Source organism: Staurois parvus, unplaced genomic scaffold (assembly GCF_062004578.1).
Source record: "Staurois parvus isolate SC_StPar_1 unplaced genomic scaffold, SC_StPar_1.0 ptg000052l, whole genome shotgun sequence".
Classification (NCBI taxonomy): domain Eukaryota; kingdom Metazoa; phylum Chordata; class Amphibia; order Anura; family Ranidae; genus Staurois; species Staurois parvus.
The window spans coordinates 5536817-5680995 of NW_028317848.1; the positions used below are offsets into that span (position 1 = coordinate 5536817).

General features: G+C 40.8%; 1 protein-coding gene across 1 annotated transcript; it reads left to right on the forward strand.

The window, feature by feature from the left end:
• The first annotated feature begins 39790 nt into the window (after positions 1-39790).
• On the forward strand, positions 39791-104912 carry GDF6 (growth differentiation factor 6). Its single transcript, XM_089666662.1, has 2 exons — positions 39791-40136; positions 102536-104912. Exons 1-2 carry the CDS (start codon positions 39830-39832, stop codon positions 103405-103407), a joined length of 1179 nt encoding a protein of 392 aa, XP_089522788.1. The 5' UTR covers positions 39791-39829; the 3' UTR covers positions 103408-104912.
• The last annotated feature ends 39267 nt before the right edge of the window (positions 104913-144179 follow it).

Consider the following 144179-nt stretch of genomic DNA (forward strand, 5'->3'; position numbering starts at 1 on the left):
CAAACTAATCACAAGCAGCTCAACTGATTACAATGGAGCTAAGAACTAAATTATCTAACCTAGCACCTATCTAAGAGGGTGCAATAAGTTGTTTCTGCCAGAAATCCAGTGAGTGGATGACTTTCTGTGCACTGTGCCTTGGCACTCTGTGTGTTATTTAATCCTGACCAATGCATTCTGTGCATTAGCTACTCCTGACCTCTGCATTCTGTGCATTACTTATTCATGACCCCTGCATTCTCGCCATTACTTACTCCTTAGCTCTGCTCTACATGCGTTACTTACACCTGACCTCTCCATGTGTTACTTACGTCTGACTGCTGTAATTGGTGAGTTACTTCCTCTTGACCTCTGCACTCTCTGTGTTATTTACTCCTGACCCCTGTATTTTCTGTGTTACTTGCTCCTGAACTCTGTTTGTTATTTGCTCCTGACATTTGCTCTCCTTGCCTACTTTTGTCTTAATGCTGCAATCTGTGTGTTTGTTACTCCTGGCCTCTGCATCTTGTGCATTACTTACACCTGACCTCTGCACTCTGTATATTACACACTTTTGACCCATAGCAGTATATCTTAGGTTTTTTTTTACCATACCCATTTAAGCCCCTCCCACTGTTACCACAGTTTGGCCACAACCACAATTCACCATGATATGCCAACTGCATCATTCTTTTACTCATGATACCCAAGCCATTTTGTCTTTGTACTTTGAATGAGTGCCTTTTGTTACAAAAGGCTATGACCAATTGTTTCATGATGTGTTAAAAATGGAGGTGTGATTTTATGTGGTTAAAAGGTGGGTGTGGTCTGCAAGTTGTCCTCCTCCTACCCTGGTACCCTTAGCCTCTGCTGCACTACTGCCCAGTACTTGTTGTGAGCCACAGAACACCTCCCCTCCCTTTGTTATGAAGAAAATGAGACAGGGGTGTTCTGTAGTCTTAACACACCTCCTGCCCTAGGATGACAACATGGTTTCTCCATAGATACAGTACACTAAGTAAAAATTATCAGTCTAGTGCAAGGAAGTATGTTACTGGCAGGATCACAGGGAAAAATAAAATAAAAAATAAGTTCAAAAAAGGAAACCAATGCAGCCATTACATCTAAGAACTAGTAAACTTCAATATATTAAATTGTTGTTTTTGGGGTGTATAAAATTTTGTTAGATACTGAACAAACTAGAAAGAGATTGAACAAAGGAGAATAGAAATGAATGTTTTTTTTAGTAGAGTTTCCCATACCTTAGTCTTAGGGGTCCAACCATCCCATTCATCTCAGCTGGTACTTTGAAGAACAAACTGCTTCTTGATGACTGGACATCCTGCCCACCTTGTAAATGTCACTTGCCAATGAAACTGAACTTGTAGCTGGAGTGCTTTTTATTTGCTTAGTTTCATGGATACTGGCAATTCCTCTGCACCACCAGTGTTGGGAAGTGTTAGGAAGGCTGCTCTTCACCTTTTCTCTGGACAAAAATGTTGGAAATTGGCTGTGTAGTAGACCCAAGATTTCATCCTTTGCCCCGCTGCTGGCAACTGATGATTAAACAGATGAATATAAGATTTAGAGGAAGACGTAGTCAAGTACAAGCTAGAGGTTTCATTAGATGGAAAACAGGCCTAGCTGAGGAACTAGGTGACAGTAATCAGGATCTAAGAAGACCTATAACAAGGTGTAACAGTAGATGAGAAACCCATACAAGTAGACAAAATGTTTTGTAACCAGAATAGCAGATAGGAGCCCATACCAGGATAAAAAAACAAGTAATAACCAGAATAACAGATACAAATATGCACAGGGTAATCTCTCCAAGTGTTTATGCAGAGTGTCAAACACCTCTGATCAGGCACTCTAATAGTAAACATAATTGTGTGCCTAGATGACATCAGAGGTTTTGTGCAGAATGCACACTGCAATACAAGATTTTTGCCAACAGATGATGCAAGAGTGTCATGAGGAACAGTGCACCCACCTGCACGGAGGGCAAGGCAGGTAAAGGGGTAAGAGAGCAGGTAGCCTTGTTACAATTGGTCTGTGGCATACACCCTTTCTTCCTAAAACTGAACTGTAGTTATCATCCTAAATGCATTGGTACATTGGTCCAGCTTGGCACAGTGTAAGTATGCATATTTCATACCTGAAAGACCGCTAAAAAGGTTACACTCTATAGTAATCAACACTACTACAGCGATCACTGCGATCTTCATGGTCCTGTGCAGAGTGGCTGCCCCACAGTAAAGTGACCACAAGGGTCGCTTGTTCGGCACCACCGCCATTCACACAATATTTGTTCAATGAATGCACAGCTTTCTCTGATTGGACGACCTGGAGATCATGACATCATCATCCCTCCTCTCTACCACATCCAATCAGAGAATGCATTGTATTCATTGAAAAAATACAAGGTGTTCTATGAAAGCTGGCAGTGCCAAACAAGGGACCCCTGTGGTCAGTATACATTGGTGCAGCTGCTCCGCCCAGAACCTGGAAGTATATATAATAGTGATCTTTACTGTAGTAGAGCTAACTACTACAATGTGTGTTTGCTTCCATAGCGGTCCCTCTTGTATGAAATATACTTACATTGGTTCAAACTGGACTAATGTAACTATGCAATTAAGATCATCATTCCTAGAGTTCAACTTTAGTAAAGACTAGGGATGGACCTCGGGTCCGGGTAGATCATGAGTTCCACCTGTGCCTAGACTGTTCACAGTTCTCTGAATGAGTGAACTAAATGGACAGATTTGGCCAAATCACCTGCCCAGCTGAATCTCTGGCTTGTTTAGCTAGAAGTCATTCATTTAGTGACACTATTATTACCAAACATGGACATGATGTCATCCAGCATCCACAGTCGGTTTGCTGACATTCAGTGTCCAGTCAGGGCATTGGGTCGCCAGGAGTGCACTCATCATGATTGACAATGGATCACTGGATGACTTGATTGACATTGGATTTACATTGTGGTGCATTTTTTTTAAATAAAATACTTTTTCTACAGTGTGGGTGTTGTTATTTCCTCCTAACATTTTTTATTGAATGGGTACTATGTGCCATGCACTTATTCTTCTGGTAGGCAGGATCAGAAATCTAAGGGTAGCCTTATTTTAAAGGGGCTTTCCAGATTTCCATAAGTCCCCCCACAGATCCTCACATCCACCAGAGCCAGGGATTTGGGGATGAGTCCCTTGTGTCTTATATCCTGACGCTGCCCTTTCTGCTGCATAGCAAAGCCTGCAACATTCTCCTCCCTCCTTGCCCTCTATTGGCCCTGTGTTTGCTGCCACCTGATTTAAACTTTACTGGCTCTGTGTGTGGCACTTGTGACAGGTTTCTTCACATGCCTCACTAGCTGCCTGTATTTTATCTGAATTCTGACCTGCATGTTATCTGACCATTGCCTACGCACTGACCACTTCTCTTGCCTTCCACCTGGATCGACTCTTACCAGATTACTGATCTTGTTTCTTGTCTGCCACATGGAATGACCCTTGCCACATCCCTCTAATTACTCTTCAGCTGAAGCAGCTGTCCATCCGTTCTCTAAAGACAGCTGTATCTTTGTGAACCATAGGTAATCTTGCTCTACCCTTGCTCACCCTCTTGTTCTACCTGGCCAGAGAATACAGAATTGTGTAATAGGTCCTAGGAGCAACCGTGTATTGGTAGGCTTGCTTGCCTTAATGGAACCAGGGCTGCTATAGGTGAAGCTCCACTAACCACATATACAGTATTCTCTGACCAGGAGCAAGCATTACAATACCAGGATCTGAAAAGCTTCAAAAGACTTCTAACTAAGCCCCACTGAAAAACTGCCTTGCCATAAAACCTCTATCAGTACTCACAACAGGCTCTAATGTATTATGGTCATAAATGGGTATTGTACATAGCCCTAAGGGGAAGCCTGCTATTAACATATTATAAGATAGTCATTAATCCACTTCACAAATAGTTTTAAGCAAATACACATCCTAGTTTGGTGTATTTTAGCTTCCAGAACCAAAACATGTTAATATTCCATAAATCTTAATATAATAAATGACATTCATTACAAGTGTCTGTCCAAATGTACATATCTATGCTATAATGTCCAGAAAATGGATGGGACACATTACATCTCCTAAGGAGAATATGCATAATTATAATTAATATCATTTTTGATGTCTATCAAATCATAATTTTATTCTCTTCAATAATATGTTGGTTGCCAAATTGTAAACCTTTGTCCTCTGGAAATATTGATATAGTTCAGATTATTATTATTATAATACAGGATATATATAGCGCCAACAGTTTGCTCAGAACTTTACAATATAAAGGCAATACAGACAACAATACAGTTCAATACAAGAGGGTTAGGAGGGCCCTGTTCCTTGGAGCTTACAATCTAAGAGATAAATTACATTAAGGTAGTGTCATCTGAAGTATCATCAAACACTTCAACATTCCTCAGCACACCCCTAGAACCTTTTGACTGGTTATTTCATTGCACTGAACACTCTCTGGGGAAATCAAGAAAATGCTGCTGCAATTTCTTTTTCTTAAAACATTTTTTATAATCATTAAAGGAGTACTAAAGTCACTAAAGTATTCATAAAGAGCATTAATCACTGGCTCAAAAAACTTTTTTAGTATATTGAAATGTTTTTCCCCACTTTTACAATGTGTGCTTACTGCAGTAGTGAAAGAACACATCTCCAGGCACATGCTTGTTCCAGGGAGGGAGCTTGCCATTGGATTTAACTATGCAGTTTGCCTATTTGTTGCTTGATTACATTCTCACACCTGCTTCTGGAACAGAAGTCAAGCAATTGAACAGCACAGCTAAAGCCTGCACCATCCAGTGTCCAGCTGGAAGGCACATGCTCATCTAAGGGGATGCCTGGGATGTGTTCTTCAACTCTAGCTCATTGCTCATTGTCATGTACACTCTCTGCTCTGAGTGCATCTGAATGGGTGGCTACAAAGGCAGATATTGAGAGAGCACAATAAATGTTAGACAAAGGCATAAATGAAATTAATGCAGATGGGGATCTCTGGAATGATTTTAAGGTATTTAAGGTACTTGAAGCATATACGTAATGTTTTGTTTCTTTAATTACACTTTAATCCAAATCAGTAAATGCTCTAATCATAAATAAATGAACTGTATTGGCTTCCTGTCTGTTGTGGCAGTGAGTGTCACAGACATTTCTCACTACAACAAATGCTGTGAACATTGTGCATTTCCATTAAAACATATGATGGCAAGTACTGTTTGTGTGTGTAATTTGTTGACTGTGGAGTTAACCTTCCCCAGTGACAATCACTTTCAGACTGCTGGCACTATAATTATTGTCCTCTCAGCTGGAAAATCTCTGTTCATGCTAAGGTTTAGACCAGCCTTTCTCAACCAGGGTGCCCAGACACCCTGGGGTGCCTTAAGGTTTCTTCAGGGGTGCCTTAGGAACATGTCTAAAATTTTCCCAAAAACAAGCCTGCCTTTTAGTTATACAAAGCCACAGGTTTTCATTGTGCACCATTACGACCTTCTAGCCACTGGTGTCCTGACAACCAATTACATTATCCGTTGATAAGGAGGATGTCAGCTGCCTGTACAGCATTTTAGTTTGACCCTCCCCCACCCCTTTCCATCAGGGTTGGGGTAACATTAGCTCAGTGATGGATAGAAACTGAGGGAGAAGAGAAACATTGGAATACTAGTCAGTACCAGTGCGCAAAAGTGTATTTGCTTTGGAAGAATAAATCACCTCTAATGTGTCCTACATGTGTGGATGTTGCTGTATTATATAAAACTATTAGAATAGTTTTCACATGTTATAATGGGGTGCTCTTTTAAAATTATGGACAGTCTAGAGGCACCCCATTTTAGAATTTAAAGGGTGCCTTGACTGAAAAAAGGTTGAGAAACACTGGCTTATGTAAGCAATAGATGGGTTGAAAATCGGCAGATTTTTCGGCTGAAAAAAAAATCGGCTGATTTTCGCACCATTAATGGGTTAATTGGTCAGCCATTTTTCTGGATTTTGGCACATATTTTTGATCGGTAAAGTTGGAATAAAATCGGCCGATTTTGCCGATCGGCCAATTTTCACGGCAATGATGGGCAAATCGGCCGATCTTTTTACCGATAAAAAATCTGCGCATGAGCCATAACATGCAAGAAAAAGCAGAAGAAGAAAAAGAAGAAGCAGAAAAAGAATAAGAAAAAGAAGAAGAAGAAGAATTCCGGTCCGCTATTATATTTGACATGAAAAAGTATTGCAGTTGCAACAATGTATCTATTTGTATCCAAATAAAACCATCTGTATCTGAAATGGATACAAATAGATACAATGTTGCAACCACTATACTTTTTAATGTCAAATATAATAGCGGAGCTCTCTGCAGGGACAGAAGTAATTAAATGCTGGCCGTAGACAGGATGAAAATCAGCCAATTTTTTTTACCATTGGTGGTAACGTCTGCCTATTGAACAACCGATTTTTCGTTTTTTTGTTAAAAAAATGGTCGGCTTTCGACCCATCTATGGCCTGCATTAGACCACTATGGTCAAGTTCTGGTAACAGTGGTGGGATTGGAGACTGATCCCCTGTTGATTGGAGCAGAGCAGGCAAAAGACAGGTCTGTGGCTGCTCAGTTTATGCAGAGAGGACATGGACAGACCGCTGTCTGTTTACTCCCGACTGTCTCTGATCTCCTTTTTTTTAGCAGGCCTAGTCAGACCTGGAGGTAGGTGGGTGTAAATAGACACAAGTCTGTTTACATCTGTCAGTCTATAGGAATGCATGGACCTTTCCATCAGGTCCACCTGAAAAACTGACAAGTGGACCCGATCAGATCACCCCCGTGAAAGGGCCTTTATTCACAAAAAGAATTAAAAAAGTAAATAAACAAACAGACATCATTTTAAAAGTCTCTTATTAAAAATAAATAAACATTTTCCCCCAATGTAAATCTAGAATTAGTCAAGTTGTCCAGAGATATAGATCCATGGTTAATCACGATGAGCAACACCCCATCAACCTATAGATGCGACAACCCACATTGTCATTATCCTCTCCCACTGATTCTTCCACTTTAAATGACAGCTGCTGAATGTATACAAACTGTCCGGGTATCCTGGCTAATGTCATTGACCATATGTGGCCAACAATGTCATCTGGGATCTCCTGGCTGTTTTATTTACAAACGGGAAAAACTGTCATTTAGTGGTAAAAAAAATTTTTAAGTGTCACTTTTGCGAGAATACATTCTACAGATGTACCACTTTGTTTTCAGGTTTAAAGGAGTTTTATAGTCACAGAGTGTTATTTTATAACATGAACATTGTAATAGCTATACAAACAAAAGGTATTTTTGACAATCCAATATAAACTGCCTTAAAAAATCTCCTTTCATGTGCTTCTTGTCTGCTGGTCATCTCTATTCACAATTTCCTAGATTCCCTGCAGGCTTTGCAGCTTCTCCTCTGTTGTTTAGTTTTGATGTCTAAGGACTACATATCCCATGGTACCTTGCTTTCTGCAAGCTATGATTCCTGTACTGACTCCACCTCCTGAGGCTCCTCCTCTCAGTACCTCTGTAGTTCAGAAGGCAGGCTCTGTGAAATGTGTGACAAAGCAGTGCTACTCACAGGGTATAGTGAATAAGTGTCAAAGAAATACATGTTTATATAAGCTGTTTGGAATGAGAGTGGTAGGCTAGAGATAATTGAAATACAATGTGGAAATGAATATGTGATTTAAAATTATGACCATAGATACGCTTTAAGGCAGGGCTTAAAATTTCAAGTCCTGAGCTACTAGCCAAGCCTTAGAGTTACTCGCCACCAACAAACACACACAGAGACACCTGTACAAACACACAGACACATACACGCACAGAAACATGTACACACATGCACAGAGACACATGTACACACACACATACAGACACATGTATACACACACAGGCACGTTCAGACACGCATACACAAAGATACATATACATACACAGAAATACACACGCACAGACACATGTACATACACACAGACACATGTACACACAGACACATGTACGTAGATACACACAAACAAACACACAGACACATGTACATGCACACACACACACACAGACACATGTACACACACATATACATGTACATACACGCAGACACATGCACAGATACACACATGTACATACACACAGACATATGTACAATTGTACATACATACACAGACACACACACACCCATAAAAAGTTGCAGTACTTCGTTGTTCACTCACAGATCCGGGTACTGCACTCTAGGGGAAGGCAGAGAGCACAGCACACACTCCTTGCTTTGCTTTCACTGCGCTCAGCTATTGAGCAGTCTGACGGCTCCCAGTGCCGAGCCTGCTCAGCAAGACGGCCCTGGGGGACACACTCGCCCTCACCATAATTTCCACTCGCCATTGGCGATCAGGCAAGTGGAAATTTCAAGCCCTGCTTTAAGGCATCCCCCAGACGTGATAGAAAGGATTTTCGTAGTTTTATTGTTATCCTTTAACCTCCTTAGCGGTTTTCCCGAGTGTAGCTCGGGGTAAAATTTGAGTACCAAGAGCGGTAACCCCGAGCTACACTCGGGCTTACCATGCGGCGTTGCTCAAGGAGTCCCTGCAGCACTTACCTTGTCCTTCGCTCCCGCGATGTGTCCCCTGCAGCGTCCCCGGCCATCTCCTCCGGCCGATGCCGGCATCCGGCTTCCGTGTTCCGGTCCCTGTGATGTCGGGAAGTACGGGCGCTGGAACCGGCGGCAAATTTGAAATTTTTAAAAAATTTCATTTTTGCTGTCATTGCTGTTTCAATGCATTTCACATATATTTTGTCCCTACTGCTTTGTCCTGTGCCCTGCCTGCATTTTGACTGTTCTTTCTGCCTGGAAACTTAGAAAAGTCCATGGCATCCAAAAAGCGCCCCTTTACGTCAAAAGCAGTTTTAGACCAGCTAGAGAACAGCGATAGTAAATTAGAACTACTTGCAGAATTGAGTGATAATGATTCGTGGGGGAAATTCGTCATCAGACACTGAAAACGAGTTTGCGACTTTGCTCAGCGATGTGCGAATTTGCCTCTGTATTTCAAATTTCAGTGTTTTTGGTTTGATTATATTATTGAATTAAATTTATTATTATTATATTATTATTTTTTATGATTATTTATTAAATTATAATTTATGATTTTGTGTTTCAAGTTTTATCATACCCGGGATGTTTACTAGACTCTTGTTCGTACAGATTTCAGTGAGTTATTCCTAAAAATTACAGCCTACAATAAAAAACTACATATTTCCATGCAAAAAAATGGTACCTCTTTCAGCACAAAAAATCGGAAAGAATCATACCGCCGAGGAGGTTAAGCAGCATTGATGGGCCTACTCCCTACTAAACAGCTTGGGTGCTGTTTGGGGTTTGCAAAGCTTTTATAGTTTGTAATGATTATCCAAAGAATTGAACTTTGCCTGGTCCCCTAATCACTAATACTGTATAGACATGTTGTTAATCCTTGAGGATCATTTTAAAAAAAGATGATTTTTTTATAATAGCGGCCTACCCACCCACCAAACCCATTCAAACCTACATACTATATATGTTATGATTTGTGCTATATTATTTTTTGCATTGACATACAGTATGTGTGACTCTACTTACCCTCTTTCTTATCTCTTACATCTTTTTCTTTTGTATTTTATTCACAGCTGTACAGCTGCACTGGAGAAGTAGTCAATGGAAAACCACACTGGACCTCCTTGACTAATCGAGGGACAGCAGTGCTGACACTGCTCTTGACAGAATGAACCAGGTGTTAAGGGACCCATTTGCCAGACTATTCATCAAAAATATTCCCATCAGATTATATGTGCAAAGGCATATTGAATATAAGTTAAAAAATTATTTTTGGAAAGGAAAAGGATTGCCAGTGAGCATTTCAGTGCTTACCTCCATTTTTTTTAAGTTGGTAACAGGGTCTCCTTAAATATCACTGGAGGTCTCCATGAGTGAGTAAAGGGCCATTTGCAAACTACCCTCCTACAGTTTTTGCCTCTTATCTTGTAATGAAGCACACACCAATCCACTTTTGTAATTAATGCCCTGTTCAAAATAACAACAGCCTAATGGCATACATTAGGCATCACTGTTTTCTTATGTTGTCAAAGTCATCTGCCCAAAGGACTTGTAAATCTTTTAGCTCAGTCCATATAGCTCTTTATTAAAGTGCAATAGGGCAGCAGTATAAAAATATCACACGTGTATCTCCACCTCCACACCGGTATACACACCAGGAATGTCAACCACAACAGATCAGGTTCCTGTACACTTCATAAGTGTAAATTTGAAGAGATACAGTTGTGCTCAAAAGTTTGCATAGTCTATTCTACATTTTCACAGCTTTTACTGTGAAGAAACCTTTCCATGTTTAAAGATTAAATTTATTTTCCTCCAGACGTAAAGCGTGCCCCCTTGTCCTCTGTGATGACTTCAAAGTGAATAACTCTATGAACCTTTGATGTATTTATACATGTTGATCATATCCCCCTTAATCTCTTCTCAAGAGAGAATAAATTTAGTTCCTCTAATCTTTCCTCATAGCTGAGCTCCTCCATGCCTCTTATCAGTTTGGTTGCCCTTCTCTGTACTTTCTCCAGTTCCCCAATGTTCTTTTTGTGAATTGGTGCCCAAAACTGAACTGTATATTCCAGATGAGGTCTTACTAATTATTTGTACCGGGGTAACATGATATCTCTCTCTCTGGAGTCTATACCTCTTTTAATACAAGAGAGGATTTTGCTCGCTTTAGAAGCCACAGCTTGGCATTGCATGCCATTATTAAGCTTGTGATCTACCAGAACTCCCAGATCATTCTTCACCATTGATTCCCCCAGTTGTACACCCCCTAGTATGTATGATGCATGCATATTTTTAGAAACCAAGTGCAGAACCTTACATTTATCAACATTAAACCTCATTTGCCACATAGTTGCCCAATTAAACAGTGCATTGAGGTCGGCTTGTAAGTTGGAGACATCCTGAAAGGACGTTATTCCACTGCACAGCTTGGTGTCATCTGAAAAGGCTGAAAGTTGTTAACCCCTTAATAAAAAAAGACTAAAAAACAAGCTCAATGACTGTTTTACTGACTCTAAAAGTACACGTGTGGAAAATGCATGTTGCCTGGCCGTGCAGAGCATAGGGGGACTCAAATCACACTCTGGTCCTACATGGGTATTGCTACACACGTAAACACAATGGCATGCATGTGGATGCAGAGGTATATCCAGCACAGATACTGGTACCTAGTGGGCTATTTAAACCAGGTTCCTGCGTGAGATCTTTGCTGAATGGTCTTTTAGTTTCAGTTCCTGTTATCCCTGATCCTGGATCAGATTGATCTTGTTATTGACCTTGCTTTCATCTGACCTTCTGGATCACCCTTGCCTATCTATAATTTATGATGACTATATTGCTACCGATCTCGGCCTGGACTCTTGACCAATAAATTGCCTATCAATTCAGTACCTTATTGCCTGTATGTTGCCAACCTTTGGTGCCTTCCTGCTTAACTGTTACCGAACTTGGCTTGCAACCCGACTCTGATATGGACTGGACGTTTACTGGACTTATTTTATTCTGGGTGCCCTCTGTGATTCTGTTTACTTGACACCAGTGCTCCCAAGTTTAAATCTTCAGTTTCAGCTTGCTGGCACCTGTGTCCTTCCATTGTCCTTGTAGCCCATCCCAACTTTCAGAGGTGCTCATATGGGAATTGAATTATGCAAGCCCTAATCAACCCGAGCTTCTCATACAGGTATGTGACAACATGGAGCAGATAGTTGAGTGGCTGATAAAGCTTACCTCTTATTCTTCCTCCAAGTTGTGGAGTAGCCAGTTGCCTGCAATTGCTGCTAATGTTCCTTCTTCCTCCTCCTCCTCTTCTGCTAATCTTTCTATAGCCCCACAGACCGGCATGGAGGAGTCAGGGGAATTATTTAATCACATAAAGAGTCACTTGATGATCTTAATCATGCATAGCAATTCCTCATTTTAGATAATGAGCACGAGAAAGAGAGCACCAGGGGATGCCAGGAAGGGAGCAGCAAGAGACAGTGTGGTCCCTGCAGCTTACTGCCGAGTGGAATAAGTAGGAGTTGAATGACAAGGTGGCAAACCTAGGTACCACCTATTGAAGAGGAGGAAACTAAGGGAGAGGCAAGACAGCAGAGAAATTATAATTTTTTCCAGGGGCAGGTGCAGCTTGCAGAAGACTGGAGGATGCAACCTTCCTATTGCAATTGGTGGCAATGCCCTAAAGATACAGGTCACGGCTATCCCCAGGGCCAATCCACAGAGCTCTTTATGTGTTACTTTTTTTAACACATCTGCTGCTGACAGCATCTTTATGGATTGCAGCTTCTGCCTGCAATGTATCACCCATGATAAAAGCACCAGTCATGTGGGTACCACATGCACGAGAAGACACATAGTTCTGCACCACAAAGGGAGCTCTTCTACAATATTTTTGTCTCTTGTCTCTGAAATAATATGTGACAATTTTTATTTCACAATAAATCCTGCCTTGTAACATTCACTTATACTGTGTCCTAACCAAGCTGCTTACATACTGTACAGCCACTGTACAATATTTGTAACTATTGTTTCTAAAATAAGAAACTCTAATGTTTATTTTAATATAAAACCTGCCTCTTCGCTTTTACATTGTGGGCTTACATTCTATCTTGCAGCTGTTCAATATTTGCGGCTAAACTCTCTCAAATAACACAGTTTAATGTATTTTTCAGGATAAAACCTATCTTGTCTCTCCCACATACAGTGCAACGTAACCAAGTTTATACTGTCTTGGCACACTGTAAAATATTTGTGGATATTGTCTCTAAAATAATACACTCTATTGTTTGTTTCAATATAAAACCTGCCTCGTCTCTCCCTCTTAATCTTATTAAGCTGCTTGCATCTAGCCACTGTACAATATTTGTGGCTAGGCAGTCAGTGCCTTGTCTCTCCACCTTACATTGTGGCCTTGTTAAGCATCTTCTATACTGTCCAGCCGTTTTACAATATTTGTGCTTTGTTTCTCATAATACACTCTAATTTTATTGGCAGATAAAACCTGTCAAGTCTGTTTCTATTTTATGCTTATTTAAGTGTTTACGTACTGTCCTGACACTAGCTAATTTCTTTTTGTGTGAACAAATCAGAAAATTGTGTTATGTTGTAATATTTTATGAAGAGGATATCCAATTTCAAAAACCAGCAAGTTTTTAACGCATAGGGTGGGATTTACTGAAACTGGAGGACACAGAATCTGGTTCAACTGTGCATAGTAACCAATCAGATTTCCAGGTTTTATTGTTAAAGCTTAATTGAACAAGCTGAAGTTAGAAAGTGATCCCATAGATTCAATAACGTGGGATAGCTTTTGGCTTTCACCTTTATAAATATGGTACAAAATGACTATGGTAAATAGCAAAATAACTATATATGGCAATTGCAGCTTGCCATTAACCTTCTTTATCATTGTACTCTGATGACCTTTAACTTTTAGCACCAATACAGTTTTAATAATTTTCACTGGGTGTGGCACATTTAAAAAAAAAAAAAAGTATTTTATAGCCTTGAGAGGCTGGGGTGTAACCAGGACAAGTCTAAGTTTCTCAGTTTGCTGACTTAGAAGGTTTACTTAACCAACCAGGTTTACTTAACCTCCCTAACGGTCTAATTATGTCCATATTTCTGTGCTGAAAGCGGTACATTTGTTTGCATGGAAATATGTATTTTTTTATTGTAGGCCTGTAATTTTTAGGAATACCTCACTGAAATCTGTCCAAACAAGAGTCTAGTAAACATCCCGGGTACGTTAAAATTTGAAACACGAAATCATAAATTATAATTTAATAAATAATCATAAAAAATAATAATATAATAATAAATTTAATTCAATAATATAATCAAACCAAAAACACAGAAGTTCGCACATCACTGAGCAAAGTCGCAAAATCGTTTTCAGTGTCTGATGACGAATTTCCCCACGAATCATTATCACTCAATTCTGCAAGTGATTCTAATTTACTATCGCTGTTCTCTAGCTGGTCTAAAACCGCTTTTGACCTAAAGGGACGCTTTTTGGACGCCATGGACATTTCTCAGTTACCAGGCAGAAAGAACAGTAAAAATGCAGGCAGGGCACAGGACAAAGCACTAGGGACAAAATGTATGTGAAATGGTTTGATACAGTAGTATTACTATGTGATTTTAGTGAATTTAGTGAATGTCACTTTTACAACTGTCAAATTTCCTGCCAGTTCTATCCCCGTACATCCCAAAGTCGCAGGGAACAGAACCCAGAAGACAGATGCCGGCATCCGCCGGATGACATTGCAGGGGACACTGCAGGAGGGACATCGCGGGAGCGCAGGACAAGGTATATGAAGAAGAGATCCCGGAGCAGCGCTGCAGGGTATTCCCATGTATAGCTCGGGGTTACTTGTGGTGCTGAAACGTTACCCTGAGCTACACTCGGGAATACTGCCAGGGAGGTTAAAATGTTATTACCCAAGTAGTCTCAAACTCCCCTCTCTGCACCACTTTGATTTAGTTTTACTTATATGGGACATGGCTTCCCTAGTATTTGGTGTAAGCCCTACTCAACTGTCATCTTGATTACCAAGAAAAGAAGTAACAGTATACACCTTGCAGTAAATATTTCAAAAATGGACCGCGCTAAGGTCAAAAATTGACTAAATAAATTGTGCAATCTATGAAGTGATACCAATGAGCAAAATTCAAATACAATATTAATATTCAGTCCCAACATGTGAATAATTGTCGACGGTGCTATATCTTTAACAGTGATACTACATGCTGAAATGACAAGTGCTTCACTGTGTTCACACTGGTGCCCCACATAGATGTAAACTCACCGTCATTTCATGACCACGTATCTCTAGGTAAGTCACACTTGCTTTTTGGGACTATCCCAGTATGCAATCCGGTCCTGATGGCTGATATTCCTTCACCTTTATAACCGTGGTTGCTGGTAGTAACCAATACCTTTCCACTAGGACTGTAACAATGTCAGGAAGCTCCTCTCCTCCACAGGCAGTATTTCATATTTTCAGCATAAATTAAAACAAAACCAGACATCCCATAGTGTAAAACTGTATAGAACTTTAATATGGGGTCAAACAACAGAAATGCCACTCACAAAAAAGTGCCTTTCCTAGCACTAGGTGTATTCAGCTTTGTGTATTATGAATGGGAATTAAGATTATTCACATGTTGGGACTGAATATTAATATTGTATTTGAATTTTGCTCATTGGTATCACTTCAAAGATTGAAAACTTTATTTAGTTAATTTGTGACCTTATCGTGATCCATTTTTGAAATATTTAAGATTTTGTGTTTAGTAATTCACAATTAGGACTGCCGCTATATAGGTATCTTATATATAGCCAATTATTTTATATATATGTTATTTTTTTCCTAAGTGCAACAGCACCCCTTTTCTTTTCACATATACAGGTATATACCTTGCAGTACCTCCTATTTAAGAGACTGCTTCTCTCACTGCAATACATTTGGCCAAAATGGCAACATTTTCCTGAAATCTAGCAATTATTGCTAAACATTCAGGGAAGTGAAAACACATAATTTTACTCATCCCATAAAAGAAAGACCTGGTAATTGTTCATAACTGTAACCTCTTTATGGACTGCTACATGTAGGTACCTTTTAGATGTTTGCAGCAGTTTTGTTTTTGTTAGTAGGTTTTATTTAATGGCTACCTTCTCACTTGCTGATATATATGGGATTGAAAGTTGGGAACATGACTATTCCAACCATATGGCAAAGTCAAAATTGTATTTCATGAGGCACCTCAGAGAGCAGCCATTCTCAACCAGGGTTGCATGAAATCCTAGGGTTCCTCTAGAGTTTGCTGGGGGTTCCATGAGCTGTGGCTGGTTGGTCTCTCATTCGATGGTGCCCACATAGTTCCAGGGCCAAGGCATGAAATACGTGCTGTTTTTGCTGTTTTTGCTGCTTCTGTATACAGTTTCTGCACCAGAGGCGGACTGACCATTTGGGAACTTGAGCACTGCCCGAGGGCCCGGGGTCAGTAGGGGGCCCCATGAGATGCCCCTTGTACCTTTAATAGGCTTTTTTAGTGTGGTTTGAGTGTAGGCAAGGACACAGGGGTCCCATGATCCCCTATTGCTTGGGGGCCCCATGAGTTGTCAGTCCATCCCTGTTCTGCACTGTATACCGGAACATGGCTATACCTATGTGGGGGCAGAGTTTATGTCCTTGTCACATGAGCAGTCCTGTCACTGATGGTTGACGGAACACTTACATGTTTATCATTAGCTAGACCAGTAAGATGTCGTTTCCTTAATAGCAAGGGAAATTCAACAGCATTCTCATCCAGTGAATCAGCAATTCCTCTAAGGCACGTGGGCACCTTTCACAGTTGATTCTGCTGCTGGCAACATATAACATCAACCTCAGGAGGTGGTTTAGTGCTGCCCAGGATGGCAATAAGCAATTAAACATCAGCTACTCTGGGAAGAGTTAATAATTTGTGTGGGACTTTTCTTTAGATATATAAGGGCTGAATAAATGGTAACCCTACATTCCCACATCTCCTTCTACTCCATATAAGAATTAATACAAGCAATACATTGCAGTGCTATATAATAAAACCTATTTTATGATGAGCAGCCTCATGCTTTTCTTACATAAGAGTGTGATTTGCCTTGGGAAGCAATAAAATCTATGTTCCAAAGGCTTACAGTTTTTGGTTAGAAGCTTGGATGAATATCTGGGGAAGAAGAAAGACCACCTTCTGTAGAATGAGCCTTATTCTGCCTTAGTATGCTGTTATGTCTCCAATTGCTAACAGATGAGGCCATATCTTCTCGCTGGCCACCCATAACATATGATGGAGAACAAGTGCTCCGCTAAGGCCCTGGAGAATGTCTGTTTGATGAAACTGAAACATGAGTCTGCAGTTTGAATAACTGAAATAAGTGACACACCTCTCAGGACACCAGAAGAGAACACATGGCCTGTCTGATCATGGATTCCCAAGGTAGCCAAAGCTCCAGCTCTCGCCAAGTTCCAGACTAACGGAGCTTTTCAATGTTTCACCTACATTTTAATAAAAATACTAACTGAGTAATATTATCAAACAGGGAGTAGCCAGTTTTCATAAATTTGTTCTCCCACGAGGGGGATGGAGATAAAAACAAGCTGGAATTCATGATTGTTTTAAAATGAATGGCAAGGTTCCATGTCAATATTGAATCTGTTGCCAAAAATATGTTCCTGCAAGGACATGTGATGCCTTCCCCATCAAAACTGTAAAAATATTGGTTTGTGCAGCTAGAATTAAAGCTGAACTCCAGGAAGATATAAAAACACCAATTAATACAAATAAGTATTCATTAATAAATATGTCAACTTAGTTTTAAATGCGATTAGTGTGCATTCTTGAATAGAATCAGCTTCTTGCAAAAACTCAGATTGGAAGCAGGACTGTACTAGGAGCCAACCAGTTGTGCAGCATTGAGAGAGCAGAGTGAACAGAGCGATAACCTCTTAAGTGAGCTGCTGCTACTTCATTTCCCATTCAAGATATGGGTGCATGGATGTAAACTAGCTGCACTGCTTAGATTTAAAATGTTACTAAACCCACAACAGTAAAATCAGTCTGTATATGCAGTAAAGCATGCTTGTTATACTCATTGTGGAACCTAAGGGGTTAATCCTTCGCATTGTGTAAAAAGGCTGTTTGATTCTGATTTCTCTGATCCTCCCCTTCTTCTACTGTCCCCAATCCATCTGTTGATAGTACAGAGCTCTAGGAGTCACTCTGCGCATGCTCAGTTTAGTGTGTATTGCTAGATATGTTTTTTTTTCTTTGGGAGGGTGCATGTGATCAGCACAGGACCAATCAGCGCTGTGCAGACAGAGAATTAGGAGTCATGCAACCTCATCGGACAGTCAGGGCAGAATTAAAACTCTTCATACAAGCATTAATCAGTGCTCAGCTGGACACTGATAGAAGTCACAAGACTGCTATATACGGTTGATGAGAAAAGGTATTTAGCACTTTTTATTTACTAACATAATTGAATTTCCATGTTCTGTGTAGTGTGTGAGACGAGATATAGTGAATGCAGGGTCCTGGGTTTAGTAACACTTTAATTGCAGAAAAATCAGGGCATCAAGTCAACTGTGTTCTCTAGGTAAATCAGTACTGGATGCTTAGAAATTAATAAATAAATAATAATTTGAAAACCAGTACTCGACATGTAGAGGCAACATTTAGAACAAACGAGGTTCCCAGCTAAAGCAGTACAGCAGGGTTTGATATTTATACACGACCTACTGCCTTTCAAGTTAAGTTTCCTTTACTGGTTTTGGACGACTCATACATTCAGATAGAAGCATTGCCCTGTACATTGGTCCTCAGTTATAGAGGACTGGTAGACCGGGCAGACTAAGGGTATGAAGACAGGTAAGGAGCCCCAGAGACAGCAGATGATAAAAACAGCACCTGAGTACAAATGCCCCAAGAGGTCGTTTTGAAAATTCGAGGGGCTCTTCTCTCTGTTAAAATAAATTTACAATACTAGATTATGCACATAATAAATAATGTATAAAAGATTTTAGATTTTTATTATTTAAAGTATAATTAAAGGCAAAGCTTTTTTGTTTTGGATAGAGTAAAGAGGGAGGACACTTGATCAGTTTTATTGCTATGTCCCCGATAGGGGGATTCACCCTCTCCATTTGTCCTGTTTGCCATTATCACCGAAGATAAATGTTAATAAAGTAAATTCAAAATTTTGGATTGTCCCCAGAACAGTAATAAAGGAAGAATCTTCCAATGAGGACTGTGATTCTGGTGACCCTGGTGACTCCCTGAGATTTCCTCACTTTGGAGGGATATCCTATCACTTTCTATTTTGGCTATGGGACAGGAAATGAAGGTAAATTTCCCCAATGGGACACAGATGGCAAAAATAAAAACCCACGGGTTTATAACCTCCATTACTCTTTCCCAAATGACAAAAAAATGTTTTGCCTTTAGTTCTATTTTAAAGCATTAAACTTTTTTCTCTAAAATGTGAATCCTCAACTAGGGAAGAAAAACAGTATATACATTTACACATGTCAAGAGATATCTGAAATAAGAACACCCACATAAAGAGATACTCAGGGGCAGACTGACCATTTGGAAACTCGGGCACTGCCCGAGGGCCCGGGGTCAGTAGGGGGCCCCATGAGATGCCCCTGGTACCTTTTTCATAGGCTTTTTTGAGTTTGGGCAAGGACACAGGGGCCCCATGATCCCCTATTGCCTGGGGGGTCCGTAGGGGGCCCCATGAGATGCCCCTGGTACCTTTTTCATAGGCTTTTTTGAGTTCGGGCAAGGACACAGGGGCCCCATGATCCCCTATTGCCCGGGGGCCCCATGAGTTGTCAGTCCGCCCCTGGAGATACTTGAGGTAAACACCACATTGCAAAGGGGAACAATATGCATAAAAGTTGAGACACTGGTATAGAATGTACCAACAGTCCATACAGTCCATATGGGCCCATTTAAATTTGGAAAGTTCAATGTTCATGCCCCATCCCTATACACACTAATATTCTATGAGTGTAGGAGCCTTCTATGGCACACAGGCACTTATCTCCTCCTTCTATCAACTGTATTCTAATACATTTTTCATGGAAAACAATTATTGCCAGACATGCACAATTCATCTATCAAAGGTAGATGCCAAAGTGTTCTTCAACATGATCAACAGCACAGGCAGCTAAGTTTCATTGCTGACAGGTACCCCTTAGGTTGTCTAGAAGGCTGTTATGAAACTATGTGTGCGTGACTCTCATTCTGTATACTGGTAATACAAAACTCAGCTGCTCACAGTCTAGAGGTGCTCAACCTGTGGCAGTGGAGCTCTCTGATGTGGCTAATGACCTCCAACCAGGGAAGTACATGCCCGGGGTTGGCAACCCGTTGATCACAATCTGAGCTTGCTGACCCACCATCCCAAAGCATCAGAGCACATCAGGCTAGTGCTGGCAGCAGAGGAAGCAGGCAGCCGCGGAGGGAGCAGGAACTGCATAAGCCGATGCTTCCTCTGTAATGCCAGCTCCTGTCCCAGGCACGGTTATACCAAGTGCAGTTCACCTGGGACCTTTCTAGCAGCCTGGACAGTAATACCAGCAGAAGCTGAAGATGAAAAGAAGATCAATGTATTAAACAGCACATACACCGCTCTTCTACAATGGGCATATTAGCACCTATAAAAGGGTTAACAACTACTAGGCTGAACCATTTCATTTCACTGTGGCCCATGAAGGGTTACCAAATCACATAAAGTGGAACAATACTCACCTCCAATCCCACGATGTGCTGTCACAGAGCTCCCCGCCTGGCTGCCGACGTCTTTGGAAAGCCGGCTTTCTGGTGACTGGCTGGGCCAGGAAGATACCACTAACATAATTTGGCATTGCCGATTTTGTACAGTGAACCACGAGGCTCACTCTATAGGGATGTACGGGAAGTAGCTTTAAGGCAGAAGAGACAAAGCATGTCTCTTCTGCATTAAAAATCCTGCCTGTCCGCCCGTTTTTAATTTTTAACCTAAAGTTCCACTTTAATTGGCTCTCGCTCTTCAAAAGGTTGAGCACCCTTGGTCTAGATGGAAAAGTTTGAACTTACCTGAGTTGTCAGGTTTTCTGCAGCATTTTCAATATAGATCAAACGAAAACTTAATTCCCTTAAACTCTCTACCAGAAAATAGACTCTGCCTGATATCTTTAGCCATTTTCATCATTTGAAAGCTGACATAATTGTCAGTCTCTCACAGGGAACCTTAAACAAAAATAGAGTGAATACAAAAATACACTCAAATATAGTGCTATGATAATAAAGTTCAATACACATCCAAAGTGACCTATTCACAAAACACCAGTGCTCAGTCCGTGAATCTCCAAAAGTCTCCTGTGATGTGTTCAAGCACTACGCTCTGTGATTATCAATAATTCCAGTGTACAAAAAGCAATCTTTTCCTTGATCACACCCAAAAGTGTAGCATGCTCCATCACCTCCCAAATGACAAGCACTCGGCACAGTAACATAACAGAATGGCTTATAGCACTTAAAACCAGAAAGGTTTCTGCAGTTCCTCTAGATAAATTTGTGCTCAGATGCTCCTACTGTTGTGTTACCTATCAAGAAGTAAGTGCTCCCACTGGCTCTGCTGCCTGGCAGGGGTGTCTGGATCACAAGATGGCTAAACAAAGCCACAAATCCGTTGTCAGATAAAACTGCTCACATATATACTGTATTATTTTTAGATATGTGTGAAGTCTTTGGCAGGAGTTTAGTTTTAATTATGTTTCCTCATCCTATATGTTCATGTGTGGCTGGTAGCCCTGTAGTCCATCTACAATTACTTATGACTATGAAATACTCACAATGCACAGTCATAGCTGTAAATAAAAAATATAAAATTTTCTGATCAAACACTATGGGGTTGATTTGCTAAAACTGGAGAGTGCAAAATCTGGTGAAGCTCTGCATATAAACCAATCAGCTTCCATGTTTTATTGTCAAAGCTTAACTGAACAAGCTGAAATTAAAGCTGATTGGCTACCATGCACAGCTGTACCAGATTTTGCACTCTCCAGTTTTAGGAAATAAACCCGAATGTGCACTTTTATAGGCAGAAGACAAAAAATAATTGATCTTATGTACAAATAAATAATCCCACTTACTCTACACTACTACTATAATGTCAGATCTGTAAGAAAGGCTGAATTACACAAAGTTAGAGGTATGTCTAGAACGAATAAACATTTTCCTTTAAACTATGTGCAATTACTATACTATACACTATTAAAACTGTAAAAATAATAGACAGTGAACATGTCTTTATTTTGCACAGTCTAAGGTTTTAAATGACTTATTTCCCATGTGGACAGTGGTTTAACTCTCAAGAATTTGTTTTGAAAGGTTCCTTCATTTAGAATCCATCTAGGGCTCCCTTTAACCCAACAGTGGCTGTATATTAAGAAAACAACAGTGGCAGATCTTAAAGAAAACCAGATCCGTCTCCTGTGACAGATCGGCTAATGGTGGTCAGAGAGGAACCAAGGCGGTTTCAGACTTGATGGGAGACCTTGTAATCTATCTATGGCTGGGTCGCTTCACAGCTACACAAATTCATTACCATGTGAAAGGTTTCCTTCGACATTAGTTAAGACAAAAGCCACTTGTAAGAGCACATGAGCATGCTGCGGTCACTTCAATTAACCTGTTTTTCCAGCAAAGTGCACCCCATACAGTGCATACGTGTGCCACCCATGGGCTCAGGGTAGTGATGTACAAATGCATGTTTTGCTAAAGTCAAAACATTTTAATGGCTTTGCCTCTGCCTAATCTCACATTTATTACACCAATGGGCCTATGTCTACCCATTCATATTAGATGATCATTGTCTGAATTGGCTGGCAGATCTCATATGAGGATGATAAAGCTGATTGTGAACATTAGGTAGAGGCCAGCCACTGGATCATTTTTCTTTCCAAAGATCTTTCTATGAACATATAGGTTCACTTTATGCAAATGTACATGTTTGTGGCTATGGTAGGGATGGAACATTGTGGGTGCTGTTCAGTCTCCGGGGGAACATTTGGGGTCAGATGGAAAATATCCTCAGTCTTGATCTACTTCCCTCATTCGGGCTTGATCAGAGACATGAAAGGGTTTCCCAATGTGCATGGTTAGATTGTACAAATATTCTATAAAGTCTGTGGGCATCTTGACATCAACACAGATGGCCCTGATTTTGTAGTTGATGGTAGTAAATAGATTCTCTTGAGTTATCACAATGGTTTCCCTGAGATACAGCACAAACCCCTTTTGTCCAATGCAGTTGTGCATTTTTATACATGATCAAACTGTATCAAAGTCAAATATCTCCTGATGAAGCCACGTGATATCGTGGAGTAACGCGTAGAGCGCAGTGACGTACTTCTGGTTAAGCACTTCCGGCAGACGCCATCATTGAACACCCAGCACCTTGCAGTACACCCACAGCACATGGGAGACCTGCTGTATGAGATCTGCTATACTGTGAGTGTTCTCTTTTGGCTTGTTTTTATCTGCTATATGGAATAAACGGCATTTCACTATGGAGGCTCTCTTTGTCTACCTCTCTATGGCCTTGTGATTTTCCCGGGGGTATCACCATCTGAGGGCATAAGTGACCTGGCAGAGGAGACTGAGTGGTACTACAGGAGTATTATTACAGAGATCCCCAGTCTGGTGGAGCTATATTACTTAAAGCATTTTGGCCCTTAGGGGTCGCATGGTTAAGGTGAGGAGGCACTTTAGCCACTTTTGGATTACGATATACACGTGTGGCATGCTAACACGCATCATGTTTGGAGTGAAGAATTGAAGCACTGACATCGCTGTGTTTGTTTGCACATGAAATATCAAGCACTTTGTTATTGTACTTTATTGTGGATTTTACTTTTTACCAATATTCATACTCATACTGAGCACCTGTCACTTTCAGTTACAGTGTGCAATGTTATTGTGTATTATTTCACTGTGCATATATTGTATTTTGGCACGATTTAGTCAGCAAATGCATGACCTGTTTTGCACTTTATTGTGGATTTTACTTTTAACCTATATTCATACCCATACTGAGCACTTTCCACTTTCAGTTAGAGTGTGCAATGTTATTGTGTATTATGTTTACTGTGCATATATTTTATTTTGGTACGATCTAGTCAGCAAACGCATGACCTGTTTTGCACTTTCAGCACTTGGCACTTATATATATTTTTTGGGGATTATTTAGCATTAGTTATCAATACCTTTCAATACAGTGTGGTCACTTTATATGTATTTTTATATCATTGCACCTACTTATTTATTTTTTCATGTGAAGCGCTTCACCAATATTGTTTTTTATGTCATACATCCTGTGGTATTGGGAATAGGTGGTAGCAGCTTGCATATATTTGGGGTTGTGTTTGTTCTTACCAATTAAGCGCAGGGGGATTATATATTTTTAAATTTTCTCTTTGCCATCTAATGTCTTTGGCTAAACATGTACTAAAATGTTTGAAGGAGATGAACTGTCGCATACAATTGGTATTGGATATAGTGTTTTACCTGGCATGGATTTGTGTATTTGTCCATAAGGTTTACACAGCCCTGTCAGACAAGAGAATTGGGTTGGGGACCTTTTCCCAACTGAAATGAAGTAATACAGGTTTGTCACCTTTCTGCCTGCAGCCTGCGACTGGACAGTGAAGGAACAGCAGGAGCTCATCACTCTCCCCTCTCCTCCTGTCAGCATATTCCTTGTAAGCATACTGTATGACCACTGCAGTATTCATGATTGACTGTTGGTACTGCTCTTCCCTCTCCCAGTCTGAGTGCTGTTGCACAGGGGATTACAGGGGATTGCACTGGAAATTGTACATCTTTGGTGAAATACCAGTGGTCTAAACAGACACCAAACATTTAGAGACAGAGAAAGATATTGAGGACACAGATTCCTCAACACTTTCTCTGCACCCTTAGCTGCAGGGTGAATGCACAGGAGGTGCTCTGTACAGGGGCTCCCTGTTTGTTCAGAAACTGAAGCATTGTAAACACTGGGAGGCCCACCAGGGTATTGGATCCAGTAATCACGCCCACTCCTCCTGCTCTGGGCCCCCCTGTTGAACGTATGGGGCCTGGGCCACATACAGGAGGGCAGGTGCTACCCCCTTATCAGCAGCCCTGTACATACATATAATTTTATATAGATGTAGCACCCTCCTAGTTTAGAGCAGGCTTCTAGGTAAATTTAGCCACCTCAAGTGTAATCAGAGGAGAAGGGGTGGGTTGCTTAGGGCTGCTCAGTGTTTCATAGGCTGCTGCTCTGTTGCTTCCCCGTCTTCTAGAGAATTCTGGAACAGAGTAGGAAGGAGGATAGAGCCTGCAGCCTGAATATTTATTCAGCCAATCCCTGGGGAGGTGTGCCCAGAAGGTGGTGAGAGAGCCTATAAATATTTTAAGGCCTGAGCAGTAAGTGGTAGTGTTCATGGGTCCAAATCTGTAGGAGGTGACCCCTGTGCAGGGGCTCTGCCCCCTGGGGAAGAATTCTGGGAGAAAGCCAGCCAGAAGACACTAAGCTAGGCTTAGCTGGAGGGCCTATTTGCAAGTCCAGGTCGAAGGATCAAGTTGGGTCAGGAGAAACTCATAGAAGAGAGAACCAGGAGGAAGTTGTGGCAGAGAGTCCACGCTGTCCCGTGGTGGTGTGAGTCTGCATCTCCCGCATTGCATGAGACAACCGATAATCCTGTGGCTAAGTGAGTACATTACTCAGTACTGAAGATTTGTGAGAGTGTGCAGGTTTGAAACTCTAGAAGGAGTACAAGTCATAGTCAACTTAGAGATCCAGTGGGACATTTCTTTTGTGCAAGTACAGCCAGAAGCTTGTGCAGTGCAGACAGAAGTGGAGCAGTCCTCAAGTTGTACAGTTTTACTTTCTTGTGGTATCTCATGTTCTCTATCCCTATCCAAGTTCATCATTCCCAATAAAACCACCACAAAAGAAACCCATAGACTGTTTTTTGGAGCCAGAGGAAGAGTGCAAAAAAAGCTGTGTACTTGGCTTTGTGTGTACTCATACCCGCTGAAATTTTCCACATTTTGTCATGTTACAACCAAGAACGTAAATGTATTTTATTGGGATTTTATGTGATAGACCAACACAAAGTGGAACATAATTGTGAAGTGGAAGGAAAATGATAAATGGTTTTAAAAACTTTTGGCAAATAAAAAATAGTGTGGCGTACATTTGTATTCAGCCCCCCCCCCCCCCCCTTCCCCAGAGTCAATACTTTGTAGAACCACTTTTCGCTGTAATTACAGCTGAAAGTCTTTTTGGGGATGTCTCTACAAGCTTTGCACATATAGTGAGTGAATTTTTTGATCATTCTTCATAGCTCAAGCTCTGTCAGATTGGATGGAGAGCGTCTGTGAACAGCCATTTTCAAGTCTTACCACAGATTCTCAATTGGGTTTAGGTCTTGACTTTGACTGGGCCATTCTAACACATGAATATGCTTTTATCTAAACCATTCCATTGTAGCTTTGGCTGTATGTTCCGAATCGTTGTCCTGCTGGAAGGGGAACCTCCTCCCCAGTCTCAAGTCTTTTGCAGACTGTAACAGGTTTTCTTCTAAGATTGCCCTGTATTTGGCTCCATCCATCTTCCCATAAACTCTGACCATCTTCCCTGTCCCTGCTGAAGAAAAGCATCCCCACAACATGATGCTGCCACCACCATGTTTCACAGTGGGGATGGTGTGTTCAGGGTGATGTGTAGTGTTAGTCTTCCACCACATGTAACGTTTTGCTTTTAGGCCAAAAAGATTAATTTTGGTCTCATCTGACCAGAGCCCCTTCTTCCACATGTTTGCAGTGTCCCCTACATGGCTTCTTGAAAACTGCAAACGGGACGTCTTATGGCTTTCTTTCAACAATGGCTTGCTTATTGTCACTCTTCAATAAAGGCCAGATTTGTGCAGTGCACAACTAATAGTTGTCCTGTAAACAGATTCTCCCACCTGAGCTGTGGATCTCTGCAGCTCCTCCAGAGTTACCATGGACCTCTTGGCTGCTTCTCTGATTAATGCTCTCCTTGCCCGGCCTGTCAGTTTAGGTGGACGGCCATGTCTTGGTAGGTTTGCAGTTGTGCCATACTCTTTCCATTTTCGGATGATGGATTGAACAGTGCTCCGTGAGATGTTCAAACATTGGGAGATTTATTTATAATGTAACCCTGCTTTAAACTTCTCACAACTTTATCCATGACCTGTCTGGTGTGTTCCTTGGCCTTCATGATGCTGTTTGTTCACTAATGTTCTCTAACAAACCTCTGAGGGTTTCACAGAACAGCTGTATTTATACTGAGATTAAATTACACACAGGTGAACTCTATTTACTAATCAGGTGACTTCTGAAGGCAATTGGTTCGACTAGATTTTAGTTAGGGGTATCAGAGTAAAGGTGGCTGAATACAAATGCATGCCACACTTTTCAGATATTTATTTGTAGAAAATTTTTGAAAACCATTCTGATGAAGTGGAGCACTCACATTCTATTTATTAATAGTAAAATGCTGACTAGGTACCCTTCCTTTTCCTTGATGTTTAAAAACTAAAATAAATTGGTTTAGCTGAAATTATGCTTTAAGCTATTAAAAAAGCCACTCATTTTGCCATATTTTTCCCTGTTGGTCACCTGACATCTGACATCCTTTGATTAAAAAAATCTAAGAAGACGGGTGGAAAATTGTTGGCTGAACAGAGGCTGTATCCAATTGGAAGCAGACGCTATTCAGGTATTGTGACATGCGCCGGCTGTGGTCATCAGAATACAATAGCCGCAGCGGGAGATTTCTCCATCCACACTGGAAAATCTGGTTGCAGATAAATGTGGAACTATTGCAGAAAATGCCAAATGCAAACATACCAGCAGGAGAGCGCCACTAAGGGTAACACTCACAGTTCAGTTCTTGGCAGAGAGGCAGTAGGTAAAAATGCATCAACAGCATCTGTCTTCAGAGGGCAGAATGCAGCCTGGCCAGTCGGGTCCCAAAAGTAAAGTGTGCAGCTTTAGGCCAGCCATAGACGGTTTGTATCTCGGCCAGTTCAGCAGATTCCAACTATGTATGGGCAGGCTGAATGTACCAAGTTGATCGATTGACCATTTGGAAACTCAGGCACTTCCCAAGGGCCAGGGGTCAGTAGGGGGCCCCATGAGATGCCCCTGGCACCTTTTTCATAGGCTTTTTTGAGTTTGGGCAAGGACACAGGGGCCCCATGATCCCCTATTTCCCGGGGGCCCCATGAGTTGTCAGTCCGCCCCTGCTTAGGTACAACCATCCTGCTGGATTTTACATGCGATTCTTCTGTTGGGGACAGCTACCCCTCCCCCGCACACCGGGAGAATACAATGGTTTAGCGGGAGAATTCCCCTGTCAACACTGACTGTGGTTGCAGGAAAGAAATTCACTCTGTGTATCGCCTGCTTTAGATACACAACTGCCTGCATGCCGATCTTTGCTTCAGGGAAGAGAAATCCGCAGTCAAGAAATCTTCCAAAACCAATGTTCTACCATTCTTCTGACAAAGTATATTTTTTGCAGTCTCTGATATTGTCATGCACCCACAATGTACCTGTCAAACAGAGACCATGTGATCTTTGCCTAAGCTATGGGAGCTATAAAGAGGATCAGAACAGGGGCAGACTGACAACTCATGGTGCCCCCAGGCAATAGGGGATCATGGGGCCCCTGTGTCATTGCCCAAACTCAAAAAAGCTTATGAAAAAGGTACCAGGGGCATCTCATGGGGCCCCCTACTGACCCGGGCCCTCGGGCAGTTCCCGAGTTTCCAAATGGTCAATCCGCCCCCCGGATCAGAACAATATTTGTATTTATCTTTGTATTTATACAGTATAAAGTTACCATACTTTTTAATTAAAAATAAGATGTGAATTAGTAATGCTGACAAGTCCTATTGACTCATGTGAAGGGTGATTTTTAATGATAGGTCCACTTTGACTTGAGTACTGGTCTTTTAGGGTGAGGTTGTATGAAAGTTTTCATGCCAATGATTATTTGAATTGAAAATCACAGCGTGCAAATTCCTGATTTGATGACTGGTATTGCACCATCCCAGTTTGGAAGTTCTGAGTTTTTCAGACATGCAATGCTTTTTGGGACAATGATCACATTTACCTAAATAACAAATAACAAAATGACTGTGAAATACTGAAAACAATAGCAAATTTAAAAAAAAAATCCTAGAGTGTTTTTATGTTTTGGAGATGTCTCTGGTTTGTTGTCTACCCTAATGTATTAGATATAGTTTTTTTTACTGATAATTTAGTAGTAATTTTGGACACTTATAATAGTTTTTTTTTAACAAAATAGTGAAAAAATGCATTTTTCCATAATCTTCTTAAAATGTGTTAAATCAAGTCCAAATAAACATAAATGTGATAATAAGGTTTGCAAAAAAGTCCTTCGATAGAACAGTTCAATATGCTGCTGTAACAAATGCAAAATAAATATGATTTCTTCAGTTAATCAAAAAGTGAATTCTACCACCATTATCAAGAAAAGGTTTTCCCTTTGAGGATGTCACATAGGTAGTGACGAAAAGCATCAGGGTGGAGCCAAGTGACGTCATCATGTCACCAGGACCTAGCCGCTGGGTAGCATGCACTGGTGATGCTGAAGTCTTAACCTTGAAGGGGGCAGGTACCTTATTGTCATAAATGAGTTTTTAAGGTGGTGCACTGCTGGATTATAGTGCACCTTCATTGTGAGGGGATTTTATTTAGGTTAAATAGTCATTTGTTTTGAAATGGTAACACACTATGTTTAGTTTTTGATCCTTTTGAGTGGAGATGTTGGTGGATTTACCTTGCTTCGCTTAGTCCTCATTGTTGCAAGTAGAAGAGATGCCCAGGTGATGAGTTCAGATATCTGAAGGAGCTGAATAAGACTCCTTTAACTGCTTGCCTACCAGGCACCTCTTACAGCTTTTCAGCTTTCATTCAAAGTTGCACTTTGAATGACAATTGCGCAGTCATGCAACACTGTACCCATATGGCACTTTTTCATTTTTTTCACACAAATAGAGCTTTCTTTTGGTGATATTTAATGGCCACTGGGGTTTTATTTTTTGCACTATAAACAAAAAAAGAGCAAAAAAAGTGGAAAAAAACGTTTTTCTTTGTTTCTATTATAAAATGTTGCAAACAGGTAATTTTTCTCCTTCACTGATGTGCGTTGATAAGGCTGCACTGATAATCAGCACTGATAGGCAGCACTGATGAGGTGGTACAGATAGGCAGCCCTGATGGGCACTGATAGGCTGCACTGATGAGGTGGCACTGGTGGGCATTGATGAGGAGACACTGATGATGCTGCAGTGATAAGCAGCAATGATGGGCACTGATAGGAATTGATGGGTGGCACTGACTGGCGGCACTGACTGACAGCACTGACTGGCAGCACTGCTGGGCAATGATGGATGGCACTGCTGGGCACTGATGAGTGAAACTGCTGGGTGGCACTGCTGGGCAGCACTGATGGGTGGCACTACTGGGCACTGATGGGTGGCATTGGTAGGCACCACTGGGCACTGGTTGGTGGCACTGCTGGGCACTGATCGGTGGCACTGCTGGGCGCACTGATGATCAGTGCCCTAAATATCAGTGCAGGTGTGCTCTGTGATATTTGCCAGTTATCAGAAGTACTGTTCTCATTCTATGACAGCGACTGTATTAACTTTGTGATCTGCTGTCATTGGACACAGCTGATCACATGGTAAAAGGCCGCTGTAATTGGCCTTTTAACTAGTAGGTCACAGTGATAGCTGACAGCACCGGGTGCGTGCCACTGGGGGCACGCATTCTGGGAGAAAGTCATATGACGCCCTCCAAGAACTGGACTTTAGTGTAGTTGTTATGTGGTTAAAGGAAAAAGTGTATGGTGACCTATAGTTGCAAATAGGTTAACATACTGAGGTGAGTGCAGTTTGTGAATGGTGATGGAACTCACAATTCACAAAAAGGAGTTTGGGCAGATATAAAACAAAGTGGTTATGCAATATTTCTTCACGCATTTGATTGCAGCATGATAATGGTGGTGGAATTCATTTTTGATTCATTGAAGAAAACATATTTATTCTGCATTAGCTATGGCAGCATATTGAACTGTTCTATATATAACGCCCTCCTAGTTTAGCTAGGGGGACCTAGTGTTTAATTCTTGGTGAAGAAGGCAGAGTAGCAGCCTGGGTGTAATAGCCAGAAGATCAAATTGTGGTCAGGAGCTGAGAGGCCAGCCCCTCTGGAATTTCCCCTGCTCTAGGGTTTTGGAGGAAGGGCTAGAGACAGTGTGTGGATCTAAGGACTGGCTGGCTTGCACTCTTGAGGGATCCTAGCCAATTCCCAACAGAAGGCTTGGCAAGGGGCTGAGACACCCTTAAAAGTGTTGGAGCCTACTCAGTGGCAGGAGAGTTCGGGTGGAAGATAGTGAGGAAGATGTGAGGCTGAAGGCAGGGGACTGTGAGGAGGCTCAGTGGGATGCAACAGTCTTTGTACTTATGTTGTGATGTCTCTTCACTTCTAATCTAAAATAAATAGCATTGTGTTTACATTTATCTGCTACTAGCACTCCTATAGACCGCTTTGTAGCAGGATCAGAAGCCCAGGTGCTGATTTTCCAACTGCTCTGGCAGGCCCTGACCAAAGCCAAATAGTAGCTGTCTCAGTGACATTTTAAAACAGCACCTGCCTGGGACTCAGTTGATTAAAAAATATTGTCACAATGACTACAGAAAGTTTCTTTATCGAATCTGAAAACAAGTAAAAAGTGTAAAGTCAAAACTTTTTTTTTTGTTTTTTTTTTGTTTTGTTTTTTGTAATTTTTCATAAATTGCCATGTGGTTTTAACCTGCATTAGTTTTTTATTTTTGTTTATGTGCCCAATAGGGAGATTCACTATCTTTGTCCTGTGATTAAACCTCTGTAGAGAGGCTCTGTGGTGGGGCATTGGTTTCACTAGGCTTGATTTACTATTCCTTTAGTAAATCAATCCCAATGTTTTATCTAGATATACCTTATTTTTTTTAAAGTAAGACCTTTATAGTTATGAGATGAAGGGACCCAGATTTGATCTTAATGTTCATTCATTCCCTATGCTGGTGGTAGTATTGCACCACGATAAATTCAATATAACATTTGCTTTTAAGCTATAGGACTAATATCAGTATGTGCATTGAAAAAGCGGGTTATTTTTTACACTTTTGGATTACAAAAATATCTAGGGAATATTTCTGGGAAAGATTCTTAATTAAAAGAATAGATATCATGCAAAATTAGGGAGTTTAATAAGTAGTTTCCTCTTCATCTCAAACCCTAAGTTCACACCTAAGCATTTTCCACAGCATTTTGCAAAAATGCAGTACAGTCCATTTAACATGACTTCCTATGGGACATGTTTACATCTTCGCGTTTTCACCCGGTGCATTTTTTGTAAAGGGTCAGGGTTCTATAGACTTCAATGGAAAAGCTGCAAAAAGCATGTAATGCGTTTTTGCCACATTTTTGATGCATTTTGCATTTTAAATTTGCCTAGCAACAAGAAAAAAAAAGAAAAAAAAAAGCAAAACGCATAAAAACCGCATCAAAAATGCATCAAAAAGTCAGGTGCAAAAATGCAAAACGCAAGGCAAAACGCAATGCAGAAACGGCTCAAATGCAACCTGCATAGGTGTGAACCTAGCCTAAAGCTAAACTGACCAAAATTTAGCTGGTCCAGCAGAAACTAGTGGAATTTCCATCTGTGTGGAGCAGGGACGGACTGACAACTCATGGGGCCCCCGGGCAATAGGGAATTATGGGGCCCCCATGTCCTCGCCCACACCCAAAAAAGCCTATGAAAAAGCCAATGAAAGGTACCAGGGGCATCTCATGGGGCTCCCTACTGACCCTGGGCCCTCGGGCAGTGCCCGAGTGGCTAAATGGTCAGTCCGCCCCTGGTGTGGAGCCTTCTCTGTTCAACAGAAGCCGGTCGTTAGAACAACTTCTGTTGATTGGTCCTGCTGGAAAACCAGCATTCAATCAGGCTGCAGCGATGATCAGTGTATTCTAATGGAAGGTGGAGTCATGCATTTCTGATTGGTCAACGCCAGCACAGAGCATCGTTCTGATCCATCCCTGAAGTGCTGCACAGAGAAGAGGGAGAAAAGGGGGGATTTCAGGTCCCCAGACCACTGTACCAACTGCATGGGCACTGACCGCTCATCACCCATGAAGGTAAGTACCGCAGAGACTGGGGGGACTGGGGAGCGCGTATGGTGTTAGTTCACCTTTTCATTTTTTTCCTAAATGGTGAACTGACCCTTTGGGGGTTTCCTGGTAGGGTAGATTAAACATTAAAGCAGTACTCCACCAAAAAGGGGAAGATCCTCTTTAACTCCTCCTCTGCCTCTGCCATATTTGGCATATCATTTCGGGAAGGGGGTCGGGTACATCATTTTCACAGGTAGCATTCCCACTTCCACAAGGATCCCCCAGGAGATCCGAACAGAAGTTCTCCTCCTCCTCCTCTCCCTCCCCAAATCTTCTGGGACACATCACAGGTCCCAGAAGACTGCTGGACGATTCACAAAGTGCAGCACGGCTTGTGCATGCACAGAGGGCATCCGGCTGTGAAGCCAAAAGCAGAGTAGCTGTTTGCCCACAGTTAGGATGCCAGCCCCAGGAACCCGAAGGCTAGCAAAGAACTAACCTGGGCGAGGACGGTGCTGGATCCCTGGACAGGTAAGTATCCTTTTATTAAAAGTCAGGATGTGTTGCTGCTGACATTTATTTTTTGTATCCTGAATGAACAACCGCTTTAAGGGTAGATTAGGAGTAAAAGGCTTACCTTCAGTCTTGCACGGTAGTACAGGCTCCTCTCCTGTAATGAAATGAAACTTCTGATATCATTGCACATTGTGAGTTTCTCAAGCAAGTCAGACAGAGCCTGCCTCATTTCCTAGCCAGAGGATGTCCTGTATCATCTAGCCCTTTCCTTCCTAGCCTCATTGTCCATGGTCCCATCCCTCTTATTTGTCGGATTTAGGGTATTTCTAATATGGATGTTCAGCATCTCAGCACCTTTCAATATAACCCAGGGGGTCTCCAAACGTCCTAATCAGGGGACCAGTTTACTGTCCCTCAGACTTTACTAGGGCCAGACTGTGGCTATTGGGAGTAGAAAAGGACCAGACGTCATTGGGAAAACACAATGCTCCATCTTTGTCTTCAGTGTGCCCCATCATTGGTGTCATAAGTAGGAATTGTGCCCCATTGTTGGTGTAATTGGCAGGATCTGTGCCCCATTGTTGGTGTCATTGAGCCCAATTGTTGGTGTTATTGAAGGAATTGTGCCCTTTTGTTGGTGTCAGTGGGAGGAGTTGCACCTCATCATTGGTGTCAGTTGGAGACATTGTGCCCCATCATTGGTGTCATTTTGCCCAAACATTGGTATCTTTGGAACTGTACCCCATCATTGGTGTCATCAAGAGGAATTGTGCCCCATCATTGGTGTCATAGGTAGGAATTGTGCCCCATTGATGGTATCATTGGGAGGAATTGTGCCCCATTGTTGGTGTCATTGGGAGGATCTGTGCCCCATTGTTGGTGTCATTGAGCCCAATTGTTGGTGATATTGGGAGGAATTGTGCTCTTTTGTTGGTGTCAGTGGAAGGAGTTTCACATTATCATTGGTTTCAGTAGGACATATTATGCCCCATCATTGGTGTCATTTTGCTCAGTTGTTGGTATCTTTGGGAGGAACTGTACCCCATCATTGGTGTCATCAAGAGGAATTGTGCCCCATTGTTGGTATAATTGGGAGGAATTATGCCCTTTCACTGGTCTCAGTGGGGGGGAATTATGCCCAACTGTTGGTGTCAGTGGATGTAATAGTGCCCCAAGGGCCCAACAGATGCAAGCAAAAGGCTGCATCTAGACCACGGGCCACAGTTTGGAGACCATTGATATAACCCTTCCCATGAGCCAGCCCACTAATCAACTTATCAACATCGGAACCAGCAGCCTGTTGTTTTTTTCCTGAATGATCAGTGTCTCCGGCTATAGCGGGCAACATTTATCAGTGTGTTCTGATGGCAGGGAAAGTCCCTCTGCTGTCAGAACACAATGGCGCAGCGAGAGTGATTCCCCTACCCACCTCCATTATGTGAGGAATAAGGTCTTTTTTTTTTTTTTCGTTCAACATGCTAGTTGAACAAAAAAAAAAGATTAATGTATTGCCAGGTTAAGGGCAGATGATTCCCTCTCCCTTTAATCCCTGGAACTTTTTGCATGCACAAGCCCACTCACCCTTCCCTTCCCCACCCCCTTAAACACAGAACGATTCAGTACTTGTGAATTCAGCAATTCACCAATGAAAATCTCATAATTAAAAAAGCGAAATGCCTGGGGATTCCTGTAATAAATGACACTGGTATCACAGACGTCTGCAAGCAGTATATGCTACACTATTCTCAACTAGGCAAAATTGATGGAAGTGACAAAAAAAAGAAAAGCACAAGAGGTATTTATAGCAAAAATAATAATAATAATTAGGATCACAGATCATTAAAAATGAGGATAAAGGTGCCCTCTGACACTGCAAAATGTTCACATTGCATAATATGTGAAGGAGATCCCTTCTTAAACTGGCCATACAAATATAGATTTCTTCTGTCAGGTTCTTCAGAATCTAACAGATTCCTCCATCCATGCTAACAGTGCCAATGGATGAATCTCCCACTACAGGCTATTGTGTTATGACAGCTGGTGGCAATGCCTACATCTGACTGAATGCAGGTGCTGTCCAGATGATAATTTTCCATCTGGTTCCTTCAATCAGCTGGACCAGGGATCTCCATACTTTCTAAAGAAAGGGCTAGTATACTGTCCTTTAATCTTTAGGGCGGCCGGACGGTGCCCAGTGGGAGTAAACAACGCCCGAACTTTGGTATTAGGTTGAGAAATTGTTAGTGTCAGTGTGCCCCATTTTTGTTGTCAGTGGAAGAAATTATGTCTCATTGTTGGTGTCAATGGAAGGAATAGTACCCCATTGTTGGTGTCAGTGGCAGAAATTATGCCCTAAAGTTGGTGTCAGTAACAATACCTCAAGGGCTATATAAAGGCAAGCAAAGGGTCACATCAGGCCCCAGGGCCGCAGTTTGGAGACCACTGAGCTAAGACATGGCACCCAAGGCATGTGCAGCAGGTCTTCTATTGAGTGCCCCTGGTTTCCTTTGAGATATGGAGATGATATATTGCATGCATAGTTTTTGAACATAATTTGTCTACTTGTCAATCCATCTATTAATTATATTGTCATCCTAATGTAACATGAAAGTTTTTAAACCAATTCACATTTCTTCAATTAAAACGATGGTATTTGCCTTAGATTTGATCCAGAGGGGCCATCATGGTCTCCTTCCAGCCCCTCATTTTAATCTGTGTGCCCTGATCTACTAGGACTCTAGAAACTCCTCTACCTTTGACGTAAATTAATTAAAAGAAAATGACTTTTGTTGATGTGTTGTTGACAGGGAGGAATTTTGGCCAATTCCTGTTCTTGTGACATCCCAAATTTTGGAATTTCCCATTACTTTCATTCCAGGGGACATTGGTGATCAGTATAATTAGAGGGAGCATTGGTAATCAGGATAATTAGAGGGAGCGAAACTCCTGAATATGGGCGAATAGAGCAATACAAATCTGCCAGATGTTCTAGCCCCTGACCACTCTACCCCAGTCTGAAGTTTTGCCATTAGTTCTACTTTACTGCTCTTAGTTGTTTTGTTAGTTGGAAGCAGGGCTGCTGTTAGAAACCACGGGGCCCCATACAGCCAACCTGACAGCTCCCCCCCCCCCACACAAAAAACAAACAGTTTACTATGCTTCAGTTATGAATGAACACAGTGAGTGAACGGTACGGCTCACTCATTGTGTTCATTCATGAAATAATTGGGTTGGTAAATGTAACATAATTACTGCTCTCCATCCTGAAGGCTCCTATTGTGTGCTTGCAGCTGTCAGTGGGAAGGAGAGGAGGGAAGCCCGCAGCACTGCAGGGTGGGGGCACACAGGGCACCTGGGCAGCAGGGAGAAACGTATGGTGTATAGGGAGGGTGATGGGTGGGGGCAATTACTGAAACCGATCCCCTATATGCCTCTTTCTGCAGCAGCTGAAAGCCAGGGGGAGGGAGAAAAGAAGAAGCTGGCTTTTAGCTGCTGTAGAGAGAGGCATACAGGGGATCGATTCCAGTAATTGACCCCCCCACCATGCTCATCACCCTCCCTGCCCACATCCAAGCCTAGGCCCCCCTGCTGACCTGGGTCCCGTACAGAAGGACTGGTGGTACCCCCTTATCCACGGCCCTGGTTGGAAGTACAGTCAGGTAACTGGGCAGATGAGTGATCAGGGTCAGCGGTGTATGTATGGTGCATGAGCCCTGTACAGTGATCAGGGTCGGTGCTGTATGTATGTTAGATGAGTCCCACACAGTGATCAGGCTCAGTGGTGTATATATGGTATGAGCCCTGTACAGTGATCAGGGTCAGTGGTGTATATATTGCATGAGCCCCATACAGTGATCAGAGTTAGCGGTGTATGTATAGAAGATGAGGCCGCTACAGAGATCAGTGTCTGTGGTGTAGGTATGGTATAAGCCCCATACAGTGATAAGGGTTAGAGATGTATGTATGGTATGAGCCCCATACACTGATCAGGGTCAGTGTATGGTATGAGCCCTGTACAGTGATCAGTGTATGGTATGAGTCTTGTACAGTGATCAGTGTATGGTATGAGTCTTGTACAGTGATCAGTGTATGGTATGAGTCTTGTACAGTGATCAGTGTCTGTGATATATGTATGGTTTGAGCCCTGTACAGTGATCAGTGTATGGTATGAGCCCCGTACAGTGTATAGTAGAAGCCCTGTACAGTGATCAATATATGCTATAAGCCCCATACATTGATCAGTGTACGGTATGAGCCCCGTACAATGATCAGTGCATGGTATGAGCCCCATACAGTGATCAGTGTATGATATGAGCCCCGTACAGTGATCAGAGTATAGTATGAGCCCCATGCAGTGATCAGTGTATGGTATGAACCCCATACAGTAATCAATGTATAGTATGAGCCCCGTACAGTGATCAGTGTATAATATAAGCCCCGTACAGTGATCAGTGTATGGTATGAGCCCTGTACAGTGATCAGTGTATGGTATGAGCTCTGTAAAGTGATCAGTGCATGGTAGGAGCCCTGTACAGTGATCAGTGTATGGTATGAGCCCCGTACAGTGATCATTGTATGGTATGAGCCCAGTACAGTGATCAGTGTATGGTATGAGCCCAGTACAGTGATCAGTGTATACTATGAGCCCTGTACAGTGATCATTGAATGGTATGAGCCCCGTACAGTGACCAGGGTCATGTTATGAACTGAGTACAGTGATCAGGGTCCTGTTATGAGCCCTGTAGAGTAATTGGGGTCCTGTTATGAGCCCCGTACAATGTTCAGTGTATGGTAAAAGCCCTGCACAGTGATCAGTGTATAGTATGAGCCCAGTACAGTGATCAGTGCATGGTATGAGCCCTGTACAGAGATCAATGTATAGTATGAGCCCAGTACAGTGATCAGTGTATGGTATGAGCCCTGTACAGTGATCAGTGTATGTGATGTATGTATGGTATGCACCCGTACAGTGATCAGTGTATGGTATGAGCCCCGCAAAGTGATCAGTGTATCATATGAGCCCCGTACAGTGATCAGTGTATGGTATGAGCCTTCTACAGTGATCAGTGTTTGTGATGTATGTATGGTATGAGCCCTGTACAATGATCAGTGTATGGTATTAGCCCTGTTCAGTGATCAGTGTCTGTGATGTATGTATGGTATGAGCCCCATACAGTAATCAGTGTATGGTATGTGGCCCGTACAGTGATCAGTGTATGGTATGACCCCATACAGTGATCAGTGTATGGTATGACCCCCGTACAGTGATCACTGTATGGTATGCGTCCCGTACAGTGATCAGCGTATGGTATGCACCCTGTGCAGTGATCAGTGTATGGTATGAGCTCAACACTGTGATCAGTGTCTAGTATGAGCCCTGTTCAGTGATCAGTGTCTAGTATGAGCCCCGTACAGTGATCAGCGTATGGTATGCGCCCAGTACAGTGATCAATGTCCGGTATGAGCCCTGTTCAGTGATCAATGTCTGTGATGTGTGTATGGTATGAGCCTTGCACAGTGATCAGTGTATAGTATAAGCCCTGTTCAGTGATCAGTGTCTGTGATTTGTGTATGGTATGAGCCCCGTACAGTGATCAGTGTCTGTGATGTGTGTATGGTATGTGCCCCGCACAGTGATCAGTCTATGGTATGAGCCCAGTACAGTGATCAGTGTATGGTATGAGGCCCGCACAGTGATCAGTGTATGGTATGAGCCCCGTACAGTGATCAGTGTCTGGTATAAGCCCCGTACAGTGATCAGTGTATGATATGAGCCCTGTTCAGTGATCAATGTCTGTGATGTATGTATGGTGTGCACCCTGTACAGTGATCAGGGTCCTGTAATGCGCCCATACAGTGATCAGTGTATGGTATGAGCCCCGTACAGTGATCAGTGTCTGGTATGAGCCCCGTACAGTGATCAGTGTATGGTATGAGCCCCGTACAGTGATCAGTGTCTGGTATGAGCCCCGTACAGTGATCAGTGTTTGTGATGTATGTATGGTATGCGCCCTGCACAGTGATCAGGGTCCTGTAATGCGCCCCGTACAGTGATCAGTGTACGGTATGAGCCCCGTACAGTGATCAGGGTCCTGTAATGCGCCCCGTACAGTGATCAGTGTACGGTATGAGCCCCGTACAGCGATCAGTGTACGGTATGAGCCCTGTACAGTGATCGGGGTCCCCGTACAGAGCAGACTGCGGTCCGCTCACCTCCCCAGCAGCGGCGCTGATCCGGGCCGGTGAGCGCAGTGTAGGGCGTGCACTAGGGGGCGTGCCGCCGGCCGCCCTCTCCAGCAGCAGAGCCCGCAGTGAGCTCGGCGGAGAAGCAGCGCGCTCCATCAGTCGTCCGCTGAGTGCAGTGCCATGGATAGAGCCCGGAGCACCCTCCATGCAGCTCTCCTCCTCTGCTTCTTCCTCTGGGATCTCCCCTGCGTCCAGCAGGCCTCCATCCCCGGCGGCCACAGAGGGCTGAGAAGGCAGCGCAGAGAGGGCAAGGTGCTGGCAGCAGAGAGCCGGGAGCTGGCCCGGGCAGTGCCAGTGGTGCCCCATGAATACATGCTGTCCATTTACAGAACCTTCTCCACAGCTGAGAAACTTGGGATCAATGCCAGCTTCTTCCAGTCCTCCAAGTCTGCCAACACCATCACCAGCTTTGTGGACAAATCCCGGGGTAAGCCAATAGCCAGCCGAGCTTGTACTGCTGTCATGGTGCATGAGGATGGGGGGCTGTCCACACCCTGGGGATGGAGACCACCTTCCCGGGTCACATAGTCACTGCCTGCCAGGTATCCTAGAGGCGAACTACAAGTCCCAGCAAGGCTGCTACAACAGCAAGACAGCCCATAGCTCCCATGTATTGGGTTATCTGCTTCTGTGCTGGGTGACCAGTCTACACCCTGACTGTCTGCTGGGGGACTACAGATCGCAGCATGTCCTGCTGAGTCTAGGCTAACATGACAGCTGGGGGAGCAGGCTCTCCATACAAATCATATCCTCTAATTGCTGCTCGCCGGCCAGGGACAATCTGCAGGACATTCTCGGGGCTGATGAGTGTAGCACTGCTGGTATACAGGAGCGGTGTGTACATGGCGGAAAATACATTCCATTTCAGCCATATACCTTTACCTGAATATCTGCTCACCTGTAGAACTACAAGTCCAAGCATTGCTATGCCGATCCCTAAACGGCAGGAGTGCCAACTGTGGACCTTAAATCTGCACTTTGTTCTGTACAGGGATTCCAATTGATGTCACCAAGGGCAGATTGTCCAACTGCACAGGGGCCCTATAGAATAGGGACCTTCTAAGGTCAACTGCACAGGGACCCTATAGGACAGGGACCTTCTGAGATTAACTGCATAGGGGCCCTATAGGATAGGGACCTTCTGAGGTCAACTGCACAGGGGCCCTATAGGACAGGGACCTTCTGGAATTAACTGCACAGTGGCCCTATAGGACAGGGACCTTCCGAGATCAACTGCACAGGGGACCTATAGGATAGGGACCTTCTGAGATCAACTGCACAGGGGCCCTATAGGACAGGGACCTTTCTGAGGTCAACTGCACAAGGGCCCTATAGGATAGGGACCTTTCTGAGATCAACTGCACAGGGGCCCTATAGGACAGGGACCTTCTGAGATCAATTGCACAGGGGCTCTATAGGACAGGGACCTTCTGAGATCAATTGTACAGGGGCTGTATAGGACAGGGACTTTCTTACATCAACTGCACAGGGGCTTTACAGAACAGGGACCTTCCGAGATCAACTGCATCAAGGGGCTGTTTGCTGTCTGATCCAAGCTGTATAGGGAGCAAGGTATGGCAAAGGATCCATCTATTTCTATCTATCAATCTATCGATCCATCTATCTATCTATCTCTCTCTCTCCACAGTAAATAAGTGTTTAAATCTTGGCATTAGTTGAATGGGTTGGGGTGGTGGAGGTGTTGGGGTGGGGGGGTATGGTACTTATACAGGACTCCCTTGCTAACTGCCACCCCCCACACACTGCCTTACTGTGTAGAGATCAGTGACCCTCTCCATGGGAATGTACTTGCATGACTATCATGGAATATAATGTATTACAATGCAATCTCAGTATATTACTAATATAAATGATAAATATTGCAGAATAATTCCAGTATAGTGCCAATAGAAAGTAGTAGCTGACAGAATACGGAATACTGCTAATACACAGCAGTAGCACTGATACAATGAATGCAATATACGGAGTACTACCAATACAAGGGAAGGGTCGATACAATGTAATTCCAGTGTATTGCCAATGTAAAGTAGTAGCTGTACTATAGTGAATACTACAAATATCAGGCAGTAGCGCTGATGCAATTGAATAGCCATATACTACAATGGACTGCCCTCATTCCAGCCCTGTGCCTTTGTTCTGACAGCTCTGTAATTGTGGCACTACAATTCCCAGCGAACTCCCTGCCTGCTCAGTATCTGTAGAAGCCAAGCCTGCCTGCCGTTTCCCAATCATTCCATGTCAGATAATGCAATCAGCATTGTATGAGTCCCCAAGTCCCAGCAGGGTGATGGCAATGTCCCGGCATCCCACCACCACCACCACCGGGCCGGGTCCAGATAACCACAAACAATGACTGTGGAGGGGAGGGAGAAGCTGATTGTTTTCTGCTTCACTCTTATCCTGCCGGAGCCAGGGGAAGCCTTATTTTTTATCTAGTCCGGCTTTAAAACAAATAATCGAATGAGAACAAACATTTACTAACCAGCCGGCATCTTATCAGTGACTTCATGAAGATTGTGGGGGAACCAGCCATAGGAACCAGTAGAGCCCAGGAGAAAAAAGGGATTAGAAAGAAATCTCCTTCTATATCAGAAGAGAAGGTAAAATACCAATATGACACAGGTGAGGATAGAAAGAAAAGTGCAAGGGGAGCACGTGACTCCATACTTCTCATTACTAAAGGATTACAAATGCTCATATAGTCAATTGTGGGAATATTGCCTTTAATTAATCAATCATGAGCAGAGGAAACACATTATTAATATACAGGATTTATATCGCGCCAACAGTTTGCTCAGCGCTTTACAAAATGAACACAGAAAAAGGAATTTGCTTTTCACATGGTTGGCTTTTTTTTTTAAATGAATTTATTGTGTGAACATTTCCAGCCTCTTTAATCAATCAGCCCAACAGTGTATATGATGTGTTGCAGCTGTAAATAGCTACATACAGATCTGAACTGTAATGCAAGAGGCATTGGGATTGATTTATTAAAGGCTGTTCACTTTGCAAGAGAATTTTCACTTAGCCTAAAGGCTGTTCACTTTTTTAGGAGACTTTTCACTTAGCCTAAAGGCTGTTCACTTTTTTAGGAGAATTTTCATTTAGTCTAAAGGCTGTTCACTTTTTTCAGGAGAATTTTCACTTAGCCTAAAGGCTGTTCACTTTTTTTTAGGAGACTTTTCACTTAGCCTAAAGGCTGTTCACGTTTTTAGGAGACTTTCACTTAGCTTAAAGGCTGTTCACTTTTTTAGGAGAATTTTCATTTAGCCTAAAGGCTGTTCACTTTTTTAGGAGAATTTTCACTTAGCCTAAAGGCTGTTCACGTTTTTAGGAGACTTTTCACTTAGTCTAAAGGCTGTTCACGTTTTTAGGAGAATTTTCACTTAGCTTAAAGGCTGTTCACGTTTTTAGGAGACTTTTCACTTAGCCTAATGGCTGTTCACTTTTCAGAAGAATTTTCACTTAGTTTAAAGCAGAACTACACTGCATCTGGGCACCACAAACCAAAAACACTATTTTGTTCATTTTTATTATTCAAAGCAAGCTTTCCCATCCATCCATGTCTCCATGCTTTATTTTGCTGAGAAATCATTTTGAAAAACACCCCTAGCATTTTTGGCCAGTGCCATCTTGAGTAAGGGAATGATCCATGTAGCATTTACTTTCTGGAATCCATCTGCCCTTAGCTCAGGCATGCAGGCAGGAGGGTGTGCTTAGTTGATAAAACCTATCCTCTCCTCCTGAAGACTCCTGGGATGTATGACATCACTTGTCTGGGCCAGAAATCAGAAAGTAACTGAAGAAATGTAAAAAAAAAAAGTTTAAAACAAATATATACTTTTCTATCTGTTTACTAATGGTAACAGCATACAGGTTAAAGATAGTCAATGTTGACTGAGGGCCAGTTCACGCTACAAAAATGCACTTTGGATGCATTTGGGATACGTTTTTGCTCACAGTTCACACCACACGCAATTCCAGTGCAGTTTTGATGCAGTTTGCCATGTTCCAGTATGGTTCTGTGCAGAAAAAAAATGCAGCGTGTTCTACTTTTTTTCTGTATCGGAAACTAACTGGAACTGACTGCACCAGTGTGAACCAGGGCCATTGGAATACATGGAAAACACTGTGCATGCATTTTTGATGCAGAAAAAAGCGTACTGGACTGCATCTAGTGTGTACTGGCCCTGAGAGAGTGAAGTTCTTGATGTTCTGCTTTAAATGAGTTGAAGTTCTGTTGACTTTCATCATCCTATCACATGAAAGCAAAAAATATGATTTATCTATCCTTGCATATGATTGGGCATTCTTTACAAAGTGGATTTTCACGACATTGACTAACCCTAGGTTCACACCTATGCAGTTTGCGTTTGATCTGTTTCTGCATTGTTTTGCTTTTTTTGCACTTGCGTTTTTGCCACGTTTTTTATGTGTTTTACATTTTTAAAAAAATGTTCTTGTTGCTAGGAAGATTTAAAATGCAAAATTCAGCAAAAACGCAGCAAAAATTCACTTTTTTTGCAACTTTTGCATACATCCTTTTTTGCAACTTTTCCATTGAAGTCTATAGAATCAAAAATGCAACTTTTTACGTTAAAAAAAAGCCCCTGACCCTTTCCAAAAAACACACTGGGTGAAAACGTTGAGATGGGGACGTATCCCATAGGAAATCATGTTAAATGGACTGTAGTGCGTTTCTGCAAAACGCTTAGGTGTGAACCTAGGGCAAAGGCTGGTCATACATTAAACAATTTTCTGTGCAATTTCTGTATCATTTCCTTTAGATTTCCCTTCAACTATTTAGCGCAAGGGCCTGCCTAAATGGAAGCAATTGAAAGTGTTGTTTAGGTTTGACCTCATATTGTATGCTTTTTGGTAAATCTAAAGGAAAATTGTGCAAGAAAATTGTATAATGTATGGGCAGCCTAAGAGAAAATTGTCCCTACAAAGTGAACAAGCTTTAGTAAAGCCAAGGCCATATTTTTGAAGTGTAATTGGAAGTTATGATCTCACTTGTCTTCCTGTACTAGAGGTGCTATTCAAGAATCCAGCAGACAGCATGGGATGATAAGAGCCTGAAAGAGCTGATTACATAAAACAACCAGCTAAATTTCGTTTAATAACAAATGTAAAAAAAAAACCAATGTAACAGATATTGTGAGTTTGAAACGATATTTCCAAGTGCAATCCTGAATGTAGAAAAAGAATGGTGATGCCTGGAAGTTTGACAGTGAGCTCTCCTTGTAGGGAAGCAAGGCTTGGTTGTGTAAGCTGTGCCTGCAGCTGTATTACAAATGTGATTTATGTCCAGGTCAGACGTTCTAATGTATACAGCTCCATAAAGTACACACCGGATGATCAGAGATGCGACAAACTGTTACACAGCCACAGACTTTTGATTTATAGATTCTGTTCCTAAAGTGTTTGGAGATTGCATGATATCCGAAATTAATTCTAGGAACGATTAGATTTTATTATTCTCTAATCCCAGTCGTAAAATGTGATACTCTCCATTGATTTGTATTTATTTCGTTTTTTTTTCTTCTCCCCAGCAAGTCATTATAGGCAGACTAATTAAGAGAGCTGTAATAAAAGTTGTAAATTCTTTCACTGGCCCTCTCTCCAGCCCACCTCTCCATAGGACAACCTGATGGTGTAGGTGCAGCAAGCTGGGCTGTGTCAGTGGGGTTCATTAGCTGCTGAAAGCTCTGGAGAGCAAATTAACTTACTATATTTTATGTTGATTTTAGGACAAAACTCTTGCTTTGAAAAGCCACATGGTTTCTTTGTAGTTATATGAGCTGGTTATTTAGTCTCAGTTTCCATTTAAAAAAAAAAAAAACTCAGTTAAGACTTGTTTGCCCAAAGGGCTTGCTTTGTGATGTGCTGGGAGACAGCCATTATCTTGCAGGGGTAAAAAGGCAGAGACTACAATAATGTATGGGATTCGTGCTTCAATCAAAGGACTTCTGAACTCAGCATCCTCTTTTTTTTTAAGTTTGTGTATTTTTTTTTTTTTTGAAAGTGGCATTTTTTGACAGATGCCTTTTAATTGACGAATCCTCGTTTCCATTCAGATCTAGTAAATACATATCAGTTAAGGAAGGATGCGATGTGTTATTATAGTAAATTGGATTTTTCTATGGAGCTTTGAGGGGTTTAGTTTATTGCGCAACCTTATAGAACGCTGTGTTTTTTTTTACAGGACTGTGAAATGTCATAAAACTTTGATTTATTTCTTCTTAGATCGTTATAAGACTGCATCAAATGTTGAGATTGTTTTCATAGGACACTGAAATGTCATAGAATGTTGAGTTTTTAATAGAAAGTTAACAAGTGTCATATCGTTTTGTTTTGATTTTGTTTCCTTTCTCTTTTTTATGTTTTTGTAGAACGTTGTGAACCTTCACTGGCTGTTGAGGATGTTGATTTGTTTTTTTTGTTTTTTTTTATTAGAACAATATTATGAAATGTAGTAAAACTTTGATTTTTTTTAATAGAACCACGTGAGATGTAATTATTATACATGATTTATTATAAAGGATTTAAAAGAATAATAGAACTTTGATTTTTTTTAATAGAACCACGTGAGTTGTAATTATTATACCAGATTTATTATACAGGATTTAAAAGAATAATAGAATTTAGATTTTTTTTTTAATAGAACCACGTGAAATGTAATTATTATACAGGATTTAAAAGAATAATAGAATTTTGATTTTTTTTTTAATGGAACCACGTGAGATGTACTTATTATACAGGATTTAGAAAAATAATAGAATTTTTTTTTTTTTTAATAGAACCACGTGAGATGTAATTATTATACAGGATTTAAAAGAATAATAGAACTTTGATTTTTTTTAATAGAACCAAGTGAGATATTATTATACATGATTTAAAAGAATTTTAAGATTATACAGAATTTAAAAGAATAATAGAACTTAGATTTTTTTTTAATAGAACCACGTGAGATGTAATTATTATACAGGATTTAGAAGAATTTAAAGATTATACAGAATTTAAAAGAATAATAGAATTAATTTTTTTTTAATAGAACCACGTGAGATGTAATTATTATACAGGATTTAGAAGAATAATAGAACTTTGATTTTTTTTCTTTACTGCATTCATGTGAGATGTAATAGGACGCTGGGTTTTTGTTTTTTTTATATGGAACCTTGTGAGATGTAATAGGCCTTTTTTTGTTTGTTTTTTCTTTTGTTTTGTTTTTATGTAACACGTGAAATATATCAGAAACGTTTATAAGTACTTTGATTTTCACAGAAATATTCTGAATTGTTATTGGGCAGTGATAACTTTATGAAAAGTCGCAGAACATTAAAATCGTTAAGAAACGTCCTAGTAGGATGAATAGCTTTTTCATATTATAAGCACAGAATGTTAGGAAACGCCTTTTTTTATATAACGCTTTGAAACGATTGTTCCTAGAACGTTCTGAAACGTCTTGGAACATTTTTTTTTCTCAAAAAGTTATGCAACTTCATAGAGGTATTAGATATTTTGATAGAAGGTTATGAAATGTCATAGGGCTTAGGTGTTTTCCTAGAACGTTTCATGAGGTCATATAAGTTGGTTTCATAGAACTTTGTGAAACGCCATAAAACAAAGTGTTTTTTTAAGAAGATCATGAAACTTTTGATTTTTTTTTATACAAAGTTACAAAACGTCATGAGCCATATTGATTTTTTTTAGGTCATACAATGTAGAAGTTTACATAGAATGTTATATATTGTCATAGAACTCCTGCATCGCTTTATAGAACGTTATAAAACTTCATAAATCTTTTTAATTTTTTTTTACATTTTTTTACTTGTTAGGCAGATTTAAAACGCAAAATGCAGCAATAATGCATTAAAAATGCAGCAAAATCAAACATGTTTGTCTGCAGCATTTCCATTGAAGTCTATAGAACCAAAAATGCAACTTTTTGCATTTAAAAAAGTCCCTGAGCCTTTCCAAAAAATGCACCGGGTGAAAATGTGGAGATATGAATGTGTCCCATAGGAAATCATGTTAAATGGACTGTAGTGTGTTTCTGCAAAATGCAAAACATTGCAGAAAACGCTTAGTTGTGAACATAGGGTAAGGTGTGTTTTTTCAGCTGCTTTTCTCCTGCCAGGAAAAAATCATTTAAATTGTTACTAAACCCACAACAGTAAAATCAGTCTGTATATGCAGTAAAGCATGCTGGTTATACTCACTGTAGAACCTAAGGGGTTAATCCTCTGCATTATGTAAAAAGGCTGTTTGGTTCTGTTTTCTCTGCCCCTCCTCTTGTTCAAATGTCCACCTGATAAAACAGACTGAACCTGTAGTCACATGCACATGCTCAGTTTAGTGTGTATTGCTAAAGAGGTTTTTTGTTTTTCTTGGGAGAGTGCATGTGATCAACACAGGACCAATCAGCACTGTCCAGACAGAGGGTCAGAGGTTTTGAAACCTCCTAGAGCAGAAAAAAACTCCTCCTATAAGCTTTAACCAGTGCTCTGCTGAAGTCACAAGACTGCTCTAACTGTTGATGAGAAAAGGTATTTAGCAGTTTATATTTACTAAAATAATTGCATTTCCATGTTCTGTGTACTGTGGGAGACCAGATATAGTGAATGCAGGGTCCTGGGTTTAGTAACACTTTAAGAAAGTGCCAATGTTCATGGACCCCTAGATGTTTTCATAGAACATTACATAATATCATAGAACTGTAGATTGGTTCATAAAATGTTGTGAAACATTCTAAAAATGTGAGATTATCATAATTCATTATCAAACAACATAAAACTATTAGATTTTGTCATCCAATGTTATGAAATCTCATAGAACTATTAGATATTTTCTTGGAAGTTTTAATGTAAAACTAATAGGCTGCATTTACATTTTGCGCATCAGAACACACACATTCTTACCTGTCTTACATTTTTACGTCATCTGCATAGGGCAGCCCATTGATTTCAGTGGGCTGCCCTACAAGTGACAAATGCAGAAATGTAGCTCATGTACTTTTTTTGAGCGTTCAGCTTTGTGCAATTTTTAACCACGTGTTTTGCAGCATTTGCTGCATGCTTTACTGCTCAACAAACGTGTGTCTTTTTTGCCATGTTTGTGGTGCCATTAACAATGAAAGACAATACAAACGCAAAAAGTGTTTCCTCGTGTTTTGTACACTAGCTCGAAATCTTGTGCTTTTTACCCGCTTTTAGGGCCCATTCACATTACAAACTGCACATCTACTACACTTTTGATGCATGTTTTTATGCGCACTTACATGCAGTTGATGTGTGTTTGCATGCAGTTGACACGTTTTTTATCTGCTTTTGTCCTGTGAGGTCACTTTTTTCTTCTTTCTTTCTTTGGGCTTCTATGTGCACTATGATGCATTGCAGTGTGTTTGTGTGCATTTACATGTATTTGCGTGCATTTTTGCTCATTTGTATTGCGGAAAAAAACAGCATACTCTACTTTTTTTACTGCACTGCAGTGGTGTGAACTATGCCCATAGGATAGCCTGGATTTTGGACTGTCTATGCAGTTGGAGTGCAGTCAAGAAAGCATCCAACTGCATCTGGTGTGAAAGGGCCCTTACAAAACGCTAAAGTATGAATGCGGCTTCATATGTTTTCATAAAACCTTATATGATGTCATAGAACAAATAGAACTGCTAGATGGTTTCATAGAATGTTATGAAATGTCGTGGAATTATTAGATGGACATCATAGAGTATTGAACTTTTTTTGTTTGCAAACCAACAAACCATTGAGTTTTCTTCCTAGAATGAGCTTGGAATATCTGGTGTTGCTTTGGAGAATGTGCTCCTAGACTCTCGGCCACCACCACCCTTAAGCCAAAGCCTCACTTTAACTCCTTGATTGTGATTTGATGTGTCACAGGCTGTGACCTTGTCCTGGACCTTCTGAGTTTTGCTTAGCATCAAGCCACTGATTGGACTATTTGAACTCATGATCTAATTGAGTGTTCATGTCATAACATATCAAATATTGTCTAGTCTTCCGTGATGAAGGGGGGACCAGCCTATGGCACGTCCCCAAGAACTTCAAGAGGACTTCGGCTGCTGTGATGTCCTGGCTTCTTACTGCCCACCTCCCAGCTAATTGGTGAGGCCAGGATGCCTCCTTCCTGGATGGGGAGCTTCACAGGGAGAGGTGGCTGTCAATCCGTTTGTAGACAGATTAGCCTCCAAAAAAAATGACTCAATTAGATAGGTTTCTTTTTTCAGGATGAGATAAAAGCCCCCTTGCATTATTTGATGGCCTCAATGAGCATTCTTTTGGCTATGGATGGAAATGGGTCAGTTGCATGTGAAAGATATATGAACATAAACATTGTATCTGCTGCATGATTTGTGTATTCTATCTTCATGAGTCTTGTCATTGGCTTTGCATTACAGTTTAACATGTATGTATATTTTACTGAATTGTGTTTATTATTGCATGGTTGTCAAGTGCCCTTCTTTCTGCAAGACAGATTCTTCATTTTGCAAATTGTCTCCTGTCCCATATGTCCCACCGAATGTGTTGTCAGGAAGGAGATAAACATAAGTTACATATGCAAGGACACCACTATTATTTTCTATTGTAGTTAGGCATCCTTACAATTTTCCTGAGAATATTTGCAACTATATGTTATCATGTAGGCAAAGTTAGCAGATGCCTAAAGAAAGAGTTGTATGCAGAGGTCATGGCAATTTTAGCTCAATTGAACATTAATGCTGTTATTATAGGTGTGACCCACCATTAAAGTGGAACTATGGCCTCCCATTGGAAAAAACTATTTGCTACAGCGCTTAATTATACAACTGCTTTCTCTTAAGCTGGCCATAGATGTTTCAAATTTTGGCCAGTTCAACAGGGACTGGCCGAGATATGAACCATGTATGAACAGGTTGAATGTACCCAAGTTGAGCGATCTATCAACTTGGGTACAACCAGCCTGTCCAATTTTACATGCCATTATTGCTAGCAAGGGAATCTACTAGGGGGAATCAAGCAGTTTTCTTTCCTGCAACCAACTTTAGTGCCACTTTAGTCCCACTGCAAAGCCCCCAAAATACTTATTAAGCCAGTCAGTAAAGTCTACCTAATTCAATTTCCTGTGATGGGGTGCCAACAATTCTGCAATTCTCCTAAATTCATAGTATAGTTGTCACTCTCATGTAAACCTTGCCTTGGTGGCACTACTTTGTGATTAAAACGGTTGCAGGGGGCATGGCTATCAGCATTGTCACTGTGTCTGGGAAGGGGGGCATGTGAGAGTCAAATCCAGGTGGATTTGGCTCAGTCAGGGAAGTCAAAGGAAGTTTTGTATTTACTTTGTGAGGCCTGTGCTTTTATTATGATTATTATTATTATTATTATAAAGGATTTATATAGCTCCAACAGTTTGCTCAGCACTTTACAATATAACGGGAGACAATACAGCAACGATACAGTTCAATACAAGAGGGTTAGGAGGGCCCTGCTTCTTGGAGCTTACAATTTAGAGGACAAGAAGGTTAGGAGGGCCTGCTTCTTGGATCTTACAATCTAAGAGGACAAGAGGGTTAGGAGGGACCTGCTTCTTGGAGCTTACAATTTAGAGGACAAGAAGGTTAGGAGGGCCCTGCTTCTTGGAGCTTACAATTTAGAGGACAAGAAGGTTAGGAGGGCCTGCTTCTTGGAGCTTACAATCTAAGAGGACAAGAGGGTTAGGAGGGCCCTGCTTCTTGGAGCTTACAATCTAAGAGGACAAGAGGGTTAGGAGGGCCCTGCTTCTTGGATCTTACAATTTAGAGGACAGGAAGGTTAGGAGGGCCTGCTTCTTGGATCTTACAATCTAAGAGGACAAGAGGGTTAGGAGGGCCTGTTTCTTGGAGCTTACAATTTAGAGGACAAGAAGGTTAGGAGGGCCCTGCTTCTTGGAGCTTACAATCTAAGAGGACAAGAGGGTTAGGAGGGACCTGCTTCTTGGAGCTTACAATTTAGAGGACAAGAAGGTTAGGAGGGCCCTGCTTCTTGGAGCTTACAATTTAGAGGACAAGAAGGTTAGGAGGGCCTGCTTCTTGGAGCTTACAATCTAAGAAGACAAGAGGGTTAGGAGGGCCCTGCTTCTTGGAGCTTACAATCTAAGAGGACAAGAGGGTTAGGAGGGCCCTGCTTCTTGGATCTTACAATTTAGAGGACAAGAAGGTTAGGAGGGCCCTGCTTCTTGGAGCTTACAATCTAAGAGGACAAGAGGGTTAGGAGGGCCCTGCTTCTTGGAGCTTACAATCTAAGAGGACAAGAGGGCTAGGAGGGCCCTGCTATTAATTGCACATTAATATTACTGAAAAACCTAACACCAGAATGTGCAGCTGGGTGCTATCATTTAAATGTATCTAAAGCCAAATGTTTTTTGTAGTTTTGGATAGAGTAAGGGAAGGGTTTTATTGCTTCATGTTTACCCACTAGGGAGATTTGCCCTCTTTGTTTTCACTAGTGACCATTGACACCAGCACTGAAAGTGGAGGAAATGCCAAACTTTTGAGTTGTCTCCAAAACAGGAATAGAGGGAAATTTTTTAATAGGGGCAACTGTTTAATAGGGGATTTCCTTCACTTTAGAGAGGGAAATTTTCTCACTTTATTTTGTGTTACTGGACAGGAAGTGAAGGGATATTTTCTCAACAAGACATAGATGGCAAAATAAAACCTCAACAGGCGTTTCAACAATTCCATACTCTATATGAAAAATAAAAAATGACTTAGCACTAGATATAATTCACGAAGGAGCAAGGGAAGAGCATGCAGAGAATAGCTGGATACAATTTAAAGGAGATTCTCACGACTACTTTCAGTAGATCATGAAATCCATATTTTAGTTGGATTATCAAGTGTCTAGAGGTGGGCAGACAAGAGAAGTAAAAGGCAAAATGACAACATTGTAAATGTGTTTTGGTTTTGCCTTAGCTGGTGACGACCAAGAGCGCCTTATGGAAAACACAACCATACGTAAAGGAACTGGCCAATGATCATTGACAGTGTTTATAGGCACCTTGAGATTAGAGTAGGTACACACATCTTGATTGATGTCAAGGAAAAAAATAGATTGACAGATTGACCAGGTTGGACCTTCACAATCAGTTGATAGTGTTCTTCCAAGAAAAGGGAAACATCAGGTGTGTCTATTCGAGGCATAGACACTTGGGCTGCTGCAATGCTTATGCAGCTATAACAAATATGAACTTCAGAGGGGGTGTGCATGATGTGTTGTTACTGGGACATATTCAATTTTATTTATAATAGAGGTAGTAGGCTAGAAAATTGGTGACCATTCGTTTCCCTGAAATCCGTTACAAAAAATTGGTACTATCCTTTTAATGTGCATGTGATTTTCTCATCAAAAGAATTGAAAGCAAGAACTCAAGTAGCATGTAACTCTTGTTTACTTCAATGAAAAAGGGGGCCCTATACTTTGATTTGTGTCCATCCATAGCAAGCTTTAAAAGAAGGGGTATGGCGATTGTTTCCAGCCCTGAAAATGTCTGAAAAAAGAAAACAGAAACATAGAAGAGTGAGGGCAGAAAAAAGACCAAGTGATCCACTGAGTCTGCCTATTTTTTTATGCACATGTTTTTGGTGTTTTTTTTTTACTTTTTTTGTCTGGGAATTAGATCAGTGTTTGTCCCAGGCATGTTTAAATCCACTTACTGTTGACCTACTCACTACCTCTGCTGGAAGTCTGTACCAAGTATCAACTACTCTTTTTGTTAAAGTGTTACTAAACCTAGTACCCTGCATTCACTATATCTGGTCTCCCACACTATGCAGAAAATGAAAAATACTTTATTTAGTAAGTATAAACTGCCAAATACCTTTACTCATCAGTAGTATATAATAGTCTTGTGACTTCTATCAGTGTTCAGCTGAGCACTGATTAAAGCTTGTAGGAGGAGTGTTTATTCTTCCCTGTGAGGCTGCAGGACCCCTTACCTTTGTCTGGACAGTGCTGATTGGCCATGTGCTGATCACATGCACTCTCCCAAAAAGAAAAAAACTCTAGTAATACACACCAAACTGAGCATGTGCAGCTTGCCCCCAAGGCTCTGTTCTATAGGCAGATGGATTGGGGACAGTAGAAAAAGGGGAGGATCAGAAAAGACAGGATCAAACATCCTTTTTACACAGTGCAGAGGATATTAACCCCTTAGGTTCGACAGTATAACAAGCATGCTTTACTGCATATACAGACTGCTTTTACTGTTGTGGGTTTAGTAACACTTTAATACCTTTTGGCCATTATATCAACATGAAGAGTCATTAGATCGAATGACTCCTATGAGATGGTTGTCTTTAGGGTTGTGGATTCTCCACCATATCTAACAATTGATGACAAACATTGTCATGCTATGTAAATGGAGAAATAGAAAAAGGGCGCACCGACCTAGTGCATTATCGTTGGCTCTGAGGAAGAGGCTGTGTCCTCGAAACGCGTCATCCAGGGCTCCATCGTATGGACACAGATGTTGTTTGGATCATACATCTTGTTCAGTTTGACATGCCTGTGTTTGTTTGTCTATTGTAAGTATGATACTTACTTTGTTTCTTCAATAAATATTTTAAACGATAATGCACTAGGTCAGTGTGCCCTTTTTCTGTTTCTCCATTTGCATTTAGTGTATTTGGACCATCCCGGTCTGTTGAGGGCAGCAAGCAGTGCATATTCCAGAAAATTCCAGAACATTCCTTTTGGGTCTGCTGGGTCCTTTCCTGGCGCAGGAGAAAAGTGTTTGTTGTGTTGAATTAAACATTGTCATTCAAAAGTATCCTTTGGATTGTTTTAGGATGGATACATCTGGATGTTGATGTCTGGGTGAAAATGGTTCAAGTCCTATTACCTTTTCCTTTGCAGAGTGGTGTGAGTTGTGTCCTTCTTGCACCAGGCGATGCAGCCTTTAACACTGGCCTTGGACACAAGCAGCTTCTGAATGGCAGCTTCATATATTCCAGCCAATAATTGTGGCCCACAGGAGTGGTTTATGTTTGGACTAATTTTGGAGGCTTTTAACACGTAGTTTATAAGGAGACTGATATTTTGCCCAACTATTGCAAAGCGAAAGATTCTCTTAAAAGAACAACACCCCACACCATTGCATTTTTCGCTCACCTTCGCTGTGCTCAATCACCACTCTGCCTCTCTGGTGGAACCAATAAAAAATATGCTAGGTATAGTTGCAATATATTGTAAAAAAAAGTGGCAACCACCCCAAACTATAACTGGACTTTGCAGCAAGGTGCACGTGGAAAGGCAATGCACAATTTCAATGCCTGCCAAATAACTGACTTGACCCTGTTTAAAGTGTTACTAACCCCAGGACCCTGCATCCACTATTTCTGGTCTCCCGCAGTACACAGAACTTGGAAATGCAATTATTTTAGTAAATATAAACTGCTAAATACCTTTTCTCATCAGAAGTTAGAGCAGTCTTGTGACTTCTATCAGTGTCCAGCCCAGCACTAGCTAAAGCTTGTAGGAGGAGTTTTCTTTCTGCTCTAGGAGGATGCAAAAACCCCTGACCTCTGTCTGACCAGTGCTGCTTGGTCCTGTGCTGATCACATGCACTCTTCCAAGGAAAAAAAAAATCCTCTCTAGCAATACACACTAAACTAAGCATGTGCAAAATGCCTACAGTTCAGTCTGTCTTTTCAGGAGATAGGAGGTGGTTGTTTGAAAAAGGGGAGGAACAGAGAGGAAAGGATCAAATGGCCTTTTTACACAATGCAGAGGATTAACCCCTTAGGTTCCACAGTGAGTATAAAAAGCATGCTTTACTGCATATACAGACTGATTTTACTGTTGTGGGTTTAGCAACACTTTAACGCTTTTGTTTGCACACATTTACAAATACTGTATATGTATAAGCTGCAGTGCCCACACCAAGGGACTTGTGGTCTTAACTCTAAATTCCCAGAGCCTCCATAGTAGGAGCACATATAAGAATGGATAGATTGCAGGCAGGTATGTCTGGAGGGAAGTTGCAATATATAAAAAATTTTTGTTTTGGTTTTAATATCACTTTAAGTGTCCCTATTGGTGAATTTCAACTTGCAACCACTGTCCTTCTTTGCCAGTGTATTCTGTCCATGTTTGTATATGCCGTCATTTTTGAGGATGTTACGTTTGACAGATTACTGTGCAATTCTTTTATCTGGGTAACTATTAGAACTCTTTGGAACTATGTTGCATAATGTTGCCTTGAGAACTATCATGTTAAACCGCTAAACAAAACACTAATTTGTAACTGATCTGACATGGCTGATATTTGGAGTTTTGTTAGTAATTGTGATTTCATTAATTAAAAGTAGTAATTCCTTTTCATGTGGTGTTATTTTATATGCCCCCTGGAGGTATTCTGAAAAACAGCCTTAGTGGGTCCAATATCCTATGGTGGATTCAATGCCAAGGATTTGATTACTGCAGAATTCACACATAGAGATAGGAAACCTAAGACTGTCCTAATGCTGCTTTGTGGGCTATCCTGAGAAAGCACACTGGGACTGGCAAGGGGAGCTGTTGGTCATTACAGCTAGGACATCCAGTAGGATTGACAAGAAAAGGAAAATGAGACTGGTTCATATTAAAGGCAAAGATGTCTTGTAAGCAAATAAAGTTAGCTACTCTGCCCCTAGGTGGCTTTGTTCCAGAATAGTGTCTGGTTCCAGAAAACAGTGTCATCAGGTGCTAGGTTCCTTTTAGGTAGAGCCCTCCTGTAGTGATGTCATTGGTGAGTCAGTGCCCACATATAAGCCAGTTTGGGAGGAGTCATACTGCAATTGTGGCATGGGAGACAGAGACCGTTAGGCAGATGTAGCCAGCAAGTGGAGGCCCTGGACAGGGCTGGAGGCTGAAGAGTGGTAGACCTGCACCCAGAAGAGCCAGCTGTAAACCTCCTAACCCTCCTGGAGGTGGGGGCTAGGGAAGGTTGCAAAATACACTTTAGGCCTGAAGGACCTGGGAGAGGTGTACTCAAGTAAGAGGTTGCTGAAGTGATCCCATCCCAGTGAGAATACCGTCAAGGACCAGTGAGCGGATACAGACAGCCTAAGGTGAACCAGGACCCTCTGAGTGAGTACTAATGACCCCGGGTGGAGAGAGACTGAACAGAGAAGATGGCTTACTAAATGTGATGTGTGATGCTTTCACATGTGACTGCTGTGAACCTTCCACTATATATGATTGATAATGTACTGCCAAGTGACCCTAAATAATTTGTTGATGTGATGTGACTGTAATTGCCATCTTTCAAGCAACATCAGTAAAACTGCAACCCTATCTTTTGTGTGGACATTCCTACTTTTGGGATATAAAGGTTAATGGCCCTGAATGTTGTGAGGAGGCCTCTGGCATGAAGAGGGGCACAAGATGGCAGAAAGTTATAGCTTCAAGCAGATGCGATGTTGTTCTGGTAGGAGAAGAAGCTGAGCAGGGATTTGTGTTCTTGGCGCCAATTCTAGCCATTCCAAGCCCCCCTTTACAGTCAAGATCTGCCGACCAAAAGCTTTCAAAAAAGATCTTTTATAAACTTGCACAATCATTTTTCCTTGGAAATGCTGCAGCTTGTGAAAACACCATTGATCATTGGTAAAAATACACTGTCTGGACTTCAGATAATGGGCAGTCGGTGTTAGAAAGAAATACATAAAGAAATGGGTGTTCTAAGGTGACCCATCAATATCTACGTACATATGAAAAGCCAACTCTACACACGTGGATTCAGTATAAAAAATCTTGCTAACAATTTTATTGAACATACATTAAAAACACATGTGTGCACAACTCATAAATAAAAAGAACAAACTGTTCATGATATAAATTTACACTTGTAGTTTGTTTTAGTTCACGCGTTTCGTGTTGGCTACTACTTCTTCAAAACATTAAACTCAAGTATAACAGACATCCTTTACATATTAAACAATATAGATTGTGCCAGGGTGCAATCTATCCATCAGGGCTTCGGGGAGGGATAAAAAAAGGGACCTTTGATGCCACACATGCGCAAGCATACTGGTTATAGCTTCAAGCAGATGGGATGTTCTGGTAGGAGAAGAAGCTGAGCAGGGATTTGTGCTCTTGGCGCCAAGTCTAGCCATTCCAAGCCCCCCTTTACAGTCTAGCCAGGGATATGCTATGGCGGTCACAAGATCTGCCGACCAAAAGCTTTCAAAAAAGATCTTTCATAAACTTGCACGATCACTTTTCCTCGAAAATGCTGTAGCTTGTGAAAACACCAATGATCATTAGTAAAAATACACTGTTTGGACTGCAGATAATGGGCACTGGGTATTAGAAAGAAAGACTCATCAATATCTATGTACATATGAAAAGAAAACTCCACACACATAGATTCAGTATAAAAAATCTTACTAGCAATTTTTTTGAACATACATTAAAAACACGTGTACACAACTCATATATTAAATGAATAAACTGTTCATGATGTAAAGTTACACTTGTAGTATGTTTTAGTTGACGCTTTTCACGGTGGCCACTGCTTCTTCAAAACATTAAACTCAAGTTTGACAGACATCCATTACATCTAAAAAAGCACAGTTGGGCAGCACAGTGGCTAAATGCCTGGCAGTATTAGGGTCGTTGGTTCAAATCCCAACCACGGCACCACCTGCCTGGAGTTTGCATGCTCTCCCTGTGCCTGCATGGGTTTCCACCAGGTACTCCGGTTTCCTCCCACACACCAAAGACATGCTGGTAGGTTAGTTGACTTCTGTCTAAATTGGCCCTAATATGTATGAATGTAAGTTAGGGACCTTAGATTGTACGCCCCTTGAGGGTTAGGGACTGATGTGAATGTATAATATATATGTAAAGCACTGTGTAAATTGACAGTGCTTTATAAGTACCTAAAATAATAAATAATGAAAACAATATAGATTGTGCCAGGGTGCAATCATATGCATCGGGGCGGCAAGGAGGCATAAAAAAGGGACCTTTGATGCCAAACATGCACAAGCGTACTGGTCAGTTGAGCTGAGAGCTACACTGTGACTGAGGGGCCAGTTTGAAGTACAATCAAGGAACAAATATCTTTCCCTAATACCAGATTTCATCTTTGTACATAAGTGTCTGGTCTGTGTTCCATCTAATTTCTCCCCTTCTTTGTATGATGGGAGGAAATGTGCCGTGATGCTATCTTTTGGGGGACATTGCCATCTTTTGGATGCTTGACCTAAGCTACATTTCATGTTGGGTCCTTTAGGATTGGAGAACCTGGCCTATCTCCTTTTAATCAAAGGTCCCTTTTTGATGCCCCTATGGATACGATTGCACCCTGGCACAATCTATATTGTTTTAGATGTAAAGGATGTCTGTCATACTTGAGTTTAATGTTTTGAAGAAGCAGTAGCCACTACGAAACGCATCAACTAAAACAAACAACAAGTGTAACTTTACATCATGAACAGTTTATTCTTTTTATTTATGAGTTGTGTACAAATGTGTTTTTAATGTATGTTCAATAAAATTGTTAGTAAGATATTTTATACTGAATCTATATGTGTGAAGTTGGCTTTTCATATGTACGTAGATATCGATGGGTCACCCTGGAACACCCATTTCTTTATGTATTTCTATTTGTTTTGTGTGAGTTGGTGACCCCCTGATATAATCGTACTGTATATGTTTCATCCCACTGCTGTTTTGACAGCCTCACCTTTCATGCTTTCAGGGCAGTGGGTGTTGTTTGTTCAAGTTAAGGCAGTATGGGTGTCTGCTGAGCACATAAACATCCCTGCATGGTCAAAATAACCCTTTGTAAGAAGATCTTTTTACAGAAATATATTTTGGTAACTGTATTTTCTGAGAGGAGTAAAACATTGAATGAGCATGGCAGCCAGGCAAGCAGTATTTTCAGAAAACCATTGAGAAGTAGTTTTCACTGTCAGTCGAATCAATATGGACAGGGGAACATTGTAGCCTGTTGATAAATGTGCCTCAAAATGTTATAGTAACACTTTTTTATATATTGCTGGGGATGGACGGTGGAAATAATAGTGACATTATGCCAAAATGTCAGTCAATCACACGTTTTCATCCACACCCTGATGGAGCCCTTGTTCTCCATGCTGATTTATTTGGGAGATAAGTATGACTTTGCTCTGGTTAGTTTCTTTTACATGTTAGATTTAATGAGATCATTTTAGGGAATATTTAAGTGCTGTTTTGCTTGTCTCCAAGCATTTAAAAAGGGGGAGGAAAACATGTTTGTACACCAGTTTGCTTTTCTTGTTATGGTCGCAAGATCAGACAGGACTTTAGCTTATTGTAAGAAAATTACTGTTGGCACATGAAGTAACTCATTAAAACGCAGATGGTGCTTGCTTGCTAGCCCCGACCCCCAGCAATGGAACTTCAGAGCAAAGCAGGACAATTAGGGGCTGCAAGGAGAAGGGGCGTGTAGGCTCAAGGGGAGCAATCTGACCATGTGACAGCCTGGACCTGGGGGGGCCCATATGACATCCAATGCAGATAATATTCCACAGCCTTCCTGATAATGGTTGAAAGAGAAAAATGTGACTAGTGAGTATACCAAACTAGCCATAGTTATTAAGAAATCTGAGATAACAGGCACATGTAAACTGCTTTTACAGCAAAATATAATGATGATGACTAATATACCCAAAAGTGATTTTCTCAGAAAAGAATGACAAAAAATTATAATATTATTATTGTTATTTTTATATTGTTTTTTTATTATTATTATTATTATTATTATTATTTTATTGTTTTTATTATTATTATTATTATTATTATTTTATTGTTTTTATTATTACTACTACAAACATTATGGACTAGACTCTCAAAACTTTAGTTGAAATTATTGTAGTATTAGGCTAGATCATTTAATTCTATAATATTTAAGTCATTTTTTTCCTTAGAAATAATAATAATCTATACAGCTAACAGGTCTGGCAGAGCCCCATCATACCATGTAGGTCGGTGTATGCTCTGCACAGAGAGGCAGGATGGATCAGCACACTGGACAGTCTTGTGGAAGTTTTGCCTATGGACTGTTGTGGTTGGCAGGAGGAAAAGTGAAATAAAAGCGATGAAGTATTTTAATGGGCGAGAAGGGAATTCTGTACTGTTAATTATCCAGCAACCTTGTATTCAATTTGTTTGAGGCTTTATAAAAATACTAATGCGGTCCAGACGGGTGAGGAGAAGGAGTGGCTAGGGGGCTGCATAGTTTCCAATACACTGATGAGCATACTGTACACTTTCACATTGTACTGTACACTGTCAGATCATACTGTATATTGTCAGATCATATTGTACACTATCAGATCATACTGTGTACTATCAGATCATACTGTACACTATCAGATCATACAGTACATTGTCAGATCATACTGTACACTATCAGATCATACAGTACATTGTAAGATCATGCTGTACACTGTCAGATCATACAGTACATTGTCAGATCATACTGTACACTATCATATCATGCTGTGCATTGTCAGATCATGCTGTACACTATCAGATCATACAGTACATTGTCAGATCATACTGTACACTATCAGATCATACAGTACATTGTCAGATCATACTGTACACTATCATATCATACAGTACATTGTCAGATCATACTGTACACTATCAGATCATACAGTACATTGTCAGATCATACTGTACACTATCATATCATGCTGTACATTGTCAGATCATACTGTACACTATCATATCATGCTGTACATTGTCAGATCATGCTGTACACTATCAGATCATACAGTACATTGTCAGATCATACTGTACACTGTCAGATCATACAGTACATTGTCAGATCATACTGTACAATATCATATCATGCTGTACATTGTCAGATCATGCTGTACACTATCAGATCATACAGTACATTGTCAGATCATACTGTACACTATAAGATCATACAGTACATTGTCAGATCATGCTGTACACTATCAGATCATACAGTACATTGTCAGATCATACTGTACACTATAAGATCATACAGTACATTGTCAGATCATGCTTTACACTATCAGATCATACAGTACATTGTCAGATCATACTGTACACTATCAGATCATACAGTACATTGTCAGATCATACTGTACACTATCATATCATGCTGTATATTGTCAAATCATACTGTACACTATCATATCATACTGTACACTATCAGATCATCCTGTACATAGTTAGATCATACTGTACACTATCATATCATACTGTACACTGTCAGATCATGCTGTACATTGTCAGATCATATTATAAACTATTAGATCATGCTGCACATTGTCAGATCATAGTATACGCTATCAGATCAAACTGCACATTGTCAGATCATAGTATAAACTATCAGATCAAACTGCAGATTGTCAGATCATACTATACACTGCTGTACGTTGTCAGATCATACTGTACATTTTTAGATGATGCTGTACATTGTCAGATCTTACTGTACACTATCAGATCATACTTTACACTATCAGACCATCATGCACAGTGTTAAATCTCTGCTCTGCAGCAGACTGACGCACATACTGTACACTGTCAGATCATACCGTATAATGTCAGATTTGTACATAAGGTGCAATGTCAGATCTGATCATAATGTACTCTTTTAGATCATACTGTACACTGTCAGATCTCTGCATTGGCTGGCAGAACATGGATGTACATACCTTACATTGTCAATTTATACTGTACACTGTTAGAACTGTACAAATGTACACAATCAGGTCATACTGTAAACTCCCAGATCACATGTCATACTGTCAGATCTGTACATACTGTACATTGTCAGATCATACTGTACACTGTCATATTATACATTACACTGTCAGATCTGTACAAGTTGTACACAATCCAATCATAATGCACACCAGTCATATCTCTGGGAGTGAGGAATGAAAACTGGGGCACTTGGGAATCTGTTGTACTTGATTGTCATGAATGAAGCCAAGTATGAGTGTAACAATTGTGAAGTTACACAGCTTTATGGATCACTTCCAGCAGGTATGAATTATCTTACCATGGGATTTTATTGGAGCATTGAAATAGAAACAATTGAGGAGAAGCTGAGCTAACGCTTATTTGCTTTAGAAAGTGACCTGTCCACAGGAGACTTTGACTGACAGATCTCAGGATCTTATTCCCCCAAGCCCCCCCCCCGCTTAATTGCCCTGGGGCTGTGGGTGCCAGAGGGGAGTAATCTGCCTCAGCTGATGGGGGGAGGGGGCAGCCTGCATGGAAGTCTAGTATTGGCAGCCAAGCTCTTTATGTAAAATATGTAAAATGCTATGCAAGATAGATGTATAAATATATATATATATATATATATATATACTGTAGACATATGTATAATTTATTTTTCTATTACATTTCTCTATTTTATAGTGAACAAATGCTAAGTAGATGACACCTTCAGAAATTTAGGTTTATAATTGCTAATTCCCAATATTAACAAAATAAAAACAAAGAAAACACAAAAAAAAATGTATAAATTATACTAACATACAATTGACACAGGCTCACCAAAATTGGACAATAGAAGATTGGAAAGACGTTTGAGTTTCCTCAGACCAGGCAACATCTTTCCAGTCTTCTATTGTCTAAATTTGGCGATCCTGTGTGAGTTGTAGCCTCTGTTTCCTGTTCTTAGCTGACAGGAGTGGCAAACGGTGTGGTCTTCTGCTGCTGTAGCCCATCTGCTCGAAGGTTCGATGTGTTCTGCATTCAGAGATGGTATTCTACATACCTTGGTTGTAACGAGTGGTTATTCGAGTTACTGCTGCCTTTCTATCATCTCAAACCAGTCTGCCCATTCTCCTCTGACATCAACCAGACATTTTCGTGTACACAAATGCTGCTCACTGGATATTTTCTCTTTTTCGTACCATTCTCTGTAAACCCTAGAAAAAACGTTGTACATGAAAATCCCAGTAGCTCAGCAGATTTTAAATACTCAGACCAGCTCATCTGGCACCAACAACCATTCCACATTCAGTGTCACTTAAATTCCCTGTATTCCTATTTCTGATGCTCAGTTTGAACTTCAGCAAGTTGTCTTCACCACGTCTAGATGTCTAAATGTATTGAGTTGCTGCCATGTAATTGGCTATTTAGCAATTTGTGTTAACAAGCAATTGAACAGGTGTACCTAATAAAGTGACCGGTGAGTGCATATCCTATGCTTTTCTTTTGCACACCAATGGGTGTCCAAATGTGAACACAAAAAATCAACCCAATGTACAGTATATATGCATTTCTTGTGTTACCATTCATTTCTATGGGCTGAGCTGGTGTAGTAAAATTAAAGGAAGCTCCTCATTCTGGATTTGCTGTAAGACTGTAAGCCAAAGCAGTTGAGGAAATGGGAAAAATAGTAAGCCCAGATGAAGGGGGTATTCTTGGACCCACAAAACGCATTGGTTACCTGCTGGATTGTTTCTTCTGACTTTTATTAGAATAAGGTTGTATCTGGGCCTCTTAGCAGTGCACTTCACTTTCCGTTGTTGTAAGCCAAATCAGTTATCTTGATATTCTGGGCTTTTAATAATATCCATGAAGACTAAAGAACATTTGGAAGTGCCATATGTTTATCTGTCCATTATATATCGCTTTATAGGGTCTCACCTTGGTGGTAATCTATTACACAGTGCCTATAGGCTCATTGATGACAGGCAGTGATAGATTCTTAAATAATATGTTACTCCATCATTTCATATTCCTGATATGTGCTTGTTGTACCATGTAATTGTGTTAAAAGGTATCCTGTTCTCTTTGTATTACTTCCTTTGTGTGAAATCCCTGGTGATCCTGGCAGTACCCCTGTTTCCTATTAAAAACTGACCACACTAGGCATGGAAGCACATCCTTCCCAGTGTAGTCAGTTTTCTGGCTGTGCTGGGAGAACAGCCTATTTGTCCTCCAGTGGCCAAGAATTGTGCTGACACCCCCCCTGCACAGCCATTCACACCAGATGGAATTTGAAAGGGTGTTTACAACATCCTTTATAAGCTGCCCTCCTCATGTGTTGTGTTGGACTGCAGTACATTGCAGGATGTGTGTCCTGTGGAGGTGCATTGCCATATAGAAGGAAAATATATTTTAAATATATTTTTAATATATTGTTCCCAAATATATTGACATATATTTGAAATACTACAATTTGGGCCATATTCAATATATTAAAAAAAATAATAAAATATATATATATATATACTGTATGTTGCAATGCGTTCTTATTTCAAAATATATGAAAATATTTTTTAAAATACATTTCAACATTTTTGGAATGCATAAAGTCATTTTAACATTTATTTTTACATATATTTGTAAATGCAATCCAAAAATGCAGATTTGTATTTTTAAAGACATACAGTATATTTGATATTGTATTTTTAAAAATATTTTTCTTCATATATTTTGTAATGAAAACACATTTCAACATGCAGTGTATGTTGATATATATATGGAAATATATTTTGAAATATACTGAATATGGCCAAAATTGTAGTATTTCAAATATATGTCAATATATTTGGGAAGAATATTTTAACAATATATTTCAAATATATTTTTCTTCCATTTGGGTTAGGGCGCCATTCAAAATTTCCTGCCTAGTTTAACCTCCCTGGTGGTATTCCGAGTGTAGCTCGGGGTTAACTTTCAGTACCAAAAGCAGAAACCCCGAGCTACACTCAGGATTACCCTGCAGCATTGCTCAGGGATTCCCTCTTGCACTTAACTTGTCCTTCTCTCCCGCGATGTCCCCTCTGCAGCATCCCCAGCCATCTCCTCTGGCCTGTGCCAGCATCCGTCTTCTGGGTTTGTGGGGGACGGAACCGATGGGCAATAAAAAAAAATTATAAAAGTGACATTCACTAAATACACTAAAATCACATAGTATAACATTACTACCGTATATCAAACCATTTCACATACATTTTGTCCCGAGTGCTTTGTCCTGTGCCCTGCCACATTTTTACTGTTCTTTCTGCCTGAAAACTGAGAAATGTCCATGGCGTCCAAAAAGCGTCCCTTTAGGTCAAAAGCGGTTTTAGACCGGCTAGGGAACAGCAATAGTAAATTAGAACCACTTGCAGAATTAAGTGATAATGATTTGTGGGGAAATTTATCATCAGACACTGAAAACGATTTTGCGACTTTGCTCAGTGATGTGCGAACTTGGCGCTCTATTTCAAAGTTCAGTGTTTTTTGTTTGATTACAGTATTGAATTCAATGTATTATTATTATATTATTATTTTTTATGATTATTTATTATATTATAATTTATGATTTCTTGTTTCAAACTTTATCATACCCGGGCCCCTCTCAGAGCAATATATAGACCATCACCCCTCTAGGACAGTTAATACACCCTTCTGCTCCAATACATATATATATTCCCCTCCCAGAGAAGTATGTTCACTCTTCCCCAAAATCATTATACAATTCCCCTTCTTTCCAATCCTCAATAGCAGTATAGAGTATACAGCACTCTGCTCCAATACAATTTTGCTGTATATCCCGTTCCTACAGCAGTATACACACCCTTTCTTTCACCACTTTCAGTATACACACTGTTTTCTCATTCCCCTATACATAAACACTTCCTCCCAACACATATCCATTGCTCTAGTAGTTCTGCCCTATTTCCCCCTCTCTCACTGATCCTGAGCTTCCTCCCCCTAGGCTGCATAGCTGAATGGAATCTCCTAGCGGTGGGAAGGATACAGTATGGTCCTGCCCTGTGATTGGTTGATTTCACACTCCAAGGGATTGGTCCATACCACACATATCCCAACCCTAGAGGTGTATGTGCTACAGTGGTAGCTTGAAGGTAAAGCACATAGGATGGGTTGGTTAGTGGTCCAAGGGACAAGCTACAGCAGATCAGTCACACTCTGGACTTACCATTGAAAGCAGGTAAGGAAAGGCTGTGTAAATGAAACATGAGAGCCCATGAAAGAGTGCTGACATAGTGCAAGATGCTCACAAAATCTTTATCTTGTTATCTTTATCTTGTTAAAATAAATATACAAAAGTGGTATTAAGGCTTTTCACATAATTTCCATACGGAACATCTCATCTATCAATGAATGCACTCCATTAGTGCTTCATTCAAAGACCATCCTCTAACTAGAATCCTCCGATTCTAGTGCGGACCAAAAAAGGGTCCTGCACCTTTTTGGTGTGGATGCGGTGCGATTTGAGCCATACATATGCATGTGATTTGCACAGGAATATGGTGCGGTTCCTGTGCGAATCACATGTGATGTACCGCACCGTATGAGTGTGAACCCAGCCTAAAGGTGAGCTTCTCATAGTCCAGTCTGCTACTGTGATTTTATGGTCTCCGCACATACACCTGAAATATAGGGATTAGTGAGATAGAGATGTGGTTTAGCTCTTGGTCCAGGTTCTGTAATCTCAGACCTTCATTTAACAATGGGATGTATTCACTGAAGGAATAAGCAGAACAACTGCTTTGATTTATTTATTTCTTCCACTTGAACATTATTCACAAATTTATCAAGCTAACTGAGCCTTAGCAATGTAAACATACACTTTATAAAGTGAACATATACCTAAGTAAGTGAACAACCCCAACTCTTCATCCCCATAGGAGGTTGAATTACTACGGGCTTGTTCACATTTGACTACATTTCTAACTATAGTGTTCGTATGGGCGTTAGTGAGCTTCAGTATGGACCTTAGAATGGTGTTTTAGAAGCATTAAAAAAACTCCCTAAACGCCGTATGAATGTTTTTGACGTATTTTATAATTACTTTGCTAGCATTAACCGCTTCCCGACCACCCTATAGCAGATATACTGCTACAGGGCAGCACAGGTGCGCAAAATCATGTATATTTTATGTTATGTATTTTATTGTATATATACGTGATTTTGCATTTCCGGGTATGGGGTGCACCATGGCTGTTAATCACTGGGTCCCGCCTAGTGATTACTCGCCGGTGCCCGGTGATTGCCGAGCATCTCCCACAGGAAGGAGTACTGTATGTAAACAATACAGTTGTCCTCCCTGTCAGCTTGTGCACACTGATTTGGATGGCTGTGCACAAAAAATGGCCTGTCAGGAAGGGGGGTAAATCATCTGGAGGGCAAGTGGTTATAACTGCACCACAACTGCCTATAGAAAACGATAATGTCATTAATGCGGCACAACTGCACTGCAAAAGCCTCGCAAAAACACCTGCCAGCACATTGAAAGGCTTCAAACTCCTCCAGACCCCACATGCGGCTTCAATTTTGAAGCGATATGATGCTGATGCTTCATGTTTTAATAATGTGAACAGCACTCTGTGCTGTCCATAGTATCATTTGCATAGGTGTTTAATCTCTTGCTGCCCAGCCAATGGCCGTTTGGTGGCTGGCAAAATCCCTCAGCGTTCTGGGTGGACGCCATATGGCATCCTCCCGGGCCTGCGCAGTTTGCGCGCCTGCAGAGCCGTGCAGCGGCGTGATCTGTCACCGGCCGTGTACCTCGCACACGGCCGATGACAGATCTGAGTACCGACCCCATTGCTGGAACCATGTGTCCTCCTGTGAATAATCAGTTGTATACAATGGATGGCTTCGTTCATGCCATCCATTGTATACTAGTGTGTCTAGCTGTGAATGGTCACAGCGATCACATGCACAAGCTGGGCCAATCACAGCCCAGCTGTGTCATGTGATTAGCCGTGGCCAAATCACAGCTAAGCACAAAAAAAAAACCCTGAATGAATCGATGTCATTAAGGTAAATGCTTGCTTATAGCAAAGTAATTCTTTGCTATAAGCAAATTGTGTAAAAAAAAAAATATTGATCACTTCCCCAAAGTAGTACAATGTTACCATAGTTCACAGGAGGACACATGGTACCTGCAACGGGGTACCATAGTAACATTGTACTACTTTGGTCATAGTGAAATATGAAAAAAAAATCTTAAAATTATATATATTTTTTTTCATACTGTCACCAGTCAGTGTCCCTGATCACCGCCATGCCAGTTATATGATGACGCTGTACTGCACTGGTGACAGTATGTAAAAAAAATAGTGAAAATAATTTTTTTAATTTTTTCATTTTCCGAAAAATTATGACAAAAAAAATTCAACTTCAAAAAACTCGCCATGCCTCTTATGAAGTACGTCGGACTGTCTACTTTGCAAAAAGGGGTCATTTGGGGGATATCTGTACTGTTCTGACATTCTTGGACCTCAAGAAATTAGATTGGCTGTCAGCACTTCAGGATTGATCAATATTCAGATATATCCCATAGTTTGTGAACTCTATAACTTTCCTACAAACTAAATAATACATCCTAATTTGGGTTAACTTTTATAACAGAAACAAAGAAAAACGTATTTTTTCAAAATTTTTGGTCTTTTTTTGTTAATTTAGCAAAAAATAAAAACCCCGGTGGTGATTAAACATCACCAAAAGAAAGCTCTAGTTGTGTGAAGAAAATGATAAAATTTTAGTTTGGGTACAATGTTGTATGACCGCGCAATTGTCATTCAAAGTGTGGGAGCGCTGAAACCTGAAAATGGCCTGGGCAGGAAGGGGGTAAAAGTGCCCTGTATGAAAGAGGTTGAGGAGCGTTAAATCTGCCCCTCAAAAGCCTGCTTTCAATGCCAGTGTGAACTAGGCTTAAACGAGTCTGTTCACCTAACAAGGTGTGGGTTTACTGTGCTTAGTAAAAATTGTGTTGACTTCACTCAGCCAGTGATATGCTCAGGGCTGTCTTAATCCATGGACATCCCAGGCCACTGCCCAGGGGCCCCAGGTGAATGGGGTCTGCCCCATGATTATCTTGCAATACATCAAGCCAACTGTCCTGGATTTGCTGGGATAGTCACGGTTTTTACTAAACTGGCCCAGGCAGCATCCCAGAACCTGTACTGTGCCCTCCTGATCCCAGTATTGTGCCCTCCTGAGTCCCCCTGTGCTGTGACCTCCTGATCCCAGTATTGTGCCCCCCCAACTCCCCCTTTACTGTGCCCTCCTGTTCCCAGTATTGTGCCCTCCTGACTCCCCCTGTACTGTGCCCTCCTGACTCCCCCTGTGCTGTGCCCTCCTGATCCCAGTATTGTGCCCTCCTGACTCCCCCTGTGCTGTGCCCTCCTGATCCCAGTATTGTGCCCTCCTGACTCCCCCTGTGCTGTGCCCTTCTGATTCCAGTATTGTGCCCCCCTGACTCCCCCTGTACTGTGCCCTCCTGATCCCAATATTGTGCCCCCTGACTCCCCCTGTACTGTGCCCTCCTGATCCCAATATTGTGCCCTCCTGACTCTCCCTGTGCTGTGCCCTCCTGATCCCTGTATTGTGCCCTCCTGACTCCCCCTGTACTGGGCCCTTCCGGCCCCCCATCCCCCCAGTACCATGCCCTTTGTGGTCATTAGTCTTTGACTTATGTCATGCTTTCTTGTTTGAAATCAATTTTTTTGAAAGTAATACTGAATATATGTTTAATTATAGCAACTATTTATATTTTAATTCTTGAGAGTAGGTGCATAAATTGGGGCAGGCTGGTAGGGGCCCCAGTGCATTAATTTGCCCAGGGGCCCATGATGCTATTAAGATGGCCCTAGATATGCTAGCAGAAACCTTTTTTTTTTTGCTTTGCACATGATGTGTGTATTCAACCTGAACACATCTTTACCTTATTATGTAACATACATGTTTGCTTCTCCCTCTTAAAATGGTAGTAAACCACACGTACAAAAAAAAGTTTTCCCCCGAAAGGTCGTGTTATTATTATTATACAGGATTTATATAGCGCCAACAGTTTGCTCAGCACTTTACAATATAACGGGAGACAATACAGCAACAATACAGTTCAATACAAGAAAGATAGGAGGGCCCTGATCCTGGGAGCTTACAATCTAGGAGTATAATGTACTAGCACATTATGAAGCCCTCCAGGGGCGCGCTGCCACCACTGCGAAGGCTTCCATCTTCACCCGGTCTTCCTTCCAGGTTCATGAGCTCCGGTTGTGTGAGTGGCCAAGCCGTGATGACGTCACTCCCGTGCGGGAGTCTCAGGCCATGGCACAGTGCTCTGAAGGAAGGGCACAGCTATGCCGCTCGTTCAGAGAGTATGCGCCGGCTGTCAAGAGGAGAGAATATCTCCTAAACGATGAACATTTTATCTTCAGGTGAGCTTTATTATAACCTTACCTGTAGTTAAAAAAACAAAATCGTGAATTTACTGTCACTTTTAGCAAATCAGTCTCAGAGTATGTTTACACCAACCCATCTCACAACGCAGCAGCTAGTGTGTGGTGCGGTCCAACCAGATCAGTGCAGCACTGATGCACCAATGTCGGCACATCGCACTGTTCACTTTTTTTTTATTTAATTGAACTTTATTGGAATGTCACAAAGACATTTCATAAAATTCAATTGGCCATCGTGTGGTGCAAAGCAATGGATTGCATGCCGTACTTTTTTTCACCGCACACCACCACAATGCAGTGGTGTGAACCAGGCAGATAGGGAGACACAGGGGTTGATTTACCAAAGGCAAATAGATTGTGCACTTTGCAAACTGCAGTTATTTATTTATTTATTATAGGTACTTATATAGCGCCGTCAATTTACGCAGCACTTTACATATATAAATTGTACATTCACATCAGTCCCTAACCCTCAAGGGGTGTACAATCTGAGGTCCCTAACTCACATTCATACACATACTAGGGACAATTTAGACACGAGCCAATTAACCTACCTCTGCAAGTGCAGTTACTCCAGAGCTTAGTAATTGAGGTAAAGCTTTACTTTGCAAACAATACCCAATCACATGCCAGGAAAATAAAAACACAGCATTTTTGCTTACACATGATTAGATGATTGAAGTCAGCAGAGCTTCTGCTCATTTACTAAGCTCTGTAGCAACTGCACTTTGCAAAGTGCACAGTCTATTTGTCTTTAGTAAATCAACCCGATAGCATTTTGCCTTGTCATGCAGTGGGACTGAGATGGAATAGCCACCCAATGCAATCCCACTGCATACGGTGTGAATATATTCTCACTGATGGTGATTTACTAAAGTAGCAAACGTTTATTTTGCAAAGTGAATGCTGATAAAAAAAGTTGAAACTGTTCACTTTTAATACCCAGACTGGTTTAGCAGCAACTAATCCTATTCGGAAGTTCACTCTCTCAGTCACCATTGACTATTTTTAATCCTTTTGCTGCTAGCATTAGTAAATAGACAGGAAAGTACCGTATATTATATTTACTTGTTTTCAGCTTTTGCTTTTTTACATTTCTTCAGTTACTTCCTGGTTTCCATGCCTAGGCAAATGATGTCACACATTCCAGGAGTCTTCAGGAGGGGAGGGTTCTCAGCTCAGCCAATGCCTGAGCTAAGGGCAGATGGATTCCAGGAACTAAATGCCTAATGAATCACCTGCCCTTACTCAAGATGGTCATGGCCAGAAATGCTAGGGGGCATTTTTAAAAGTGATCTCTTAGCAAAATAAAGCATGGAGACGTGGGTGGATGGGTGAGTTTGCTTTGAATATTCAAAATTAATTAAACAGCATTTATGGTTTGTGGTGCTCAAACGTAGTGACGTTCTGCTTTAAAGTGTACAGTATTTGCAGTCAAGTTTAAGAAAACCTGACTATGTGTTTGTTATTTGGTCCCATTCATACAGAATAAGTCAAAGTATATGTCACCAGCACACAAGGATTCTTTAAATAAAGTCCAAATGTTAATTGGGTGATCACGTGACAGTGTTATGGGCAACGTTTCGGGGCCACGCATGACCCCTTCATCAGGCATGTGATACATTCCTAATGAAGGGGTGATTTGTGATACATGTGTTTCATACAGCACACCTACATTTTATTAAATATTTCTTACCTTTAGGATGTTTCTTAGTAAAAGGTGTCATGGCTGACTGCAGGCATTTCTGAACAAGTTCAGAGTGAGTCTGTCCCAACAGAAAGGAGAAGGACTGGTTGAGCTTCCTCTCATTCACATACAATGAAGAAGGCAAGCTTCTGAATACTTAAAGCCTGGTACACACTAGCAATTTTTTTTTTGTTCAACAAAAAAAAACTGCAGAGCTCAGGAGGAGCTTCTCAACAATCCGATGTTAGTATAATCCGAAGTTAGTACAATCCGAAGTTAGTATAATTCGAAGTTAGTATAATCCGAAGTTAGTACAATCCGAAGTTAGTACAATTCGAAGTTAGTACAATTCGAAGTTAGTACAATCCGAAGTTAGTACAATTCGAAGTTAGTACAATCCGAAGTTAGTATAATTCGAAGTTAGTACAATCCAAAGTTAGTACAATCCGATGTTCGTACAATCTGAAGTTAGTACCATCCGAAGTTCGTACAATCCGAAGTTCGTACAATCCGATGTTAGTACAATCCGATGTTCGTACAATCCAATGTTAGTACAATCCGATGTTTATACAATCCGATGTTAGTACAATCTGATGTTAGTACAATCTGATGTTAGTACAATCCGATGTTCGTACAATCTGATGTTAGTACAATCTGATGTTAGTACAATCCGATGTTAGTACAATCTGATGTTACTACAATTCGATTTTATTACAATCCGATGTTAGTACAATCCGAAGTTAGTACAATCCAATGTTAGTACAATCCGATGTTTTTACAATCCGATGTTAGTACAATCCGATGTTAGTACAATCTGATGTTAGTACAATCCGAAGTTACTACAATCCGATGTTAGTACAATCCGATGTTCATACAATCCGATGTTAGTACAATTCTATGTTAGTACAATCTGATGTTAGTACAATTCAATGTTAGTACAATTCTATGTTAGTACAATCTGATGTTAGTACAATCCAATGTTACTACAATCCGAAGTTAGTACAATCCGATGTTACTACAATCCGAAGTTAGTACAATCCGATGTTAGTACAATCTGATGTTAGTACAATCCAATGTTAGTACAATTCTATGTTAGTACAATCTGATGTTAGTACAATCCGATGTTACTACAATCCGAAGTTAGTACAATCCGATGTTACTACAATCCGAAGTTAGTACAATCTGATGTTAGTACAATCCAATGTTAGTACAATTCTATGTTAGTACAATCTGATGTTAGTACAATCCGATGTTACTACAATCCGAAGTTAGTACAATCCGATGTTACTACAATCCGAAGTTAGTACAATCCGATGTTACTACAATCCGAAGTTAGTACAATCCGATGTTCATACAATCTGATGTTAGTACAATCTGATGTTAGTACAATCTGATGTTAGTACAATCAGATGTTCATACAATCCGATGTTAGTACAATCTGATGTTAGTACAATCTGATGTTAGTACAATCCGATGTTCATACAATCCGATGTTAGTACAATCTGATGTTAGTACAATCTGATGTTAGTACAATCCAATGTTAGTACAATCCGATGTTTTTACAATCCGATGTTAGTACAATCCAATGTTAGTACAATCTGATGTTAGTACAATCCGATGTTACTACAATCCGAAGTTAGTACAATCCGATGTTCATACAATCCGATGTTAGTACAATCTGATGTTAGTACAATCCGATGTTAGTACAATCCAATGTTAGTACAATCCGATGTTAGTACAATCCGATGTTAGTACAATCCGATGTTAGTACAATCTGATGTTAGTACAATCCAATGTTAGTACAATCCGATGTTAGTACAATCCGATGTTAGTACAATCCGATGTTAGTACAATCCGATGTTAGTACAATCTGATGTTAGTACAATTCAATGTTAGTACAATCCGATGTTAATACAATCCGATGTTAATACAATCCGATGTTAGTACAGCAATCTCCCTGCTGAGCTATTGTGTTCTGACAGGAGGACAGACACCCCCCCCCCGTCAGAACACTCTGGTCAGCGCTCTCAACCATTGGCTGAGAATGCTGATTGGACGCTGATCAGCAGTCCTTTTTTGCTGTACACACGGGCTGAATGTCGGACGGTTGCTGCCCGATGCTGCCCGACCTTCGGGCCGAGTGTTAGGATAGATAGTAGTCAAATCTAATTTGCAAATGATAATGACATCTGCCATCACAGGGTTTCTTATGGCAACCCAAACTCCCCAGCTCCCCTCATAAACAAAAAGAAGTAAGTAGAATTTTTGCAGTGCTGGAATTATCAGAAAAGAGCATCTAAAATTTTAGTTGCAGCCACTGTTTGTGTATTTTGATACATTTTGATTTTAGTTTTGATGTATTTTGAAAGTCGAGTCATGGCTGTCAGCATACAATAGGTTGTATATACTACATACTAAAAGAGCTTCAAGTGCCTCTCCAAAATTCATGAAATAATAGATATAAATATACATACAACACACAAAAAAATACATAAAATATATATATATTTATATATTTTTTCCAACAAAGCTTTACTTGGCTGATGACCCAAAGATAAGTGCTTTGAACCCCCCTACATACTAAATTTATTTGGTTTTAATATTTGTGTGTGAGTGTGTGTGTGTGTGGGGGGGGGGGCACAAAAACGCAGTACTCTTTTGAAATGTAGTATTTACTAGACCTGGTTTTGAAGGCAAGGTGTCCTCCTTTTTATGTTCATTTATTTTTTTGGTTTTTTTAAGGGTTAATATCCCTTTTTTTCCCCCTTTCCATTGCAAGAATACAATAGCCAGCAGTCTGAGATTTGTCCATCCATGCTATTTAGAGCAGGGCTGACCAAAAGTAATCTAAGAGTCAGGGGCAGACTGACAACTCAGGGGTCCTTTGGGCAATAGGGGATCATGGGGCCCCTGTATCCTTGCCCCCACACTCAAACCACGCCCAAAAAAACCTATGAAAGGTACCAGGGGCATCTCATAGGGCCCCCTACTGACCCCGGGCCCTTGGGCAGTGCCCGAGTTCCGAAATGGTCAGTCCGCCCCTGCTAAGAGTGCATGGTCAGCCTTTACTGTTCGGTTTTCATTCTTCAGTGATGGCCATGGATAGTACAAACAGTGAAAGTTGAGGTTCTTTGAGATTTGGAGGGATCTGGGGGGGATCAGTGAGGTTCTGGTAGCAGTGATCCCTGACTTGTTTCTGCACATCCATGGAATCTGTAATGTAGTAACTCCAGTAAACGTCACTTCAGGCTTACCACAGTGTCCACAACGAAATATTAATGGATAAAGTTCCTTGTGAAACAACCTTTGTGTGTTTTCTTAGTCTAGAGGTGGAATTATATGAATGGTTCGCAGGCTCTGTTAACACAAGTATTTCTGCTCTACTTCTTCACATGTGGTTTCGAACAGCTTCCTTTCCTGGCAAATCATTCCTGAAAGTGCGGTTTTGGAATAATTTGAGTTAAGATTTGAACTCTGATGAGTTGGCCCAGAGCCCAGTACCTGATCTGCTGCTCTATGGAAAATAAAAGAGGCTCCTATAGCCTTCACCGACCCCACAGCCTCTGCAGCCACCACACGTGGGGATCACGTGACTTGTCCAAATACCCCCTTCCTCCCAGAGCAATTACACAGAGCCCCAGAGAGGGTAAATCAACACTTTGTGCTAAAGCCCAAGCTTTTTAGGGAAGTATACTACTTGTCGTTACAACATATTATTATATATTTATTGTTAGAAATGATTCAATTAATTCTAAAACAAACCAATGCACTGTTACTTCATAACGCTGAAGTTCATATCGAATGGAAAGGTGTTTATATCTACATGTTTTAATTGTGTGTTGTGACTTGATAAGAAATAGATATATTATAGTTGCTGCTTTAATTAAATTGATGGATTATCATAAAATACCATTTTATATGAACTTGTAATTATACACCTTGCTTCCTTCTAAATGAACTCAAGCCAAATAGCTAAAAACACAGATGAAATCCATGTCAGAGAGCTGTTTTACTTTCTAAAGGATTTGCATTTCTATCCATCCAGTCCTACAATTTACACAGCTCAGCTTGTTCTGGCATGACACAAGACCTAATTTTTCTCTTCTTCAGTAAAGTAAATCTTACAGGTCTTGCCTCTCTCCCAGCAAGTGACTGGACAGTGAAGGAGAAGCAGCAGACTGATGAGCTGATCTGTCTGTCACTCTGCCCTCTCCTCCTTTTAGCATGCTCCTTGTTAGTATATGTGCACTGCAGCACAACTGACCTGCCCCTTGTGCTCCTTGTTCCTCTCCCAGTTTGAGCTCTGCTGTACAGGGGGTTTCAAAAACCTAATTCCAGGTCAAGTTCAGGTACTTGCTCTGCTTTCAGGAGAAAATTACATTTGAACTCTAAAAAAATTACCCTTGCAATAAGGTCACCTTTTCAATGCAAGGGTTAAATTCCCATTAACCACTTGCCCTCCAGAGGATTCACCCCCCTTCCTGACCAAGCCATTTTTTGAGATACGGCGCTGCATTACTTTGACTGACAATTGGGCAGTCATGAAACACTGCACCCGAATGAAATTTATGATCTTTTTTTCCCCCACAAATAGAGCTTTCTTTCGGTGGTATCTGATTGCCTGTGTGTTTTTCATTTTTTTGTGCTGTAAACAAAAAAAGACCAAAAATTTGAAAAAAAAACAATATTTTTGACTTTTTGCTATAAAATATATCCAGTACAAAAATGTAAAAAAAAAATCTAATTTTGTCATAAATTTAGGCCAAAATGTATTCTGCTACATGTATTTGCTGAAGAAAAATCCCAATACGTGTAAATTAATTGGTTTGCATGAAAGTTATAGCGTTTACAAATGGCGGTATAGATACCGACCTTTTTTTTTTACTAGTAATGGCGGTGATCAGGGACTTATAGCGGGACTGCGGCGGGCATTCTGACACTGGGGGGAACTGACTTGGTATCACTGACATCCCCAGTGATACCATCACAGTGATCAGTGCTAATAAAAAGCACTGACACTGTACTAATGGCACTGGGCAGGAAGGGGTTAACATCTGGGGCAGTCAAAGGGTTAACTGTGTGCTGTTTCACTGTGTGCTGCGTGAGTGCTTTCCACTGTATGCACACTGCTTTGTATGGCTTTGCTATGCAGAGCCGTACAAAGCAGTGTGCAGGAGCTGACAGGGGGCGAGATCTGTGTTGTTTATACACAGGTCTCTCCCTCGTCAGAGATACTCGGCGATCACCAGGTGCCGGCAAGTAATCACTGGCTGGGGCCCGGTGATTGACAGCTGAGGCTGCGAATGGTGGCGTTGGTAGCCCCCCCTATCCAGAAATGCAAAATCATATATATATATGTATATGTGCGCCGTGTAGGAGTATCTCTGCTATAGGGTGTCGCCATAGCGGTTACAGTGATATTAGAGGCACCATTAAAAAAACAAAACAAAACAATAACAAATATAAGAGGGTGTGATTCAGATCACTTTTGCTTTTTTACCATTCATCTTACCAACATAAAGAATGGCTTGTGAAATCCATAGCTATTCAAAAGGTGATTAAAATGGAATTACAAAATATCTTTCAAGGGAGAGACTATTTAATGCAATTATTTATTCATCATACTTCATTATTTCATTTTTAACTTGAAAAATCTGATGAGAAAACATGTTTTACAAGTTTTTGAATTAGGCTGGGCTGTAACTAGGAATTTTGGGGCTCTGGCCGCAGTGTATGTAATAATAGCTCCCCACCCAAAGAAAGCAAGAAACTATTAGACCATGCCTTGTTATCATTGAATTGTTAATGGGGGTCATCTACTTAAGAAGTGCAAGCTGTGGGTGGGTGGCTTAGGGTGGAATAGACTGCTCGATCATGTGATCACAGTGATTGGCTGTCACAGTGGGCACATGATTGGGGTCCCATCCCACCCACTCCTGATCATTACCTATGACAGTTCTGTCTGCCAGTCCTCTTTGTGTGACCTGCAGGCTATTGGGCACCATATAGTAAGCAGAGTGGGAGCGGGGTGCCAGGTGCTGTAACGCTCTCTGTGTTCCAGCACCTGACACTAAAAGAGCAACTGTAATGTGGGTGGTTTAATTTCACTGCCAGTGACCACCGATGTAGAAGGGTGGGGGATGGGGGGTTAACATTTACTGCCACTGACAACTAATATGGGCGGCAGGGGTGGGGGGAAGGTTACATTTCACTGCCACTGGCCACCGATGCACAGAGGTTAAGTTTCATTGCTTGCCAGTGCCCACCAATGTAGACAGGAGGGGGATGGGGGGCTAACTTTAATCGCAACTGACCAGCAGTGTAGGGGGGATGGGGGGGTTAAATTACACTGCCACTGACCACCAGTGTAGATGAGAGGGGGGGTGGGGAGGTTATGTTTCACCGTTACTGACCACCAGTGTAGAGGGCGATAGGGGGTTGAGTTACACTGCCATTGACAACTAATGTGGGGGGGGGGTTACATTTCACTGCCACTGACAACTAATAGGGGGGAGGGAGGTTACATTTCACTGCCACTGACCACAAAAACACAGAGGTTACATTTCATTGCCAGTGACCAACAATGTAGAAGGGAGGGGGTTAACTTTAATCATAACTGACCACCAGTGTAGAGGGCCATAGGGGGTTGAGTTTCACTGCCATTGACAATTAATGGGGGGGGGGTTACATTTCACTGCCACTGACAACTAATAGGGGGGAGGGAGGTTACATTTCACTGCCACTGACCGCAAAAGCACAGAGGTTAATTTTCATTGCCAGTGACAAACAACGTAGAAGGGAGGGGGTTAACTTTAATCATAACTGACCACCAGTGTAGGGGGGGGGGTGGGGGGTTAAATTACACTTCCACTGAGCACCAATGTAGGAGGGAGGGGGATGGGGAGGTTGTGTTTCACTCTTACTGACCACCAGTGTAGAGGGGGATGGGAAGTTAAGTTTCACTGCCACTGACAACTAATGTGGGGGGCAGGGGGAGAGAGGTTACATTTCACTGCCACTGACCACCAATACAGGGGGGAGGGGTATATGTCACTGCCAGTGACCACCACTGTGCTGACACCAGTACTGAGAGCTATTGTTGCTACAAATGTTGGGGGTTATTATTGGGTCCACTTACAACAAAGTTGGGGGTTATTATTAGACTCACTGACACCAATGTTGGGGTTATTGTACTGCAACTTCTTCCGTGTGCATTGTGATACGCTGCAAAATATGCAGTAGGGCGCAAATTTTTGGGTGTTTAGGTGCAAAAATGCACTGCTATTGTATGACCCACTATAAGTCCTTTTATTGTTTTCCAGTCAACCACCATTGATATATACAGCCCTGCACTGAGTTTATTTGCAGTGACTAAACATGTAGTCATCATTTGAGACAAGAGTACAAATCAAGGAGGCACAGGCTCAGTGTCCAGCTCTACTGCCTGCAGCCTATCAAAGGCGGAAATACACTGCAGTTGGATGGGTCTGAATGCTGCACTAAGTGGTACACACTTTTAGGGTCTTATGTGATCAGGGACGAATGCCTGGAATGCAGAATACCTGTGATCCAGGCATTTGTCCCTGAAGGCATAAGGCCCTAAACAAGCACCACTTAGTACAGCGTTCATATCCATCCAGCAGCATATTTCAATCTGCCATAGACTTTGACAGGCTACAGGTAGTGGGGCTGGATACTGTACCTGTGTCTCCTGGGTTCACTGAAACATTGAGATTGCATGTACAGGGGCTAGATGCCTTGTGTGCAAAGGGCCTTAGGTAGTCCCCAGCCCCAAATTAAAATGGATAGGGTATACAAAAAAGAAAACATCTTACAACTGACCTCCAAGTGCTTCTTGGAGGCACCTGTGACATCATTGGGCCTCCTCCTTGGGAATAGCACTGTAATGTACAGGAACGCAACCTCACAGAACTTGGGATCCTGAGTTTTCCCAGAACCCCAGTAAAAGGTCCATTGATATTCCTGGCACCTATAGGAAACACCTAGGCAGGCGCATCAGAAGTCAGGGTTGTGATAAGGACTATGGTGTCCGTTTATGAACCAGCGGTAAATGATCGCTGCTCAGTTCTCCGGCATTCTCGGAGAACACAGTTCTCCTGTGAATGCCTTTTATGAAGCGGTGTAGATCAGTTCTCCGAATGAAGGGAGAACGATCTACAAATGCTGGCTGCTTTTACTATAATCTCACGAGATTACAGTAAGAGATCAGTTTACTAAACAGAGGTATATTATCCTTGCTTAGTTTGCAGTTCCTCCGATTCTCCAGCTCTGGGCTGGAGAATCTGGAGGGAGAACACAGATTTCCAGTGAAGGGCTGACATCGCTCCTCGCTGATCACCTGAGTGTCATAAACTGTGAATGACCAGAGAGTTGCTGCCATCCTCTAAATCGCAGCTATTCTCTGTGTCATAAACAGACACCTTAGTACTTTTTTCTTATGATTTTTACATTTTTTCATCAACTTTCTATTTATTTATTTTTATCTGGGACTGGGGGCAATGTGATAAGCTGATTTTTATGCAATGCTCCCTTTAATGAATGTAATTGTCTTCCCATAGGAGTAGTGCACTTCTATGCACGTTATAGAGGTTGTTGGATAAATGGCAGGATTATCAAGAAGTAGCTGATAGGAATTACATGTTCAAGGCTTCTCCTCTAACAGGTGCAATGGAAGCTGACAGCTTTTGTGCAGCTTCTGTAAGCTGGACATTTTCATCAGGGATTTTTTCTCACCATATGATACTGCTTAAAAGTGGGATAAAAGTCGCCCATTACTGGCTGCACAAATCATATGCTTGACTACTATGATTATGAAGACAATGGGGGCTTCAGTGAGCGTGGCAGAGCAATCCTTTGCTACTGGCGCACACATTGCATAACACCATCCTGGCCAGGCTAGAGCTGCAGTGGCACTTGGCACCTGCAAACTGTTAAGCTGGCAATTTAGCTGTCATTACTGGAGACAAAGGGGGGAAAATAACACATTTGCTACTTCCATGCCAGGGCTGCAGCTAGCAAGATCCTAGTGGCTCCCACACTGCCAACATATGGGACTTGTAGTTCCACAAATACCGTAGAGCAGAGCTCTCCAAACATTTTTAAACAATGGGTCAGTTTACTGTCTGTCAGACTTTAGATGGGCCAGACTGTGGCCAGTGGGAGTAGAAAATGTCCTGGCATTGGTAACAATGCCCCATGGTTGGTGTCCATGAGAGGAATAGCACCCCATTATTGGTGTCAGTTGGAGGAATAGCATCCAACTGTTGGTGTCAGTGAAAGGAATTATGTCCCATTATTAATGTCAGTGGAAGCAATAGTGCCCCAAGCCCAGATAAAGGCAGGCAAAGGGCCCCATCTGGCCCTGGACCTCAGTTTGGAGACCACTGCTGTAGAGGGTAAGTAAGCTAAGTGACTCCCACACAGGTGACCATCGTTGGAACCTAAAGTCACACAAAAATGAGCAATGACCAATGCTAAGATCAACTGTTTTATAAAGTACAGTGTAACAATGTGAAGATAAGGATAGAATGTATGTAAACACTATCAATAAACTCTTATTTGCTCCCTTTTGTTCTGCTAAATATACAATTGAAAATGATTTTCTATACGGTATCTGTATCTGTTGATCCTGACAAAAATCTGGTGAGCATAACTCCTTGCGCTCTCTCTCTGCTGTTTTGATATCAGTTTATTGTTTTTGATTTTGATATGAGATGAGGTATTTCTGTTGGTAATTGGCATTGGCTTACAATTACAGAGTAAAACACTAGTTCTCTGTCTGTACAGTTTATAGGCACATGCCTACTGGTGAATCAGACTTTAATGTAGGATATACAGTAGTACAGTTTCTCATTTAGATAAACCTGTCACAAATCGGATGCAAGTTGTGAATATTAGATATAAGGAGGTGAATATTCCAATTCCAAACAGGACAAGGCTATTTGGCTAAATGAAATCTGTAATGAGAGAAATATGAAGGCTGCTATTGCTGACCTAATTCCATGGTGGATACAAATTGATGATTTTCTTTAAAGAAAATGTAAAAATCTGATTGTTTAAAAATTTGAATTGGATTTTTTTATTTAAATCAGATTTTTTTTTATTTTTATCAAATTTATTTTAATAAAATGCTTTTGGAGTAAAAATCTATCTAAAGATGGTTTTCTATTTAAGATATATTAATAATTTAGTTTACTCAGCATGAAATGGAGCTTAGTTATGTAGCATGAGGCTGTATATTCTGCAATATTTACATTTTTGGTAAACTCATTCAATGAATCCAAGCTCTGCAAGCTGAGATAACATGCACTGCATTGATGCATTCACACAATTTCACAGTAACCATGAGAAAAAACATGAAATAAAAGAATTTGAGTCGTTCTCCAGCTATGTGTAATTAACCTAAAATCGGTTCTGATATTGCTGTTTTACTAACCTGACAGCGTATTATTCTAAAAAGGAAACCTTCAAATACCAGCAAGAATGAGTCAGATTCCTAACATTTAAAGAGTACCTGTCATTTTGTATCCATCATGGCAGTGCCTGTTAGTGAGCATCCACTCACCTGCTGGCACCACGTCCCTCACCGTGTTGTGTCACTGCGGCATCACCAGCTGTCCCAATAAAGTGAATGGGACTGTCAGAGAGTCAACAGGGAGTCAGAGGAGGAGCTGCTGAGGGACAGAGATGACAGTTGCTCTTTAATAATTATGATTTCAATCCAGCCTTTTCACTAGTGATTTAAATCAAATCCACTCTGCCTAATTCCCAAAAATGCTTGTTGTTGACAGTCATACTGATCCTCTAATCTTAATACTTTTTTGATAACTCTTGCTCTGTATACTTGTTCTGGGTCAATTACCCAAAAAATATTGAAGCCAGAGACAATCAGGCATATAGCATTTTCAGAAGAGGATGAGCAGCATAAGCCATTGAACCCCTTAAACCAGGGGTCTCCAAACTTTCTAAAGAAAGGGCCAGTTTACTGTCCTTCAGACTTTAGGGGGGCCAGACTGTGCCCAGTGGGAGTAAACAATACCTGAACTTTGGTATTAGGGTGAGAAATAGTTGGTGTAAGTGGGAGGAATAGTGCCCCATTTTTGTTGTCAGTGGAAGGAATTATGCCCAATCATTGTTGTCAGTGGAAGAAATAGTGCCCCATTGTTGGTGTCAGTGGCAGGAATAATACCTTAAGGGCCAGATAAAGGCAAGCAAAGGGCCGCAGTTTGGAGACCACTGCCTTAAAGGATTGTTTCTTTTAAAGGAGAATTTCAGGTGGACACTAAAACTGAACAATGACATAGAAGAAAACATAGGAACAAAGCAATGACTCTTGCTTATATTGCTTAATATTCTTGCTTATAATAGAAATGATGGCTGGAAGCCGGTTGCTATGGGCAGCAAAGTGGCTTATCTTGCTGCACATTTCCCATACATCAGCTCCCCAGTTCCTTCTCCCAATAAGGATGGGTCAAACCTGTGCTAAGCTGTCACATGTTTGCATCCCCACTGACCCAATGAGTTGTGGATCTGAGATTCCCCGCCACACAGCTGCATGTAGAGAAGGTTTTGGGGATACAGGTGACTTCAATGGCCTAATATTGACTTTTTAGAGGATGGTTTTGATCATCCATGACATCCTGGGTATGGACCCAGTATTCTTTTGCTGCACGGTTCCACACTGTTGAAGTTGGTATTACTGCAGTGATCGCTGTGAATGATCAGGTCCGGCTCAGGGTTTGTGGGAGTGAAGGGGGTTGCTCCTTTGGCACTGCCACCATTCATAAAATGCCTTGTATTGTTTTCAAGAATACAGGGCTATCTCTGATTGGATGAAGTAGAGGAGAGGGGACGTCATGTCATCCATCTCATGCAGGCATAGAATACCTTTTTCAGTATTTTCAGTATTCACTGAAAAAAGTATTATGTGTTCTGTGAATGGCAGTGCTGCCAAGTGAGCAACTCCCTGTGGTCAGTGTGCAGAGGAGAAGCCACTTGCACAGAATCTGAGTGGCTACCACTGTAGTATCATGGACTACTACAATGATTGTCAGTGATCCATTAGGTATGAGATATGCATGCCTACATTGTGCCAAGCTGGATCAATAGATGTATGCAATACAATTCCTGAAGTTTGGCTTTAAATTCAGATACTCACACCAGTTGCATTTAAAAACATATTTAATTATGTAATAAAGAGCTGCATTAAAGTATAAGTAAACTCTCACCTTGTGAAACAACCTGTTCAGTTTAAAATAGAAATGAAAGGCATAATAGATATTAAAAAAAGAAAAAAAATGATAAACACTTTTTTCCCTTTTTCATAAGTGATCACATACCTTCTGTTCGTATCTGCTTAAGAGCAGGGGGAGGAGAAACAGCAGCATACTGAACATCCCATTGAAAGGCTGGGGGGAGTGGGGGTGGCAGGATATGTCTCATCATTGGAGGAGAGCTCGCTATTGAATATTTACTAAAACTGGAGCAATTGCAATCTGGTTCAGCTGTACATGGTAACCAATCAGCTTCTAACCTCAGCTTGTTCAGCTAAGCTATATAACCTGGAAGCTGACTGGTTTCTATGCAGAGCTGCACCAGATATTGCACCATGCAGCTTTAGTAAATCACCCCCACTGAGTTCCCAGCCCAGCTAGAGAACTGACCACACTATGCTCTCCTGCCTAGTGTGGTCAGTTTTTAATAGAAAAGCAGAGGGACTGGCAGAAACACCAGGGATTTCACATAAAGGGGATAGCTAAGCAATACAAAGAGAACATGATACTTTTTCATACAAGTACATGGTACAGCAAGCACATATCAGGAATATAAAATGCTGGGCTTACATATTCTTTAATTATGTCTTTTATATCTTTCTGGATCTCTGCTTTATGCTTCGTGGCAGTTTTTTTTTACCATCAGTCAAATGATTGGCCATATTCTGAATTTATAAGTACATGGAAGTCATTCAAAGTCATGTGATCTGTATGATTGAAACAGATAATGAAAACTTTTTAAAAGGGTGCCCACAGCCATATAATATAGAGAATGCATAGAATGCTTGTATCACGTATTATGGGAAGCACCGCTTGAGATGATAGCACTATATTATTGTATTTATAAACAATATTAGTATTACTAATAAAATATTATTTTAATAAAAACAGTAATAACAAATAATAATAATCATCATCATCATGATTGTAATACAGAGACACATGAAGCTATTAAGAACCTGCATAAAACAGCTTGCAATCTAAACAAAATAAAAAACAAAACAAAAATTAAAAAAAATAAAAACTATATATAAATATAATTTAAATACTATTGCTGTTAGATCTGTTAAATTGAGATTGTTGCTTCCAAGTTGTGTTTTATTATCGATATCTGGATTCTTTTTTATGTATTGTTGTTTATTAGGTTGTTTTTTTAGTTTGGATGTGTGCTGTATTTCACAGGGTGTGCTGCAGAATTCTTCAGATTGCACTTGAAATCCCAGCTCTGGTTAATGGTTTTGCTGCTTTTGTTTTTAAGTGTATTTTACATGCGTGCGGATAGATTGGCTAAATGTTTTCCATCTGGACTGAGTTCCAGAAAACGAGGCTTGTCTTTAGAAAAAATGACTGAAGTAACGCGTTTCCTCCCCGGCGGGTCCCGGCGTCTGAGTGAGCACTCCCGGCACCGAGCACATGCTCAGCCCGGCACAGACAGCGGCTCAGCGCGGCTCACCCCGCACACTGGCGGCACCTCTCTTCTCTCCGCCGGTCCTGTATTCATTTATCACCACTTGACTTTTTTCTTTCTCCCCCCATGGTCTTTTATTAGATGCCGATTTTATGTGGTAAAATATATTTATATAAAATTTCAAGTCAAGTGTGTCTTGTTTATTAGAGTTTCCTGTGGCAAAAATAGGTCAAAGCTATAAAACTGAGCATTTTTTTTATGATTTCCCAGAGAGAGTTAAGGGCTGACCTGCTTGTTCTGTAGCCCCGCACTGTACACATGCAAATGTAACTGCTCCCCCGAGAGCAAATATCTCAATCATAAACCAGCAAATAAAAGGGAAAGTTCCTTCATTTATGTAGATGGATGGGAGAGATTCCTTCCTCGGCTTTCCTGGTAAGCAGAGTGTAATCAGGATTTATTGATGGACCCATCATTCATTATTATATAATAGACAAGAATTTATTACAGATAGAAGTACACTGGATACATTGTAGAGTGTTCACATAGCTGAGCTGAGAGAGGATATAAATTATACAAGCAGAAATAGTAAAAGGAGGAATCAACCAGAAACTTCAAACTATCCAAACAGCTGAACAGCAATTAGGACTGGATGTAGGAAATTGCCATGTTATTAGCAACAACAGACAAAGCACAGCAAATAATAAGATGAAAATAAACAGTGCAAACAACTATGGTAATAATAATACTGAAACAAAACCAGAAAAATTAAATAATAATAAAAACAATATACTGCTAATATTAATAGTAGCAATGGCAATATTAAAAGTAATAATAGTATAATTGCTACAGCAACAACAACAATAATAATAATAATAATAATATGGCATTTTTTTCTTATTTTGTATCAGATATATTATCATTACATTTTGTTATAATTAGTATTTACAGTACTATTATTACTATTATTATTATTATTATTATTAATAATAATAATAATAATAATATGTTTTTTTCTGATTTTGAATCGGGTATATTATCTGATTATATTAATTTCATTATTATTAATAATAATAATGCAATGATAATATACCTGATACAAAATCAGAAAAGTATTATTATTATTAATAATAATACTAATAATAATAGTAATATAAATACTAATCATAACAAAATGCAATGATAACATATCTGATACAAAATAATAATAATTATAATAAAAAGAAGAAGAGTAAAATAATGATGATGATGATGATGATGCAACGATAATATACCTGATACAGAATAAAGAAAAGAATGTCATAATACTAATAAGAATAAGGATAATAATGATAATAATGTAATGATACCATGCCTGATACAAAATCAGACAAAAATATATTATTATTATTATGAATAATATTAGTAATAATAATAATAATGTAACAGTAACATACTTGATACAAAAACAGAAAAATGCCACATTATTTTTATGAATAATAACAATAATGTCTTCTTCTTCTTCCTCTTCTTCTTCTTCTTCTTCTTCTTCTTCTTCTTCTTCTTCTTCTTCTTCTCCTCATTATTATTATTATTATCAACAACAGCAACAACAACAATAAAGTAATAATCATATACCTGATACAAAAAAATTAAAAATATCTTAATATTATTAATATTGCTAACAATAATGGTAAAACTAATATCAATGAAATGTTACAATTAGGGATAAAAATAGCAATAGCACTGATACAAAACAAAACATTATAATAATAGTATTAAAAGTGCTGATAATATTACATATACTACTAACAACATTACTAATAACAGCAATGATAATAATATGGTCAAAATATAATAATATAATATTAATGTTTATAACAATAAAAAAATATAAAAATCGAATGCTATTGATACTGTTTTGAACAGAAACAATATAATAATAATAATAATATTACATAAACATATGAAACTATTAGTATTAAAACCAGGTCGGGTATTATTATTATTATTATTATCATCATCATCATCACTGTAGAGATAGACTGTAGTGAATTTAGGATGGCATTGCCCCGATCGGCACCCCATTACATATTTCTATGATTGCACATGGCCATCCAGAGATTGGGGTGGAAGGAGTGCTCAGATCTTTGCCCAGAGAAGATTTCTCCCAGATCTGCACATTTGTGGACTAATCTGTCAGATTTAGCACAGTCCTGTCCCCATCTCTCCTCATCGGGGAGACTTGCTGGGGGGCAGACATCCTAGGTGTGCCCCCCCATGCAGTGACACCCTCCTGCAGCTCTTTGTGTCCTGGAAATGATTTCCATTGAGCGCTGACATTGGCAGCCAAGCTTCGTTTAACCCGCTGCTCGCCGGAGGGCAGCGCAGGTTGTGCTCCGCTCATTCATCTCAGCTGTCGTCCTGCAGCCCCGGCCGGCCACATTCTTTCAGGATGAATGCTGCGCTCCCAGTGTACTGGATCTCCCATAGGCTGCGGGATGGTGAAGAAGCTGAGTGCCATTATTCCGTTCAGGAGAGAAGTAGAATGAGTATATTTGTATACTGTGGGCTGTAAACATTTTACTAGAAGAGCCCCCCTCCCCTCCCCCTCCTCTGGGATTGGTATGTGTTGTGTGCTTTTATCAGGATCCAGCAGCTCTGTGTCCACATTGAGCCCCATTATGTGTGCTCTGCCATGGAGGATTAGGCTCACCTGTGTTGACTCTGCTAAGTGGCCATAAAAGGTGAAAATGCAGCTTAACTCCTCTATTGACTTGAAGTGAACCTGTGCTTGGTGTGTGAAGGGCAAAGCTACAGGCTAAAGTGTAACCCCCCACCTCCCGCCTGGTTATTTTTATGCTGTCTGTGTGCCATTGGGGAAATTTCCTTTCACTGCCCATTCCAGCAACGCAATGAAAAGTTAGGGGAAATCCCCCCAAAGTGAGCAGAATTCCCCTCTTAGGGCCCATTCAAAGCATATGCATTGGACTGCATGAGGCAGCCTTGTCAAACGCATTTCCAATGCATAGACAAGGCAATTTGCCTTACGTCTTATTATTATTGCTGTTTATATAGCACCAACAGTGTGCCCAACTCTTTATAAAATAAAGGGAGACAGTACAGTTGTAATACAATTCAATGCAGGAGGGTGAGGAGTGCCCTGAATGTAAGAACTTACAGTCTAAAGCAGTGCTGCTCAACTTTTTTGACATAAGGCCCCCAAGGTCACCTAAAGCCGGCCATAGATGGATCGAATCTCAGCTGTTCAGTAGGGACTGGTTGAGATTTGATCCATCTATGGGCAGGCTAGTTGTACCTAAGTCAATATATTGCTCAGCTTGGGCACAATCAGTCCGATTAATTTTTTGTAAACAATTACTGCTGGTGGCTACAGGCACTAACAGTCATTGTGTCCTGCCAGCTGTGATGGCTCCCCACTGGTAGAACACAAAAGCACTGCAGGAAGGATTCCCCCATCAACACTGTGTTGATCGGTGAATCGAGCCATTTAACTTTCTTTCACTCGTAATGGAAGAAAAGAAAGCCACATAATCTATGGGCTGCTTAAGGGTTGCACATAAAATTCAGGGAATATTCATTATCACAGGCAGCAGACACAAGACGATATAGTCAAAGACTATAGACATGATACAAGAGATAGTTAGAGACTGTGGACATAATACATGAGATGGTTAGAGACTGCAGGCATGATACAGGAGATGGTCAGAGACTGTGGACTTAATACAGTAAATTGTCAGAGATTGTGGATTTAATACAGGAGATTGTCAGAGACTGCAGACATGATACAGGGGCTGGCCAGAGACTGTGGACTTAATACAGGAGATGGTCAGAGACTGCCGATATGATACATTAGCTGGCCCGAGACTGTGGACTTAATACAGGAGATGGTCAGAGACTGCAGACATGATACAGGAGCTGACCAGAGACTGTGGACTTAATACAGAAGATGGTCAGAGACTGCAGACATGGTAAAGGAGCTGACCAGAGACTGTGGACTTAATACAGGAGATTGTCAGAGACTGCAGACATGATAAAGGAGCTGACCAGAGACTGTGGACTTAATACCGGAGCTGGCCAGAGACTGTGGACTTAATACAGGAGATGGTCAGAGACTGCAGACATGATACAGGAGCTGGACAGAGACTGTAGATTTAATACAGGAGATTGTCAGAGACTGCAGACATGATACAGGAGCTGGACAGAGACTGGGGACTTAATACAGGAGATGGTCATAGACTGCAGACATGATACGAGGGATGGCCAGAGACTGTGGACTTAATACAGGAGATGGTCAGAGACTGCAGACATGATACAGGAGCTGGCCAGAGACTGTGGATTTAATACAGGAGATTGTCAGAGACTGCAGACATGATACAGGAGCTGGACGGAGACGGGGGACTTAATACAGGAGTTGGTCAGAGACTGCAGACATGATACAAGGGATGGCCAGAGACTGTGAACATGCTATAGGAGTTGTTAGAGACTGGTGACATGCTTCAGGAGACATCCAAAGACTAGAGACATGTTACATGAGGCTGCTAGAAATCACTACTATAACAGGGCAAAAAGGAAACAGATTAGGGGCCATGAGGACCGCAGAAAAAGTGCCAAAGGGCTACATGGGGCCCCTGGACCACAGGTTGGGCACCAATGATCTAAAAGGAAGAAGTAAGTGATACAAAAGGTAATAATTGTATGGGGATGTGCTGTTAGGTCAGTTCATACCACAAGTAGGACATGCTGCCTTTTTACACAGTGCAATGTTTTTTGTTATATTTCAATTAAATTAACAAAGGGGGATAAAGGTAGCCAGTGTGAAACATTCTAACACCCCTTTAGCCTTGGTTCACACTAGGGCCATTTTGCTGGCCATGGCATGGCAGCCTATTCATTTGAATGGGCTACTGTGCGGCACAAAATGCAGGGAAAAGGTCCCTGCACCTAAACAGAAATCTCAGCCCTCACAGAGAACTGCACTACAGTGCGGTTCCCAGTACAGATGTAATTTCCAGTGCAGGCGGCATGCCATTAATATTAATGGCACCTGCCCATGGGTCCCCCATTTTGTGTGTGGATGGTTGCTGCTAGGGGCGGACTGACAACTCATGGGGCCCACGGGCAATAGGGGATCATGGGGCCCCTGTGTCCTTGCCCAAACTAAAAAAAGCCTATGAAAAAGGTACCAGGGGCATCTCATCTGGCCCCCTACTGACCCTGGGCCCTCGGCGGTGCCTGAGTTTCCAAAAGGTCAGTCCGCCCCTGGTTGCTGCTGTGGGACAAATTGTAGGTCCCGCAGCAGCTCCCACCCGCACCAGTGTGAACCAACACTAAAAGCACACACTAGTGGCCATGGGTTATACAGAGTACAACCAAAGGAAACACATGGCAATGGCATAGACAGAGCATGTTCACAGATCTTTGAAAGTTGCTCAAGTCCATTTTATGTGCCTTCTTTCATGCATTATGAGGAACACAGAAGTCTATGGTAATGAATAAAAAAAACATGCATGATACATTCTGCATACATTTCCAGACCCTGGTAGCAAGCGTAAATAGTTTTTTTTATTTGCCAACATGAAATATGCATTAAAAATGCATGACAAATGTGCCACACATTTCAAAAACACACATCAATGCACAAAGAGGTGTTAAAACTGCACTGAAAACAGAAATGCAAAGGTGCGAACCTAGCCTTTGCTTAGGCATTCACTTCAAGGTTGCCAACCCCCATTACTTTTTTTTACTGACAAAACTGATGGAGCACTTTCAGGACAGACCAGATCGATTGATTCTGATTGGCCAGAACCATCACAATGAATTGATTTGGTCTGCTTTAGACATGCTGCACAGAGAAGAGCAGGGATTTCAAATCCACTGACCACTGGAGCAGCTGTGAGGGTGCTGACAGCTTGGTAACCCCCGGAGGTAAGTACAGTGGGCTGGGGGGGAGAAAGGGTGTCCGGTGTTAGTTCACCTTTTTTGAAAGTGGAGGGGGGTTGGGTACACTCCCTCCTCATTCTTGCAGTTCTGGAGCTGTCAAAACTTTGTGGAGCTGTCAGTGTACTGAAGATCTGTTGGCTTTGGCTGTCCAGTCTGTATATTGATGGACAGCTTCTCCCATCCACAGACTATAACAGATAGGAGAATATGGCCTTTTTTTACAAACTGTTCATACGAAAAGGATAGTTTGCAACTTAGATAAAATGTAATTTAAAGAATATGTCCAGCCAAGACCATTTTTAAAGGTTTCCATAGAGTGTTGTTTATTGCTATCAGGGGCTTGCTTAGAGGGTCAAAGATAGCAATAAAGATCAGACAAGGGTTCTGTCTTTCCTCTTATTTCTGTCTGTTGATGTTGGAGATTTTCCTTAAATTCCTGTCTGGTGAAATAGATGTCACCAAGACACAAAGTAAGGAGAAACTTGACAGGGGTCCTATTCCTTCACCACTCTGTGTGTCTCTGCAATGGGGTCCCCGACCCCCTATACTAACCATACCATTGATCCTTCCACAGACAGCACTGAAACAACTGGTGTCAGTGACTCATTCAGTGATGTCACTTCCAAAGTGTAGCTCATACTTAGTGATTGGCTGCTAGACTGAAGTACTGTCACAGAGGAGGAGGTCACATGCTCCTGCATACCAGTTGGTAGCTCCAGTGATTGTGGACAGCTGTGAATGAGGAGCATTGAGAGAGTGCTGGTTAGGTGTATATAAAGGGGTAAATGGGCCCTTTGCAGAAACACTTTCAATTTGCCTTGCATAGACGAGGTTAGAGTGTCTCTTTAACACATGTTACAGTGTGTGCTGGGAGGCAAGTATGTTTGTTTTGGCCATGCATGTGCGTTGGAGTGCCATTAAAATGAATGGCAAAGCAGTGAAATGTACTTGCACAGAGTGTAGTCGTAATGTACAATTTGCTAATTAAAATCTTTTAGATTGTAAGCTCCAAGGAGCAGGGCCCTCCTAACCAGGGGTGGACTGACAACTCATGGGGCCCCCAGCAATAGGGGATCATGGGGCCCCTGTGTCCATGCCCACACTCAAAACACACCCAAAAAAGCCTATAAAAGGTACCAGGGGCATTTCATGGGGCCTCCTACTGACCCAAGTGCCTGAATGGTCAGTCTGCCCTTGCTCCTAACCCTCTTGTATTGAACTGTATTGTTGCTGTACTGTCTCCCATTATATTGTAAAGCGCTGAGCAAACTGTTGGCGCTATATAAATCCTGTATAATAATAATAATAAATGTAAAGGGGTCTAAAAGGTTAGACATACAGGTATACATACAGTTCAAATGCATAGATTTGAATGAAACCTAACAAAAAAATTATAATTCTGCACAGCCAGTTTTCGAATTCATGCATCTCTGCCTCTGACGCTGTGCAATGGGACATCCATAAAAAGGTCATTTTAAGAGTCCATAACCATTTATTACTGATGGAATTAAATTAGCAAAAAGATAAATGACCGCCAATGCATTTTTTGGGCCAAACAATCCTCACTTATCAGGGCTTGAATAAAAAAAATCCTACATGACTGTATCTGAAAGTTAATGGAAAATATTCTTTGTAAAAAAGAAGCAATTTCAGCAAAAAGAATACACCTTGTTCAAGGTTGTGATTGGATAGAACAGTTTCTTATTTCCCTGCACACTTCTCCAATCAGCAAGCTCTATTTATTAGATTGCAGTATAATCTGACTGGTTTATAGATTCGCCGCTTTCTCTTCCAGTTGGAGACTACTGTGTAGGAGATTATGTTGAGGAAAGTGGAAAAATAGCACTGGACCCGTAGCATTATCTCACTGGTACTGCAATCTTAAAGTACTGGTGTTGATGTATATTATCTGGTTCTGATTATTATTAATAATATTATTGATATAGAACAAAGTGAGCGCTACTGATAAATTGTCACATAAGCAGCTAAAAGCACTAAAGATGATCACAACCACCTCTAATAAAGAAAAATGAGTAAAGTGCAGCGCTAAATAACACAATATAAAATTCTATGAAATTCGATCTAAATAGTTCGATCAAAGATAAATGTTCATAAGATCCTGCGATCGATTCATAAATGAGGTGAACACAGCTTGTATCAGATCCGGAAAATGGCAGAAATGTGCACTCACCGACCGCGCATAGGAAATGCGCATATGTGTATCAAATCCCACAGATGTCGTGTCCTCCAGGAAGAGGTGTCGTCAGTCGATCTGCTGGGCTAACAGGGCCTCCTTAGATTTGGATCAGCCAAGGTATATGTTCCTTCCAGGTGCAGGGTTCCCTCCTCTGGATGAGATACAGTCATGGCCGAAATTGTTGGCACCCTTGATATTTCTCCAGGAAATCATGTATTTCTCACGAAACGTATTGCATTAACACATGTTTTGCTATACACATGTTTATTCCCTTTGTGTGTATTGGGACAAAACAAAAAAAGGGAGGAAAGAAAGCAAATTCGACATAATGTCACACAAACCTCCAAAAATGGGCTGGACAAAAGTATTGGCACCCTTTCACAACTGCGGATAAATAAGAATGTTACAAGCATGTGATGCTCCTGTAAACTCACCTGGGGCAAGTAACAGGTGTGGGCAATATAGAAATCACACCTGAAAGCAGATAAAAAGGAGAGACGTTCACTTAACCTTTGCATTGTGTGTCTGTCTGTGCCACACTAAGCATGGACAACAGAAAGAGGAGACGAGAACTGTCTGAGGACCTGAGAACCAAAATTGTGGCAAAATATCAACAATCTCAAGGTTACAAGTCCATCTCCAGAGAACTAGATTTGCCTTTGTCCACAGTGCGCAACATTATCAAGAAGTTTGCAACCCATGGCACTGTAGCTAATCTCCCTGGTCGTGGACGGATGAGGAAAATTGATGAAAGATTGCAACGCAGAATAGTCCGGATGGTGGATAAGCAGCCCCAAACATGTTCCAAAGACATTCAAGCTGTCCTGCAGGCTCAGGGAGCATCAGTGTCAGCGCGAACTATCCGTCGACATTTAAATGAAATGAAACGCTATGGCAGGAGACCCAGGAGGACCCCACTGCTGACACAGAGACATAAAAAAGCAAGACTACAGTTTGCCAAAATGTACTTGAGTAAGCCAAAAGCCTTCTGGGAAAACGTCTTGTGGACAGATGAGACCAAGATAGAGCTTTTCGGTAAAGCACATCATTCTACTGTTTACCGAAAACGGAATGAGGCCTACAAAGAACAAAACACAGTACCTACGGTAAAATATGGTGGAGGTTCAATGATGTTTTGGGGTTGTTTTGCTGCCTCTGGCACTGGGTGCCTTGACTGTGTGCAAGGCATCATGAAATCTGAGGATTACCAAAGGATTTTGGGTCGCACTGTAGGGCCCAGTGTCAGAAAGCTGGGTTTGCGTCCAAGATCCTGGGTCTTCCAGCAGGACAATGACCCCAAACATACGTCAAAAAGCACTCAGAAATGGATGGCAAAGAAGCGCTGGAGAGTTCTGAAGTGGCCAGCAATGAGCCCAGATCTAAATCCCATTGAACACCTGTGGAGAGATCTTAAAATTGCTGTTGGGAAAAGGTGTCCTTCCAATAAGAGAGACCTGGAGCTGTTTGCAAAGGAAGAGTGGTCCAAAATTCCGGGTGAGAGGTGTCAGAAGCTTATTGATGGTTATAGGAAGCGACTGATTTCAGTTATGTTTTCCAAAGGGTGTGCAACCAAATATTAAGTTAAGGGTGCCAATACTTTTGTCCAGCCCATTTTTGGGGTTTTGTGTGACATTATGTCATATTTGCTTTTCTGCCTCTGTTTTATATTTGTTCCAATACATACAAAGGGAATAAACATGTGTATAGCAAAACATGTGTTAATGCAATACCTTTTTTGTGTGAAATACTTGATTTTCAGGAAAAATATCAAGGGTGCCAACAATTTCGGCCATGACTGTATGTAGCTGTGTCTTACTAGGGAAACTCAGTGAAGTCTTCTTAGGGCACAAGGTATTCACATGTCTCAATCCATCACATATCTGAGCCCAGCCAGGCGGTATGGAGTGTCCGGGGTACCAATGGTCAGGAGCCCCTCTCCAGCCAGATCTGCATTTGAGCTCTATGCAGTTTAATACAAGAACAACCGAACCAGCTCTCTCCAACCGAGAGAGCTGGTTCGGTTGTTCTTGTATTAAACTGCATAGAGCTCAAATGCAGATCTGGCTGGAGAGGGGCTCCTGACCATTGGTACCCCGGACACTCCATACCGCCTGGCTGGGCTCAGATATGTGATGGATTGAGACATGTGAATACCTTGTGTCCTAAGAAGACTTCACTGAGTTTCCCTAGTAAGACACAGCTACATATCTCATCCAGAGGAGGGAACCCTGCACCTGGAAGGAACATATACCTTGGCTGATCCAAATCTAAGGAGGCCCTGTTAGCCCAGCAGATCGACTGACGACACCCCTTCCTGGAGGACACGACATCTGTGGGATTTGATACACATATGTGCATTTCCTATGTGCGGTCGGTGAGTGCGCATTTCTGCCATTTTCCGGATCTGATACAAGCTGTGTTCACCTCATTTATGAATCGATCGCAGGATCTTATGAACATTTATCTTTGATCGAACTATTTAGATCGAATTTCATAGAATTTTATATTGTGTTATTTAGCGCTGCACTTTACTCATTTTTCATTAATAATATTATTATTTTTTTAAATATTCATTAAAAATGATATTTTTATTATTAATATTATTTTATTAATATTGTGGTTTTTACCCAATTGATGAACAGAAATGGTAAGGTTTAATATTCATGTCCTCCCATGTGTCTTAGGTTCTTGTATAATGATTAATTATTATAATTAATTTTTATACTTCCTATTCAATTGGCTATTGGGTATTTAGTTTTAAATATGACCTGAGGAGGAAATATTATATGATATGGAGATATCCCTCTTTTTTCTAGCACTAATGAAGAGGGCACTCTTGGACCCCCCGATACTTTTTTGGAATTGTCCCCCAACTTTTTTTGGAATAATGTTGTGTCTGAACCTCTTAGTAATGGTGTGGTGCTTCAATTTCCATTTTTATCACAGTACAGGAGATTATAGTAGGCTGATAAGAAAGCACATTGAAGTACTATTTATAATAAAAACATTTAAAGCTTTTTTTTTTAATGAACACGTAACCGGATTAGGTGAAAGTCTTGAATATCATGCAACAGTTCTGAGTGCCAAGAGTTGTGTTTATTTTCAGTGCTCCTCATCTCTTCTGCTATAGTTTGCTAAAGGGAGCTGTGATGGGCCTTTAGTCTTTCAGGAGGCTTCTAGGAAGTGGCCCTGGCTATGCAGCTCTAATGTATGAAACAAGCTCTTCGATATTCTCTCCAGATACAAAAACCCACGTATAACCAACCTTTCTGCTTTTAGTTTATTTTCAAGAGTTAAATTACCCAACAGATTCTGGAAGCTCTTGGAGACTTCACTGGTTGTGCATGTCAGCACTATGTGTATGACCATTATGAGTGCGCCCCATTCTTCCTGTTGAATTAAAAATCTATTATATGCTATAGCATTATGCACTGTGCAGACCTTAGCACTGTACTAAATCTCTATCTATCTATCTATCTATCTATCTATCTATCTATCTATCTATCTATCCATTCAGTCGTATCCAACTCTTGCATGGACCGTCATTCGTAAGCAGGGGTGAACTGACAACTCATGGGGTCCCCGGGCAATAGGGGATTATGGGGCCCCTGTGTCCTTGCCCAAACTCAAAAAGCCTATGAAAAAGGTACCAGGGGCATCTAATGGGCCCCCCTACTGACCCGGGGCCCTTGGGCAGTGCCCGAGTTTCCAAAAGGTCAGTCCGCCTCTGCTTGTAAGCGACTTTTTTTTCCATGAATTCTCTTAGCAATTATTTTACAGGGTAGGTTGCCAGGTCTTTCCCCAAACCCTACCATGCAGAAGATCCCGCGTGGCCAGGGATGAAACTAGGACAATTTAGACAGGAGCCAATTAACCTACCAGCATGTCTTTGGAGTGTGGGAGGAAACCGGAGTACCCGGAGGAAACCCACGTGAACACAGGGAGAAAACACAAACTCCATGCAGGAGGTGCCATGGTTGGGAATTGAACCCATGACCCAATTACTGCAAGGCAGAAGTGCTAACCAGTAAACCACTGTGCCACCCACTATACTAAATAGGGGGGCATTTATTTGTACAGTCTAATTCAAATAGATACTGCACTAGGTTTGAATTAGCCTTTTAAGAGACAATATCCTCTTATATACTTGCAGTTTGGTGACTTCAGTTGATTGGGGATTTGCACGGTTTGATTTTACATACATTTATTTGTACAGGCAACACTTTGGATTTGTGTGTATTGCTTGATCTGCATTGTTATGATACATATACAGTATGTAGTGAAGCCTTGTGTTGTGTTAGCCAATGATCACTGAAAGTGTTACTAAACCCAGGACCCTGCATTCACTATATCTGGTCTCCGACAGTACATACAACATGGAAATGCAATTATTTTAGTAAATAAAATCTGCTAAATACCTTTTCTCATCAGCAGTATATAGCAGTCTTGTGACTTCTATCAGTGTCCATCTGAGAACTGGTTATTCTTTTAGGAGGAAATTTTCATTCTGATCTGACTGTCCTATGAGGCTGCATAACCCCTGACCTGCTTTCTGGACAGCGCTGATTGGCCCTGTGCTGATCATTTGCACCGTCACAAAGAAAAAAAAACTCTCTAGCAATGCACACTAAACTGAGCATGTGCAGAGTGACTACTAGTACTTTCGAACGACATTTGCCAAGTCATCAAATGTACTGAGAATTTTCATATGCACAGTATGTTCCTTAGACAAGTTACTAGTGTATGGCCAGGTTTAGATGGTATGCCATGGGTCACTTTAAGTTAAAGTGGTCGTAAAGGCTCAAGTTTTTTTGCCTTCATGCATTCTATACATGAAGGTAAAAAACCTTCTGTGTTCAGCATCCCCCCAGCCCCCCCTAACACTCACCTAAGACTCCTCTTGATCCAGCAATGTGCACTGGAGTCTCAGCGCTCCCGGGATTCCCTCTTCTCATTATCTGAGACAGAATTGGGAGCCATTGACTCCCACTGCTGTCAATCACAGCCAGTGAGCCAAAGAGAGAGGGGGCAGGACCAAGCCATGGCTCTGTGTGTGAATGGACACACGGAGCAATGGGTGCCCCCATAGCAAGCTGCTTGCTGTGGGGGCACCCGACAGAAGGGAGGGGCCAGGAGAACCTGTGGGAGACCCGAGAAGAGGAGGATCCAGACTGCTGTGTGAAAAACCACTGCACACAGCAGGGAAGTATAGACATGTTTGTTATTTTTTTTCTTAAAAAAAATAAATGTTTAGAATCACTTTAAGTCCCAGCATGCTAAAAACAGCAAAAACAGGTAGCTAATAGGGCGGGATGTTTTCGGTTGAGTGTTTAACTCAATGCATTCATACATCAGTTGGGGTGCTGTCCGCTGAATAACAGACATTTAGTTCCAGTGACGAGACCCAGGTTTGATAATATTAGTTTTACTGCATTAGAGTCTTATAGTGGTTGTAAACCTCAGACATGAAATATAAACAAAGCATATCCCTCTATAGTGTGTACTTGTCTGAATTAAGAGCATCTTGTGTCATTTCTGTATGTTGCTTCGTTCCTCTGCTATCAGCATAAATTACTTCTGACATGTTTTCCTGACACCAAGAGAAAAATGGTGACAGGGGAGGGACCTCCAGCAGATTGACAGCCTTGGCTCTGTTGCCGTGAGCTGTATGAAGGTAGGGTGTGTCTCTTCCCTCTGGTCAGCTCTCAGAGGTCTCTTTACTGGGTTCTGCAGAATGTAATTTCAGCTCTTTACCCCCTTTTTGCTGAACTCTCAGACAAGCTTTAGAAATTCAGCAGATGTAGAGAACAGAAAACTGCAGATAAACAGGTACAACCTATGTAGGAGGATTTGTTTAATCTCTGTGTATCACCTGAGGTCAGTCACTCCCAGGGGCGGACTGACATTCGAGCACTCGGCCACTGCCCGAGGGCCCGGGGTCAGTAGGGGGCCCCATGAAATGCTCCTCGTACCTTTTTATAGGCTTTTTTGGGTGTGCTTTGAGTGTGGGCAAGGACACGGGCCCCATGATCTCCTGTCCATGCCCGGGGGCCCCATGAGTTGTCAGTCCGCCCCTGGTCACTCCACTGGGTATATGTAAAGGTTTATAACCACTTTAAGCCCTAGTTATGCCTGTGCATTTTGGTACACTTCAGGAGCAAAGAGCTGAGTGTTCTGGGCATATTTTCCATGCATTTTATGTTTTCCCATTCTTATCTACAAAACACATGTTTTGCCAAAAACCACAGCAAAGATGCAGCAAACAAGATATTTGTAACACACACAGCACCCTTAACAATTGTAAAATGCACCAATGAGCAATGGGAATTGAGGTCAGCCTGTGCTCAGATCATGAACATTAAAGTATTTACATGTTTGAAACAAGCACGCAAAAACCCTCACTCATCTCTTTATCTATAAACATTGTGACTAAATTCATTTTCAAAATTTACAAACAGGCACTGCTTCTTATGAGAACAGAACTTGGCAGGCTGCCAGAACAGACAGCAAAGGTTTCTAAGGCGTTAGGCCCCTTTTACATGGGTGTTCAACATTCTGTCTCAGGCTTCGTTCACACCAGTACATTTTTTAGTGCTTTTTGCAGAAACGCACTACAGTCCATTTAACTTGGTTTCCTAAAGAACATGTTCACATCTATGCTTTTTTGAGCTGCTGCATTTTTGGAAAGGGTCAGGGACTTTTTTTAAAAGCAAAAAGCAGAAAAGCAGCCTCCTTGCTACAATGGATTTCAATGGAAAATCTACTGAAATGCATGGTAGTGCATTTTTGCTGTGTTTTTGCCGTGGTTTGCATTTGTATTCTGCCCAGCAAAAAAAAAAAAATTCCATGTTAAAAAAAAAGCTGAACAAAGCACAAAACTTGGTAAAACTACATAAAAAATGCGCCAAAAACACATGTAGAAAACCGCAAAACGAACTGCAAAAAGCACTGCAAAACGGACAAAGGCAAACTGCATAGGTATGAACAGGGCCTTAAGTCAGGATCAGTTCAGGATCCCCTGTTGTGTCAAATCAGAATGGAAAAGGATGATTGAGATATATATATATATATATATATATATATATATATATATATATAAATATATAAAACATCCGTGTCCATTAAAATTTTCCCTCTAATACATGAGAGAGCCAAAAGAGACTCATGTGATCTCTATAGGTGGCCGGATGTAAGTGGAGGTGTATTCTATGTCCACCTATGTCCAGTCAAGTCAGCTATGGTGGACCTAGATGCAAACCTATTGCATTAGATCAACCAAACCTGAATGGACCCAGATATGGCTAGATATAGGTGTACACATGTCTTCTTACATCTGTCCACTCATAGGGATACATTGCAGTCCATTTTTGTATTGAGTAATCACAAGTCAACCATGGACTATCAGAACATCTCCATGAAAGGTGCCTTAAAAAGCAACTGAAACCAGGCTCTAGAGTCTTTACTGTGATTTTTGAGAAGGAATAACTTCACATGAAAAACAGAAAGAGAAGTCAGAGATTGCTTGTTGTGAAGATATTTTACTGCTTAAGAACATGCATATAATGTCCTTAGTTTGGGTACAGGTGTGCTTTAATTTCTAAATCACGAAAAGGTTAATGATCAATTGCTGAAGGATCTATATTTTAATATTTTAAGCAGCCTCTAGAGCAGCTGGTAGCTGCATATGAAGCTCCAAACATTTTATTAGCTCTTCACAACTGCCATACATAATATTAGTCTAATTCTTCCATGGAACTACAAGTTCCAGCATGTCACCCCAAGCCTGTAGTTCCACAGCAGTTCTAAAGCCAGAGTTTGTGGTTCTTTGAGAACTTTTGTTCCTTTAGCTCATTATTAATTGTTAAAATGTTTTTATTGTGATCTACAAATCATTGTGATACAAGCTTGGTCTTTGATACAGTAAGAGACCTGAACTATATTTAGTGATAATTAGATGAAGGGCCTTGAAGTTCCTAGTAGTTACAGCAGGTAGACAGGACACGTTCCAGACTGTTAAGTGAAACTGACAGCATTTTTTTTCCTTTTATCTTGCAGACGATCTCTCCCACTCTCCTGCTAGAAGACAGAGGTATTTGTTTGATGTATCAACTTTGTCAGACAAAGAAGTACTGGTGGGAGCTGAGCTAAGGATCTTTCGGAAAACTCCCATGGAGCTGGCAAAAGCCCCCTTAGGGCTGTACCACCTGCAGATTTTGCCTTGCTCATCCAAAACCCCATGGGATTCCATCACACTGGACCTGCGGGAAACTATTGCGCCAGGTTGGGAAGTCTTTGACGTGTGGAAAAGCCTGGATGAGCTAAGAATCAGAAAGCAGCTCTGCTTGGAGTTAAGAGCCTTTTCCGCCACCTCTGGGCTTGAGGTGAACCTAAAAAGTTTAGGTTTGGCTAGGAAACCCAGATCTCAGCAGGAGAAGGCTCTTCTGGTGGTATTTACCAAATCCAAGAAGAAGAACCTTTATAATGAGCTAAAGGAGCAGGTTCATTCTTCCAAGGGGCTGGATAAAGAAGTTCGATTTCAATTTAAAACCAAGAGAAAAAGAAGGACAACGTTTAACAGTCGTCACGGAAAACGTCACGGAAGGAAATCTCGACTTAGATGTAGCAAAAAACCGCTCCATGTGAACTTTAAGGAATTGGGCTGGGATGATTGGATTATAGCTCCCTTAGAATATGAAGCATATCACTGTGAGGGAGTCTGTGATTTTCCTTTGAGGTCTCATCTAGAACCCACAAACCATGCAATTATCCAGACCTTAATGAACTCTATGGACCCAGGATCTACTCCTCCTAGCTGTTGCGTGCCTACCAAATTGACTCCTATAAGCATTCTATACATTGACGCTGGTAATAACGTGGTCTACAAACAGTATGAGGATATGGTGGTAGAGTCCTGTGGTTGCAGGTAGCAGATGCTAGTTTGGTGGCTCTCAGTCTTATCGGAATTGATAGGATGGAAAACACAAAAAGAACTAAGGGACAAGAGCGGGCTGGTCCAGGATCGAGTTGTGTAAAATTTCAGGGGAGAAGTGGTAACATGTCTGGCCCCTCCTTTTACCCTAGCAGGATATACCATACGCTGCAAGAAAGGCACTGAGCAGTGACTGCATGGTGTGCACTGTGCTTTTCACAGACACTTTACATATAAAGCTACATATTTCCAACCACGGGTGAGCAAAGAAAACCACGACCACCTATATTTAGGTCATATTTTCTATAGATCCTCCAAATGGAAGGCAGTTTTTAGCCGATTCTTCAAACTGAGCAGAATAGAAAAAAGAGAACTTGGCTAGAGCTTTGATTGTCATTTGTCTGATTACAGTTCAGAGTGAGTTCTCTACAATAGTCTCATGTTCCTTGTAAGATGGCGGGAGGAGGTGGAAGGGAGTCTGATGGTGGCACTTTGTTATCCCTTCCCATTAAATCTGATGGAACCCACGCCATCCTGATCTAGCGGTGGGAGTCACGTCTGGCTAGAAAAGGATTATGTTGCTGCTTTTTTTTCTGTTGATTTTTGAAGTGTACACAAGATGCAGTGACAGGCACCTGTTCAAACTGAGCCCATTTAAGATTACAGGAGAGCAATAGTCTGTTCTTTTCATGGGCTGGCATGCGGAGAGTAATGAGAGCAGCCAACAAGCATACAGGCCCCAATAAAAGTTTTTCTTTTCCCAGCTACTTTCCTTATCGTAGCAAGTAATCCAAAGGATGATCCACATCACTTCACAGGCCGAGGTCACTTAGTAGACACAATGACACACAGCTGAAAGAGGAGGAAGGGTGAAAATGGAGAAATCCAGGTGAATTGTGTGTCTGACAGGTCATATATAAGGCAGTGCAAGGCATAATGACTGTGCAAATGGTAATATTCTTTAACAGCAAGTTAGATTTCATCCTTTATTGACCTAAAGTGTATTTAAACCTGAACAATAAGATTCTCTTATTTGTTCCACTTTGGTTTGTTGAATATATTGTTGCAAAAGTGTTGTTATCTGTTGGATAAGTGCAAGAAAAATACCTATTTATCCTGCAAGAAATCCAGTGAGCTATTATCTTGTGAAACCTGCTTCTGCTGTACTAGTATCCGAAACAGTGTTATCAACCCTGCCCAGATCACCACTGTGAACTACAGAATAGATCCCCCCATTTTATGGAAATAAGAAAAAATGGAGGTGTTCTGAAGTTACTGCAACTGGAGTTAATGCTTTCTATTGGCCAGAATTCTGGCCATTTGAATGCATTAACATGGGAATGCGCGTTAACGCGCCTAGCATTAATGAATGTTAATGCCCTCTAATGCCTGTTTTTGTACTTTTGAGCGGTTTTTATGCTCAAAAGCTCCACTGTTGAACACACAAGGGATGTTTTTTTCTGGGTGTGAAAAGGAGACGCCAACTTACTGCAGTAGAAACGCAATGGATTTATTCATGAAGGGTTAAAAACACTCCCAAGATATAGAGTAGTAAAAAGCTCATAAGTATTACAGTATTGGCTGCTCCTTTTCGTCCTGTAGGTACCACCAACCAGGATCCAGACAGCTGTAGGAGTTGTGAAATCACCTTGGACGCCCTGTAGGAGATCAGGAAGTTCACGCCAAGCAGCGTGGAGTGCACGGGCAGATGTGACATCAATGGAAGAGTCTTCTAGAGGCCTGTAAAAAGAACTAGAGGCTCCAAGCGTGTAGCCTGTGATTCCTGACGGTCTTCTGGTCCTTCGACTCTTCTGGTGATGTCATAACCTCCCGTGTGCTCCACGCTGGTTGGTGTGGATTTCCTATAGGGCGTAAAGCCGATCTTACAAGCCCTACAGTTGTCTAGATCCTGGTTGGTGGTACCTGCAGGATGAAAAGGAGCGGCCAATACTGTAACACTTATGAGCTTTTTACTACCCTATATCTTGTGAGTGTTTTTAACCCTTCATGAATAAATCTATTGTGTTTATACTGCACTTAGGTGGTGCCTCCTTTCCTCTCCCTTATTCTTCACTACAGAGCTGGAAATACTTTGAAGATGGCAACCGCTGATGTATTTTTCATCAGACTCATGAAGTTTATGGACTATTCTTGGTCACTGCCTTACACCCAGTACCCCTATAATATTTATATGCTTATTGGATACCTAAACATCTGTGCCCAAGAATATCCTCCTTTTTTTAGTAATGTTTTTTTTCTGCCTATAAACTCCCTTGACACTAAAATCCTGAAAATGCCTATAGTGTGCAAAGACAAATGAGCTAATATGGAGGGGAGTTTACTGGCAAAGAAAAAGAAAGCTCATGCAGTGTGCATGAGGCCTTAGGCTCCATGTACACGGGACACTTCTGAACGATGGAAACTGACTGCTGGAAATCGTAGGTTAAAAAAATTCTGTTTAGCTGCGTTTGCATATCGCGTTTATGAGCGATTATGAGCGTTTGCGTTTAGAAGCTTTTTTTAAAGATAACCTCAGGAAACCTTCCATAATGCCCAGAATGCACTAAAAAACAGTAAAAAATGAACCATTTCAGACATTTTGAGAGAAATAGAGATAGCAGAAGCAGAGAGAGCAGTATTTGTTGAGATTAGCTGTCTTTTATTTTTTTTTTTTGGCGTTTGGATGTCTTCCAGCTCATTTCTGTGCAGAAATTATTGCAGCAGTGTCTAACATATTTTCTTTCATGCGAAACCTCAAAGTATGGTGTACCAGGTCCATTTGAGTACCGGGAAAACACTTTTCATGCATTTTTCATGATGAAAAAAGGCTCTTGGACAGCATCTGGAAATGGCAGAGTTAAAAAAAATTTCCAAACGCAATGTGGTTAGCCGCATTTACATGCATTTACAAGCATTTGCTGTTTGAAACGCTGATACAATCTACTCCTGAACGCAAGTTTGGTGCGTTAAAAAAAAACGACTGTAAACTCAACTGCCTGTAAACAACGTAGTGTACAAGGACACATAGGAAAACATTAGGGAGAGTTCAGGGGCTGCTGAAAAAAACGCAGAAAAGCTCCTGAACGTGAGTTTATCAGCTGCAATGTACATGGAGCCTTAGGAGCTAGTAGGTGACAATGCTGCTCCTCTGTAGGTAATATAGTAAATGTTGTCATATTAGTTCAGGAAGTGCGTTACTGGCAGGATCACCAGGTGAAAATAAAGAAAAAAAGACAAAAAAAAACCTGAATGCAGCCACCACATGCCTTACACACACTGGATATTTTTACAGCTGTTCCTAGGGACGTCTAACGTTTTTTTTTCCTGCCTCTCCCCTGCATGTTAGCCTATGTGTCCATGCACACATAGGCTTTTAGCAATGTTTAGTGGCAGGAGAGTTTAGCGGCAGAAAAAAAAAACCCACTGCCAGGAGCAGCAGAGATTTGGCAGAAAAATGCTTGACGCTGCTAAACACGTCTAAATGCACCTAAACTCTAGGCGTGTTTAGCACTTTAGTGTTTATTAATTTCAGTAGCTTGAATAGATTAAAATTCTGGTCAATGAAATAAATAAACACCCAAACACCAAACGCTGTTGAACCCTGCTAAACTGGTTTGAAAAAAAAAAAGAAGCCAGTGTGCATGAGGCCTTAAAACTGGTAAGCTGCAATGTAATTCATTCTTTTTTTTGATTTTCGATAGACTTTAACAAAGTTGCTACAGGTTACTGCACTTATCTGGTAGTCAATGTAATCTACACCAAGCCACTTTGCGTAAAACAATACAAGGTTTTCCCATGGATACTAAAAGCGTACTCCTTGTTTTTTGACATTCCTGGAAGATTATTAGCCTATGAGAGCCTCAGGCAAAAGAAAAAAGAAGAGAGATTTGTGCAAAATGCTAATTACCGGTTTGGTGGAATCAAAATTTCAGTTTAAAAGATCTTCAAAGCAGTATATGACTTACAGTATGACAAAGAGCTTGTCCACATGTGTTTTTTTCATTGCTTTTAAGAGCTGGTAGCGGTTTAATGAGAACTGTCTGCATTACACCCAGCGAGCAATTACATTTTTCCTTGATGACAGCCAGCATTTCATTATTTGTATTCTATTGGTGGTATTGTGAGCAGCTGTCATTTAGGACACATTGGTAACCAACCAACGTTTTTTTAAAACCTGTTTTTTTTGGGGGGGGACATTGAAGCCCAGCTCTGGCAGTTTGTTACTGAAAAGGGCATTGAAAATATCAGCCTTCTAATTATTACCATTACACCGTTATAGCTTCTTAATGTATAGATTGGGGGAGATTTACTAGAACTGGAGAGTGCAAAATCTGGTACAGTTCTGCATAGAAACCAATCAGCTTCCAGGTTTTATTGTCAAAGCTTAATTTAATGAGCTGAAGTTAGAAGCTGATTGGCTACCATGATTCTGGCTGCACCACATTCTGAGTACTCTAGTTTTAGTAAATCTTACCCATTGTGTCCTAAGTGAAATCTTCAATGCGTCGCTTCTAGTCGGGTTTTTGAGTGTACTGAATGCATCTGTATATGATGAGAGCTGGTAGGTGAGTATTTTGTAGCCACAGCTACAATTTCTACATACCAGTATTTTCTAACATAATTACTTAATTACAACATATGTTTATATCAATAAAAAAGACCTCAGCGCCCAGGACCTCCTTCCCCACACACTTAACCACGTGAGATGCTGCTGTGCATAGGTATAAAACCAAAAAAAATTTTTTCCCAACTAAAAACAGCGCAAAACACACCAGAAAGCAATCTGTAAAATACCCAACCTATAAGTAATATTAATGCAAAATATTACAATTTATATATAAGTGTCAAAAAACAAAATAATTTGTGGCACATACAAAAAAACAAAAAAAAAAAGTCCAGTGACATGTCCAAAAAAACGTCCCGTGATAAAAAAACAAACTTATATTTTCATAAATTTCTTCAGTGTCAATAATAGTCCTTCCACCATCCACTAGTGCAAAACCAACATGAACCGCACTCACCAGATGTTTGTTTTTTGTATGTGCCACAAATTATTTTGTTTTTTGACACTTATATATAAATTGTAATATTTTGCATTAATATTACTTATAGGTTGGGTATTTTACAGATTGGTTTCTGGTGTGTTTTGCGCTGTTTTTAGTTGGGAAAAAAACAACATGTTTACCCTGTACCAGCTGGAAACTATCATTGTATCTCAACGATGCCCTGAAATGTTCACATGTATTGCCTATACCCTCTAAATCTCTATGATTTATGGAGTCCCATATACTTTTTAAATTACCAGAACCAACCATTTCTGTCTGGTTCCCTGCAGATTTAGGCCTCATGCACACTTTTTGCAGCCATTTTTAGAGGCGTCAGGTGTTTTTGTTTTTTTTTTACTGCTTCCAAACGGCCCTCCATGTTGTCCTATGTATCCATGCTCACATAGACTTTCAGAAGCTTTTAGTAGCAGCAGCGTTTACCAGCAGGAAAAAAACTCAGTGTCAGTGTGTCCAGGAGCAGCAGCGTTTTGGCAGAAAAAATGCTTAACGTGCATACGCGCGGCTAAACACGTGTTTATGCTAGGCGCGTTTAGCGCTTAATTGTTAATTCATTTCAATTGCCAGAATAAATTATTATTCTGGCCAATTAAATTAATTATTGCCCAAGCGCTTGATGTTTGTAAAGCGCCTAAACGCTTATAAATGCATTAGACACTTTGACAAGCATCACGCGTTTTTTTATGCCAAACCGCTGCTGCCAAGTGGAGAAGCGTCCCATGTGCATGAGGACTGAGGGCCCTATGTGTTGCAAGTTGATGATGAATCTGTACTTTCTTCTATATGCTTATTAGTACCTTCCACAAAATGCAATTTGATACTAAACAATGGTTGGGAAATGGAAATTATGGACGCTGCCAGCAGGAAAAGAAATACCTGCAGGACCCCCAAATCCTCTACCTTTACAGCCACATTATGGGCCACTTTTGCTGGCAAAGCTTTCTGAGAGAGTCAAAGCTTACCAGCCCCCTTGGCCAACCATACATTCCTATTGACCAGTGAAGTAGCCCTTCATGGTATTGCAGCACTAAAAATGTGTGTGGTGGATAGGGCAGTGGGCCAGAGGTGGGTGAGAAGGGCCGGATAAGCATCAGTACACTGCAAGTGAACTCATCCTTTAAAGCTGAAATCCAAAAAAATTTTTTTTAAATGTTTAAAAATTAAATTGGGCCAGTGTGGTTATCTCTAATAAATGCTACATAACATCAGGAGGGCTGTTGGGGACGCTAAAATTGTCTATGGCTGATCGTGGTTTTTCGGGCAGTGCTGCAGTGGTTTCCTGTTTCTTACAGTGACTATAGTGGGTCGCTCACTTGGGACCTCTTCCATTCAAAAAACGTCTTGTATTTATTTCAGAGAAAATCTAAAACATTCTGTGACTGGATGAGGGTTGAAAGCGACGTTCACCCGCCCATCTTCTTGTATTCACTAAAAAGTAGGAGGTGGCCAGAAAGCGACCCATTCTACTCTCTTATTTTTTGTAAGACAGAGGAATCTGCTGCAGTACCACCTGGCAGGTCACAGCTCAGAATACATGAGGCATGGACTACTAGTGACAATTCAAGCATCCCCAGCAGTCCTCCAGATCTTATGGCAATCATTAGAGGTAACCACGCTTGTCCAATCTAACTTTTAAAATCATTTTTTTTCTGGAGTTTAGCTTTAAACAAAAAGATGTACTTGCTTTGTCTATACAGGATCAAAACTTCTCTTATTTCCCTTTTAATTAAAATAAAGATCTGGTAGGTCAGCCATACATATTGGTAACTTCCTAGCACAAGGATTGTGACCATATAGACCCCCCCCCCCCCACTGTGTAAATAATGGACCTCTCAGTACTACTTTAACCATACAACATAGAACAATGTCATTAAATGGCAACACAATTATAATCTTTGTTTTTTTTATTTGAAAAACTGCTTTGACATTGGTCACATACTGTACATGCTGAAGGTGTTAGGATGTTGAGACATACAATACATTCAAGATGTACAGTAAAGTGGTTGTAAACCTCAGATATGAAATATGAACAAAGCAAATCCCTCTGTAGTGTGTACTTGTCTCAATTAAGAGCACCAAGTGTCATTTCTGTCTGCTGCTTTGTTCCTCTGACAAGTTTTCCTGACACCAAGAAAAAATGGTGACTGGGATGGACATGCAGTAGATTGACAGCCTCAGCTCTGTTCCTGTGAGCTGTGTGAAGGGGGGGGGGTGTCTCTTCCCTCCAATCACCTCTCAGAGCTCTCCTCAGTGATGTAACTTCAGCTCTCCGCCCCTTGCTTTTTAGAGCTGAGAGATACTGTGTAAATTCTGCACTTTGAATGGATGTAGGGGAATTATGGCCATGGATAAACAGGTACAACTTGTGTAGAAAGATTTGTTTCACTTCTTTGTATCAACTGAGTTCAGTCACTTCACTGGGTATATGGGAGGGTTTACAACCACTTTAAGCTTTTTATTGGATAGACTAGGTAAAAAGGGTACACTAATGTGAAGAAAAATTTGCTTTTTAAAAAACTAAAATGTTTTTTGGCAGTGATGAAATCTCAAGAGAAAAGCTTGCAGTGTTACAATGCATAGCTGAAAATATTCGTGTGTTTTTTTACAAGCATTTCTCTATATATTAAGCCGTATCACAAGTACTAAAGCAGATAACAAAACTGCAGGAAATGTCAGCTGAAGGGTACTGTACACACTAATGCCTATAAAATATCGAGCCTCAACATGCTTCCTTTTTGTACAAAGGCATCCCATTTGGTTTAAAGGGCCATTGAATGAGGCCATGCAGTGAAATATACTGGCAGTATTTTTGGCATCACATCTCTACATTGCCATTACTTGTGAATTGGAACGTATGATAGATGCATGTGTGTTAGAAGGGTGGTATTCAACCCCATATCCTGTCCTACTATACCAGCCTTTGTTTCCATTAGGCTTTATCCCCTTCATGTATGCATGCTATAATAGGACTTTAGGTAGTTTGGTTTCCAAAGGTCACACTCAAATGGTCAATTCCTGAAACCGTACAAAGAGCAAAGGTAATCTGCAAAGAGTTATAACTACTTGTAACCTATCATGTTGTTGTTGGATCACTCAAAACAAGAGTCTTGATTGGTTTTCATTTGTCTAAGTGCAGCGGGTAGATTTAGAAAAACTGGAGCACTCAGAATCTGGTGCAGCTGTGCATGGTAACCAATCAGCTTCTAACTTCAGAATGTTCCATTAAGCTTTGGCAATAAAACCTGGAAGCTGATTGGTTTCTATGTAGAGCTGTGCCTGATATTGTATGTTTCAGTTTTAGCAAATAACCCCCAGCATACCTTCTGAATGACAAGCCTGATAGCGAAATCCTGAGAGCTCCATACATTGCTCTCACACAACCTTATTGCCTAACCTCTTCTTAGAAATGGTTGTACAGCACAAAGGCATACAAAGAACTACGACACATCCAACCTGAAATATATGAAAACCTACATCTATACCTAAACACCTGCAAAGTATGGTGTCATTCCTGACACTCCTAATACACAGTATTATATTTTCCAGGTGCACTTTACATTATAATTTTGAGCCTGGTGAGACAGTTGGATCAATATATATTGCTCCTGAAAACTATCATTTGTTACATATTTGCAAATAAAGAGGAAGAACGGTTAGTTCTACAGTGTGGATAAAGTGCTTGAACCCATCATTCTGTGAGCACACAAATGTGTTCAGTATTTATTAGAATTGTGTTTATATATATTTAATTTTTTTTTCCCCCCAGACTCAGAAGTTCCTGCATTAAAGTGTAATAAAACCCACATCATAAAAAATGTACATGCTGTATTACATGCTGTTCACACTAATGCATTCACTATGGGATTCGTTTTCTGTATTCTGCAAAAAACCTGGTTGATCCTGCTGTTCTGTATCTCCCCATTCTGTCCATGTCCCCAATGTTGTTGGGGATTTTACAGAGCAGTGTTGGCAGCTACTGTACATGCTCAGTTTTTAGTGAGTTTCTATGCTGAGCATTTCCTCCCTATCACATCTTAGCAGCCCGTGTGACTATAGAGTCACACATGTGGTCGTATACACAGTGGTAAATTACATCCCACTCCCTCCACCTGCATGCCCACTAACCAGCTAAACACAATGAAAGTGGATATTTCATCTTGATTAACAGAGGCTTCACCTTCCTTTTATTCTAAGACACAGGCTGGAGGGGGAGATACAGCCTGTGACTGGCAGAAAATTGCCCGCACAATGTTATTGCCAAAAAATAATAAAAATTTGATTTTAAAAATTTAGTTGTACGATGATTTAAAACAGTTTATTGATATTATTAATTTATTTTTACTCTGTACCCCAAAGGCTATTTTTTTTTAACGTGACCAGCAGCTGAAGACTTGAAGCTCCTCCTGCCACTGTTTCCCTACAGACAGGCTGGGAAAGAGCTGGGTCATGTGACAGCTTGGTTTTGATTAGGAAAAAGGTACTTAGATGGGTTTTTTTAATAATTACAGTGCCATCATTCATGTAAAGAAAGAGAAGGGATAATGTAAATTAAAGAGAGTGTGTTCAGTATCACTTTAACTAAGTCACCTGCATAGTTCCCATTTAGTATGATAATGGCATGGGTAGATGTGTTACACATGGCATAATTTTTTACTTTTATCCACTCAAACTATGAGGTCTGTATCAGTTCCAAGAGTAAGTAGTGATTGGCTACCTGTGAAGACAGCATGAATTGCCTTGACTGCCTATAGCTGACCACAGACACGGCATGGTTGTTATTTGTGCACATACATAGTATATATATACAGTAGATCAATAGTTTTTAGAATTGTTTTAAACCCCTTTAACCCTTATCTCAGGGTAAAGCTAAATCTGCCTGACAGACTCTCTACCCCCAAGACTGATCTGCAGGGGTTTTCTACTGCAAGCTGAAGGTATCCGTAGGCTTCCCCAAAGTCACCAGATCGTGACAAAACCGTTAGTTTTGGGGGATGAGTATGTCATGTCTCTGGATACCATTACTTTTACCATAAGTATGATCTGATGTTACTTCTCTCCCATCCCCAAATAGTGCACTTCTGAATTTAAATACCTTTAAATCACATCTGCTAAATTCAAATTATATTGGTATACTTGCTACATATATAGGATATGAACGGCTAAAGCAATAATGTAAAATGCACATGTTTTCTCTTAATGCACTGTTGTTCATGACAATGTTGTAAATAATTGTTTATTTAAAAGAGAATTTGTTCAGGCCATACGGAAATGAACAACAGCATTCCATGTGAAAAAGAATTAAAAACTCCCTCTGGCAGAGGCCATGTGATCTAGAACAGGCCACTGGCACTGTGGAGGGTTAATGTAAAATAATAATTATAGTTATAAATAATAATATTAATATGCACTCAAATGTTAAAATTTGTAATATTGTTTTTTTGTAAGTTTATTATTGAACTGTACAGGGTTAAACATTAATCAAATATTTCAGTGGTTTAGTGTTACTTTTTTTAATAAAACTTTGTCTCCTGTGCCACTTTTGGATTGAAGAGTAATTGTCTACCTCAATATATTTCAAGTATCTGCGAGTGAAAAGGAAATCTGAGGCAAATCAATATTCAAAACCATTTTACCATACATTGTACTGGATGCTATTCAAAATATTACCATACTATTAAACTTTTCTTTGATATAAAATTTTATTTTGTGTGTGTGTTTTTTTCTTTTTGTGATTTCAGTGGTGTAAAGCTAATCATGGACTTAACGTATTGTATAGTTGACCTATCAAAAATATCCATTGAGCATCTGACAATACCAAACATCATATAAAGTATATCTAAACTAAAGTGTTTTGTTGTTGTTTTAGAATGGTTAAAACTCTTCTATCCACTTAAAGACCAACCCTTTTCTGGCACTTTTTGTTTACATGCAACAATCTTTTTTTTGGTAACACATTTCTTAGAACCCCCAAACATTTTTTTAAAGCAGAGGCTCTAGAGAATAAATTGGTGGGTTTTGAACATTTTTTATGTCACATGGTATTTGCTCAACAGTTTTTCAGATGTAATGTTTTGGGGAAAATGTTTTTAATGATTTTAATGCAAAAAACACACAATAAATAACACAGTTTTTGTACAATATAAAAGATGATGTTACATCAAGCAAATAGATACCAAACATGTTATGCTTTAAACTGCAATGGTGACAAACAACTTAAATTTTACTATCCATAGGCGACGCTTTAAAAGCCTTTACAGGTTACTACTTTAGATTTACAGAGGAGGTCTGGTGCTAGAATTACTGTCCTTGATCTGATGTTTATGGTGATACCTCACATGTGTGGGGCGATCGCTGTTTGCGTGTGTGCAGGGCCAACGTGTGCGTTTTCCTTTGCACTTTAATTTTTTTTTTCACACTGTCACTCTAAAAAAATTTTTTTTAATCACTTTTATTGCTGTCACAAAGAATGTAGACATCCCTTGTGACAGCAAAAGGCCTGTGACAAGGACTATTTACGGAGGGATCTGGCGTCAATAAGGCCCCAAATCTCTCCTCTGCCCTTATAAGAATTTGATCACTCCAAGTAAACCGGAAGCAGGGGCAGACTGACAACTCATGGGTCCCCCGGGCAATAGGGGATCATGGGGCCCCTGTGTGCTCGCCCACACTCAGACCACACCCAAAAAAGCCTATGAAAGGTACCAGGGGCATCCCATAGGGCCCCTTACTGACCCCGGGCCCTCGGGCAGTGCCCGAGTTTCCGAATGGTCAGTCCGCCCCTGACTGGAAGTAATGACAGGTCATCGCTTCTGGGTTAATTTTTAATAGAATTCAACAAAGCCGTTCCATGACCAGCTGGCAGTAGCGCCAGCTGGTCAATCAAGACTCCCGGTGGGACAGGAGATCCCAATAAAGCTGCAGAAGGCGAGGGGAGGGGGGGGGAAGTCCCCTCCCGCTGCTTGTAATGGCAGTCAAGTGGCTAGTTAGCCACTCCAATTGCTATTACAAGAAAAACGACCATCAGCTCTAAAAAAGGTACCTGGATGATGCCTGCATCCCAGTACAACCACTTGAAGTCGAGTGACGTACTGGGTATGTGACTGATCGGCAAGTGGCTATTAGGAACTGAGGGAAGAAGTCCCCACTTAGACAATTGAGTGCCCATTTAATAACTTTCCCCTCACCTCCTGTTTTGGTGACATCTGTGAGATTTTGGATTTGCAGTCACTGTCCAAGTGAAAAAGGGCAGGCGGTAAAAAAGAGAGAGAGTAAATTACCCCAGAGGGGACACAGATAGCAAAGAGGAGGTTTTAGCACTTCCACTCTCTTTCCAAAACTTTAGATACAATTTAACCAATTTTCAGCTTTCAGTGCTGTTGCACTTTGAATGACAATTGCTCGGTCATGCAACACTGTACCCATATGAAATTTTTATCATTTTTTTCACACAAATAGAGCTTTATTTTGGTGGTATTTAATCACCAATGGGGTTCTTATTTTTTGCACTGTAAATGAAAAAATAGCAAAAAATGTGAATTAAAGGTTTTCTTTGTTTCCATTATAAAATTTTGCAAACAGGTAATTTTTCTCCATCACTGATGGGCATTGATGAGGATGCACTGATGGGCAATGATAGGCAGCACTGATGGGCTCTGATAGGCAGCATTGATGGGCACTGATGAGGTGACACTGATAGGTAGCACTGATGAGGTGGCACTGGTGGGCATTGATGAGAAGGCAAAGATTACGCACTGATATACAGGAATGATGGTCACTGATAGGCGGCACTGATGGGCACTGATTGGCAGCACTGATGGGCTGCACTGACTGGCGGCACTGACTGATAACACCAACTGGAGGCACTACTGGGCACTGATGGGCGGCACTGATGGGCACTGATGGGTGACACTGATGGGTACTGCTGGGTGGCACTGATAATCAGGGCACTGATTATTAGTGCAGATCTCCCTTGTCACATTTGCTGGTTATTGGTAGTACTTTCCTCATTCTGTGACAACGTGAGGAAAGTGCAGCCGATAACCAGCAACTGTATTTACATTGTGATCTGCTGTGTCACTGGACACAGTTGATCACGTGGTAAAAGGCTGCTGTGATTGGCCTTTTACATTATCACGTGATCAGCTGTGTCCGTAGGACACAGCGATCACCAACAGCGCCGAGTGCACACCGCTGGGGGAGCATTCTGCGAGGACATCCATGGACGCCCTCCCAGAACTAGACAACCGTGCTGTAGCCATATTTTGGCTATAGCGCAGTTGGGAAGTGGTTAAGGTATATGTATACTCTAACAGTGAAAACCTTTTATTTTGTCCCTTTTAGTCTGTTGAATATACTGTAGCACCAAGAGTGTTTCATTATAGCTGTTATATAAGTGCAAGAAAGATTCTTGTTCATGCTGCCAGAAAGTGTTGATGTCTTCAGTTGATTCTATTGTCACAGTCAGGAGTCAGGCTCGGAGACCAGTAGCTATAGCAGTAGAGAGGCTCCACCGAATGGCTGGATACGTACACAAGTATGTCACCCTGGCTGACAACGAGGGCTCACCAGAGGTGTAGGGACAAATACAAACTGGTATTCAGCAAAGCTCCTAATAGTGGAGAATGGTTTGCTGCATGTTAGTACCAGATAGCGCTCCTCAGGATAACTCCACCAGGAGGTGAGCAAGCCGAGGTCCAGTAACAGATATAGGAGGTAGGAATCAAGCATAAGCATAGTCAGTAAACAAGCCAAAATTCAGTGACAAATGGTAGTAGGTTGGGATCAAGTGGAAGCATAGTCAAGGAACATGCCAAAGGTCAGTATTGAGCAGTAGCAGGAGTGCCAACAGCTAGATATTGGCTGGAGAGACAACAATGATCTGGCAAACAGGAAGTGTAAAGGCATGGCCTAAATAGGACATTCATGGCAGGAGCAAGGAGTTCAAGGTGCAAGACAAGCAAGAGAAAGGCAAAATTGTTCTAAGTGATCAAACAGGGAGCTGACCAGCATCTCAAGTGGCTCAACAAAAAGATCCCAGTCCTAACATCTATGCTCTCTGAAGTCCTGTCCTAGGGTGACAACGCATCACTTCCATAAGTACAGTGAGTGAGTGTTGTCACCCTAGCACAGGAAGTATGCTACTGGCAAGATTATCAGGAGAAAATAAAGAAAAATGTCTAAAAATATATATATATAAATTATATAATTACAATTTTTTGTTCTTGGGTTTAAATATACACTGCTGAAACAAACTTTTTTTTTTTATCAGAGTATAGCATCAAGTCAATTAAACTCTGGGGATATTGATCTGGTCAGTTAAGTACCAGTTAAGTAGTTGGATAGGGCCGTAGAAGGTCCTTAACCCATCAGCAAAACCGGTATCTGCTCCTTTGTGCAAGGAGGAACAGGATGAGCACTGCCGGAGCCCTACAAAATTACCTCCAGCAGGCCACTGGTGTGAATATCTCTGACCAAACAATCAGAAACAGACTTCATGAGGGTGGCCTGAGGGCCCGTTGTCCACTAGTGGGCGCTGTACTCACTGCCAGGCACCATAGAGCTTGATTGGCATTTGCAAATGAACACCAGAATTGGCAGGTGTGCCACTGGCATCCTGTGCTTTTTAGAGATGAGAGCAGGTTCACTCTGAGCACATGTGACAGACATGAAAGCCGCGGACAATGTTATGCTGCCTGTAACATTGTTCAGCATGGCCGTTTTGGTGGTGGGTCAGTGATGGTCTGGGGAGTCATATCCATGGAGGGGTGTACAGACCTCTACAGACTAGACAATGACACCCTGAACGCCATTAGTTATCGGGATGAAATCCTTGGACCCATTGTCAGACCCTATGCTGGTGCAGTGGGTCCTAGGTTCCTCCTGGTGCACGACAATGCCCGGCCTCATGTGGCGAGAGTATGCAGGCAGTTCCTGGAGGATTAAGGAATTGATACCATTAAATAGCCCCCATGCTCGCCTGACCTAAATCCAATAGAACACCTCTGAGATATCATGTTTTGGTCCATCCGATGCTGCCAGATTGCACCTTAGACTGTCCAAGAGCTCAGTGATGCCCTGGTCCAGAACTGGGAGGAAATACCCCAGGACACCATCTGTCGTTTTATTAGGAGCATGTCCTGATGTTGTCAGGCATGCATACAAGCATGTGGGGGCCATACAAACTACTGAGTACCATTTTGAGTTGCTGCAATGAAATTTCAGCAAAGTGGACTAACCTGCATCATTTTTTTCACTTTGATTTTCAGGGTGTTTTTGAATTCAGTCCTCTGTAGGTTGATAATTTTAATTTCCATCAAACAATGGGGCATCCTTACTTTCCTAACACATTACCCAGTGCATATCAGTATAGATATCCAGCATGATATTTTTCCCCAATGAGATCTGATGTGTTTTCAAAGTGTTCCTTTAATTTTTTTTGAGCAGTGTATTTTAACACATCCTCAGTAGGACAATGGAGAAGTCTATGACCACCAATCAAACGTTCCTTTACTGCAGTCAATACAGTGAATTATAATTTATAAATGGTTGTTTTGAGTTATGTTTTGCTTTGCCTGTGGAGTAAGGCTGATTGAAAATCTGTAACATAACCATTTTATAGCAGCTCTCGAAATGGCCAGCAAGGCCAGTTGACCTTTCTTATGATTCTATTGCTCTAAAGACTTATTCACATGGGAAGGAATATGTGGTTTGTTTATGAGGCTGGAGCTGTTTGCAGGCATCATATGTTATGTTATATGGAAGCAGTGGCTGTATGGACACAGCAGCAGTCTTTATTTGACTGGAATGCAGGGCAGGTGTGTGGCCCTGAATACACCCTGTCTAACAGGGCTGTCAATTAGGGTTGCCACCTCATCCCTTTAAAATCGAACACATATTAATTACACAGTTTCTGAGGCTAATTTAACACAGATAAGGCACTAAGTGAGTTTAATTACCACCTTAATTAGCCACAGAACCTGTTGAAATAATATGTGTTCGGTTTTAAAGGGACAAGATGGCAACCCTATTGTCAATCCAAAATTGATTTCATTGCAGCAACTAAATTCAACATTTTCACAGATACTTCATAAAATTTGAATTACTTGTACTTGATCTCTTATAACATTACATCAGAGACAATTAAGAGCATTACATATTAAATGCTTAATCAGAATACATCTTTAGCTTTCAGGCACAGACTTTGTTTTGTGGACTCTTGGGCTTTTATTCATTTCATATTTTATAGTGGCACAATAGTATTTTTTTTTTAATAATTTATAATTTTTAATAGCAGATTTCCAGTTTATTTGAAAGGGCTCTCCATGCACTCCCTCCCACACCTGCTTTTTTTTTTTAGATCATACCTTTATCTTTGGGTCTTCTGGCTGGTCACATGATCTCCTCAGGTCCTCTTCCTCTTATCCCTGTGGCATTGCTCTTTAAAACTGTAGGGAGCACCACTAATGTTATGACTTCTCTGTTTGCTTGATACAGTATTGTACTGTGAGCTCAGGATGCACCACCAGGGGGTGTGTCCATGACAGCCTGGGCTCATACGATGTGGGTTGAATGATGCTGGCTGTCATTGAACCCAGAAGAGAACCTATGGAAGAGAGCAGAGCTCCTGTGGTGGACAGCACAAGTATAGAAATGAGAGTTGCATTTTTTATTTTTCAAAAGCTTTGGCAATTTATTAAAACTAAATAAAATTGGACATCTTTAAATTAGGGATTATGGTAAAGCGATTCCCAAAGGAGACAGCTAAATTTAGTTAAATACAATGATGAAATACTGTATAAATACTGTATTGAGGTAAATAATATAAATTCATCCTGCGCTATATGGAGTACCTAGAGATGAAAGCCGCTCACACTCCAAACTGATACCTTATACAATGAACCAAATTAAACAAATCTTATAATGCAGCGCTACTGTAATATGACCCCAATATCAACTCATACAATATTCAAATAAAATATTCAAATAATCTACACATGTGACTAAATGAACAAATAAATAAACAAAGTGCCACAATGTGCTCCTAATTCAAGTGTGCAATATAATAAGTGACCAACAGTCCTGTTATAAACTGCAGGACTGGTGCCTCAATAATCCTTCAACATATGTGTAAATATACACTGACCCCCCTTAAATAATATAAATCACACACTGCAAACGTGATCAGTGTACACAGTAAGGTGACCAACTTAAATACGGATAAATAATTTTAAATAATTTTTCCTTAAAAAAAGTTCATAAATCATCCAAATTCGTGCTCTACGCAAAAACAGCTCATGCAAAAGTGATGAAAAAAGTGATGATTTCTTGTGATGGTGTCAACACACTTCTCTTGTGGCTAAAATGCCCCCCCCACCTCTAATCTGCGACCTAAAGGGCCACTAAGCCTCCAACATCACTCTCAGATCTTTCTCCAGTATTGGTAAGTATCCTCAGTACTCCTTCCGTGGACCCCTTCTCAGGTGGATCAATACTCAAGACCTCTCAGGACAGTATCACCAGCTAAATATATCACTCACCAAAAACCATGATGAGTGAAGAAAAGATCCTTCATAGTGTAGTAATATGGTATCAAATCAGCCTCTTTATTAAAATAAAAATGCCCACTCACTTGTAACAAGTTCAATTCTTATCTCTGAACAGCAACAAAACTGCATGCATGGGTGTACTGCATCAGTGATACCATATTACTACACTATGAAGGATCTTTTCTTCACTCATTACGGTGGAGCAACTCATCTTCCTCTTAAGCAAGGCAGCTTCCTGTGCCATCTCTCTGCCTCTTTATTGGACAGTGAATTAGCGCCATTACCTCAGTCCAGTAAAAATTGTGGTTGCATATTATAGCAACTCAGGAATCAATATTGCTAAACCAGGAAGTTGCAAAGGGAACATACTGACTGAGATATGTATATCACAAGATTCACTGTCCAAAATTACAAGGGTACTGGCAGGTAAAACTGTACCTACAGTTGTGCTCAAAAATTTGCATACCCGTGACATTATGGGGTTGATATTGCATAGTCGAGTTGCCAGAAAGAAACCTTTACTGCGCCAATGCCAGAAAAAAGCCCAGTGAGATGTGTCAAGGTGTTGTGGCATATTGTAACCAAGCTTTTTTGTGGCATCGGCGTGGTAAAGGCTTCTTTCTGGCAACTCGACCATGCAGTTCATTTTTGTTCATGGATCATCGTTTTGTGCTCCTTGAAACAACCACAGCATCTGTTTCCAGAGCAGCCTGTGTTTCTCCTGAGTTTACCTGTGGGTTTTTTCTTTGTATCCTGAACAATTAATCTGGCAGTTGTGTCTGTAATCTTTCTTGGTCTGCCTAAACTTGGCTTGGTGTCAAGAGATCCTCAAATTTTTCACTTCTTAATGAGTGATTAAACAGTACTGACTAGTATATTCAAGGCTTTGGATATCTTTCTATATCCTTTTTCATCTTTATAAAGTTCCATTACCTTGTTACACAGGTCTTTTGACAGTTCTTTTCTGCTCCCCATGGCTCAGTATCTAGCCTGCCGAGTGCATCCACGTGAGAGCTAACAAACTCATTGACTATTTATACACTGACACTAATTGCAATTTAAAAAACCACAGATGTGAGAAATTAAACTTTAATTGCCATTTTAACCTGTGTGTGGCACCGTGTGTGTCTGTACCAAGGCTAAACATTCCAGGGTATGAAAACTTTTGATCTTGACCATTTGGGTGATTTCTGTTATCATTATGATTTAAAAAGGAGTTAAACAACCTGTGATAATAAATGTCTTCATAGGATCACTATCTTTAAATAAAAGACAGTTTTTTGGCATGATCAGTCATATTTTCAGTATCAATGCCAAAATTATTGACAGGGTATGAAAATGTTTGAGCTCAACTGTATATGCAAGACTTCCCATTAGCAATAAGTTTAGAGGTTAGTTCAGGTTATGGCAAGGGTTAAGTTTACTGATGCACTTAGGTTAAAACATATCTAAATCCAAGAGCAAAAATTGAATATTTTGCTGCTTACCAATGGCTGCATTCATTTTCTTTAAAGTAAAAAAGTGTCTTTGGATCATATATACTTTTCATTTTAGGGCTATTTTATGAACTTTTGTAATTTTTGCAAGCGAGGAGTTGTTTATTGTCATTGTATTTCCAACAAAAAAATAAAAAAATTCCCAGACTGTGTTATTTATATTTCATCTGTCTGTTTATGTCCAAAAGTCATTGTGCTGAAAAGTCATTGAACGTAAGTCATAGCATGTGGCAGAAGCAATACTTAGGTAGGTTGATATTATATTATAAGCTACTTCAGGACCTCTTGAGAAATTTCTATGGTAAAGAAGACCATTAATATGATAAATCCTAAATCAAATGATTGTGTGATCAATACTGGTTGCTACAGGAATGCAGGAACACAATTTACTCATTTTATAGATACATTTTTCTACAGACTTTACAGACAACATTGACTAGCTGTCTGTCTGTAAATTCCTGGATGTTTGCCAACTCTGCAGGCTTGTCTTACTCATTCAGAACCAATGAATTCCTGGTCTGATGCCCATTTTATTCAATATTTTTTTGTGGTCTTGGACCCAAGGTTGATTTTATACTTCCTGCCTCCTTAAGCAAACTATCTTCAATTTCCCGTCTGAAAACCCAACTTATTGTTACATTTTAGTATCACAACAGCAAGGTGAGATATTTTAGTCACATAAGACATGTCAAAGCTGGGGACAGAAAGAACAAATTTGCCCACTCTGCATTAGAAAATTTAGAACCAACGTCTAGTACTTTAGGAAAAAACATTCTCTGCCCCATTCAATTCTAGATGTATGTAGCCAGAGTGGGTGAACTATAGGTACAGAGTACACTATTCCACTGAATGCATCAAACTTTGGAGGGATAGCAACAATAAGAAGTCAGTGGAATGCCCTGGCAGACAGAGTAGCAGTTTAATACCTTTTATTTGACATGGTACTGTCTTACTGACAGTCAGCAACATGAAGTGTGGGTGCAATGCTTTTGGCAGCCTTTGTACCCTAGGCCATAACCTAAGTTGGTTGTTCAGAAATCTGTCCCCCTGCTAAGTCCCCCTATTCTGTACAGTGACTACAGCTGGCCATAGACATGAGAATAGTCAGATCAAGTGATATCGTTGTTTGTATGACAGCAGAAAATGACTGCTGATTGACCATTCTCATGGTTAACAAATCAGTTTGCTAATTGTAAAACATTTGTAAGATCACCCAGTTGCTTCTTTCTTCTCCCTTCACAATTAACTAAATGTACTGTGTGCTTAACCAAACACAGCATATGTAATTAGGATCCTGATGGTGGATAGGTATGGTTCCTGGTGGTCTGATCATGACTTCAGAATTGGCCACCCTTGCATATCTATGGCAATTTTACATTGTTCTGTTCAGCAGAACAGAATGTTCATGTGGCAAGCAAAGCAGCAGATCAAAAAGACTGGCGCGCTGTGCTATTGGAGTAAAAAAAGTAGAGTATATAAAGGAATTTAACACTGGAACCTATGTTCCAAGCAGCAGCATATACAATTACATAAAATAGTGCAGCACTATGCTCAAATTAATATTTGATTAATACCACACACAACGCTAAAGAATATATAACAGGCAAATATACAAGGTCCAAGAGCAATAGTCCTTTGTGCTTCCTCCTTTTGTGTCTGTTAAAACACTCAATGTGCTGATAGATTCTTGCCTAATATGATCACTCTTTCCCACTTTCACCTCCAGTGCCCCACTGACACCAGTTGTGTTTTCTCCTGGTATATCTGATCCACATTTAATGTAAGGTCAAAAACAGCACGAGTTCCCTTTAAATGGCGCCTTCCTCCTCAGTCGGTTATGCCACCTGCACTCCTCTCCTCCAAGTCACAGCATAGAAAAAAAAACATTTGGCTCCGGCTAGCTGTATCCAATACCGCACTTCCCCCTGAGAAAGTTATGTGTCCCCTTGACAAAACGCGTAGGGACAGGGCCTGCTGAATGACGTAGTCACACATGGCGGAACCTGGAAGTGTGGTATTGGATACAGCTAGCTGGAGCTGAATACCGACAATAATCAAACAAAAGGGAAGGAGTATATTTAAAGGGAACTCATGCTGTTTTTTACCTTATGTTATATGTGGGTCAATATACCAGGAGAGAGCCCAGCTGGTGTCGGTAGAGCACTGGAGGTATAAGAGGGAAAGGGTGAACACATTAGGCTAGAATCAATCATCACATTGAGTGGAGTCTCCTGAACTGACACAAAAGGAGGAGGCACAAAGGACTATTGCACTTGGACTTATATTTGCATGTTATATATTCTTTAGCGTTATGTGTGGTATTAATCAAACATTCGTTTGAGCATAGCGTTACACTATTTTATGTAATTTATGTTATTTATGCACATCTGCATGGATTTCTACTTGGTACACTGGTTTCCTCCCACACTCCAAAGACATGCTTGAAGGTTAATTGGATCCTGTCTAAATTGGCCCTAGTATGTGTATGTATGAATATACCGTGTTTCCCCAAAAATAAGACACTGTCTTATATTTTTTTTGGCTCAATAAAACACACTAGGTCTTATTTTCAGGGTAGGTTTTATTTTTTAATGCACAGTTTGGACAGGGAGTGCAGAGATGAGCTGCAGGCAGTGGATGAGGGTTACCATAGAGAGGGCCAGCTGATGACAGTTGTGAGCTGCAGTCAGGTGTTGCAGAGGTGAATTGACAGGTGAGTCTCAAACAGGGTGCAGAGATGAGCCACAGACAGGGTGCAGGGGTGAGTTGTGGACAGGGGATGCAGAGGTGAGCTGTGGCTGGGGCTACAGGGGCAAGCTTTGGACAGGAGGTGCAGAGCCGAGCTGTAGCCTTGGGTTTGCAGAGGTGGGTTGCAACTCAGCTCACCTCTACACCCCCCCAGCCGCAGCTCACCTATGCACCATGTCTTCAACTCACCTGTAAATATACCTCTGCAATATCTGACTGCAGCTCACCTTTGCACATCCCCCCTCCCCCTCCACTTCCCACATATGGTTAGCTAGCTTTACAAAACACAGCTGTCAGCAGACTGCCCCTCTCTATAGTAACTCCCGTTTCGGCTCCTATCTTCCCACACAGTGCACCAAGCGCAATTACTCACCGCTCCGCCTCTTCCCCACTGGCCGGTGATCACCCCTGGGGCATCGGCTTCCATACATTAGGCTGCAGGATGAGATACCCCACCCCTAAACACACTGCATGCTGCACCCGCAGATATCTGTTCCTTCCCTGTCCCACAGTGAGTACAGAGGTAGGGAAGTTCTGTGGGAGTGGATGGTGCTGTCACTTACAAGAAGGATTGTCACTTGCAAGCACAAAAGCTGCGTTTCTTTGTTTATAAGAGACAGTAGATATTGGTGTGCACAGGGCCAGTGCCGGAGGTGGCGGAACAGTATTCCGCCATGTTCTGGCTGAAAAAAAGCCCTGATCACAACTAGGTCTTATTTTCAGGGTAGGTCTTATATTTTAACAATTCCCAAAAGTAGTACTCGGTCTTATTTTTGGGGTAGGTCTTATTTTCGGGGAAACAGGATATATATATATATAGCTCTGCATAAATATATAAGTACCTGTAATAAATATTACAGTTGTCAGCTGCTATACATGGGACAGATTGATTGAATTTGATAAAGGTGAATAGGTTTATTTTTAACACAATGTATACAGTTTTATGTATGTGCACTTGTCATTCCCAAAGCTGGCATATCTACAAATGCGTATTATAATATATGTTATTGATGGTTAATTTCTTATTTCTCACAACGCACAAAAATAGAATTCACCGGGCAACTATTTTTGGTAAATACAGATAACATACTCAGCCCCTGTGAAAATGTATACTATTCAGTTTTTGAAATATTTCTGAATTTGTAAGTGCAGATTGTGACCACAGACTGATGGTTGTCTGCTTTAGTTGCTATAAAACGGGGAGTCAGAGCTGTTCTGAGTAAGCTCACAGATGGATTGATAAGTGATGCTATGGACCAATCTCTAGGACCTGCAGTACGACTGATGGCTGCAAATTATGGGCATCGCTGGGGTTGTAACAAGGTTCTTCCAATATAGTGTCAATATGCATCTCTTTGGTCTAACCCCATTCAGGCTGCAACATAATATTTCAAAGTATAGCATTTCCGGTATGTATCTTTGCAGTTTTAGACACATTGCTGTTTTTGTATTTTTATCAATGATTGTTGGCCTAAGGATTGTGTTGCAGCATATAAGAGATATGTGTTTTAAATAGATTTTTTAACCTGTGGGTCTTATTTTTTTTAGATATCTGTGCAATACTGACTGTTCTTTTTTGTTTTTTTATGATATCTCATGAATATTCATTTTAATTATATGTACAATGGTGCAATGGTTTGTATATACCATACAGCATTTGATGATTCCTTAATTAACTTATTACACACTATCACTACATAGCTTCCTAAAAAAAAAGATCACAGCACCCTGCCCCAGTAAACCTTTCAAGAGCCCTGGGACCTACTGTATTTCTAACCCCCACCCCACTTACATTGCATTTCCCCAAAACAGTGCTTACAAAGGCTATTTTCAGTTTTTGTTTTTTTACAATCAGCTTTAATGATATCAGTACTGCATGAGGTTTTGTTTTTATTCACATTTAAAACCCCTAAGAGTGGTTGGAAGAACGGAACAATATTAGAAAAAATCATCGTTTTATTTTAGGCATGCCACTTAGGTAACATATGTTCCCAGAAGCCTCTGCGCCTGTTCTGTCACCATAGCTACATAGTAAACATTTTGAGGGTACATTTGATTGTCCACACATGATCGATACGCTGGAATACCTGCATATGTTTTAGCAAATTGAGCCCTTTGCATTGGAAAGGTGAGTGATATCCTCACAAGCTTCAAGCCAGTATGATATCTATCACCTGACAAAAATTCCTAAATGTTTGAAAATGGAAGAATTTCACTCGTCCCCTGATGTAGCACACTGCAGCAATCACATGAGTAGAGTAACAAATGTGTTATATTATGGATCTTCTTGGAAATGTCCTTAAGTATGCTCATTTTATGGGAAAGTTTAGTATCAGGATTCAGTCACCAGGGGCCAAGACTCCTGTTTTCTCATGGAAGCTACAGCTATCCATACACTGTAAGATTTCTCATAATTCCCTCATCTACAGCAAACAGTGGTGATGGACAAATCTTTCCTGACAGCTATTGTATTCTGTTCAGGTGAAATCTTTCCAACCAACTCCTTCAATTTTCATATTGAAGGATGTTAGGTGGGATGATGCTGTCAGGATATACCACACACAGCTCATGGCCCAACATACATGGCTCACATTTTGGCCAGTTCATTAGGAAGTGGTTCAAAAATGTACTCCATGTATGGCCAGCTTTAGCTGTAGTACACTGAGCCTTTCTACTGCCTAAAGGGTTTGATTTACTAAAGGCAGACTGTTTGCTTTGCACGGGAAGTTATACTTTGCAAGGGAAGCCACAAGCCAAACAAGAGAAATCTATGTTTGTATGTAGGGCTGGGACAAGAGGTAAGTTGAAGGGGCAGCCACCCAGGGCACAGCGGTAGGGTGGGCATCCCTTCAATGCATGCATTCTCAAGAACAGTGGCAGGCAGCCAACAGGCCACAGATTCATGTCTGCTTTGACAGCTACTGATGTCACACTGTACTTCAACATGTTCACTCTCAACCTCATCTGCCACAGCTGAAACGTAAAAACACACTGTGCTTGTGTAACTACTTTCTAGCTGCTAGAAAGCAAGCACATGGCAAAACGTGTAGTGAACACTCCATGCCAACCAAGCAACAGGGGGCAGTGAATGGGCACAGGATGGTGCACCCATTCTATGGCATAAATTAGGAGCAGTAGAGGGGCGCAGTTCTGCATCCTTGCCCTTGGCACTGAATGAACCTGTCTTGGCATTGCATGTATGGCCAAGTGTACAGCTGGTTACCTGGATGACATTAGCAGTTCACTGGTTTTTTTGCCTGTGATTTTGTTAAAATTTTCAGCTGCTGACAATATACACTCACCGGCCACTTTAGTGGGTACACCTTGCTAGTACCTGGTTGGACCTTCTTTTGACTTCAGAACCGCCTTAATTCTTTGTGGCATAGATTCAACAAGGTGTTGGAAAAAATCCTCAGAGATTTTGGTCCATGTTGAAATGATAGCATCACACAGTTGCTGCAGATTTGTCCGTTGCACATCCATGATGCAAATCTCCCGTTCCACCACATCCCAAAGGTGCTCTATTGGATTGATATCTGGTGACTGTGGAGGCCATTGGAGTACAGTGAACTCATTATCATGTTCAAGAAACCAGTTTGAGATGATTTGAGCTTTGTGACATGGCGCATCATCCTGCTGGATGTAGCCATCAGAAGATGGGTAGATTGTAGTCATAAAGGGATGGGCATGTACAACAATACTCAGGTAGGCCGTGGCATTTAAAAAATGCTCATTTGGTACTAAGGGGCCCAAAATGTGCAAAGAATATATCTCCCACACCATTACACCACCTCCTCTAGCCTGAACCGTTGATACAAGGCAGGATGGATCCAGGCTTTCATGTTGTTTACGCCAAATTCTGACCCTCTGAAATCAAGACTCATCAGGCCAGGCAACAGATTTTCAATCTTCTATTGTCCAATTTTGGTGCGAATTGTAGCCTCCGTTTCCTGTTCTTAGCTGACAGGAGTGGCACCCAGTGTCATCTTCTGCTGCTGTAGCCCATCTGCTTCAAGGTTGGACGTGTCATGCTTCGATGATATTCTTGGCTGTAACGATAGTTTATTTGAGTTACTGTTGCCTTTCTATCATCTCGAACCAGTCTAACCATTCTCCACTGACCTCTGAGATCGACGAGGCATTTTCGTGCACACAACTGCCACTCACTGGATATTTTCTCTTTTTTTCGGACCATTCTCTGTAAACCCTAGAGATGGTTCTGCATAAAAATTCCAGCATATCAGCAGTTTTTGAAATACTCAGACCAGCCCGTCTGGCACCAACAACCATGCCACGTTCAAAGTCACTTAAATCCCCTTTATTTCCCATTCTGATGCTTGGTTTGAAAAGCCGTCTTCACCATGTCTAGATGCCTAAATGCATTGAGCTGCTGCCATGCGATTGGCTGATTAGCAATTTGTGTTACCAAGCAATTGAACAGGTGTACCTAATAAAGAGGCCAGTGAGTGTATATGCTTTACAAAACATCCATTTGATAGCATTTCTTTAAATGTAATTAATGGAGAAGAAAACTGTAGTGTTTGTACAACATGGTTGCCATTGTGACATGCTGAAAAGACCAATTTAGGATCTTGTCTGCAGTGTGTATAAAGATAAATGACATCATTGTCAGCTTCATTGAAGCTAATTGACTCTATTCAAAGTGTCTAATCCCAAGAAGCTGTTTTGTATCAGTGAAACCCTCTAGTGCTAGGTACTACTCTATTTAATGTCTGCATGCCTGCACTCCCAGAGCCCCTCAACCTGTCCCAATGGCAGACCTCCTTCTGTTATCATTAGTGCTCTAATCATGTTCTTTATACATCACACAATTAACAACTTAAAATGTTTAGAGATATTTTCTAAAGGGTGATAAAGTACAGAGCTTTAAGCCCTATAGCACATTCCTTTGACTACTGTGAAATGTAGAGACTGACTATTCACTTTTGCAGATAAACTGTGCAGAGCAATAAAGGAACTGAGGAACTCTTTAAACTTCTTCACACGGGTTGGCCATTGTCGATGACTATCTGTCTTTTGGAAACACATCAGCAATTGAGTAATTGTTTGTTTCAATCTTCTGCACCATGAACTTCTGCTGTTTGAAGGAAACCTGTACTGGGAGGAAAATGGAGGTTGTCATCCAATGGCAATAATACTACCTGAGTCACCAACCTGGGAATAGTTTTATGATCAGGTGCTTTGACTTTCCTTACTTATTTTACTACATACATGTGGTAAGTGAGTGATTCTGAAAGTATCAAACCCAGAGACAGCCAGGCAGCAGCATTTTCATTTGGAGATCATTTGGAGATCAGCAATGGAAGCCTATATATTTCTTTTAAAATGGGTGTAAACCTTCACATGTACCCAGTGGTGTATTTAGCCCTTGTGCTGCCCTAGGCAACACTAAAATTGGCCCACCACCACCAGCACCCCCCCTGGCTGCCACTGCCACAGCAGTGCAACTGGGTGCCCCCATCATCACCGGAAACCCCCCTCTGGGTCCCGCCGCTGCTACCCAAACAAACCCACCGGCCCTGGCTGCTGCCCGCAAAGAGAGAGACAGTTAGTCAAACACTAACCTCTCCAGAGCCCAGCCCAGTGTCTTCCTTCCTTGTGCAGGAAGCTTACACCCTCCAGCAGCTTCCTCGGATTCCATGGTGGAGCCTCACCAAGTTCTAAGGTCCCCAGGTCCTCAGGCGGCGTCTTCCCTCCTATGTACAAAAGCAGATCCTGGACTGTTCTTTTCCTGAAAGCTGTCAATCATTGCAGATCAGTAGCATCTGCACTTTATGGCCGAGGAACTAGCAGCCCCTCAAAAGAATTACTTTACTTCTCATAGCTACATGCAGAGACATCTTCTCTCTCCCTATAGAGTTGCTCCCGGCTCCACAGTCTGCAACCACTACCAGCCCTCCAGGCTTCTCTGAAGATATCCCAGGACAAGGATTTGGCAGCCTTCCAATTGTAAATCCCAAAGTGTGCTGCAGTACTCACACTCTCACACTGTCCTTTTTTTCTCCCTACTGCTGCAGGCCTTGATCCCATATGCACCTCTCTGTAGAATGTATACTCCTGAGCCAGCCTGAGCCCAGCCTAGAGTCTGGCCCCCCAGACCTAGGGGACCTCTCCTAGGCACCAACAGTCTCATCAGTACTCCATCTTTCACCCGACTCCTCTGTCAGCCTGACTCACCCATATTTATGGGCCAGTCCACCACTCTACCAGGGCCTCCAAACCTGGGATTGGCTGGACTCCCATGAACATGCAGGGGTCTCCACCCCTTCCTACTTACCAATGTCAAGGAGGTTCTATGGTCCACCAGAGTCAGAAAGGGTGATAGAGCCATAATCTGTTGAGTCATTCAGCTGACCTGCAATAATCCAACCTCAGTCACATGACTCACACAACTACCATGATTCTCACCCAATGATTTTGCCTATAATAATCTACACTATTTGAGCAGCACACTAGAGGATGCTACATGTACAAAGTAGTAAAAGGACAAAAACCTTCAATGTGCTCACTGGCTAGGGTTAGGCTGCTCACAGCAGACAACGTTACCCTTCAGTGGGTTACCAGAAAAATAAGCATGCAGTAACAGATTATTCTAATGTATACTAAAAAAGACAATGCGTTTTGAGGTCAGAAAGAATTCCCCCTTCATCAGGGCTATAGCAAAACACAACATAATATAAATGTAAATGTGACTGATACAATCAAGTCTAACAATTATGGAAAATCACAGATATATATGATTTGTGTACATATCTAAGTATGGCCTCAATGTGCATCTCTTTGGTATAGCCTCCATATGCATCCATGTCTCCATGTGCATCTTTCTGGTTTAACCTCACAGAGGCTGCAATTTATATTTCTTTTATTTTTCTACAAAAGTACAGCATTTAAGTATACATTTTTTGACCCACTATTATTTTTAGGTTTGTATTTTTTTCATTGATGGCTGATAGATTAGGGGTTTTGTTGCAAAATATAGTTGTTTTTAAATAACTTTTTAAACCTTTTTTCAGAAATCTGCGCAATAAGGATGAATTTCATTTGATTTTTTGGTTTTATCTCATGTGTATTTATCTGTTATATGCACAATGGTATAATGGAATGTATTGACCATGTACATCTGATAATAATAATTCCAAAAAAGAACCTTTCACACACTATCACTTACCATCTGATAGTTCTTTGTCTTCATTTCTATTCATGTGTACATGTATGTGTATACACTCACTGGCCACTTTATTAGGTATACCTTGCTAGCGCCAAGAAAATATCCTCCACACCATTACACCACCACCACCAGCCTGAATTGGTGATACAAGGCAGGGAGGGATCCATGCTTTCATGTTGTTTACTACAAATTCTGACCCAACCATCTGAGTATCGCAGCTGAAATCGAATGCCCATTCTCTCTGACATCAACAGGGCATTTTCATCCACACAACTGCTGCTCGCTGGATATTTTCTCTTTTTCGGACCATTCTCTGTAAACTCTAGTGATGGTTGTGCATAAAAATCCAAGTAGATCAGCAGTTTCTGAAATACTCAGAGCAGTCCGTCTAGCACCAACAACCATGCCACGTTCAAAGTCACTTAAATCCCCTTTCCTCCCCATTCTGATGCTCGGTTTAAACTTAAGCAAGTCGTCTTTACCATGTCTGCATACCTAAATCCATTGAGCTACCATGTGATTGGCTGATTAGCAATTTGTGTTACCAAGCAATTAAACAGGTGTACCTAAGTGGCCGCTGAGTGTATGTGTATAGTCATGTATGCAAGTATATGTACACATATTTACAGTATATGTACAATATCTAGATTTGCTAATTCTGATTGAATCAGTCACATTTATTGTACATTTATATTATATTGTATTTTGTTGTAGCCCTGAAAAAAGGGGAGTTTTTTCTGACTACATAAACATGTTGGCCATTTTTTTAGTACAAACTAATAAATTAATTTGGACTTTTTTCCTTTGGTCTGGCGTTCTTTCCATTACTGCATGTTTTTTTTTCTGGTAACAGTGCAGAACAAGGCATGCATCCTCAATAATCAGAAAAGATAACCTGCAGAGAGGCTACGGGAAATACTGGTGCTTTACCCTCTGCTTGCTTTTTTTTTTTTGGGGGGGGTGCACAACTTCCAAAGGTTGCATATTGTCCTATCCAGAGAAGAAAATAACCCGTTATCACGTTGCCATTTATTTTGCGCAGGCGTCACCACTATAGACTGCAAAGCAAAATTACCCAAGTGTCAATAAACTCAATGTGCAAACTGCTGTTGGTGTCAACACAGTTTTAAGTGTCATTATTAGCTTTTTTACAAATGTTGCATCTGCAACAAATTCATTTTAGTTGGTCCTTTAAGCATTTGCTTTGTCATCCTTTGATTGTTTACTGACAGCAGTTACAGTAGATGAGCGTGTTTTCTCTAAATATGACTTAAGAGTTACTTGCAGAGTTGAAGTTAATAATTTTGCAACTCATTCATCACGTCCTGCCTCTTATGACTCATCTTCTTTTTTTTGTACCTCAACCTCCTTGTGTTTTATCCATTCCATTCATGCCATCTTTGATCCCTCAAAGGTTCAGCTAATGTTTTCTTGAGGTTTACAGATACCTCTGTCATTTTTAATTACAGGCTTGTAAATGGTGTTCTGCTCTTTCATCTGCAGTTTAATTTTTTTTTCTTGGTAAAATATTAAGCAAAGGTCATACTAAGGTTTCTTAATGAAGAAGTTATTTTATAATTCTAAAAAGAAAAAGACCGGTGTTATTGCAGAGTGTCTGGGTGACTGTGCCTTAAAGCAGGGGTTCTTAATGGGGATATCCATATCCCTTAGGGGTATGGGACTGAATACCTAATAACCAAAAAAAAAGACTAAAATCATATTATCTGCATTATTGAGCCTGAAATCAAAGTGGAAAAATTGGCTTGATGTGTCAGATGGCACATGAGTAATATTATCAGTAAATGTACCTTGATTTTTTTTTTTTAAGAATTCCAGATATGGCACTTTTTTATATAGTCACATTGCTGCAGTTTGGACCAATGTAACTATCCATATACCACATCTGTGGGAACCCTTTAGAACTGGGCTCTCCAAACTTTTTTTAAAAAAAAGGCCAGTTTATCATCCTTCAGACTTTAGGGGGGCCAAATTGTGGCCAGTGGGAGTAGAAAATACCCCAGCATCATTGGGAGTAAACAATGCCTCAGGCTTGGTGGTCAATGGGGTTTGAAAAAATACATATTGCCAGGGGTCAGTAGGAGGAGGAATGTTGCCCTATTGTTGGTAATAGGGGAAAGCACAGTGCCCCATCATTGATAATAGTAAAAGAAATAGTACCCCGTCATTGGGGTCAGTGGGAGGAATAATGCCCCATCATTAGTGTCAGTAGAAGAAAAAGTACCCCATCATTGGGGTCAGTGGGAGGAATAGTGTCCCATCATTGGGGTCAGTGGGAGGAATAGTGCCCCATCATTGGGGTCAGTGGGAAGAATAGAGACCCATTGTTGGGGTCAGTGGAAGGAATAGTGTTCCATCGTTGGGGTCAGTGGGAAGAATAGAGCCCCATTGTTGGGATCAGTGGAAGGAATAGTGTTCCATCGTTGGGGTCAGTGGGACAAATAGTGCCCCATCATTGGGGTTAACCAGCAGGTTGTACGACAACAAAAATTATATGATTCTTCCATCAACACACTCAGCGTAGGTGGGGGAATCCTTCCCGCCAAGCTATTGCATTCTGACAGCTGGGAGAGTTCCCTGCTGCCAGAATACACTGATAGCCATTGGCATTGATTGAGCAAAAAAAAAAAACTGAACAAAAAAAGCTGGCTGTACAGCAGTCGATTGAGGGATTGATTTTCAACAAGCAGCCTGCCCATGGACAGAAATTCATCCAGTCCTTGCGAAACCAGCTGGCCAGCTTAAAGCGTTACTAAACCCACAACAGTAAAATCAGTCTGTATATGCAGTAAAGCATGCTTGTTATACTCACTGTGGAACAAAAGGGGTTAATCCTCCACATCCTGTAAAAAGGCTGTTTGATCCTGTCCAGGGTGGATTTGCCCTGATTTACTTACCTCTGATAGCATGCAAATTAACTGAAGAAAGTCCTCTAAAGGATGACAATTATTCATACTGGTTAACACCACTAAGGTCTGGTACACACAATGAGAATACTGGACGAATGATCGTCTGGTTTTATTTTTGCAAGCTAGTCTCATATCAAATATGAAAAGGTTACTAAAGTTACAAAATTTCTCGTAAAACAGAATACAAGTTTGGAAGTGATGTACTGTATTGTACGGTAATGTATTTTTCCGTTTCCGAGCATGCACGGTCTTAAAAGAAAATCGTTTGTTTTGGCATCCTACGAGAAAATGTTTCATGCTTGTCTCTCCAGATAATTTTGCATAAACTGTCATGATCGGCTCTCAAAAGCTGTGTATTAATGATCAGATTATCAGCAATCACTCCGAAAGCAGTATTTTTTTTCCGATTTTATCATCGTGTATAATAGACTTTAAATTCTGAAATAGCGATTGACAGCATTCTCTTGATGAGATTGCGATCCATAATTCACATTTATTTTCACCTTTGTGGAAACATTTTGAAAATTCTGAGAAGCAAACAGAACAACTTCATGTATAACATTTAAAATTATATTTTTTAATAAAGAAGACAGAACCCTGCAAGTCCAATTTCAAAAACAAATCAACCACACACTGTTTAATCAGGTGGAATCAACAGACAGTTAGCTGGTCATTAACAGCGGATTAGATGACATCATCAATTGCTTCTGCAGCCACCCACAGCATTATGGCAGTGGAATTTATCTCCTTGGTAACAACATGTAGAGGGGATAGGACAACTGTACACTGGATAATGTGAATTTCTATCAAGGATATGATATGACCACAAAATATATAACTATTTTGGACTTGAACTTCAACAGGGGATTTGCTATATGACCATGTTAGTATGAACTGGCTATTACCATAGATCATTAAGGCATATGTTTTCAATGGATACAACTGGTCTGACTCAACAATCCTTTTTTAGAGATCTAACAAGAACATGTCTACATCGAATTTTCATTTCAACCCCCCCATGCTTAGGGAAATATTTACCATAAAGTGGCTCCAGACCAGCTGAGTAACAAAAAAGCAGTACCAAAATACCAAAAGGTACAATATGTCCATAGCCATACAATAGGAAGAAGGGTCAGCCGCACACCAGAGGATAGGGTATTTATTGATCCATAGGACACACAAAACACCAGGAAATGAATATAGGACCATAGTCCATAGCCATATACTGTATAATGTACCCATAACTAATGTACTGACCCCACCTAAAGTTTAATCCAGCTACAAAACTGAATTAGAGTGAGAGGAACAAAAACTGCCAAGAGGAGTTGCATGACTCTCTCTAGATTAGCACAAGTAAGGACAACTTCTTCCTCTTTCTTTGAAGGCTTATGATAGGTATACTGTAAAGTTCATTCATTCATTGATCGCTCTTTGTAAACAGCAGACGATATACTTCCTCCAGTGAAGTATTCTGGTTTCATGGTTCCAAAACAGGATTATGTTCTAAATCAAAAGAGGTGGATCCTCTACAGAAGGGCTATATCAGTTATATGTCTTAGGCAGCATCTTCTAAAACAGTCCTGCAGATTACGACTGCTGTTTTTTCCAGCTATCCTCTTACATTTATTATAATAATAATATTTATACCGGTGTAATGCACAGACAGGTTTTTTACTTTTCTGTCTCCACAAAAGTGGTGGCATGGGGATCTAGGCCTCATGAACTTGACAGAAATCACCCATGGGTATTTGGAGACCACCATCCATTCTTGGAACACATGTATGCAATGGTAGACTTTGCCCACAGCTACCTGAAGATGATCAATGTGGATTTATGTACAGTGGAAGGCCAGCTGGATCATGGGACATTGACTGTCCCATTGCTTTATTTCTAAAGAGACATGACTCAGTGCTGCACTGCATGTAGTTAGATAGTTTTGGACAAATGCAGAAGGTTAAACGTTAGGGATAATGATTGTACTACAATGTTTGTTTTCTTGCTGATGTTATTTTATCATTCTAAGTTTAATATGAAATCCACAATGATATGTTCCATATTTACAAATGTAATGGAACTCAACAGGGTACACTCTTGTTTAGCACAAAGACTTGCTACATTTACATTCAACCAGGGGAATGTATAAGGGGTCTTTAGACATTTTTTTTTTGTGAAAGCTTAACTGAACAAGTTAAAAGCTGATACACACCAATACACACCTGCACCAGATTTTGCACTCTCCAGTTTTAGTAAATCAACCCCACTGTGCTTTCCGCTGCATCCAAGCTATTTTAAATCAGGTTTGGCTCTGGGTGCCTGGCGTAGAAAATCAAAATTGTAAATATAATATAATAATAGATCTTTGAGACTCACAACATCTAAAATCACTTCTCATATCTTGCCCCAAAGATGACATTCCACTATTTTGTAAAGCAACCCAAAAATGCAAAGGGCAACATCTGCCTATTATACATCCCTGATTGCAACAAGAAACAGAAACTTTACAAAGTACATAAAGTATTTTATCCTTGAACCAGAAAATAACCTTTCACTACTTATCAAATATGTTTCAGTCACCTCGTAAGCAAGGTATTTATGAGAAGTTAGAATGTAACAAGCAAACTTTGTGCAAATCGCAGGTGCAGCCTCTTAAAAAAGAACACAAAACAAAAATCAAAGAAAAAAACACAAAAAAACAAAAACAAACAAAAAAAATTCACATTGATCAAAACCAAACATTTTCCAAATGAGTGTTAAAACATATGATTCCTCCAGAAAATATTTGTGTTTGGCAAATGTCGGAAAGTTTTTGTTATGTGCGTAAGATGTTTATTGGTGAACTTGACCTAGCCTGGGGGGATGAAAAAGTACTGAGCTGTCAGCTTTTGAATAAAATGGTTGCTATAATTTGATATTCTTTACAGTGTGTTTTTTATTGTATATTCCCCAGATCTTGTGCCCCTCTAGAGGACGCTTAAAACGTTGTAAGTCATGTAGGCAAATAATCTTATAGTCAGTTTTGCCTGAGCAGATGTTCCTAGTCGTTTGCAGCATATCTGCCAGTGCACCTGAATTGTGACCTGTTGCTGAGTTTTTTTCGGAGTGAAGTTTGCCAGATGGGTCGCTCCGTGCCAAAGCATATTAGAATCCCGGAGAGCCACACCCTGCAGCTTTCCTCTACTTTGCAAATTTCTTAGGGATCTTTGCAGATGGCTTCAATATTTCGAGGCTGCTCGATGACACTGTGTGCTTTGTTAGGCTTTGATTAGTTAATTTTCTTCTTGGGTCATCTCAAAATTATGTAACGGCGGCTAAACCCTAGATTAGCTTGGTACTGTATATTTCATTAAAAAGAAGTATGACTAGGTTTGTGAGTCACATTCAAGAGTTAGGTTTTAAAGATGAAAATATGAAAGTATGTTTAAACCCCCCGCCTCCTCCCCTGTAGGTCCTCAATGCAAAAAAAAATAAAAAAATCAGTAAACATACATAGATATCGTTTTATCATGAGTCTTTTGGTCCGTGCAATGGCATCACTGGTCCTTCCTCTTCTCTGGTGGTTCTTACTGCTGCACTGAATGGTACTGATGATATAGTGCTATGTAGTCAGTGGGGTATATGATGCTGGTTGTCATTTGTTTTGTGTTATAGTGCAGGTATCTCTTTTGTCTATATGTAAGTTGGTGTTTATGTTGTGTTTTGTTATGTTATGTTTATGACATGTTCTCCCAATGCAAAGGTTTGAATCTGCCCCTAGAAACATAAAAAAACTGGTACTCCAAAGCCACACTCATGAACACATGCCACACTCTAAAATCTATGCCTCTTTTTTGGTCAATACAATGGTGTCACAGATCCCTCCTCTTCTCTGGTGGTGGTGATTCTTTACTGTTGTACTGAATGGTACAAATGATTTATAGCTGTGTAGTAAAGTAATACTCTGGGCCCAGGCTGTCTGATAACATGGCCCAGGGGGTGGGTCAGTGACAGCCTGGGCTCAGAGGAAGTGGGGTGAATGATACTGACCGTCTTTTCATCTGGAACACTGAGGACATCTAGTGGTTGCAAAGAACTACTGTGAGGGACAGCTCCAGATTAATGGTGGGTACTGCAGCAGAAACCACTATTATATATCTTTAAATAGGCTATTTTAAGAAGGAGTTCTGCTTTAAAGGGATGCTATCCCTTTTTCAAATAGGTTTTATGATTCGATGGATGAAATATTATTAAGTAAAACATACACACAACGTACACATTTAAAAAAGTAGTTGTCATTCATTTGTACATACTTATGGTGAAAGCAATCAAAGTAACACTATTATTACTGTAGGAAGTAGAGATGAGCAAATCATCAACAAATTGCTCCACCAGTAATCTGATAGAGCGGATCCCAGTATTCACTCCATTGGGGGAGTATTCATCTTGAGAAGCATAATTACAGGCCTAATAAAAAGTGTTACCAGTTCATTATTTTGTTTGGAGCACCCTCCCTCCATCCAACAGGAAGTCCATAGTCCAGGTAGGATGCCCCGAGTGACATTTCTGTCTTAACATAGAAGTACTATGCCATTACATCACAGTGGACAGGGATCCCAACCTAAATAAGCCCCTGGGATGTTGAAAGCAGGATCCCCATTAGGGGGATGTGTGTCTATATTGGGAAGACTTATTCTCGCTTCCTGTCCTTGTGATGGCAATACATGAAATGATGCATGGGATCATCACGAAAACAAACAGACACAGATAACCACACAACATTGGTCTATTTTCCAATTTGCTAATCTACTAAAATGTGATTTTTTTCTATGTTCCTGATGGACAGGGCTTTTTTCTTAAAAAATGGGTGAAGGAACTCCCCCATTCTGAGTCACTACTTGTCTCCGCCCCCTACCCACCTCCGGGCACCGTCACTTGGTTCCACCCCCTACCCACTTCCCAGTACCTCTTCTTTTAGAGAATACAGAGCCAAGTATCATTTTGTGGTGCTAAATAATTTGTATTAAATTTACTAATGATAACAAGAAAAGGAGAAAAATAGATCCCCCACAGCCAGCAGCAACAGACCTCCCCAGCAACAATAGATTCCTCCAACAACAATGGGTCACCAAAACAAAATACCACCCCAGCAACAATAGACCACCAGCGGCTACAACAGATGTCCCCACAGCCAGCATCAAAAGACTATCCAGCAGCCAGCAACAATAGACAACAGACCCCTCCTGCAATAGTAGATCACTTTAGGAACATCTGAGCCAAATCAACAATAGATCGCCACCAGCAACAATAGACCTCCCTAGCAACAACAGACCACCACACAAAAATAGACCTTCAGTGACAATAGATCATCAGTAGCCATCAACAGTAGATCCTCCAGCACACTCCAGCACCCCTTGCTATTACATACATTCAGTGCTGGAGGTGCTTGAACTGTGTTACCCCACGTTCTCGCTGAAAAAAAACCCTGCTGATGGAGAAACTTCTTATCACTTCCTGTCCTGACATAAAATGAGAGAAAAACTCCCCAATAGGGACGCAGATGGTAATAAAAAAAACCCTTTCCCCTGTACAAAATTAAAAAAAAACATTTTGGCAGGGGCTGGGCATTAAAATATCTAAAAACATTTTTGTTTGACCATTCAGTATTTAATAATATGACACCCATTTATGTCAGTGGCTTCCCAGAGTCTTCATTATTGCATTTGATTTTGTGCACCAAGGCATGTTTTGAATGCGCTGTTAATGCACCTCAATGCATGAGCAGGGGCGGACTGACAACTCATGGGGCCCCTGGGCAATAGGGGATCATGGGGCCCCTGTGTCCTTGCCCAAACTCAAAAAAGCCTATAAAAAAGGTACCAGGGGCATCTCATGGGACCCCTACTGACCCCAGGCCCTCGGGCAGTGCCTGAGTTTCTAAATGGTCAGTCCGCCCCTGCGCATGAGTAATATGCACCTGCACTATTTTCCAGAAATATTGGCATCCTTTCATTCTGGTGTGTTATAGTGCAAGTATCTCTTTTTCTGTATATATAAGTTGATGTGCCATTCAGAATGGATGGCAACGCACATATACTAATGTTTACAGATGTCACTCCAACGCAAAGGTGTGGATACTCCCAGGGGCCGGATTTACATTTCAGAAGCCTAGAAGTATAAAAAAAACTGGTGCTCTAAGGCTGCATTCACACTTGAGCATTTTGTAGCTTGAAGATTGAAGCTCCAAAAACGCTCAAACTAAAAAAATCAATTGTTCTTTATGGTGCTTGTTTGTCTGATCAGGTGTGAACAGGCATCATAGAGAACAATTGATTTTTTTAAGTGTGAGCTTTTTTGGAGCTTCTGGCTTCAAGCTATAAAATGCTGAAGTGTGAATGCAGCCTCAACCCACTTCCATCTGCACATGCCATATTCTAAAATCCACACCTCCCTTGTGACTATAAAACCACAGAGACAGAGCCAAGCTAAAATAAATGTACTGGTAGATAACTATGAACTGCAAAAAAATTGGACATGTTAATTAAAACGTGCAAATGGGTGCATTTCCATCCTCTGAATTTACAAAAAAGGTGCTACTAGAAAATAAAAAAAAAAACCTAAGTGGAGCATCTAAAACAGAAAGCAATTAGTTTTATCTCATATTGTTGTATTTCATTTGAATATTAAAGAATATGTAAACACAACATTTCATATTCCTGATATGTGCCTGCTGTGCCATGTACTTGTGTGAAAAGGTATCCTGTTCTCTTTGTGTGAAATCCCTGGTGTTCCTGCCAGTCCCTCTGCTTTCCTGTTAAAATCTGGCTACAATAGGCAAGAGAGCACAGTCTGGTTACTTTTGTGGGTGTGCTGGGAGCCCAGCCTACTCTCCTCCAATGATCAGACTTGTCCTGACACGCCTCCCCCTGTACAGTCAATCGCTGGGAAGATAAGTGTACTGATGTTTCTCCTTCCCCAGCTCTATTAAGATCCATATGCAGCTGATCACTTATAAAAAAATGGGAAAAAAAGGTATTTATAATATTTTTATATGTATATACAGTACAGATTTTTTGCCTTTTATTTCTATTTTAAATTGAATGGGTTGTTTTACAAGGTAAGGGTTCCCATATACTTTAAATACAACTACTAATTTTACAGCCAAAAGAACAAACACGTGTTTGGTAATATTAACCAAAAAACATATTTATTGCACCATGTAAATCCCACCACCTAAAACAGACCAAAATGACAAATTATCCTAGTCTGCAATCATCGGCTATAATACTTTATTTACAATTTATCAACCTCCACCTACAGCTCTGTGCTCATACTAGCTTTACTCAAGAATAAATTACAAAATGCTAATATTACTAACAAAGCATAATTCATCAGAACCTAACATAAAAGGTCATATATTGTGGGGTTACCACACCTCTGCCCACATTTTAGAGTCCATTCATAAAATTTGGGCTGCAGAGTTGAGCCTGTGGTGCCTCTCTTAAGACAGCTCCACAATTGGAGGAGAGCTGGTCATGTGACTTTGACAGATTGTGTTTGGCTTTTTTTTAACTTTCTCCCCTTTACCTTTTTATCACATCAACATTGACTTTAAAGCATAAACAATTGAAAACATGTGCTTTCTGAAAATGCTTTAGACCACAGGGTAGGTTTGCCGTCCTCAAAGTCTAGTCAAGTCTAGTTTCCATGCACCGCTTCAGCAGAAAAAGTGTCCTGGAAATGATTTTATTATGTTGCCAACTATGTGAATGGAGCCCAGTGATGAAACCGAGGAAGTATTGAAGTAATTCAGCTGACCTACTTCCATGGGTGTAGTTCTCCTTTAATTTATTTCAAATGTTCCATTTGCACTTTCAGCAATCTCAGGACATTTTTCTTTGTGCTTGCAGAGGAAGTGAAAAAATAGTTTACGTCTCCTTAGTCATATCTGCTTAATGTTCAGATTCCTAAACCGAGTTGTGTCAGTGATCACTTTGCTGCATTGTTTCACGACAGACCACACACATTGGCTGCGTTTAGCTATAGCCAGCTATGGAGGCTTATGGGACTCATACTATAGAGCTGAAATGGATGCTGATTGATCTCTGCCGAGAAGTGGTGGTACTATGTCAACCTCTATTAATGATATTGAAACTTTGTATATTTATAAAGTGGTGAGTATGAATTTTACTAAACATTCAATGATAGCGAATCAATTGCTGTCCTTCAAAACATAAACAATTGGAAGATTCACCTGCACTGCAATTTTGGTGAATGTCAGAACAAACTGCTTTGTAAATATGCTCCTTGGAGTCGGCTCAAGTTTCTCAACATTAAAATGTAACTATAGTAAATGTTCAGTGTACGCATTTTGAGTCATAAAAGGCTACCTCAAATAATTTGAAGTTAGAAACTTTACATTGGTACGTGCTTGCTGGCACATATTTTTGAGAGTATTTTATGTTTTGGCTGTCCGGCAGGTAAATCAGCACCTAATGGAGTAGACAATGTTCACCTAGGTATCCAATTAAAAACAACAGTAAGGCAGTACAGCGGCCATGGGGTATCCAATGGGGGTCATGCCATAAAAAACAAAGACATGGAATACCCCCAAAATTAATACCAGACCCTTATATTTCTTTTGAAGTTGCACTGGGAGCAAGGTGGAGACTGCAGGTTGTGTGGCCCATGGAGGGGGCTGCTCTTAAAGGGGGACCTCTGAGTAATCCTTTGCGTGCACCTCTACTGTCTCCTGATTGGCTGGGGCTGATCTCACGGAGAGTAGACAGTGGCTTTACCCTTTGACAACAAAAAGAAGGCGCCTATAAC

Coding starts and splice junctions, on each gene's coding strand:
- GDF6 (XM_089666662.1), top strand. CDS start 39,830: ATGGATAGAGCCCGGAGCACCCTCCATGCAGCTCTCCTCCTCTGCTTC. Junction 40,137..102,535: donor CTTTGTGGACAAATCCCGGG/GTAAGCCAATAG, acceptor TTTATCTTGCAG/ACGATCTCTCCCACTCTCCT.